At 44.4% G+C, this 123,876-nt stretch overlaps 1 protein-coding gene and 1 pseudogene across 6 annotated transcripts; both read right to left on the bottom strand.

The window, feature by feature from the left end:
- Window positions 1-8,784: 8,784 nt before the first annotated feature.
- BCL2L13 (BCL2 like 13) lies at window positions 8,785-113,159 on the bottom strand. Of its 6 annotated transcripts, none has more exons than XM_030215110.1 (7): window positions 113,009-113,159; window positions 91,611-91,780; window positions 65,051-65,161; window positions 63,772-63,928; window positions 55,519-55,588; window positions 42,886-43,029; window positions 8,785-10,497 (listed from the first exon to the last, which is right to left on the bottom strand). In XM_030215110.1, exons 2-7 carry the CDS (start codon window positions 91,729-91,731, stop codon window positions 9,604-9,606), a joined length of 1,497 nt encoding a protein of 498 aa, XP_030070970.1. In that variant the 5' UTR covers window positions 91,732-91,780; window positions 113,009-113,159; the 3' UTR covers window positions 8,785-9,603. The 6 variants fall into 6 exon arrangements, with proteins under 6 accessions (XP_030070970.1, XP_030070974.1, XP_030070972.1 ...); XM_030215114.1 differs by lacking the exon at window positions 113,009-113,159 and adding an exon at window positions 112,707-112,993; XM_030215112.1 differs by lacking the exon at window positions 113,009-113,159 and adding an exon at window positions 112,566-112,697.
- On the bottom strand, window positions 90,507-90,582 carry LOC115478261 (annotated as a pseudogene).
- Window positions 113,160-123,876: the final 10,717 nt, after the last annotated feature.

Here is a 123,876-nt window from a genome sequence, read left to right on the forward strand (position 1 = left end):
CCAAGGTTTCCATTCCTGCCACTGCAGTACAGAAGGATGGGGGGGGAGGGGGAGATCTCCAGGGGCGAGGCAGGATTAATCCTTTGGTGCAATCAAGTACAATAGGGAAGGTCCACGAAAACAGCAAGGCAAATGATCCGCAAACTCCAAGATGAAAACCACCAAAGCAGATCAGTAGTAAATGTAAACAAATTTTATTAATAAAATAACATCTAGAATGTACTGCCCGACACAGGCTGTGTTTCACCCAGCACAGCTGCATCAGCGGCTATAAAAAAAAAAATGAATAGCCTGGTAAAAATAGGTAACTATATATTATTCACTAACAAAAAAAAGACTAAAATAGGATGATGGAAAACATGTAGCATCATCTAAATGTTTGCTATTCTATGATATACCTACATAACAGTAGACTGGTTTAAATACAAAATAATAAAAATTAAAAATAAAAACCAAATCTATGCAAAATAGCTGGAAAATATACAACTAAAAAAAGCCATAAAAATCATTAATAAATAAAATGTCAATTGAAGAAAAACTGAATGATCTGTCTCCATATTCAAACTTTTAGGATGAACTGTCTCCCGATCAAAAATGAATTGCTGTTCTTTACGCAGTATTTGAATGTCTATAGGTCCACCACTCCATGTTTATCTATGAACAAATAGTACACAGAAACAGTAATCTTCAAACTTATGTCCCAAAGAAGATAGATAAATCATTGGTGGAGCACTCAAACAGATTACGTTTCAATGCACTCTTATGCTCAATCACCCAGACATTGAACTTTCTACTTTCTTTTGCCTATATACACCAGACCACACGGGCATACAGCAGCATAGATAACAGTAGTTTTATAGTTAGAAAAATGTTTTAAATATATTTTTTATCAGAAGATGGAATACAAAAAAAAACCTGTCTGCATATTACCTAAACATACTGAACATGATCCACATGGGTAATGCCCTACGGGTAGATTCTTTAGTGAAGTCGCATAATTGGGTAATGCTGATGGAACAAGCATAGCTTTAAGGGTTTTGTTTCACGTTTATATGCAACAATTAAAAGGGGCTAAACCTTGTACCAATGTTTCCTAAGAACATTTACAATTGATCTTGACAGGGGGTGAAAGGTAAAGTGCTCTTAACTGGTTGTAACAATGTCTCTCTTGTAAAACCAGATGCTTTCCAAAATCCCTTCTCTCTACATTTCACCAGATAACCCTTTTCTTGAAAGCATTTCACCATATCCATCGCTCTGATTTCATAAGTGCAAGAATTAGAACATTTGTGTATTTATTATTAATTGGTTTGTATATTTTATTTGATTTTTATAGCCCAACACAGCCCTGCTGGGTGAAACACAGCCTGTGTCAGGCAGTACACTCTAGATGTTATTTTATTAATAACATTTGTTTACATTTACTACTGATATGCTTCATCAGCTTCCAATCAAGTGCAATAAGTCATGTCAGCAATTTCCCTGAATAATTCTCCCATTGTCCTGTACTTTCATTTAACCCTCATCTACTGCTGCTGCTATTACTAAAACTCAACTGGTTTCTGCCTCCATCTGCCCACATGTGTCTGAACTGGTCCAGTAGGAATCAAGGAAGGTAAAGGGAATTGGCAGCTAAGACCCGAGTTCACTTTCAAAGGGGGGGGGGGGGGGGGGAAGAGAACATGAAAATAAGTAACAAACTTCCTATCCAAGTTCACACTTAATCTTAATGCAAATTCTAACAAAACTATTTTTTTTCTTTAGTGACATAGCAAATAATTTGTCCCACACAAGTCAGTGTTTTAAAGAAATTGGTTGACAGATCAGGGCATTCTCAAAATTTCAATAGTTTCTGTCTGCAGCAAGCTGCATTGAGTTTTTGTCCCCTTCCTCACCCCCTGCACATATCTAGCACACACTAATATGAACACCAAAAAGAAAAGGCACAGATGGATCAGCAGCTCCACAGAGACATCAAAGGAGTTAAGTTCCTAAAAGTCCGTTTCTGAACAGAAACCTTGCGCTTTGTAATAGTAGCAGTTCAGGTGGGTTTCTCATCTCCTTGAACCTCAAGGAAGTCTATGTGCATATTTCCATTTGGCTGTTTATCCATGTTTACAGCATTGCCCTTCAGCTTGTCAATGACACCCAGATCCTTCTCCAAGGTCATGGTGGTAGTGGTGGTGTTTCTGTGGAAGGAGGGGATGAGTAAATCCTTATCTGAATGACTGGTATCATAGCCTCCACTGCTCAGGAAAGCCATCAGATCACCTCCAAGGTGATTGATGCAGTCCCTGGGATGGGTTTTCAACCTTTCCAAGAGTCACTTAGTTCTCACGCAGGGTCTGGACTATTTGGGGGGTCTGTTTCAATAAGGCCCAGGGGAAGGTTTTCCTCCCAGAGCTGAGAAGGGACAAAATCCAATCTCAGATTCACCTCTTGCTGTTGGATCCAAAGCCTCGAATATGGGGATTATGTACAGGTTCTGGGGTCTATGGTGGTGACTCTAGAAGTGGTGCTGTGGGGGCCAGGGTGCACATGAGTCCCCTGCAGCAGTCTTTTGTCCCACTGACTGCTATTGTCCCAGGATTACGATCTTCATCTCAACTGGACTCTGGCCAGGAACAGCATGTCTGAGTGGATCTAGTCAACCAATCTACTTGGGATGCCACATGGGTGGTGGTGGTCACAGAAGCAAGTCTTAAAGCACGCCAAGCTGTTTGAAAGGCTCTGATTGCTTTTTGGGCCCACCTGGAGGGCAAGCTGGTTTAAGCATTATCTGACAACAGGCAGGGTGGCACTCAGTGCTCAGTTGGAGGAGGAATCTCATCTGTTTCATTAGGTGGAGCGGCATCTTATCTCTGCGGCCCACATTGCGGGGACGCTGAATGTTTGGACAGATTTTCTCAGCCAGAATGTGTTGAACCTGGCAGCAAGGGAGCTGTCTCAGCTGGCCTTTCAGCTAATCACACAGAAATGGGGCCCACCTATCCTCAATCTCATGGTGTCGCATCGCAACGCCAAGGTTCTACAGCCTTGTCTGCACACAGGTCTTCTTTTCGTCTTTCCCCCATGGTCCCTAAATAGGGAGGGTGCTGCACAGGGTCATGCATCACATATATTTAGTAGTCCTGATCGGGCTGGACTGGACCTCCTTCATCGCTTGTGGACAAGCCACTACGCTTTCCTCCCGCTCTGGCCCTCCTCCTTCAGGGTCTGATCCAGATGGAGGATCCGTCCCACTTTGGGTCTTACAGCCTGGCTCTTGAGAGACTGAAGTTAAGAAAAGAAAGGGCTAGTCAGAGATGGTCATCACTAACTTGCTGCAAGCCTGGAAGCATTCTACTGCATCCATTTACACTAGGGTTTGGAGACTAATCAACACTTTGTTATCTCAGATTGTGATATTGCCTCTTCACCCTTCCTTGCCTCACCTTTTGGCTTTCTTGGAGGAAGGACTGGTGAAGGGTTTGGCTTACAACTTCCTTTGAGTACAAGTTGCTGCCTTTGGCATGTTTTCGAGAGTGGCTCCAACACTCTTCATTTGGCTGTTCATACAGATGTGGTTCATGGGGAATCTATTGCTTGGCACTGTCCCTTCGCCATCCCTGTCCTGGAGTCTCAATCGAGTTCTCCAGGCCATGCAAAAGGCTCCCTTTGAGCCTCTGCAGAGAGCTACTTTGAAAGACCTCATGCTGAAGTCTGTATTTTTGACTGCAATTTCTGCTGCGGGTTCCATGTCTAAACTTCAGACCTTGTCCTGTCAGGATCCCTTTCTTCGTTTTTCAAAGGTGAGGGTGACTCGCCATGTGGTTTCATCATTCCATCCCAAGGTGGTGTCTTCCTACCACATGAATCAGCTGTAGTTTCTTCCTTCTTTTCGAGAGGATGATTATTCCAAGGAGTGCTATTTGCTGCGTTATTTGGACATTCACTGAGTGACATTCTCCAGTGTCTTCAGGCCACAAATGACTTTCGTTGCTCTGATCACTGGTTCATACTCTAAGGGGGATGGGGCTTCCTAATCACAGCGATGCAGCTTCTAAGGCCTCTACAGCTGGCCAGATTCAGGAGGCTGTCGCTTCCACATACGTCCTTGCAGGTAACTCTCCTACTTCTCTCAGGGCTCACTCTACTCAAGCCCAATCCACTTCTTGGGCGGAGTCCCAGGCTTTATTCCCTAGAAGGAGGAGTGGCCTAGTGGTTAGGGTGGTGGACTTTGTTCCTGGGGAACTGAGTTCGATTCCCACTTCAGGCACAAGCAGCTCCTTGTGACTCTGGGCAAGTCACTTAACCCTCCATTGCCCCATGTAAGCCGCATTGAGCCTGCCATGAATCGAGCATAGACAAATCTATTTCTCTTGATTCACTATTCTCAACCCTTGACAAGTGCAGGTAGTGCATGCATATTTATTGTGGATATCCTGATGACCTGACTGGTGAAGTGTACTGTGAACATGGTACAGAACCCCACTCTTGAGAAGCTACTTCATTTTTCTCTGATGTGCAGATTTTTTAGTGCTAGTATAACTGTGTTCCTGGCTTATTCAAGAATTTTTAAAGTGTGAAAAAGTAAGATAGCCTCTACTACAAATAGGCATTGTGAAAGAGTGGTTAACTGAATTTGATTCTGGCCCAAACTGAAGCCTCAGCTAAAATCTGCAACTGTTTCAGCCAGAACTGAAACCAAAACCCTAGCCCTGGAGTACCCACCAACTTCACTCCCTCCCCAGGCTTATCTTTTAAACCCCCTGGTGGTCCAGTGGGCCCCGTTCAGGGTAAGAGCATCCTGAGTTGCTCCTGCCCTTGCTGGCTGTGTTGTGAAAATGGTGAGACTGCTGGGAGGGGGGGGGGGGGGGGGGGGGGAATGCTGTGGCTGCCATTTTGGAACTGGGAATGGTATAAGCAGGAGCAACTTCCTGCTCACATCATTCCAGATACCAAAATGGTGGCCGCAACCTCCGGTGGCAGTCTCAGGAGGCTACCATGGGAAGTTGTGGCTGTCATTTTTGCAACACGGGCAGGAGGAATGCAGGATGCTCTTGCCCCGCAGAGGCCACTAGACCACCAGTGCTTTTAAAGGGTAGACCTCAGGAAGGCATTGTTTTTGTTTGGGGGGGGGGGGGGGGGGGCTAGGCTATGGTTTCAGTTTCTGCTGAAAATACACACGTATTTCTGGTCAGTTTCAATGCCAAATCGAAATTCGGTTGGCCTCTAATTTGTACCCCATTTTATGACACATGGGTGCTTATATATTTTTATCAAGTGCTGCTCAAATGAAACCATGGACCTTGACACCTGCTCTAAATATCTGTAGGTAATTTGTGATACTCCCCAAACCCTACTATGGTGTCATAAACAAGTTGTGTAGAATAATGTTATAAGCTGCATTTTAAATGAATAGTCAAATTTTCACATATAATGTCTGCATAAAATCGATTACCCTGCTGTTTTCTTGCATAAAATTAGCTGCAGAATGTGTTGATTACAAAAAAGGAGAATGTCAACTTTGAAATCATAGTTTGGAACACTGCATGTTGCTCATATCCAGTTTAATAAATTAACAAATTAATATGTAATTTTGTTATTTTTTTCACCTATAAATAGTAATCTATTATCTTGATTATTTATATCTACTAGATGCAACAGCAGCTTTAAACATCTGAAATATAGAAGAAAAAGCTATAGCTTTGTAATAAAATATAGTACAAAAATTAAGGATGCAGGTTCAAGGAGTATAGTGTAATGGATAGGCAGCAGGGCTACTTTAGCCAAAGAAAAATACTTCCAGTATACAGTATGTATTTAAGTGCAGAGAATACAGTGCATCATTGCGACCACAGAAGTCTACTAAGAATACCTATTGAGTTACCCAAAATATTTTCCAGCACTGTCTATAGTAAAACACCTATGAAAATTGTGATAAAAATTCTCTTTTCATAAGGAACACTATGACCTAAAGAGGCTGAATATCACATAACTTTAATCAGATCAGAAACACAATTAAAGTTATGCAGATTTTCAACAGTGATAAATGTACAATTGGCATTGCTAAAAATCCATGTATAACTTTACCAAGAAATCTATTTAAATTTAAACTTGGCATTCAGATAATGAAAGTATAATATATCTGTTCTAAACTGAATATTGTTACTGAACAGAACTTTCAATGCTGCCCTTGGCCCACCCCAAGCGACACTCCCCCTTTAAAACATAAACCTGTGGCCATTTAACAATTCAAGGGTCCTTTTACTAAGATGCGGCAAAAAAGTGGCCTGCAGTAGTGTGTATGTTTGGGGGGGGGGGGGGGAGGGGGTTGGCGCATGCCAGGCCAGTTTTTACCGCTCCTGGGAAAAGAGCTTTTTTTCAATGGGCCGGGTAAAGGGCCTGTGGTAAAACAAACCAGCGTGCACCTATTTACGGCCTGCCCTTAATGCCACCCATTGATCTAGTTGTAAGGGTCACCTGCTACACATGCGGTGACTAGTCAGTGTGCACCAACTGCCTATTAACACTGGAAATGCCGCAAGAGGTAGGAAATAAAAAAATAATTTGTCCCGGCATTATGCATGCGCACCAAATCTGAAATTACCACCTGGGGTGCACGCTAGCTTGGCAGTAGTCTCATTTTGGCACACGCTACACGTACATAGAGCCTACCACATCTTTGTAAAAGGTCCCCCAAATCAGCAAAGTTGTGTGTTGAGCTGGTACTGATTTTTAAAAAGGCCATTATACAGTCAGCCCTGCCACCAACCACATAACTATTTTTAATTACTGACCCCCAAAGATTTGCATTGGCCGAAGATGGTCATCAGTTTTGCTGTGCATAAGTATGTCTAATTTTTCCCAAACTCCAATTAACTCATTTAACATCTAATTCAAAAACATCAGTTTGTTTAATTCTTCAACACTGAACAGCAGGATAAGCACTTGTAATTCAGAAAACCATCATCCCTGGTCTTCAAACCAGGTATATATAAATCTGTCATCTCAATACATGAGGAATCCAGTAGCAGTATTAAGATATAATAGACTATTATCAAAAGTGAATCAGTAATAGATGCTTCATAGTGGGGATGATTTTCCATGGCTAAACTGTTTATCAATTGAAAAGGACCTTCTGAAAACTGCCCATCTCACACAAGTGAAAGTTCCCATACCTTCAATATCTAGAAAGGGGCAAAGCTGGCTCAGGTTGATTTTGAAAATCCCCATCTTTATCTGCAAACTTTGTGAGGGTAACACCCCCCCCCCCCTCCTTGCAATGTGTGCCATATATTTTAAGAGAAACTACACAGGTTTATAAGCTACACTGTGGAGGATGAGAGAGGGTCTGAAAATAGCTCTGAATTTCTAGAAAGCAGTAGTTATCTGTCCACATTGCAACAGTTCTACTGGAAAGGACTTTGGTGAGGTAGTCATAGCTGCACTCAAAATTACCTTGGGTGAATGCATAAGGCCAATAGAATGAGCTATCAGTTCAATTTTCTGGTAGCTCTCAGAGAAATGTTAACTTTTACATTATGCAAGCCTTCAGAACTTTCTTCTACATCTGAACTAAGTTACCTTATGTAATAAATTAAATAGCACTTTTGCAGTGTACAGCTCCACCAGATTCCCCATAACCAAACTTAAGTTTATATGGCATCCATTATGGTGAATTCCACAAGGTTTTAAAAAACTGGGGAACTTATGCCAATTTGCTTATATTCAATTTTTAAATGAGGTGCACCAGTGGACTTGTTTATAAAAAATACAACAGGTACTCCAGTGTTCCATTTAAGGCCAACCCAATGCTTATTCTATACATATATCTAGAGAACAAACTTTTTTTTTGCTTTTTATGGATGGTGCAGAAATATAACTTACATTTTGGATTTGCAGTAGAGTACAGTGCTTGTGCATATTGTTTGCCCTGTGTACTTGAGGCATATCATTACCTGCATCCACTGCAGATGGCATGCTCACCTACTCACAAGTGTTTCTCCTAGTAACTAGAAAGAGATGCAACAGTTGCAAAGTATACAGTATTTATGAGTTTTCTTATAAAATCCTCTAAACATTTTTGCAACAAGAACTTTCAGAAAAAGCATCTGGGTTGGGACACAAAAAAAGAAAGGCACATGAGCTGCACAGGTGAAGCATTATGAATTTTTTTTGGTTAAGGAGTCTCTTATCTTAAGTGAAGCCATTGATGTACTGACTAGACTTCTGCCCCAGCAACTATGTTTGTAGCTATACAAATTATTATTCACATCTCTAGAACTGGCAATGGAAAATCGTCTTTCAGTCTTTCTGTGTTGTGACAAAAAAAAAAAAAAATATATATATATATATATATATATATATATATATATATATATATATATATATAAAAGGCACCTCCAACGTTCCAACGAAGCCTCAAGCCAGAAACTTGAGGCGCCAGAGATATCCGATTTGGCCTGCAGTCAGTGTAGCTCCGCCCTCGCATGAAAACGCGATGATGTAGAGGGCGGGGCGGGGCGGGCCTGCAGTCACTGTACCTCTGCCCTCGCGTCAAAATGCGATGACGTAGAGGGCAAGGCGGGGAAGACACAACGCACGAGTTCCACAGATTCTGTGACAGCAGCGGGGAGTCCCACACATTCACTGACAGCAGCGGGGAGAGCGCTGCGAACTTTAATCATAAACTCGCAACCAAGGGACTGAGGGAGGGAGAGAGGGTGTGGAAATCGGAAGGGAGGGACAGAGGGGGAGGTCGATTACCTTGCTAGCGCCCGTTTCATTTTTATCCGAAACGGGCATTTCTAACTAGTATATATATATATTTATTTATTTATTTATTTTGTCACAAGACAGAAAGAGTCTATTTTCCATTGCTAGCAACAAAAAGGGAGTGTACAGGCATGAGCATGTGTGTGCTAAAGGAAGAAAGGGGCAGAGCTTCTAAGAAATTTGCAGTCTATCAAGAATGTTCTACATAGAAAATGTATATTCTCACCTGAAAAACATCCACATACCTACTAACATGATGTGAGAACACAAAATTTGAAAAGATATCAAGGGCCAAATCTTAGTACTGTAAAAAGAGATTTAGTCATATATTGGTGCTAAGGAACCCGCATCCTCCTAGCATGAGAACGAGAGTGAGGGCAGCAGTGTTTCAAGAGGAGCAAAGGGATGGTTAGCCTTGTAATAAGACAGTTGAAACCGAAGCATTCCACTGTGGATCTTTACAAGGGAAAGAACAAAATAAAAGAGCCAAGCAGCTTTTTGAACTACTAACCTACCACCCACACTCCCCTTCTCACTTACTAATTTCTTGTATAGGTTAATATACAAATCTCCCATCCCCAAAATCAATGTGTATGGGTTTTTTTTTTTTTTTTTTAGCAATTACCAACCAGTTATATTTCAAAATAACACTGTATTCTAAGCAAAATGTTTCTCCCCCTCCTCCCAGAATTCCCCTGAAGTTGTGATTGTCCAAGGAATTAAGCTAATGTAATAGCCCAACCCCTTGTCACCCTTAAAGCTATGCAAAAGTCTAGGCAGCAGCTCAACCTCATTAACACAATCAGATGTGGATTTTTCAATCTTCTCTTTGCAAGAGATTCATTACTTCCTCCTCAATGCCAACAGTGCTGCTATAGCCAGTATGGCAAAGGCAGCTGCTCCACCAAACAGCAGCACAGATTTTCCTTCTGGCATTAAGATTGGTTTCTCATCGTCTGAGGGGTCCACTACTTTACAGTCTTTTGATGGGCTTGGTGAAGCCTTGGTGCTTCTTGCCATCCCCACATCTGTTTTCTCTTCCATAGCAGATAAGATTGGCTGTGACTCCAGTGCTCCCTTTTCCTCATCCCTGGCAGCTTTTTGCAAGAGTTCACCCACTACAGGGAACTCAGCTTCAACTGGCTTATCTCCTTTCCCCTTCTCTCTTTCATGTTCTACAAATGAGGGTACAAAAGGTATTTCTTTTTCTTCTGCCTGAGCAATAACAACTGCAGACTGCAGCTGTGGAAGTGGGGCAGATACTGCAGGCTCAGTGGCCCTTGGAACATCCTCTATGATGAAAGCCTCAGTTGGTACTCTCTCAAGAGCAGCTCCTGTTTCTTCAACCACATCTGCTATCTCTTCTTTCTCCACATGCACAATATCAGAATTAGAAGAGTTGTTCTCACTTCTTTCCTCCCCACCTCCATTGCTGTCCAAGCTCTTGAGCTCTTCTGGATCCACTGCTATTTGCTGCCAAGATTCTGGTCCAATGGATACTGGCAAGCTCTCTGTATGCCAGCTCTGGCTTGTTGACAAAGAGGCTGGCATACTTTCTGATTGCCAAGAGGAGGTTACCGTCAAACTTTCTGACTGCCAAGAGGTGGTTACCGTCAAAGAATCTTGGGGGCTCACTGGTCCGGAGTTGTCACTGGTTAAAATGTAGATATCATTGCTGTCTTCAGCAAGGAGCCCCTGGTCATCCTCCTCTTCTAAATCCAGACTAAAGACTGTACCCTAGAGAAGACCGAAAGAAAAAACGATGGTCAGCAGCAATATAATACTCAAAACCACCAACAGATTCAAACACCAAAAGTTATTTCTCAATACTGTAACAAAGCAACAAAATGTACCTACCAACATGTACAAATGGAAATTTGCATTCATTTTTACAAGGAGAATTTCAGTTTAGCTTGCTCAAAATGCTGGCTGAGTTGAATCTTTTCCCTTGGGGTATACCTCAAAGAAGGAAAAACATGCTACTTACCTATAAAAAGCGTTCTACAGATAAGCAAAATGCAAGTCCTCACTGATGGGTGACCACACTGAGGAAGCCCGGCACAAGACAGCTTCTCTAGCTTAGTTGAATTCAGAAGCTTTTGAGAAGCCAATCAGCATGCACATTACGTCCCATCTATTTGTGTAGCTAAGGGTGGGCAGAGACTGACCCTGTCTGGTGGCTAATGAGACCCTCCCCCTCCTCTGCCCCTGGTCTCACAAATTCTCCCACCCCCCAAACTCCACCTTCTCTGCTCTACCTGTGAACCTTCATTGGCAGTAGCAGCAGCAATACATCGGGCCCACAGGCTTCCCTGCTATGCCCAACCCTCGCTGACATGACTTCCTGTTTCCTATTTGGTAGAATAGGGAGCCAAAGAGGAGTGAGACAGATGTAGGACAAGGGTGGTGGTGGTAGGGGGGGGTGTTTGGAAGGCCCACTCACCAACTGCTGTCAAGCAGGAACTACATTAATCTTTACTAAAGCTTATTGTAGAATAAAACAGGGTGGGTACACAAGAACTTCTATTCTGCTGTCCATAGAAACTATTTGCTACAGGTAACTAATCTCTGAACACAAGTAAGATAGCAAGTCCTTGCTGACAGCACACCTTAGCTACAGGCTGCATTCAACAGAAAAAGGAGAAATAACAAAACTTAAGAGTACTACATCAGGCACATAACAACATATTTTGGTGTCAACCAGTTTTTTCCATCTTTTTTTTTTTGGAAGATAGCCAGGACGTGACTGAAATGCAGACTAGCCAAACCTACTGTCAGGCTGGAAGTCTCTTTTTAAAGGGTAGAGAGATGTAAATGTATGGACACAGAAGTCCTTTTTGCAGCTTTGCAAATTTCCTCCATGGAGGCTAACACCTCAAATGGGTTAGGAATAGTCATAGCTCTGACATTATGAACCTTGACATAACCCTCATGAGTCAAACCTACCTGGGTACCCACAAGGAAATGCTACCCAATTGGATATAGTGTGTTTGGTAATGGTATGTTGGGGTGGTGTGTTTGTTTTAACTTTTAACCCCCCCCCCCCGGTTTATTAGGGTGAAAAGAAATAAAAGGTTGGATGGACTGTCTAAAGGCTTTAGTCCACTCAAAGTTGAAAGCTAAGGCTCATTTGCAATCTAGTGTGTGCAAGATGCTTTCACTGACAGTGGTGAGGTAGACTTTGTACCCAAGATCCTTCAGTGTTGGTGTCTCTCCTTCAGGCAGTGTATGGATTCTGAGAACCTGCTAGAGTTCCTGCTGTACTAACAGTAACTATGTTAAAGCCACAGCAAAGCATTCAGCAGAGAGTTGCTTTTCAAAAGGCTGCCAATGTAAAAGGTGCAAGAAATACAGTAGGAGTGGCCACATCCTCTTCAATCAATTGGGGTACATAAAAGGCCTTGTCTTGGGTTCCTGGAACCTGTCATATCCTCTCTGGCAATGTGAAGAAAGGATAAGCAGTCCTCACGCTCACATCACATTCTAATGAGGTACTGTGTCAGTACACCTTGGCCTCCACCCCATGTTTGACATGAAAAGTTCTCCAAATATGAAGATGAAGACAAATCCTCTCTCTTATTTGGGTAGGGAGTCAGGTAATATATGCTCCCAATGGCCTCTATCAATGCTCGGCATCAAGGGTAATCAATAAGGACACATTCCTAGCTTCCAATGCAGTTGCTGGAAGACCATGTCAGTAGACCATGGAGACCAGCTCCGCTGACATGGATGTTTACAGGCAAGACTCAGAACCACCAAAAGTCCATTCATTCTCAATGAAGACTTTCTTTGACAGCTGTGAACAAAAATTACCAGAAGCACTGTGAGGAGTTTTCTACAGATCAGTGTGAATAATAAGAACAGATCATGTCTAGAGTGGACACACCAAAGTGGGTCCCTGAGTTCACCAAACCCTTGTTTGCTGATAATGAAACTTGACTTCAAAGAGGGAAGGTGGACTTGGAAGTGAGTGTCTTTCAAAGATTCTAGCCAATTTAAGGTGATTATTAATTTTTAATGATCTGACACCCATAGGGCTGGTTCCTATGAAATATCGGATATGAATAAGGCTAATGAGTTGATAAATCTATAAACAAAAAGATCAAGAAGGTGAACTTGAGACAGGGGTGTGTGGGCTTAAGAAATTCCAGGAGGTTAAGAAATTTTGTATTGGGGTTTGCTAGGTTATCTAAGTGCAGGTTAATATCTCCTAATAGAAGGCTATTAGAGTGGCTGACAAATATTTAAAATAAAATCAAAGAGGCCATCCTCTGCCAGATGCCAATTTCCAGGTGGACAATAAAAGAGGCAAATACAGGGGGAGTGGCTAAGATGACGCCGACACACTGAGAGGAGTGAAGCTGCTCGGAATAGTTTGCTGAGGTTTCCTAAAAACTTTGATTCCTGTTTGCCATTATGCCAAATACCAAAAGAAAGGGGATAGTAAGGACTTTACCGTTACCTGCCCTTGCCTCTTCCCCGAAACAGCAAACCCTTGACAGCTTCACTCTCCAGTGCCCACAGAACAAAACCAGAGAAAGTTCTGCTTTGTGTACCGAGGGAGGAACCTCAACGCCTTTGGAACATGAAACAACGCTATCTCCTCCGGAAACCGAGATACCACCATGCCCCGCCATGTCGTGGGAAGAGAAGGCGGGCCCCAAGAACGCGGAAGGCACTTGTATTGGGGCCTGTGGTAATGGCTTTTCATTGGAGCGATTAACGGCAGTATCTGAGATCTTGGACAAGAAGAGATTATTGAACCCTCCCGTGGTGGTTATGCTAGATATCCTCTGGCAGGCAATTGAGAGACTGAATTCCTCGATTACAAAGTCAACTCAGGAAACAACGAATCTGGTTTCAACGGTGGAACAGCTCTCCAAGTCGATGGACACATTAAAGCAGGACTTTAATGATCAGGTACAAAAATATCAAACTGATGTTTCCAATATTAAGGACGATATATCAGCAGTTATGAAAGGCAATTTGGTTATACGTCAGAAAACAGAACAAATTGAAAATTATAATAGACATCTGAATATGAGGATACTAAATTTCCCAAGGCCTGTTGGAGTCCTTCCCTTACAATTATTCAAAAAATACCTAATTGAAAATTTAAAGATTTCCGCTCAAAATATTCCTCCTATAAATAAGATATATTTCCTTCCTGTAAAGAAGAAGCAAGGGCAGTACCATGAAGATATGGAACAGACCCAGGAAGAGGAGAAATTTGATGGCTTAAGAGACATTTCTTTGATTTGGGAGGACTCATTATCAGAAGTAACAAAAAGGAATACATTATTGGTCTCATTTGTATTTGAGCAGGATTTCAATGCCGTTCTGAAGTTGTATTTTAAGAATGCTCATCAAAGGTTCTGTGGCTAAAAATTAAGGATATTTCTAGACGTTACTAGATCTACTCAAGATAAACAGAAGAGTTTTCTGGATATGAGAAAAAAATATAAAAATATGTGTGTGAAGTTTTTTGGCCAATGATGATGTACTGGCCCAGTGAGTGCTGTGAAGACAGAAGTGACAATGTTTGCTTGAGCACCCGGGGTGCTTTGAGGTTTTTTCCTCCTCGTTTGCATTTTTACATTGTAAGTGGACCCAGTAGCATTATAATCTACAGTTTTTGTTTAAAGAGGTTTGAGATTCTGTAGAAGAATTTTTTGAGTGCATACGAGCTGAGTCACTGCACATTCTGTTCCAGGATCAGGGTCACAGTCTTTATTCTTGGCTGATGAAATGCACTAAACGACTTCAACAGAGAACCATGTTGATAGCTTCATGCTTTTGATTCAAATTTGGTTAGTTTAAGGTCTGTGATACACATATTAAATTGTGGCAGGGCTATACTCCTTACAGCACTGCAAGCAACAATTACGTGTACCCATTATGAATAAGGTCTTGTTGCACAGAGTGCACTTTTAAGCTACTGGGGGCTTTTTTCTGGAATGTGTCACAAAAAAAAAAAAAAAGAAAAAGACAGCTCCAGTGAAATCAAATTACTTGATTCTGAAACATTCACTTGACTGGGGTGCCCCAGGCCCTTAAAGGAGGCCTGACTGGACAGTCAGAAAACGAAGGAAAACTTAAAACCAGCTGATAGCCTAACTAAGGCACTACTATGGTGCCGGGAACATGCACAACATCAACAGGACTCAAGGAAAAGTTTAAATTGGAAAAAAATCTGAAAAATCACATCTTGAAGAGGAACAAAAAAGTGGCTTGTCTGACCAGCTGCGCAGAAAGATGAAGACTGATGTGGTGCCTGTGGGCACAGACATACATCTGTGGTAGCCTTCTCAAAAATTCTGGATGCATTTAAGCTGAAGAAGCTTCCCTATGCCAAGCTCCGTTGGTGATATCACCCATTGGTGAAGACTTGCTATCCTGCTTGTCCTCTGAGAAATAAATCTTCACTCAAGAACACACATTTTGACTGATTTTCATAACTGTCCAAACCTCTACCAAATCTATTCATGAACACCAGGCCACACAGTACTGTAGCTTTATGACCGATTCAACAGAGAATTTGAAGGCAGCTGGGTGCAACAAATTGAAGAAGAGATCCCAACATTACATCTCTCTATATAAAAAGCAACACCAACGTTCTATGAAGCCTCCAGCTGGAAGTGTGAAGGGGGCGAGATATCCGGTTTCCCTATGAGTGTCTGCCCCGCCCTCTCTGTAACACAGTCAGTGAAGGAAAACAGCAGAGCACGAAATGAAATCGCTGGCTCTGTAATAGTGAAGGACTCAGAGGGGGGAGGGGAGAGAGGCCAGAGGGCAGGGACACACACACTCCCACATGCACACAGAAGAAAACATTGCTAGCCCCCGTTTCATTTGCATCAGAAACGGGGCTTTTTTACTAGTAGAAAATATTTTACTTTTTATTTAAATGACATTCTGATAAATTGAGACATCAAAATCAAGTTCTATTTATCTTTAAAGACAATTGGATTTCTCCATGTCATACTGCACATGCTACATAAATGTGGTAGTCGCAGAAGTAGAGGTTTCATAAGTTGTTACGTACATGGAACGTTTTCATTAAATAATCTCCACATAGAGAATATATAAAACTACAGCCTTAGAAAAGTGCTAAATGAAAATGAAATGCCAAGATATTTTTATGTTTAGGCACAGAATGAGAAAAAAGCCCTACCACAAGATTTCTGATTGCTAAAAGAAACATTTAGATAATATTCGTGTGTCCTTCATAGTGGGAAAGAAGAGATGTTCTTGGCAGTAACCTTTGCAAAAAGTCACTAGCCCCTCTTTTCTAAGCTCATAACTTGGGTTTTCATGAAAAAGACACAACTTGATTGTGATTCTGTTATTCCTTTTTTTTTTAAGTTTTACTCACAGGTTGGCTTTCTTCTATCTCCAAAAATAAATTGTTATATATATTTTCATTGTGACTATACCCTTGGCCACAGCCCATTTCTGCAGCAAAAGTGTGAAAATTGAGGTAATTATCTAGCACATTTGCATAGCTTTAAATAGATCTGCATATTAAATAAGTTGTATTTTACTTTACAAAAAGAAAAAGGTTTTAACATTTCTTGTGTGTCTGGTTAATTTGATTCTTTTGAGAGGGAAGGGATCTTAGTGATCAGTGCTGGGAAGACAGAAAGGGTGATACATGAAGGGTAAGGGAGGAGACTGGGGATGGAGAGGATAAGTGAATCTCAGAGACAAGGAAAGGGGGACTGAGGAATGGACAAGGAGGAGAAGTAAAGAAAATAAGAAAGCAGGAAGAAGGATCATGAAAAGAGGGAAGGATAATGATGGTAGAATCAAAGGGAAGGATCCAAGTTCAGGAGAGAGAACCCATTTACACATTTCCTCCTGATGCTGATTCCTTCTCTCATCAACTTGTATCCTGCATTCATCCCAATAGTTTCTTCACTCATATACCCTCCAATTTTCTGACTTTCTTTGCACCCCTCAATTACTTCCTTCTCCCTTCAGTCATTTTTTCCCTCACATCCCATAATCCTCTCACTTACTCTATGCTGGCTTGGAGCTAGGAGCATGGCAACAATACAGCATCTCAGGCCAAATCTGTATCCTCTACAACTGAGGGCCTGTGTGACATTTGACCCAAGCAGTATGGAGTGCAACACAACAGAGAGCAGCAAAGGAGGAGGAGGATGTGGCCTGAGGTGCTATGCCAACTCACATGCACTAGGTGTGACACACATGTATGGAGCACAAGAGGAGTAGAGGCTGACCACAGACTGAACCAACTCGGGAGATAATGCTGGGAAAAATGCTTTATTGATTATTCAAGGGACTCGACACAGTCCGTGTTTCAATGCACCAAGGTGTCTGCCTCAGGGGTCACAAAGAAAATTCAGAGGAGAAAAAAAACCAACAGCATGGGGGCAATTAGGAATATAGCAAATTTCCCTCTCCTCCCCCCCCCCCCCCCCCCCCGGTATCCAGTGTCTCTCCTGCTTCCTCATTTCCCTTACGGTCTCTGCATCATTTCCTCTCCCCCCACCCCGTCCCTTCACTTCCTCCCTTCCCCAGGTGGTCCTTTTAAACTAAACACTTTTGATTAATAACAAATCTCTACTAAATAACAAATATGACAGCTTGATTCTGAGTCTATATCCCTGGTACCTTAATTTAAGGAACTTCAAAAGACTATCTTTTCCAAACCATGACACAAATAAAATTTGCCTTTTCTGCTCTACCTCCTAAAAAAGCATGCACTATCCCCCTCATTTCATAACTGGTTGCTTAATTATGCTTCAATTATGTGGGTAAATTTACAGCATACTGTCAGCCATGCAGGCAAATGCGTACTTACATGCACAGATGGCAGCATTACACCTAATAGTTATTCTGTTAATTATGCACTCAAATAGCATAGTGCACAACTATTAGAGGAGCACAAACAGGGCATAGGCAGTGCCAACATTTAGGCAAGCAACTTATAGAACACTGCAAGTTGCAAATATTTATGCGAGCCATAAACCTGTCATAAATGTTTGTGCCAACATGTAAAGTATGCTGAGACCAGGTTTACACTAATATTCTATAAGGGCACGTGAATGCCCAATAGTCCTCATAGCAATGGCTCCGAAAGTTGTCCTGGGATTGGAACCCCCAAGGTCAGGTTTTCAGGATATCCACAATGTGTATTCATGAGAGATTTGTATGCAGTGGAGGAGATGCATGCATATCTCTCATGAATATTCATTGTGGATATCCTGAAAACCTGACTGGCTGGAATTCCCCCAGGATAGCTTTGAGAACCACTACTTATAGAACAGGCTCATTACCCATGTTAACAGGCTACAGAAATGGAGGCACCCAGTTACAGACTTGCCTCCTATATGCCTGATTATAACTTGTTTACAATGCTTGCTCCTCTAAAAACAAGAGCATATTTGGTAAAGCGAAGTTACTTACCTGTGGCAGGTGTTGTCCAAGGACAACAAAACAGATATCCTTAAATTTACACTTGGGGCAATGTCATCCCAATGGAGCCCAGTGCAGATGCTGTCCAGCGCACTATACCTTTAAGAGGCTTTTGATAGTGCTCTCACCACGCACACATAAGTGTCTTCCCATAGCTAAAAAATAATTCAGCTCCAAGGGGAGGTGGGAGAGGTGTAAGGATACCTGTCCTGCTGTCCATGGAGAACACCTACCACAGGTAAGTAACTTTGCTTTCTCCGAGGACAAGCAGGACAGACGTATCCTTACATTTGGGAATCCCTAGCTACCAGGCTCACTGAAAAACAAAAATACCAGAGCAAGGGAGTCTTCCAACAGCAAGATTAACTTGAATATACAAACTGGTGTAGCCTGGAACAGAATAAAATGGGGCCTATGAGCGTGGAGTTGGATTCTAGACACTGAACAAGTTCTGTAGGACTGTCTGGCCAAACCAACTGTCATGTTGGGTACTTTGCTCAAGGCAGTAATGAGATGTGAATGTGCGGATGGAAGACCACATTGCAGCTTTGCAGATCTCCTTGGAGGATAACCTCAAGTGGGCTACCAACATAGCCATGGCTCTGACATTGTGAGCCGTGACATGGTCCTCAAGGGTAAGCCCAGCCTGGGCATGAGAAGGAGATGCAATCTGTTAGCCAGTTGGACAAAGTGTGCTTATCGATAGAAGTTCCCATCCTGGGATCAAAAGAAACAAAAAGCTGGGTGGACTGTCTATGGGCTTTAGTCTACTCCAGATAGGCTAAGGCTTGCTTGCAGTCCAAGGTGTGCAGCGCACTTTCACCAGGATGGGCTTGCGGTTTGGGGAAGAACATCAGCAGAACAACTTACTAGTTAAGATGGAACTGACACCACCTTAGGAAGGAACTTTGGATGAGTGTGGAGAACTAGCTTGTTATGATAGAATCGTATATAAGGTGAACAGGCTACCAAGGCGAGTTCACTGATTCTGGGAGCTGAAGTGACAGCCACCAAAAACCACCTTCCAGATCAAGGTACTTCAGGAATCAAGAGGTTTAAGAGGAGCTCTCATCAGTTGGGTAAGGACAATGATGGGATCCCATGACACAGTGGGAAGTTCGAGAGTGGGCTTTGTCTACTTCAAACCTCTCATGAACCGAAAAACTAGAGGTTGTACAGAGATGGGTTGCCCCCTACAAGGTGGTGATAAGTACAGATTGCAGAAAAATGAACCCTTACAGAGTTGGTCTTTAAACCAGCCTCCGAGAGGTACAGGAGGTATTCAAGCAGTTTTTGTGTAGGACAAGTAAGTGGATCTATGGCCTTACCCTCACACCAGACAGCAAAAAGTGTAACACAGTGGAATATTTCCTGGAAGCCAGCAAGATTCTGGAGACACCCTAAAGAAGATCCAAGGACAAATTCTACACTCTCAGGGCTAGGGTCTAGAGGTTGGGATGCAGTGATGAGGGTAAGAAAACAGTCCAACCTTCACGGTTCCTCGGAGGACAATTCCAGAGAAAAAGATCTGCCTTGGCCAGTAAGGGGCGATTGGGATCATGGTTCCTTGATATTGCTTGAATTTCAACAAAGTCTTCCCTAGTAGAGGAATGGGAGGATATACATACAGACGACCTTTCCTTCAGTGCAGGAGGAAAATGACTTTTCCCCCAGTGCAGGAGGAAAGCATCTAATGCTAGCTTGTTGTGTGATCTCATTCTGGAGCAGTACTGAAGGACATTGTTGTTGAGGTCAGTGGCAAAGAGGTCCACCAAGAGAGTATCCCACACTTCAAAGATTTTGCACGCTATGCCCATGTTGAGAGACCACTCATATGGCTGCTTGATTCTGCTCAGCCTGACAGACAATTGTCTTTTCCCACCAGGTATGTGGCTATGAGTACTGTGTCGTATTTGAGGGCCCACTGCCACATCCCAACCGCTTCCTGACACAAAGGGTAGGGTCCCATACCCCCCTGCTTGTTGACATAGTACATTGAAACCTTACTGTCCATTTGAATTAGGATAATTTAGTTTGTCAGCTGATCTCCAAAAGCCTTTAGAGCATTCTATATTGTTCACAATTCCAGGAGATTGATATGGAAAGTCACTTCCTGGGAGGACCAGGCCCCTGAATATGAAGCCCATCTACATGAGCTCCCCAACCCAGGCTGGATACATCTTTGGTAAGTATTTCTTCAGGAGGCGGAATTTGGAATGGAAATCCCAAGGTCAAATTGGATCAAATTATCCAGAGTGCTTGACCTGTGGCATGACCTCAATGACATCCATAGATTCCCCGTGGGCTGATGCCACTGAGAAGCTAGGGTCCATTGGGTGCGCCAAGGGTGTAACATGTACTGTGGGGCCATGTGGTCTAATAATCTCAACACCTGCTGAGCTGTTACCTGCTTGGAGCTGCAAACCTGGTGGTGACTGCCATGAAAGCAGTCGCACAATCTTGAGGGAAAAAGGCTCATAAACAGCCATAATGGGTAAGACCAATGGTCCATCTAGCCCACTATCCTGTTTCCAACAGTGGCCAATCCAGGTCACAAGTACCTGGCAGAAACCCAAATAGCAGCAACATTCCATGCTACCAATCCCAGAGGTAAGCAGTGCCTTCCTCATGTCTATCTCAATAGCAGACTATGAACTTTTCGTCCAGGAACTTGTCCAAACCTTTTTTTTAACCCAGATGTTACCACATCCTACGGCAACGAGTTCCAGAGCTTAACTATTCGTTGAGTGAAAAAAATGTTTCCTCCTATTTGTTTTAAAAGTATTTCCCTGTAACTTCATTGAGTGTCCCCTACTCTTTGTACTTTTTGAAAGAGTAAAAAATTGGCTTGAGCATGCACCGTGTCTAGCAGGGATCCTATATACTTAATTACTGAACGGATCGAAGATGGGACTTTGGGTAGTTGATTACAAACCCTAGCAGTTCCAAAGCCCGGATAGTTCTCTGCTTTGGAGCTTGGGCACCCTCCTGCAATGTGATCTTGACCAGCCCATCGTCCATGTAGGGAAACACATGCACTCCCAGCCTGCACAGCAACACTGTGACTGCTGAAAGACATTTTGTAAATAAATACTCTGGGTGAGGAAGAAAGGTTAAATGGAAGAATGCAGTACTGGTAATGGTGTTTCCCTACTAGGCATCTGAGGTATTTCCGGTGACCGGGGAAGTATATGGTTGTGGGTATATACATCCTTCAAGCCCAGAGAGCATTGCCAATCGTTTTCCTGAATCATGAGGAAAAGGATGCCCAGGGAAACCATCCTGAATTTTTCTTTGACCAGGGCCCTTAGGCCTAGGATGGGACAAAACCCCCCACATCTTCTTGATTAGGAGAAAATACCTGGAATAGAATTCCTGCCCTTCCTGCCTTGGTGGGATGGGCTCGACTGCATGGGCCTGGAAAAGGGCAGAGTTCCTCTTCAAGTACCTGCTTGTATTGGTGAGACATAACACCTTTAGAGGACAATTTTGAGGTTTTAATTGCTAATTGAGAGCATATATTGCACAAACTATTTGGAGAATCCATCAGAGGTTACAAGGGGCCACCTTTCTTGTAAGAAATTCAGCCTCCTGCCTACTGGTACGAATACTTTGATGGTGGTTATCCTCTCCTGGAGTCAGTCAAAAACTTGCTGGTTCCAGGAGGGGATAACCACTTTTGACTGGGTGCAGGCTGTGACTTTTGTAGACGCTGCTGGCAGGCCCAAGGGCATTGGATACACAGCTTTTCACAGCGCTCAGCAAAATTGCTGCTGTATTACACAGAATGCTAAAGTCAGGGCTTTCAGAAAGATTCAGCCCTTAGCAAAAGTATAGAAAATGTTGAGCCTTATAGCTATGCAGTTCATAGGTCATAAATGACCTGTCAGTAGTCAGAAAAGAGCAAATCAATTCAAGATCGCTGTTGGATCAACTTTATGCCCTTGTCTTCAGAGAATGTGGCGCAAGCACTTAACAGGTTTTCCAAAACGTTTTGTAAACTAGATATTTGCCCTACCTATTGTCTTCTCCACCATCCTGTTTTCTTACTGACCTCGCATCTCACCTAAATTTTATGCTTCAGGAAGGATTTTTCCCAAAGGACCATGGTAGTATACTTCTTACCCAATACCTAAGGACCCGAAGAAAAAAGCAAATATCATTGATAACTATCGTCCAGTTGCTTCTATCCCACTACTAATCAAACTAATGGAAAATTTGGTCACCAATCAGCTGACTTGTTACTTGGACAAATTCAATATTCTTCATGAGTCACAATCAGGTTTCCGCACCTAACATAGAACTGAAACAGTTTTGATTACTATGTTGTCCAATTTTAAAAAAACAATCTCTGTTGGCAAACATATCCTTCTGCTGCAATTTGATCTGTCCAGTGCGTTCGACACGGTAGACCATAACATCCTAATCCGTATTTTAGATAAATTCGGTATCGGTGGCAATGTGCTAAATTGGTTCAAGGGATTCCTATCTTCCAGGTCTTATCAAGTCAAAGTGAACTCCACTCTTTCACCACCTTGGAAACCCCTCTGTGGAGTGCTGCAAGGATCCCCTTTAAGTCCGACGCTCTTCAACATTATGATGATTCCTCTCGCTAATGCATTATCTAAACATGGCCTCAATCCTTTTATTTATGCTGATGATATAACCATATCCATCCCTTTTAAGACCTCATTGTCTGAAATTTCTGGCATAATCCAAGACAGTTTTTCCATTATAGAATCCTGGGCTAATGCATTTCAATTTAAACTCAACAAGGATAAAACACAATGTATTGTTTTTTTCTTCACCACATAACAAGACTATTCCAAAAGCTTTGATTACTCCTGATTCTACCCTCCCAATCTCGAGCAGTTTGAAAATTCTGGGGGTGACGTTGGACAGCTATCTATCGCTTGATAGTCATGTCAAGCAGATTACAAAAAAAATGTTCTTATCTTTGTGGAAGCTTAAACGCATTAAACAACTCCTGCCAAGAGATATTTTCTGATCCGTGATACATTCATGGTCCTAAGCCACAACGACTACTGCAGTGGTTTATTCGCTGGCTGTACACACTATATTCTGAAGAAGCTCCAGACGATTCAAAACACCGCGGCCAGACTAATCTTTGGAAAAACTCGCTTCGACAGTGCGCAACCTCTCAATGAGAGTCTTTACTGGCTGCCCATTCGAGCCCATATTGTATTCAAAATCTGCGCATTAACACATAAAATCATCTACAAGAAGCACCAGTTTACATGTGTGATTTGATTGATTTACCACCCAGAAATTCATCAGTGTCATCTCATACTTTTCTTCTTCTGCACTATCCTGCCTGCAGGAATCTAAAGTACAAGTCAATCTATGCTTCATCCTTTTCGTACACCAGCCCGCAATCCTGGAATGCCTTGCCGAGACAATTGAAAGAGACAACGGGTCACCCAACTTTCAAAAAATTACTAAAAACTTATTTGTTTAGTAGAGCCTATCCCACTGTCCCCAATACTCTTTAATCCCCTAATTCCGTTTTGTCAGTTTTCCCCACTTTTTGCCTTATGTCTGCTTCCTCTTGTTTCTCCCGATTTCCCATCCGTATTCACTTATTTGGCTGCTTAAGTTACTGTATTTGTTACTTTTTATTTAACTAGTATATCCTGCTGTATTATGTAATTTTCTTGTAACTTTGTTAGCCACATTGAGCCCGCACATGCTGGGAAAATGTGGGATACAAGTGAACCAAATAAATAAATAAATAAATAAATAAATAAATATGACCAAATCGGAAGCTATGTCAACAGATAAATCCTTATTGTAATGCTGGGGTGGAGACTTCCCTTTGATATGGGTGCATTAGACATCTGGATATCCAGATACTTAGGTAAGGCACACAAGGCAACTGGACTGTGTTAATATCACTCACCTGCTTTACTTTACTAAATTACAACTGACAGCTTTACCATTTTCCCTGAGCAGCAAAATAAGCCTATATTGAATGATGCTCTTCCCCAAATGGCCATATGTTCTCCAATATGCCCCAATCAAGTTATTACATAAGGATTTACATATTCTAAACAGAGTGGTCACCAGCTATATTAGGGGAGACAAAAAGCCCAAGTTGAAGATAGGATTATTTAAGAATTGGTCTCAGGCAGGTTTGGGATCACCTAATATATATAAATTATATAACTGGGAATGTCTACTACAACATCTAAGGGATTGGGCTCTGCTCTTGGAGGACCACACCCCTTGGTTATGGAGATAGACCTTTTCTCTCCTTTACATCTTAATTATATCCTACAGATTCCTGCAGATAAACAACCCTCCAGCTTAAAGACTAGTGTCTTAAGACCTTGAAGGAGGCCTGGCTTATGTTATTGACTACCTGGCATCTTAATTTTCATCCTTCCAATTTGTTACCCATTACTGGCAACCTGGATTTTTCCCCCCAGGTATGATGCGCGAGACCTTTCGTAGATGGGCAGAAACCAGGCTTTAGCACACTAGCACAGGTTCTGAAGGATGATGGACCATGGTATAATTTCCTCATTTATTACAGCATGCTTTTGTACATGAACGACCAGTTTGCATATCTACAAACTTCACATTATGTACACTCACTGAATCAGAGCACCCTCTCTACAGAAGATACATTTTTTGTGGAAGATGTACCCAAACAACCTTCTGTGTCTCTGCTACATAAGGCTCTACATCACATTTCCCCTTAAAATCACATGCTGTGTTTGTATGTAAATGGAACACCAAACTAGATTTGGGATTGGGAGTTGCAGATATTAGCAGGGCCTTGTATTTTATTCCTAAAGTCCTGCAAGAGTTATTTTCATACTCTTACTAGAGCTTAATTTTCTCAGATACAACTACATCATGCAGGGTGTGTAGTGACCACTTCTTGTCTCAAATGTGGCATTCTAGAATGCACGTTCTCTCATGCATTGTGGTCTTGCTCTCACACACAAACAAACTCCATCCCCACCCTGTCCCCACAAATTCAGTTAATTACTGTTACTGCAAATTTACTGCATGTCACCGTCCCCATGGCATTCTCTACTGCAGATTACAAGCCTCCAAAGCTACCCTCTGTAACATGCTATTAAGACGGATTGTCCCAAGAAGATAACTGATAATCTGAGAGAGGCTGAATCCCAGCAACTATCAGAAGATAAGACTATTGTTCTCTAGAAAGAGAGAGTCTGATATGTACAAACTGGGAGAGGAACCTTGGGATTATAGAATCTGAGGATCTCAAGGCTGCAAAACAATGTGAAAAGGTGGTAGCCATAGACAATGTTGCAGGGCTTCGTTGAAAGAGGAATCACCAGTAGAAAAAAGGAGGTGTTGGTGCCATTGTACAAGTAGTTGATGAGGCCCCACTTGGAATATTGTGTTCAGTTCTGGAGACCATATCTTGCTAAAGACATAAAAAGGCTTGAAGTGGTCCAGAGGAAGGCTAAAAAACAGGTATCAGGATTGTGCCAAGCAGCGGCGTAGCAAGGGCGGGGTGGTGGGGGCGGTCCTCCCCGGGTGCATGCTGCTGGAGGGTGCAGAGAGCAGCCGTGCGCCTGTCGGCTCCGCTGGTTTCCTGCTCCCTCAGCCCCAGAGCAGGTTACTTCTCCTCTTGTCGGCTCCTGTACCAGCTGCTCCATAGAGCAGTCCTTGATTTCATCAAGGAATATTACCTCCCTAGAATGCCCTGATGTTACATTTACCCAGTCAATATTGGAGTAATTGAAATCATCCATTATTATTGTGTTGCCCAATTTGTTAGCCTCCCTAATTTCTGTTAACATTTCTACATCTGTCCATTCATCTTAGCCAGCTGGACAGTAGTACACTCCTTATCACTATCCTTTTCCCCTTTAAACGTGGCATTTCAATCCATAGGAATTCCAAGATGTGCTTTGTTTCCTGCAGAACTTTCAATCTATCTGATTCAAGGCCCTCCTTAACACACAATGCTACCCCCTCCACCAATTCAATCCATCCTATCACTATGGTATAATTTGTACCCTGGTATGACAGTGTCCCACTGGTTATCCTCCTTCCGCCAAGACTCAGAGATGCCTGCTATATCCAATTTTTCATTTAGTGCAATATATTCTGTCTCTCCCAACTTATTTCTTAGGCTTCTGGAATTCACATATAGACATTTCAAATTGTTTGCTGTTCCTATTTACATCTTGCTCAGCTGTTGACAGTGTTAATTTGCAATCTTTTGTTTGCTTTTTATTTAAAGACACTTGGTCTACTATGGTCTCTATTGCAACCTTAATATCTTCCCTGTTTTGGTAATATCTTTGAAAGATACCTTGTCCGGAAAAATGCATTTCTGAATGACTGTTGGCCTTCCCCTAGGTTCTAGTTTAAAAGCTGCTCTATCTCCTTTATAAATGCTAATGCCAGCAGCCTGGTCCCACCCTTGTTAAGACGAAGCCCATCATTCTGGAATGATGAATAGGCTCCCCCTTCCCAAGAATGTTGCCCAGTTCTTTACAAATCTAAAACCCTCCTCCCTGCACTATCGCCTCATCCACGCATTGAGACTCCGGCGCTCTGCCCGTCTCTTAGGCCCTACATGTGGAACGAGGAGCACTTTGGAAAATGCTACTCTAGAGGTTCTGGATTTGAGCTTTCTACCTAAGAGCCTAAATTTAGCTTCCAGAACCTCTCTCCCACATTTTCCTGTCATTGGTACCCACATGTACCAAAACAGCCGGCTACTCCCCAGCACCATCTAAAATCCTAGGTGACGTGTGAGTTCCACAACCTTCGCACCATGCAGGCAAGTGACCAGGCAATCCTCACGTACACAAACCACCCAGCTATCTACATACCTAATAATCGAATCACCAAATAGAACAGCCATCCTAACCCTTCCCTCCTGGGCAGAAGATCCTCAGTGCAAGAGGATATTGCATCCCCTGGTGGGCTGGTCCCAACTACAGAATTATTTCCAGCAGCACCAGGTTGATGCTCTCCTTTTAGAAGACCTCCCTCCTCCAAGGCAGCACAGGGGCTGTCAGACTAAATTCTCTAGAAAATCCCTCTAGGCCTCCTCTATGTATCTCTCTGTCACCCTCAGCTCCTATAAGTCTGCTACTCTAGCCTGAAGAGAACAGACCTGCTCCTGTCCACCCTGCTCCTGAATGGCGAGTCCTAACAACTCAGAATTCTGTACATACCTGGTAACACTCGGTAACATTCCCCTAGAGGTTTGCTTTTATTTCTCTTGCGTACAGTTCCGTAGCCTCAGAGATCTTTCCTTTTTACCTTGCTCTGTACCTCTCCTTAGCTTCCTATAGTCTTGTCTCTTTCTTTCTTATATTTTTATAGATCCACTGGATAAAATGCAGGATAATACGATGATGGCAAGTATTCAGATACAATATGTCCCTGTCCCAGGAGGCTTATAGTCTGTCTTGGTGCCACTGGAAACAAAAAAATAATGATTTCCCAAGGTCACAAAGTGTAAGTTTAAGTGGGAACTGAATTCTGGTTTCCCCGAGTCTCACCTCACTGCTCTAACCACTAGGCTACTTCTTCTCAAGACACAGGTATCACACTGGTTCCTGTGTCTCTCCAGCAGCCACCCCTTTTTGGCCTCCTACTCTGTCCTCCCTGGGTTCCCACTCACTCTCTAGACCCTCAGCTTCTTAATTTCATGCACCCAACTGACAGCTGAAGGACTCTTGGGGTAGCTGGGTGTGCACATAGGCTGTGATGCACACTCTACTATATCTGAATTGGAAACCAAGGAAAGTCCCTGCATTTTGCTTCCAAAACACACATGGATTGCCACCCGAATGCCAAGTGAATTAAGGGACAAACCCTTTTCCAGCCCTTTCTATGGGGATCCAAGACTCACACCAGCATTCAATCAACCTCCAGATGCGCACATAATCCAAGGAAAGTGAAGGCCTATGCACCTTAAGCAGAGTAGCTACTACAGCAGGAACATAATTTCTGAGAGTTAAACTGTGCCTCTCAAGGTCCAAAGCCAGAAGGGATCTGGATCTTCCAGAAGTACCAGCCCCTGGGAAGAAGGAAGGTCAGCTGCAACAAAAAGCTTGACTAAATCCATGTACCAGGGATGGTATGGCCAATCTAGAGCTTCCAAGATCACCAGAAAGGGATGCTCTATCATCCTGCAGATTACCCAACTGTGACAGAACAGTGTATTTTAAGCCTGTAAAACGGCCTTAATTAATTCTTGGTATGTATTTTTCTAGTTTGGCCAGAACATGGTGCATGTTATGTTTCAAGCTGTTACAAAGAACTAACCTTTCTTTCTTTAGTCAACACAGATAAAGGAAATGCCTGCAGTGATGTAACCAGCTATTTTTTAAAACGTTGTTCTGGGCTCTGATTGGACCAGGAGCTCATTTTCATTTGGATTTTACTGGCTTTCCCCCCAGTCTTAGCCAGGAAGAAAAGAGAGGGATCTCTCTGCTAAGGCCTTGTAAACAGTTATTTATTTATTTGGATTTTTGCTCACACCTTTTTCAGTAGTAGCTCAAGGTGAGTTACACTCAAGCGCACTGGTATTTTTCTGTACCTGAGGCAATGGAGGGTTAAATGACTTGCCCAAGATCACAAGGAGCAGCAGTGGGATTTGAACTGACCACCTCTGGATGTCAAGATCGGTGCTCTAACCACTAGGCCACTCCTCCACTCCACATTTGATAACATGTGAGCAGCTATATGTCCTGATCTTCCTAGGTACTTTTCAGAACATAAACAAATATATAGATAATTGATCCATATTTCAGTTATATGTTATTTTTTGCACCTTTTTTTGTTCATTGTTCAATACTTTTAAGACAATAAACACTATTCAGTTTATTACCTCTGGACTGATAAAGAATCCTGGTGGTTTGCGTGTTGGGTCTGTGAGTGCTTTCTAGAAACTGTGGGACCACTAGGAGTGTGGCCCAGTAACCTAAACATCACTGGGTATAATTTGAGAGCAGGAGACTCACCCAGAGGTGGTTGGGACCAAGGCGGTTGGAGGAGGGTGCTAGTGTAGAGCACAAGCGGCAGCTGCAGGCAGACATGAGCTGTGCTGGGGACAGATCCTCTAAGTGGCCGCAGGGTAACCCCAGGCGGGTGGCTAGGCATTTCATGGTAGACCCTCTGTGATCCTGCAGATTACCCAACCAATCAGCGGCCCAAGGCTTTTTTATGCATTGATCCATACTGTCCCTTGTCCTTTTCTGTAGCTGAAGGTGGTGGGGCACCAAGCATTCCACCTCACTGCCATGAGATCAAACACAGGCTTCAGTCAGAGATCCCCCAGAAGCTGGAACTTTGCAGAATCCAACTACCACTCTCCTGGATTTAGAATTTTTCTATTGAGAAAGTTCACGCATATTCTCCACCTCTGCAAAGCATGCCTCAAAAAGAGCCAGACAATGGGATTCTGCCCAGATGTGCAACCTTGCAAGCTATTGCCGCACTTCTGGAGCCACCCAAGTTTCTGGCATATGTTACCACCGTGGCATTTTCCATCATTCGACACGCCTTCCCCTCCCAGCTGGGAAGAAAATGAAGGTGCACCAAACAAATGGCTCTCGCCTTCAACTGATGCTTCTAGAGGCAATCAGTACCCCTGGAACACCTGATTCAAACAGACAGTGAGGTCTTCAGTCCAACAGACTGGCATCCATCATCACCACCAACACTATCTATTCTGGGGGATCCAGAAGGACTCTTCTTAGGAGACCTGGATGGAACCACCAGAACAACTGGTCCTTGAGATGGCTCAGAAGATGAAACCTCAAATTAAACTTCTGCGACTTGGGAAATCAACAAAACAAAACAGCCTGTTGAGTTAAAGGGCACTGCTTCCAAGATTGCAGGCGTGGATTCAATAGCTGCAGATAATACCAGGTTCTTGGAGTCCGAAGGGAGAAGAACAGACCACTGGGACAGAAGTCTGCTCATCTTCCCACTTGCAGTGTCAAGAGACCCCCAGGTACTCCAAGACCTGAGATGGAACTAACTGATTCTTGACATAGTTCACTACCCAGCCAAGGCTCAACTTGCTGAAATCACTCTTGCTGTTGCCTAATAAGCGTGTGCTTCTGAGTCCACTCGTTAGTCAATTGTCCAGGTAAGGATGCTCTCAGATAACCTCCTTGCGGAGATAGGCCACCATGAGGCATATTTTCAAAGCACTTAGCCTTCCAAAGTTCCATAGGTTTCTATGGAACTTGGAAGGCTAAGTGCTTTGAAAATATGCCTCCATGACAACTATGACATTGGAGAAGGTCTGCAACACCGTAAACAGGCTGAAGGAACGAGCCCTGAACTGAAAATGTTGGACCAGTACACAGAACCACAGGAACCTTTTGTGCTGTTCCTTGAACACCATTTTTTTTATTTACTAAAATCTTATAGTCCGCACTATCTAGAAGTCATAATAAATAAAACATAATACAATAAAATGAACACAAAAGCAACAACAGTACAATTAAAATCTTTAAAAAAAAATAGACACCTGTAAATCATTTGCTTACCACCTACAAAGACACATCTGTAGCTCAACTGCTAACCACAGTAACACACCAAAACACTGCCTAAAAGATTGCAACAGTACCAAACAGCAAAGCAAATTTCTTCATGACCAGTTACAACTAGAAAACCACCTCCACATCAACAACAGTTGGATTTTAATCAAATAATGCCTGTTTAAAAAGATAGGCTTTTAACTGCTTTCTGAATGTAAGTAAAGACAGTATGGAATGCAGATCAAAAGGCAAGGCATTCCGTAAAACTGGACCCCCCCACCATCCATAGCACCTTAACAGGAAATAAAGAAGAAATGGAGGAAGAGGAGAAAAAAAATGTACTGTTTATAACCAACAAACTTTTTAACACAGTAGCAAGACAGAGGGGATTCATTGGTAAGAGCTTTGTGAATCAATGTCAAGATCTTAAACTGAATTCTCAAAACTATGTAAATACATAACAGGAGAAATATGCTCAAACCGGAGATCCTACAAAAACGAGCAGTCACGCTTTGAGCAACCTGCAAAGCCCACAGAGAATACTGCGAGAGACCCAAAAGTCGCAAGTTCAAATAATCAAAAAGGGGAACATAAAACTGAAAAACTGCATGAAAGTTAGGAGGGCTTTTAAAAAATCCCATAAGCAACAAAGCACTAAGTTTGAAAAGAACTCTGTATTATAACCTTAAAATGCATCCATAATGAGATACAGAAATGCAAATCAATCCTTAAATACGGCATTTCTTTAACAATTGGAATCTGAGTGCCATCAAATTTAAAAGGAGAGGAACAAGAAAAAATTCTGAACCAGACCAAAAAGCAAAAAAAAGGACTTGTTTTGGCAAAATTCAAACTTTAATTGATCTTTAAGCCCAAGGCAAAAAGGGGCAATGGATTTAATTAATGATTACCAACTGATGAGAAAATTGAGATGGATCCATAAAGATTTTCAGTTATTGGTGCCGTCATTGCTGTTGACACAAATTGATTACTTTAACACTATTTACTTGGACTGCAGAAAAGCTGTGTTAAAAATAAACTGCAAACTATTCAGAATACAGCTATATGTTTGATTTTTTTCTCTTATCTAAAACACAGTCACTCCATATTTGATCTGTCTTCATTGGCTACCGTTTGAAGCTAGAGTATTGTTTAAATGCTACTGTATTTTATTTAAGATCTTACAAGATAATGCCTCATTATCTACACTCTCTAGTTCAACTTTCAATATCTAAATCCCACAGGCTGCGTGCATCGATTACATTCGATTTTCCAAGTTTTAAAGGAATGAGATCAAAGAGTATTTAATTCCATATGGGCACTTCAGCCTGCTAAACAATGGAAAAAAAAAACTTGCCTAACAAAATTCGCTTAACTCATGATTTGTGTCTCTTTAGGAAGAATTTAAACACTTTTCTTTATCAGATATAGGTTCAGGATATATGACTTTTCTCTGTTTTTTTGTCATCATTTTGGTAGATTTTTTTTTTAATTCAAGGTAAGGATACTCCACCTCTTAAATTATGTAAACCTCAGTGAAACACTTTTTGAGGTATTTTGCAGTATATAAGCACTGGATTATGTTATGTAAGAGAAAATAAAAATTGCAGGTCATTGGTATATAATCTATATCTCTCTCAAGCATTCCAACAGCTTTGCGAGTATTCCTCTGAAAGATCTAGATACTAAGAAACTTTCCTGGGCTTAGCATGGCAATAACCGACAGAAGGGTCTCCATGTGAAAGCGGGGAACCTACAGGAAGTTATTTACTCCCTTGAGATCTAAAATGGTCTGAAAGGACCCTCTCTTTTTGGGTACCGCAAAGTAGATGTAAGAGTGGCATGGGCTCAACTGCTCCCAAGGGGAGCCATATTGCAGTGAGCCTGAGAGCATGGCTTCTGAAACAGATTCTGCAAACTCCAGGGCACAGATGCTGCAGAAGACCTCCAAAACCCATTAGTCTGAGGTCACCCAGGCAAACATCCAGTTGAAGAGGCAGAGTCAACTGCCTACCTGCACCTCCAGACAGCAGGACCGCATCCCCTCATTGGGTATTTTTGGCAGAGGAAGGTCAACTATCCCTGCTCCTTCTCATCCCTAGAAAGGGGCCAACTCGTCTGAAATTTTGCTCCAGTCATTGAAGAGGAACCTTTCTGGCTTGAATGCAAGTGACCGTAGTCTCTAGAACGTGGTCTACACCAAAATGATTTAGATGGCCAAGTTTTATCCGATTCTCCCAGGTCACTGATTAGCCTCTCCATATCCTCTTAGAATAAAAGTTGCCCTTTGAAGAGGCGCATGCAGAGCGAGACAGACTCCACATCTATAAACTAACTGTACAGCTACAACCAGCACCGGGCATCTACTAACGCAGCCATTAAGCAGGCCAAAATCCTGATAAAGTCATTGAAGACATTAGCTACAAGGCCATGCCAGACTAGAGGAGAAGCTAGGAGCTGCTGAATCCAACACAGAAAGGCTCTTACCATATAACCTCCACAAATTGCCACCTGGACTCCTAATGAAAGGAACAAAAGGTCTGCTTAAGAAGCTGTACCACCTTCCTGTCAGGGACCTCCTTCAATGTTACCCTTCCTTGCATGGCTATGGTGTTAGTGGGGTTCCTCAGGGGTCTGTGCTAGGACCGCTGCTTTTTAAGATATTTATAAATGATTTAGAGATGGGAGTAACTAGCGAGGTAATTAAATTTGCTGATGACACAAAGTTATTCAAAGTCGTTAACTCGCGAGAGGATTGTGAAAAATTACAGAAGGACCTTACGAGACTGGGAGACTGGGCGGCTAGATGGCAGATGACGTTTAATGTGAGCAAGTGCAAGGTGATGCATGTGGGAAAAAAGAACCCGAATTATAGCTACGTCATGCAAGGTTCCACATTAGGAGTTATGCACCAAAAAAGGATCTGGGTGTCGTCGTCGATAATACACTGAAACCTTCTGCTAAGTGTGCTGCTGCGGCTCGGAAAGCAAATAGAATGTTGGGTATTATTAGGAAAGGTATGGAAAACAGGTGTGAGGATGTTATAATGCCGTTACATCGCTCCATGGTGCGTCCGCACCTTGAGTATTGTGTTCTATTCTGGTCGCCGCATCTCAAGAAAGATATAGTGGAACTGGAAAAGGTGTAGCGAAGGGCGACTAAAATGGTAGCGGGGATGGGACGACTTCCTTATGAAGAAAGACTAAGGAGGCTAGGGCTTTTCAGCTTGGAGAAGAGACGGCTGAGGGGAGACATGATAGAGGTATATAAAATAATGAGTAGAGTGGAACAGGTGGATGTAAAGTGTCTGTTCACGCTTTCCAAAAATACTAGGACTAGGGGGCATGCGATGAAATTACACTGTAGTAAATTTAAAACAAATCGGAGAAAATGTTTCTTCACCCAACGCGTAATTAAACTCTGGAATACGTTGCCGGAGAACGTGGTGAAGGAGGTTAGCTTGGCAGAGTTTAAAAAGGGGTTAGATGGTTTCCTAAAGGACAAGTCATTAAACCGCTACTAAATGGACTTGGGAAAAATCCACAATTCCAGGAATAACATGTATAGAATGTCTGTATGTTTGGGAAGTTTGCCAGGTGCCCTTGGCCTGGATTGGCCGCTGTCGCAGACAGGATGCTGGGCTCGATGGACCCTTGGTCTTTTCCCAGTGTTTGTTTGTTTTTACTGCAAATATCAAGGCGTCTACCTTAGGAAACACCAAGAGCTAATCGCAAATCTTTCTGAGGGAGGGGATTTAGCTTGTTCATAAAATTCTAGTACCCTTGACCACTAAAACAGGGGCCTCCTGAGAGCACCCTATGGAGAGGAAAGGCCTTGGTAAACATCCGAAGACACTCCAAGATTAGGCCTGCATCAAACTTCCCCTCTCAAGCCAAAGGCAACAAATTCTCTGACCCCTGGAAGAGAGGTAGTGTTCTCTGGAGAAAGAGTTTGGCACAGTTGGAGGTGAAGAGTGTATGGGTCTGTGTCAGCCGAGAACTCCGTGAAATACAGCCACTGAAGTGGTGAAGAAATAGCCCAGGCAAGAGAGCTGCTGCACCTTGGTTCACCCACTGCCATAGGGGCAGTCAGTGGTGACGACATCAGGGAGATGTTGCTATGCCGGCATCAATTATAGAAAAGCTTTCAGTAATGTCTCTTGATACAATCTGGCTGGTGATTTCAGACCTAGGTAAAACCTTAATTCCTGCTTTTAATGCTCTAACTTTGCAAGTTAAAGCCATGGAGGTTCAAGTAAGGTTACATGAGACTGAATCTGCTGAAATAAAATCTGATAAAATTGAATTGGTTGCAAGAACTGTTCAAAACCAAAACGTATACAGTCTACTTTGGTTGCTGATATATCTGCAATTCATCTTAAAATTGAAAATTTGGACAATACTCTCAGACGTCCTAATTTGAGAATTTTGAATTTTGCAAAAATATCTAGGCCTCTCAGTTAAAAAAAAAAAAAAAAGCTTTACTAACTACCGTATTTTTCGGACTATAGAGGAGGGAAATAGGAAAAAAAATTTGCTTTTTCCCTCCTCTAAAACCTAGGTGCTCCGGTGCGTCTTGTCCGAATCCCTCCCTCCAAGTTCGGGATCGCCCTCCCGGCCCTGTCACCACCTCTCCCCTTACTCACGCGATCTTCCCTGGTGGTCTAGTGACGTCAGGGCAGGAAAGAGCCCCCTCTTTCCTGCCCAGCGCGCTGCTCTCCATCCTCCTGTATGCATTGCTGCCTGACGGTCTCGGCGAGATTCAAAATGGCCGCCGAGAATTGAAGTCTTGGCGGCCATTTTGAATCTCGCCGAGACCGTCAGGCTGCATACAGGAAGATGGAGAGCAGCACGCTGGGCAGGAAAGAGGGGGCTCTTTCCTGCTCCGACGTCACTAGACCACCAGGGAAGATCACGTAAGGGGAGAAGTGGTGACAGGGCCGGGGGGAGGGCGATCCCGAACTCGGAGGGAGGGAGGGAGGGCGGTCGGCCTGCCAGCCAGCCAGCCAAATCTCTAGCTTCGGACTATAAGACGCACCCCCCATTTTCTTCCCAAATTTTGGGGGAAAAAAGTGCGTCTTATAGTCCGAAAAATACGGTATATATTGACGATATTACAAATTTATTTGAATGATTTGCCAATTATTGTAAGGTCTTAACTGGGGTTAAGTATGAAATAAGCCTCTGTATAGTATGCAGCGGTGTTAATTATAATAATTATTACACATTATCAGATTTTTCTCCTTTTCATTAAAACTCCTTTTTCTATTTTTGGATCCCTCTTTATCGTGCTTATGCTATGTAATGGTTTAGTATTAAATTATTCTTTTCTTTTTTTCTATTTGATGTAATTTATTTATTTATTTATTTATTTATTTATTTATTTAATTGCATTTGTATCCCACATTTTCCCACCTATTTGCGGGCTCAGTGTGGCTTACAATACATTGTAAATAATGGAAATACAGTTTGTTACATTACGATTATGGGTTACATTGTGAAAAGTTAAGAAGAGAAAATGTTAAATTCATAAATATATATATATTTTAAAGGAGTAATGAAACCTAGACTAATGTAGTCATTTGAGATCTTAGAAGAGCTTATGTTGGTCTTTTGTTCTGATGGATTCATGAAAGTAATAGACTGTTGGTGACAGACAAGTGATGCCAGCTTGTAAACAAATAAGCTTTCCATAATGCAAATGGGGGGGGGGGGGTGTCTTTTACTAAAGATTAGTTCACTTTATCTGCCACAGATGCCATTTTATTCCTATGGGCCTTGACACAGATGACATGTGCTAATCTTTAGTTAAAAAAAAAAAAACACCTTAATAGTTACTATCGAAGGTTAATATAAAATACAACACTTGAAAATATTGCATCTCTCATGAATCTAATTTTCAAATATTTTTGTTATGATATATTATCTGAAAACTGTTCGGCACTGGATAAAGTGACTTACTCTGGTCACACAGTCTGTGACAGAGCAAGAATTTATAACTTATGCCTCATACTTCTGTATTCCAACCACTAGACCACACCTCTTCCCAGAATGGATCATAAATTCACAAGCATACAGATTCAATAGCAATCTCAATAGCTGAGACCTACATAAAACCCATCAAGGACCAGAAAAGTTACTAATTAAGCCAACTGCCTTGGAAACCTGTCATGCCATTCTTTCACATACCTTGTCCAAGTCCAAGGTCACAAGAAACAAATCGTTCCTTGAGGTTTGGTGCAAACTCAGCAAAGGCAAAACCAAAACAAATACTACCAACAATAACACATACAAGTGTCAAAGTCAGAATGATTTTCTTCCAGTGATTCACTAATTACTAGACTTGATGACTAGTTCTGTAGATCAATTTGCTGGAAATCACTTTGCTAACCCCAGTTTCTCCAGGAGAAGCTGCTTCTTACATAATTTGGATTCCCAATATCAGGCAGGAAAGCTCCTCAGTCTTGTGACTGTACACTTTATTGGCATAATACACAAATACGGATTACCCTGGAAGCATATAAGAATGTTTATTGCATAGCAATGCTACAGAAGTGTTACACTTGTGGATATGATCTCTCCTCCTTTTGTATAGGAAACAGTGATGTGGAGCTCCCACCCCACATTGCACATTACAATATCACTCAGAAAGACATGAGTGCTAAGTCAATATAAAAAGTTATCAACAACTATCTGAAACGATGCAACATAGTGATCCTGACCTACCTACAGCCTTGAATAAACTGATTACCTAACATCAATTCAAGAATGGGCTAAACACAACAAACTTTGCCTGAACCTAAGTAAAACTGAGCTTCTCTGGGTCCCTAACAAAAGTGGATACATACCAGACATCAAAATCAGTTTTGGGAAGTACGAACTCCCCTTCAAATCACAAGTCAGGAAACTTGGAATACAGTTAGAGTCAACACTTACTCTGATTCCCCAAATCCAAGCAGCCTTCAAGAGCTGCTTCTACTATTTGGGACAGCTACGCTGCCTTACATCGAGAAGGTAAATCTTATCCCAGCTGTACATGCCATCATAACATCAAGACTGGATTACTGCAATGCACTATACAATGGTCTGACTACAAAGGGCCTGCACCAGCTCCAGTTGATTCAGAATGCAAGTGGCCTCATTGGCCACCTTTATCCAGCACACAATGGAGGCCACTAATGCCGCTTGGCCCTTCTGTGGACCATGGAAAAGGACGAACATGATCAGAGAGATAAGAGAAGTTTGTCTCTTGCAAATACTGAAGCAGCAGCAGCAGACATCTAGCTTATGGAATCTGAGTCTGCGCCCGGATCCAAAAAGGAGGGAAGACAAACCTCTCAATTCACATGGAAAGAAAGAAAGGGACTAAACAAATAGACACTGAGTCTTCCAAAAAGGATGCAGGTCCCAGCAAGACAGAACCTGAAGCTCCAATAATCTCCTGGCGAAAGCAACTGTCACCAAGATGACCATCTAAAATGTGAGATCCTTGAGCAAGGTCGCCCTCAGTGACTCAAAGGTCCCCGTCCCCGCCCCCCCCAAAGCACATTGAGCACCAGGTTCAAGTTCCAAGCAGAAAGGAATGGCCAAAAGTGGGGATGCAGAAGGGCAACCCCCTTGAGAAACTTACAGTGTCCTCTCTTGAGATGTCAAACATACATCTAGAACCTTGCCCCTGTAGCAAGAGACAGCCAGCTGCATCTTCAGGGAGTTAAGCACCAAGACCTAGTCAAACCCCTGCTACAAAAACATAATAGCCGCCATACTAGGTCAGACCAATGGTCCATCTAGCCCACTATCCTGTTTCCAACAGTGGCCAAAGCAGGTCACAATACCTGGCAGAAACCCAAATAGTTTCAACATTCAATGCTAAAAATCGCAGGGCAAGCAGTGGCTTCTCCATGTCTGTCTCAATAGCTGACAATGGACTTTTCCTCCAGGAGCAAGTCCAAACCTTTTTTAAACCCAGATACACTTACTGTATCCTTCAAAGAGTTCCAAAGCTTCACTAATTGTTTAGTGAAAAAATATTTCCTCCTATTTGTTTTAAAAGTATTTCCATGTAACTTCCTTGAGTGTACCCTAGTCTTTGTACTTTTTGAAAGAGTAAAAAAAAAAAACCCTGATTCACTTCTCATTCTACGTCACTCAGTATTTTGTAGACCTCAGTCATAACTCCCCTCAGCAGTCTTTTCCAAGCTGAAGAGCCCTAACCTGTTTAGCTTTTCCTTATATGAGAGGAGATTCATACCCTTTATCATTTTGGTTGCTCAACTTTGAATCTTTTCTAATTCTGCTATATCTTTTTTGAGATACAGCGACCAGAAGCTAAGCACCTCTGGGAGCTAGGCTTTCCAAAGGGAAAGGGAGCACTGTTGGCACCAATTCTCAAAAATCCTGCAGATCCATATAAGCAAAGACTTGTGGGGCTTGAGGAGAGTGACTATCACAAAGAACCCCAATCTCACCAAGTAACTCCTCTCAAGGGCCAGACCATAAGCCAGAAGGTATCTGGATCCTCCATCTACACCAGTCCTTGTCTGAGAAGCCCGCAGCCTCTGGGAAGAGGAAGAGGTGGCCCCTTGAGGTCTGTGAACCATGGCCCTCAAGGCTAATCTGGAACCACCAGGAGGACCAGGAATGGATGATGCACTATCCTCCAAAGGACCCTGCTAATCAAGAACTACAGGGACAAGATATAAAGGGACTACTCCCTGGGCCACTACTGTACTAAAGCATCAAACCCCACAAAATCTGCCTCCTTCCTGTGACTGAAGTGCTCTGTTGTAGCATTCCTCCTTAAGGCCAAAAGGTCACAAAATATAAAAGGGACTCCTCGCTGGGCCACTACTTTACTAAAGCATCAAACCCCACCAAACCTGCCTCCCTCCTGTGATTGAAGTGCTCTGCTTTAGCATTCCTCCTTAAGGCCAAAAGGTCGAATACTGGTAGACCCCTCCTGTTTAGGAAGAGCTGAAAGGCCACCTATCCCAGCTTCCATTCCCTTGGGTCCAACATCAAGCAGTTCAAAAAGGTTCGCTGGACATTTTCCTTTTTAGCTATGTGAATGGCCGAGAGCACTGAAAGGTTGGCCGGTGGGAAGCCGACAGAGGCCAGCTGCTGCTGCTGCCAGGACTACTGCTTGGCTCTTGGTACCCCTGTTGTTTATGTAAGCCTCTACCATGGCATTGTCCACCATCAGCCAGACCACTCTCCCCAGGGCAAGGGCACTTACCTTTCTGGTGTCCTGATCAGACCCAAGAGGCTTCTAGAAGGGACCAACACCCCTATATCACTCTGCCCAAGCAAATGAGCTCCCCAACCTAAGAGGCTTGTATTAGTAGCCATTACCACCCAGTCAGCTGGATCCAGCAGGATACCCCACAGGACGTGCCTGGGGCTGTTCTACCAGGCCGAGCTGAACCTCCCCCTGGTTAAAGGAGTGACTGCAGCTCAAAATCCTGAGAGGGGGCACTCAATGTAATAACATATCCAAATGAAGGGGGTTGATGTGGGCCTGAGCCCAGGGTACCACTTCCAGAGTCGCCACCGCCATGGACCCCAGAAGCTGATTTCAGGCTCGGGAAGCCTCCATGGAGGCACAGTTGTTTTTGTTCCTGTAACTTGTACATGTGTTCCTCCATGAGGAATACCTCCCCCCATGTTGTTTCGAACTGGACCCCAGGTACTCCAGGTTTTGATTTGGGGAAAGGTGGTTCTTGGCCCGACTGACAATCCATCCCAGACACTCAAACAGCTCGATCACCTGAGCCATGACCCTCTGGAATCCAACTCTGATTTGGTCCTTATGAGCCAGTCATCCAGATAAGAGTGGTCCCAAATGCTCTTGAAAATGCAACTGGGCTGCTACCATCACCTTGGAGAAGGTTTGAGGAGCTGTTGCCAGGCCAAAGAGAAGAGCCTGCCCAAAATACAGTTGTGTAGGAATCGCTTCTGGTCCACCCTGATGAGGATGTGAAGGCAAGCCTCTACAACAGGCCAAGGGAGGTCAGGAACTCACCCATGCAGACTGAGTGATAACTAAGTACAGTGTCAACTTTGAGGAGGGGCCAAAAGATGCCTCTCTTCCTTTGCATCATGAAATAGATGGAGAAGCAGCTCTGACCTTGCTCCAGTGGTAGCACCAGCACCACTGAGTCAAGGGTGAGTAAGTGCTGAATCATAATGGAGATGGCCTACAGCTTTACCACTGAACCACGGGGCGACACCATGAAGGTGCTGGGAATTGGCTGGGCAAAATCTAGGGCATAACCCCACCTCACCACCTCGAGAACTCACTAGTCTGAAGTGATAAGGGCCCGCTTGTGGCTGACGAGGGACAGTCTGAGCCAGCAAGGAGCCCAGTGTACCTTCATTGGGGACTTCTGGGACCCCTAACGGAACCAGGTACCCCTGTCTTTCTGGCCCTTTTGGATCCATGAAATGTGCCTGCAGACGGCCGACCGCTGGAGCCTGTCCAACTGAACCTGGCATCCCCTCCCGCAGCAAGGCTTTCTCACTGAGAACTGCTGAACCCACTTCTGGAATAACACTGGGAGCCTCCATGTTCTTGACTAGCCTCTCTAGATCCTCCCCAAAGAGCTAATGGCCTTTGAAGGGAAGCTGGCCCAGCTACCTCTTGGAAGCAGCATCAGCTGTTCAGTGGCAGAGACGGGGCCATTTCCTGGCCACCACCAGCATAAGGCCACTGATCAAGTCATACAGAACATCTGCCAAGAAGGCTGCTCCCAACTCCAAATGGGCCACCTCCAGGGCTCCAGGAACTGTTGCAGCCAGCACAACAAAGCTCTCTTCACGTACCCCATAGATGGTGGCCTGAAACCCTGCTATGGTGGAAAGTCATGCTTCATCTGCTGCTCCTCTTCCTTCTAGTGCCATCTCCCACTCTGTAGGATCTGGGGAGGATGAGGAGGAGAGACTCAGGACCTCAGTGATTTGAGTCAATAAGGCAGGAATGCTCCTCCTGCTGAAAGGGGTGGATCACCAAGGAATGCTCCTCGGAGAGGGCTTCGTCTGAAACAATGTCCTGCAAAGACTGGGAATCCGAGAGGTTTCCCCCACCCTCCAGACTGGCCCTCAGAGGTTGAAGCACCTCCTGCTGGAACCAGGTCATTCCTGTGCCTCTTAGCATCAGGGGAGGGGCCCCCTTGCAGGTCTCAGGAGGTGGTGCCCGAGTAGAATTAGCTGTCATGACCTGCGTAAAAAACAGGACCACAGTGCCAATCCAAGATAAAGGCCCAGAGCACGTAGAAAGAGCGTTTCCTGCAAAAGTCATGGGGATTCTTGGGTTCCAATGCTGAGACAGAAGCAGCCTCTGACGCCTCATAGGCAAGGTCCCCCAAACCTCCTAGGGCTGTTCCTTATGTCAGCGATGGCCCATCATACTGGGACAAAGGGTACCATAGCCACCGACTTCTACAAGCAATGCAGTACCAGTTTGCTGGCATGCCCGGCCATGTGGCTCCTGCAGTCCTCCTCTGGCTCTCTGTGTGGATTTCGGAACCTTTTTTATTTATTTTAAACTTGCTTTATTCCCCTGACAACAGGCAGCCCAGCCAACTTTTTTTTTTCTATCAGCTGTCTGATGCTGCCAGATGCACAGGGAGTGACCCATAACCACCACCCCCTTCCCTACCCCCCCCCCCCCCCAAAAAAAAAAAAAGGCAAGGGCTCCATAGGGACCATGCCTAATGCCACACCAAGTGATTACCCATGGGAAATGACTTGGAGTTATGCAGCCAAGCTCCACACTCTACCAGAGCTGGTCCATGGAGCAGACTTATGGTTTTTGTGCCATACTCATTTCTAACTTGCAAAATTGTAACATGTGGGATAACCTATGTGAAATCACACAGTTATGATCAAATAGTTGGGAAGCAAAAATTTAAAACAACCGCTTCAGATAAAGATGACATCAATCATACACAATGAAAATAAATTTAATGCCCCTCACTTCATTGCAGTGCATTACCATTATTGCAGGCATAACCTCTTCCCCTTACGCACGCACCATACACAAGACAAGACACTTATTAACAATTCTACACCTGTAGCTGTTCTTGGTCTTCCATGGTACTTCAAGCCTGAACTTTTCTCTTTTTAACTTGGTACTGTTAATCCAAAGCTTTTCTTCTTACCCATCCGCCTTGTTCAATAATGTAGTCCGCTGCTGCATCCTCCAGGTACGCGACTCCGAACTGCAACAGCATACTTAGTGGCTGCTGGCCACGCATCGTCAACTCCATCAGTAACAACTGAAGCAAAACCAGAGGCACCAAAACCTTTGACAGAATACAAGAGGCTCAGATTGAAATACACAAACAGCACATCACTCTGGTATACAGGATAAGGCACTTCTGTATTGTGCAGTTCATCACTATTTAGCATTCCTCAGTCAAATGGCAATCATTTCTGGATCAGAACAAGGCAATTTGAGGCTTCCAACTGAACAGAGAAAATCTCAATTATGCATTAGAGATTTGCTAACCAGCTGATTGCTACGCTGATCTATTTTAACGATGAAAAAAGATTTATAAAATTATGACATTGATATTCAATGGAATGTATCTGGGTAGGAGAGGCTCCTACCCAAATAAATCCAACTGACTGGGCTATACCTGAATTGGTAGTGGTACTTACTCAGACAGTGCCACTGAGGGGAGAAGTTATTAATGTGGGCTACCGTTAAGACATATTTTAAAGTTAACCCCAGCTATTAATAACTAGGTCTCAATGCATAAAATGCAATCTATGCTAAAACAGCATGAGTTAGTAGTAAAATAACACCCCCCCCCCTAAATATTCAGATAGGTTAACAGGCTGAATATCACTGGTACTTGGCTAAATCTTGGCAGCCACCCAAGGGTAGATATTCGGTACCTGGCTCCTAGATTGGTGCCAGTACCGAATACTCAGATTTAATTCAACTAACAGCAGCCAACATTTAAAGGGGGGGGAAAAAACACCACTTACCACTGCCAGCTGAATACAGACCACATATTTTTTATGTTTTGTGCTTTCAGAAACAAATTTGGTATATATGGAAAAATTATGTTCTTACCTGATAATTTTCTTTCCTTTAATTATACCAGACCAGTCCAGACTAATGGGTTATTTCCATCTACCAGCAGAAGGAAACAGAGAAAATAGCTCCAAGTAAACCGCCCCTTAAGGGTATCGTGCAGCCTGGAATGTTCAGTATTTCGAATAGCCAAGCAATAGTGCTCTGAAGTCTAGAAGAAAACACAGTTAATACCAAACTCTAGGAGCCAATATGCAGAACCTCACTGTTCCTGCTTGGCCAAAGGCAACTGCAACCTCCTCTCACAGTAAAGTAAGCAGGAGGGAATGGTCCATACTGAGCTTGCTCAAACACAGAGATCTACCCCTAAATCCATGGAAAGAACTCTGTGATGCCGAGTAACAGGAGTCATATAGAGCTGGCACAACAACAAGTGGCAGGAGACTGAATAGAGAAGATGAAGTAGGCAGTGCTGTAGGACATCCCACTGTATTGAAGCGTCGTGGAACAGCCAGGGATACCTAAAGGAAACAACACTCTGACAGACTTTAGCCTGGGAGGGCATCTGGACTGGTCTGGTATGATTAAAAGAAAGAAAATTATCAGGTAAGAACATAATTTTTCCTTCCTTGTCATCTATACCAGACCAGTCCAGACTAATGGGATGTAGCAAAGCAGTTTCCCAAAGAGGGGGGGAGAAAAGAAGAATGCAGAAGGTTGAAAAATCAACAAAGCTATACACAGCAAAAAACGATTCGAATATCCGAACCACCAGGCTACCAAAGCCGTAGGACGTAAAACAAACGTCCTAAGCAAAAGAAAAATTACGTACCCCTGTCGAGTCCACTATGGTCGGATGAAGCGACCCTAACAAGTACTAGGAGTACACAACCCTAACAGTGCGCCACACTTCATAGAAGAAAGGAAGCAAGGCCCAGGAACCACCCAGACCCGCGCCTAGTGAGAGAATCAAACTCCACAAAACAAGAAGAAACTCCAGAGTCAAGAGAACCAACTAACTGGAGCACTAGTCTCTCCAGGAGAACCATGAAGAAAAGGGCAGCAGCATACCAGGGTACAACCGTAGAAAGAGTACTTCTCAACCAGCTCGCTCTGGACTTAGGGATGAAAGAACAGAGCCAAGAGAACAAAAGGAGACAAAATTAGAGTCAAGAGCCATATTGTGGAGAAAAGACCCCCAAGGTGCCAAGCAGCCACAAAAGGAGCAAAGACTAATTCAAACTCCAGCAATGGAGAAGCTTCTCGCCAGCCACCAAGAGGCTACGGCAAGAAAAGGTGAAACAGGAATGGTGGCTAACAGGAGACAAGACAGCCTTGTCTACTACTACTACTACTTAGCATGCCACAACTGCTGAAAAGTTACTGTATCCAACCCGCAGAAAAAAGCTGGGGTTGACCAACAAGGTGAAACAGTGCCCAACAGGCAAAGGTGAAAATATGCTTCACAGTCAGAGACTGAACTGTGCTCAAGGGACAGAAAAGAAGCTGCACTCATCAGGCAGGCAGAGAAGGATCTGTGCTCAATGAGAACAAACGGAGTTGCACTCAAAGCACACAAACTGAGCCACGCACCACGGGCAGAGAAAGAGTTGCACACCTCTGGCAAAGATAGAAATGCCATGAACAAGCAGAGACGAAGTTGAGAACAACAGAGGATGAGAGGTGCCCCACTGAAAGAGCTGGATGTTAGCGGTAACTGCAGAACTGAAGCTGCAGTAGAAATAGCAATGGAACTGTGTATAAAACGCAGACAAGGAGCTGCTTTCCACACGCAAACAAGGAGCTGCGCTCCACACGCCAGCAAGGAGCTATGCTTCCTAGGCAGACATGAAGCTGTATAGCACCTGCAGTCACAGAGCTGTGCTCCACTTCACCCAATTTGCAGAGAAGAGTTGTGCTAAACATACAGAGATGGAGCTACACTCAACAGGCAGTGGAGCTGCACTCTGCATGCAGACAGGGAGCTATGTTCCATACGGAAAGAGAGAGAGCTGCATGCCACACTCTGCATGCAGACAAGGAGCTGCATTCCACAGGCAGAGAAGAAAGGTTGCAGAATAAGCAGCGAAGGAACTTCACTCAACATGCCATGATAGAGCTGTCCTCAACATACAGCAATGGAACTAAAGCCAACCTGGAACTGTGGAACTGTGCCTAACATGGAACGGTGGAACTGCATGGAATAATGAAGCCACGCTCAACATACAGCGATGGAGCCGTGCTTAAATGTAGCGATGGAGCCGTGCTCATCAAGCAGCGATGGAGCCGTGCTTAAATGTAGCGATGGAGCCGTGCTCATCAAGCAGCGATGGAGCCATGCTCATCAAGCAGCGATGGAGCCGTGCTCAACATGCAGCGATGGAGCCGTGCTCAACATGCAGCGATGGAGCTGTGCTCAACAAGCAAAATGCATAGATGGAGTCCCGGGAAACAGCCAGAGAAGAAGGTGCTGGCAGGAGGTCAACAGGAAAGGAGCACAACTTGTGTAAATGCAGACCTGGCGCTGCACTCCCCTGGCCCAGAGGGACTAAAACTGCAAGAAGAGAAAGCCCCGTGCCCCAAGAGACACTCTCGGCCCTCAAGTGGTCTCTGAGCCACAATGACCGCCCTCCTAGGCAACCGATACAGAGCAGCACGGAGCTGGAATCCTCAGACCATAGGGAGCAAAATGCAGCCGCAAGGCAGTGAGGAAGAAACAACTCTCGCCAGGCCAGGAACAAAGAGGAAGCTGGCCACTAACACCAAAATGAGGAAAAAACAGCTAAGGGAGAGTCAAACTACACACCTAGAACAGAGCCACTTCGCTGCAGAAAAGTAGAGAAAAGCACTGAGCTAAGAGGCGATAATCCAGATGCACAGCAATAGATCTGCTCAGTAGGAAAGAACTACGCCCCTTACAGAAAAAGGAAGGAGTGCCAAATGTGCCAGGAGAGAGGCGCCTGAAACTAGAAAATGCAAAATCCGCCTGTGTCAGGCTAAACCTCCTGCCGGAAAGCAAGGGAAGCAAGGAAGAGCTGTGGCAAACTAGTCCTAAAAAGGCACATTGCCGTAAAGAGACAATGAACTGAGTCCAAGCAAAAGACTGGCAAGAATGGCGTTCCCTAGGGTACTCAGAAGAGGGATCTGAGCTAGCAGTTGCACACCAAGAGCGACTCAGACCCCCGCCAGAAGGAAAGTACCCTGAAGACAAAGCAGAGCAGACAGGAGGGATCCATGGGGACAAGAGAACCAGAACCTCCCTAAGGAAGGGAGGAAAAGCTGCTGCCAAAACAAGAATCAAATAGCAGGGGTGTCTCAAGCAAGATGCCAGAAGCAGCAGAGACCGGACGGTCTGAAAAAGAACTGACCAACAGCCGTGTAAGGCTTACAGGAATGAAAAAATAGCCCTGCACTAAAAAGACCGAGCCTGCAGCCAAACAGAGCCAGCGAGAGACTTCCCCCACTTTGGAAATGGCAGATTAAGACCTCCGAACCGCAAAGGTACAAGTTCCAGCAACGGGGCCGCCCTCTAGGACCATGAAGAGGAGAAAAACAACTGAGTTTTGTGCCGTGCCCCACAAAAAATATCAAAGGAACTGGTACCAGCTCAGAAGGGTCCAAGATCAGAATCAGATGCCGGACAGCAAAATTCAAAGAAACTTCGCAAGCGGCCCCCTAGAATACATTGCCAAAGGTGGGAAAATAATCCGCCCTGACCCAACTATTTGTTTATAAAAGAAAAAAAGGAAACTGTTTTTTTTCCCTCCTTTTCTGCCTCTGAGGTAAACCTTTATTAATTTCTGTCACTAGTGAAGAAGGTTGTTTAAAGAAACAAAAAAAAGAAGAAACAACTTTGTTTTTCCTTCTTTCTCTTGCCTGTTATTCTTTTTTTTTGTTTGTTTGTTTCTTTTTCCCTCCTTTTCTGCCTCTGAGGTAAACCTTTTTTAATTCCTGTCTCTAGTGAAGAAGGTTGTTTAAAGAAACAAAAAAAAAAGAAAAAGAAGAACAGGCAAGAGAAAGAAGGAAAAACAAAGTTGTTTCTTTTTTTTTGTTTGTTTCTTTAAACAACCTTCTTCACTAGAGACAGGAATTAAAAAAGGTTTACCTCAGAGGCAGAAAAGGAGGGAAAAAGTTTCCTTTTTCATAAACAACCTTCTTCACTAGTGACAGAAATTAATAAAGGTTTACCTCAGAGGCAGAAAAGGAGGGAAAAAAACAAAGTTTCCTTTTTTTCTTTTATAAACAACCTTCTTCACTAGTGACAGGAATAAATAAAGGCTTACCTCAGAAGCAGAAATTCAGATATACTTATCACCACAGAAGAGAAGAACCCCCCCCCCCCCCAAAAGGAGAGACAAGTTACTCCATGCCACAATCAATCAACCACCACCCTGCTATAAAGGCAGCCAGGGGAGGACGGGGAGGGGAGGGAACCAGGTTCACTGGATATCACCCTAGCTGGCAGATGAGGAGCTCAGGACCACTGAGTATCATCTAAAACTAGCCCCAACACGGCTACCAGCACACCCCTGGCTCCACTGTCACAAGAAGAATCTGGGACAGGAGCTACCAGCCAGCAACCCAGAGCAGCTGCACGATCTGTCCATCATCTGCTAGGAGACATAGAAAAAAAAACAACTGAACATTCCAGGCTGCATGATACCCTTAAGGGGCAGTTTACTTAGAATTATTTTCTCTGTCTCCTTCCACTGGTAGATGGATATAACCCATTAGTGTGGCGTGGTCTGGCACTTTGATAGACTCCATGTTGCCTATTATAAAGATATATGTGGTTTTAACATAATCCGCCCTGACCCAACTATTTAAACAAGGAATAGGCAACACCGCTTTGCCAAGTCATCAGTAACTCTAACCAGATATTTCACAAACAGATATTCATAACAAACCACTTCCCTTAAATTACTCCTCGGAAAATTCTGCGCACACACACAAAAAAGAAATTCTGGTGAGAATATTTTAAAATTCTACAGACTATTTGTTCATTTAACACAATATCATCACTGTCTTCCTCTCCCTCCCTTCTCTCTTCCCCCACCCCAGGTGCAACCCCCAAGTGTTCTGCTTACCCTGAACCTTGCTCTCTACCTTCCAGACTGACCCCATTCATTCCAGTTCTCATTCCCCACCCTACCCTACCCCTAGTAAGACTACAAGCTTTTTCTCCTCCAGCCCCTCAGGAAGATTCCCAGATTTCTCTAAACAACCTCCAATGATTCGCCCCTCTTCAGCTATTTCATCTCTCCTACACCTCCAGTAACACACCTAGCTTTCTCCCTCCCTTCCCTCAGCAAGTCCACCACTTCTGTCCCCATCTTCTCTCGCTACAAGACCCCTCAACCCCTATCATGGTCTCCCCCTGCCAAACAGGTTCCAGCAGACCTCCCTTATTCTTTTCGGTCCAGCGAAATCCATCCACTGAAGTCTCTTATCTTCCCAGCAACCATGCTCTTTCACCTCCCTTCAGCCCACGTGACCCATAGCTGTTCCTGATTCCTGTGCCAAATTCTGCAGAGCAAATGAAAAATTATGTCATGGGGGGGGGGGGGGGGGGGGTACATTGGGTGTAAGGGTAAGGAGAGAAAGCGAAAGCTACATACCTGTAGAAGGTATTCTCCGAGGACAGCAGGCTGATTGTTCTCACTGATGTAGTCACTGATGGGTGACGTCCAACGGCAGTCCAGGACCGGAAAATCTTCCCTAGCAACAAAAGTTTGCTAGCCTCGCGCTTCCGTGCACACCGCGCATGCGCGGCCGTCTTCCCGCCCGAACACGAGCGTGCTTGTCAGTCCAGTACATAGCTACGGTAAGGGAAGACACAACTCTGAAGGGGAGGTGGGCGGGATTGTGAGAACAATCAGCCTGCTGTCCTCGGAGAATACCTTCTACAGGTATGTAGCTTTCGCTTTCTCCGAGGACAAGCAGGCTGCTTGTTCTCACTGATGGGGTATCCCTAGCCCCCAGGCTCACTCAAAACAATAAACATGGTCAATTGGGCTTCGCAACGGCAAGAACATAACTGAGATTGACCTAACATATTAACAACTAACAGAGAGTGCAACCTGGAACAGAATAAAAATGGGCCTAGGGGGGAGGAGTTGGATTCTAAACTCCAAACAGGTTCTGTAAAACCGACTGCCCAAACCGACTGTCGCGTTGGGTATCCTGCTGAAGGCAGTAATGAGATGTGAATGTGTGGACAGACGACCACGTCGCAGCCTTGCAAATCTCTTCAATAGAGGCTGACTTCAAGTGAGCCACTGACGCAGCCATGGCTCTAACATTATGAGCCGTGACATGACCCTCAAGAGTCAGCCCAGCCTGGGCGTAAGTGAAGGAAATGCAATCTGCTAGCCAATTAAATATGGTGCGTTTCCCTACAGCCACACCCCTCTTGTTGGGATCAAAAGAAACAAACAATTGGGCGGACTGTCTGTGGGGGCTTGTCCGCTCCAGATAGAAGGCCAATGCTCTTTTGCAGTCCAATGTGTGCAGTTTATGCTCAGCAGGGCGGGTATGAGGACGGGGAAAGAATGTTGGCAAGACAATTGACTGGTTCAGATGGAACTCCGACACCACCTTTGGCAAGAACTTAGGGTGAGTGCGAAGGACTACTCTGTTATGATGAAATTTGGTATAAGGAGCATGAGCTACTAAGGCTTGAAGCTCACTGACTCTGCATGCTGAAGTAACTGCCACCAAGAAAACGACCTTCCAGGTCAAGTACTTCAGATGGCAGGAATTCAGTGGCTCAAAAGGAGGTTTCATCAGCTGGGTGAGAACGATGTTGAGATCCCATGACACAGTAGGAGGTTTGATAGGGGGCTTTGACAAAAGCAAACCTCTCATAAAGCGAACTAAAGGCTGTCCAGAAATCGGCTTACCCTCTAAACGGTAATGATAAGCACTGATAGTACTAAGATGAACCCTTACAGAGTTGGTCTTAAGACCAGACTCAGATAAGTGTAGAAGGTATTCAAGCAGGGTCTGTGTAGGACAAGAGCGAGGATCTAGGGCCTTGCTGTCACACCAGACGGTAAACCTCCTCCATAGAAAGAAGTAACTCTTTTTAGTGGAATCTTTCCTGAAAGCAAGCAAGACTCGGGAGACACCCTCCGAGAGACCCAAGGAGGAAAAGTCTACGCTCTCAACATCCAAGCCGTGAGGGCCAGGGACTGGAGGTTGGGATGCAGAAGCGCCCCCTCGTTCTGAGTGATGAGGGTTGGAAAACAGTCCAATCTCCACGGTTCTTCAGAGGACAACTCCAGAAGAAGAGGGAAACAAATCTGACGGGGCCAGAAAGGAGCAATCATGGTTCCGCGGTCTTGCTTGAGTTTCAGCAAAGTCTTCCCCACCAAAGGTATGGGAGGATATGCGTACAGGAGGCCCATTCCCCAATGAAGGAGAAAGGCATCCGACGCTAGTCTGCCGTGGGCCTGAAGTCTGGAACAGAACTGAGGGACCTTGTGATTGATCTGAGTGGCAAAAAGATCTATCAAGGGGGTGCCCCACGCTTGAAAGATCTTGCGTACTACTCTCGAGTTGAGAGACCACTCGTGAGGTTGCATGATCCTGCTCAACCTGTCGGCCAGACTGTTGTTTACGCCTGCCAGATACGTGGCTTGAAGAAACATGCCGTTCCGGCGAGCCCAAAGCCACATTCTGACAGCCTCCTGACACAGGGGGCGAGAACCGGTGCCCCCTGCTTGTTGATATAATACATGGCAACCTGATTGTCTGTCTGAATTTGAATAATTTGATTGCACAACCGATTCTTGAAAGCCTTTAGAGAGTTCCAGACCACTCGTAGCTCCAGGAGATTGATCTGAAAACCGGTTTCCTGGAGGGACCAATTCCCTTGGGTGTGAAGCCCATCGACATGAGCTCCCCAACCCAGGAGAGATGCATCTGTCGTCAGCACTTTTTGTGGCTGAGAAATTTGGAAGGGACATCCCAGGGTCAAATTGGATCGAATTGTCCACCAATGCAGGGATTTGAGAAATTCTGTGGACAGTAGGATGACATCCTCTAGATCCCCTGTGGCCTGAAACCACTGGGAAGCTAGGGTCCATTGAGCTGATCTCATGTGAAGACGGGCCATGGAAGTCACATGAACTGTGGAGGCCATGTGGCCGAGCAATCTCAACATCTGCCGAGCTGTGATCTGCTGAGATGCCCGTACCCAAGAGACGAGAGCTAAAAGATTGTTGGCTCTCGGCTCGGGAAGGTAGGCCCGAGCCATCTGGGAGTCCAGCAGAGCTCCTATGAATTCTAGTCTTTGAACTGGAAGAAGGTGGGACTTTGGTTAATTTATCACAAGCCCTAGCAGCTCCAGGAGTTGAATAGTCATCTGCATTGACTGTAGAGCTCCTGCCTCTGAGGTGTTCTTCACCAACCAATCGTTGAGATAAGGGAACACATGCACTCCCAGTCTGCGAAGAGACGCCGCTACTACAGCCAGGCATTTCGTGAACACTCTGGGCGCAGAGGCGAGACCAAAGGGTAGCACACAATACTGAAAGTGCCGTGTTCCCAGACGGAATCGCAGATACTGCCTGTGAGCTGGCAATATCGGGATGTGAGTGTAGGCGTCCTTTAAGTCCAGAGAGCATAGCCAATCGTTTTCCTGAGTCATGGGAAGAAGGGTGCCCAGGGAAAGCATCCTGAACTTTTCTCGGACCAGATATTTGTTCAGGCCCCTTAGGTCTAGGATGGGACGCATCCCCCCTGTTTTCTTTTCCACAAGGAAGTACCTGGAATAGAATCTCAGCCCTTCTTGCCCCGGTGGCACGGGCTCAACCGCATTGGCGCTGAGAAGGGCAGAGAGTTCCTCTGCAAAACCTGCTTGTGCTGGAAGCTGAAAGATTGAGCTCCCGGTGGGCAATTTGGAGGTTTTGATATCAAATTGAGGGAGTATCCCAGCCGGACTATTTGAAGAACCCACCGATCGGAGGTTACAAGAGGCCACCTTCAGTGAAAAAAACTTTAACCCCCCTCCGACCGGCAGATCGTCTGGCACAGATACTTTTATCTCGGCTATGCTCTGCTGGAGCCAGTCAACAGCCTGTCCCTTGCTTTTGCTGGGGAGCCGCAGGGGCCTGAGGAGGCGCACGCTGTTGACGTGAACGAGCGCGCTGGGGCTTAGCCTGAGCAGGCTGTCTGGAAGGTGGATTGTAACTGCACTTATTATAAGCGTAGGGAGCAGTCCTCCTACCCCCCAAAAAACGTCTACCAGTTGAGGTAGATGCTGAAGACGCCCGGGTGGGAGAGCTTGTCGTAAGCGGTATCCCGCTGGTGGAGCTGATCTACCACCCGTTTGACTTTCTCACCAAAAATATTATCCCCCCGGCAAGGAGCATCCATAACACGCTTTTGGACTCTACTGTCTAGGTCAGTGGCACGCAGCCATGAGAGTCTGCACATCACTATACCTTGAGCGGCAGCCCTGGATGCAACATCAAAAGTATCGTGAGCACCCCTGGACAGTAATTTACGACACGCCTTCAGCTGCCTGACCACCTCCTGAAATGGCTTGGCCTGCTCCTGCGGGAGCTGATCAACCAAACCCGCCAACTGCCTCACATTATTCCGCAAGTGGATGCTCGTGTAGAGCTGGTAAGACTGAATCTTAGACACGAGCATAGCAGAATGATAGGCCTTCCTCCCAAAAGAATCCATAGTTCTAGATTCACGCCCCGGGGGCGCCGAAGCGTAATCCCTAGAACTCTTGGTCTTCTTAAGGGCCAAATCCACAACTCCAGAGTCATGAGGCAACTGAGTCTTCATCAACTCTGGATCCCCGTGGATTCGGTACTGGGACTCAATCTTCTTGGGAATGTGGGGATTAGTTAATGGATGCGTCCAGTTCATCAACAATGTATGCTACAGGACATTATGCAGAGGAACAGTGGCCGATTCTTTAGGAGGGGATGGATAGTCCAGGATCTCGAACATCTCAGCCCTGGGCTCATCCACAGTCTCCACCGGGAAGGGAATGGCCGTAGACATTTCCCGGACAAAAGATGAAAAGGAAAGGCTCTCCGGGGGAGAAAGCTTCCTCTGGGGCGAGGGAGTAGGGTCAGAGAGCAGACCACAAGACTCCTCGACCGAGAAGTACCTGGTATCCGCCTCTGCTTCCCATGAGCCCTCCTCTGCGGAGTCAGACATGAGTTCATGAACTTCAGTCCGAAGCCTAGCCCGTCTCGCCTCCAAGGACCGATGTCCATCGTGGTGTCGTCAAGAGGAAGACTCCCGCGCCAGAGGCAATGAAGCTCCCTCCATCGATGATGGCGGGGAATCAGCCTGGGTGGCACTCGTCCCCGGCACCGCAAGCGGTACTGGAGTTGGAGACCGCACCACGGGTGATGAGCCAGCCGCCGCCTCCCTCGACAGCACCGGCGGCGCATGCACCGACGGTGTCGAAAAAGACAGTACCGGCGGTGCAAGCACCGAAGGTACCGGAGATGGGCGCAACAGCTCCCCCAGAATCTCTGGGAGAACGGCTCGGAGGCTCTCGTTGAGAATGGCTGTAGAAAAAGGCAAAGGCGCCGGGTACATCTCCTGAATAGAGAGCAAGCGGTCCCTCCGGCATCGGTGCTTCTCGGGTGCCGATTCTTTTGGCACCCCGGAGCTCTCGGCACCGTGTCGGGATGGTGACCGATGCTGATGCTTCTTGGCCTTAGCTCGGTACCGGTACCTCCCGGTGCCGAAGAGGAGGACATCGAATCCAAACGACTCCTCGGGGCCAGATCCGAAGAAGGTCAGTCCCGGTGGGCCTGCACAGCAGGAGTCCTCGAGGCAGGTGGAGACCCACTCGATGGCTCACTGCTACCAGCATGGGGTCTCTGGACAGCCATTACCTGTGCTCCGGAGAACAATGCACCCTCCGATGCCCTCGGTACCGCTGGCTCCGTCGACGTCGAAGGACCGGACCAGGCTCCGAACAAGACGTTCCACTGAGCCAAACGCACCGCCTGAGTCCGCTTCTTCAACTGGAGACACTGAAGACAGGCGTCAGGTCGATGACTCTCACCTAGGCACCGAAGACACGAAGCGTGTCTGTCAGTAAGGGAGATGGTCAGGCTGCACCGCATGCACCTTTTGAAGCTGCTGGTAGGCTTCGAGGACATGGGCAGAAAAATCGCGCCGGTGAGGTCAAACGCAATGGTGCCTAAAAAAAAGGCACCTAAAAAGAAAAAGACCCGAACGGGCAGCCCAAAATGGCTGCGAGCAAAAAAAGAAAGGACACTTAAGGGGAAAAACTAAGAAAACTAAGGGTTTTTCTTTTGTTTTGTTTTTCTTTTTTTTAAACAGAGAAAAAACAAAAGAAGAGTCAAAGACTCAACAAGGAAAAATCGCCGAAAACGGGCGAAGAAACAAATAAAAAGCGCAAGAGGGATCCTGGGCAGAGAAGCAGCAAAGCAGCGTTCCCGAACCACGGAAAAAAGAAGACTGACGAGCACGCTCGCGTTTGGGCAGGAAGACGGCCGTGCATGCGCGGTGCTCACGGAAGCGCAAGGCTAGCAAACTTTTGTTGCTAGGGAAGATTTTCCAGTCCTAGGCTGCTGTTGGACGTCACCTATCAGTGAGAACAAGCAGCCTGCTTGTCCTCGGAGAAACCACCCTTTGTACCTAAACTAATAAAATACACTCAGACTGGTTCCGTGTGCCACCAGGACAATGTTGGAAACACGGCTCTACAATACAGCACTTGATATTATTTAGTTGGTACCTTGTTCCATCCTCTGGTATAACTAGCGATTTTCAGTGTTTGTTCTCTGAACTCCTCATATGTAAGATCTCTGTAAAGTTAAGCACACAAAACAAATGATACTATAAAAAAAAAAATCTGGGTTCACATGCCACCAGCAGCTAGAGTTACTAAGATGCACTATCATTACAGTTGTATATATGCTAACATTGTTAATGGGCATTATTTTACCGTATGTAGGATCTAGACACTATAAAGTGCATTAACAGTATTAAAGTGCTTTAATGTAGTAGCACACTTTAGTAACTCTAACTTTATAGCTAATTGAACGAATGCAAGCATGGAGGTTGGGGAACAGGGAATGATTTGAACAAATTTGGGAGCCAATATAGAAAACTACATCATGTCAAGAAAAAGGAAGAGGTCACTGCTGTTTTAGGCATGCCATGTTTTGTTTTATCTTATGGTTGTAAACTCAACAAAACAACGGATGAAATTACTACTACTACTATTTAACATTTCTAAAGCGCTACCAGGGTTGCACAGCGCTGTACAATTAACAAAGGAGGACAGTCCCTGCTCAAAGGAGCTTACAATCTAAAGGACAAAAAGTGCAGTCAATCAAGATTGAGGCAGTCTAGATTTCCTGGATAGAGGTACAATGGTTAGGTACCGAAAGCGACATTGAAGAGGTGGGCTTTGAGCAAGGATTTGAAGATGGGTAGGGAGGGGGCTTGGTGTATGGGCTCAGGGAGTTTATTCCATGCATAGGGTGAGGTGAGGCAGAAAGGGCGGAGTCTGGAGTTGGCAGTGGTGGAGAAGGGTACTGAGAGGAGGGATTTTTCCTGTGAGCAGAGGTTACGGGTAGGAGTGTAAGGGGAGATGATGGTAGAGAGGTAGTGAGGGGCTGCAGATTGAGTGCATTTGTAGGTTAGTAGGAGAAGCTTGAACTGTATGCAGTACCTGATCAGAAGCCAGTGAAATGACTTGAGGAGAGGGGTGATATGAGCATATCGGTCTAGGCGGAAGATAAGACGCGCAGCAGAGTTCTGAACGGACTGAAGGGGGGATAGATGGTTAAGTGGGAAGCCAGTGAGGAGTAGGTTGCAGTAGTCAAGGCGAGGGGTAATGAGAGAGTGGATGAGAGTTTGGGTGTGTGCTCAGACAGGAAAGGGCAAATTTTGCTGATGTTATAGAGAAAGAAGCGACAGGTCTTGGCTGTCTGCTGGATATGGGCAGAGAAGGAGAGGGAGGAGTTGAAGATGACTAATAGAGGAAAAAGACCTCAGAATTGTCTGCAGTCAGGGATAAATTCCCCAATAATTTTTGTCTGACTAGACAGTCTGCAGACCAAAGGAGCTTCTATGCTCTGTCTCACCATACTTTTCATAATCATAGGTCAAAAAACTTGCAAAAAAGTGCAAAAGTATAAACAACAATTTCAGTATTCAATGTCCACTCATGTTCAGATTCAATATTCATTTATATTCAAATTTTTGTTCAAACCAAGCACACTTAGTTTTGTAGTCATAATCTGCTCCCAAACAACTGGAAAAAGATCACAGCTTTAAACATTGTTTGGGAGAAGATTATGTCTACAAAGCCAAGTGTGCTTGGTTTGAATATAAATTTGAATATGCTATCTGAATGAGTGAACACTGAATACTGAAATTGTTGTTTACACTTTCTGGAGGTTTTTTGTGATTATGAGAAGTCTGGTGAGACAATGCATAGAAGCTCCTTTGGTCCGCAGACTGACTGTTCAGACAAAAAGTATTAGGGAATTTTTCCCCATCTGCAGACAATTCTGAGGTCTTTTTCCTCCATTAGCACTTAAGTTTCATCCATTGTTTTGTTGAGTTTACACTATATTTGGTGGATATATCCTTTTTTTTTTATGTGTAGCCTTATGTTATGGTTGACCTAAATATAAAAAAAAAAAAGTTAAAAAAAATTCACTTCCCACAAAGCTTGTTTATAACGAGTATTTGCATCTGCTGTGTTTCTCAGTGTTAACAGTGTAACATTGAGAATGGTTACTTGGCAGATCCCTCAAATTCAGCCATGCGAGTCATATGACACCAAAATGAAACTAACTTTCAAGAACAATCTGCTGCCACTCAGTTCCTATCAAGCCAAGTTTATAGAAAGGAAAGAACTCTTCCCAAAGGGAGGAGGAAGGGTTTTTCTGTGATTGATGACCTCTTTGCAGCAACCATTACAGGTAAATTTTCACTTTATCTGAAAAGCGAAGATACTTACCTGTAGCAGGTATTCTCCAAGACAGAAGGCCTTATATTCTAACATGTGGGTAATAAGGGTCCCCGTTGCCGGATCGGAGCTCGTAACAAGTTTTAAATAGGTCTTTGAGCACGAGACGTGCTCCACTGTGCATGCGTGAGTGCTCTCTTGCACACAGCGAGAGCGCGGAACCAGCAGTATAATATAAAGCATAAGAAAGGAGACAACTCCAAGGGGAGGTGGGAGGGTATGTGAGAATATAAGGCCTGCTGTCCTCGGAGAATACTGCTACAAGTATCTTCACCTCTCTGAGGACAAGCAGGCCTATAATTCTCACATGAAAGAATCCCAAGCTACCAGGCTCACCGAAAACAACAACCAGTGGTCAATTAGACCTCGCAACAGCAAGGGCAAAAAAGTAGTTAACCTGAAACTATGTACAATCTGAGTTGAGTGAAGCCTAGAACAGAACAAAATGGGCCTAGGAGGATAGAGTTGGACTCTAGACCCCAAACAAACTCTGCAGAACTATTGGTCTGAACAGACTGGCTCATCAGGTATCCTGCTCAAGACAGTAATTAGATATGAATGTGTGGACTGAAGACCATGTCGCAGCCTTACAAATTTTTCAACGGAGGCTGACCTCAAGTAGGCTACTGACGCAGCCATGGGAACTGAACTTGGTTCCCCAAGTTCTTAGGCTGGTGCACTAACCATTAGGCTACTCCTCCACCTCAAATCTAAAACTTTAATGAAGAGCCAAAAAGTCTGAGAATTAAAAAATTAAGTTTTGAGCCTAGGCCAAGAGTAAAAAATTGTATAATCACAAAAGAAAACAGTGGGATTTGGTGAAATATGTCTGGATTGAGGCAGTAAAAAAAAAAGAAAAGAAACAAAGAGCCTGAGATCCCATACAATAGCTGTGAAGACTGTCTTTATCAAAAATTGCTGGAATGTATGTTACACTCAGCTCCATGTATGTCCAGGTGACCCACTCATATGACTGGTGAACCTACTTCATAGAAATTCTCTGGGTAAGAGCTGATTTCTCATTAACCTGCATGGGACAGCAGTTCCAACCCTGACCACCTTACTGGGTAGACAGAGTAAATGAGCTACCTTGATCTTTATCTGCCGTCATATGCAATTTTACTATTGTTGACCTTTTCCATGAAAAGCCAGAGATATTCAGTATCAGAAGATCCCACTGTACACAGTCCAATATTATATCATCAGTCTCCTGTCAGCATTTATAGATATATATAACTCCCTAAGATAGGCACAATTTCATTCTAAAACATTCCTGTCCTAATGTCAATAATTTCAAATTATCATTTGGAAAAGGCATAGAGGAAATTACAATATTCACATTTCCACTGGTAAGCTGCTTCAAATTATACACAACTACTCAATACATGAAGATGATAGTGAAGTTGAGGCCTTGTTAACGAGCACTAGTGATCACAAAATTTCACATTTGTGCCAATTCACATTTTTCTGCATCAAATAATCTGAACACAAGTCTCTGGCACAACAACTGGGGGCCAAAATAGAAAATCTAAATGATTAACAAATTTAAAGGATGTACTTCACTGGAGCTACTTATGTCAATCTGGTGTTTATTTCTCAAAGTCACTACATATATGTCATCTTGTAAAAACAAGACTTGTGCTTTCCATACAAAGATTAGATTCTTTTCAACTTTCAAGCTACATGTTCAGAAGGAATGGATCCTAAGGAGCTTAGCCGAGATTGGGTGGCAGAGCTGGTGGCGGGAGGTGGGGATAGTGCTGGGCAGACTTATACAGTCTGTGCCAGAGCCGGTGGTGGGAGGCGGGGCTGGTGGTTGGGAGGCGGGGATAGTGCTGGGCAGACTTACACGGTCTGTGCCCTGAAAAGGACAGGTACAAATCAAGGTAAGGTATACACAAAAAGTAGCACATATGAGTTTATCTTGTTGGGCAGACTGGATGGACCATGCAGGTCTTTTTCTGCCATCTGTTACTATGTTACTATGTTTAGTCTCCAGAGCCTGATCTTGAGGTATTGAAGTGTACAGAGATGTTATATCCTAAGGAGCTTAGCTGAGATTGGGTGGCAGAGCCGGTGGCGGGAGGCGGGGATGGTGCTGGGCAGACTTATACGGTCTGTGCCAGAACCGGTGGTGGGAGGCGGGGCTGGTGGTTGGGAGGCGGGGATAGTGCTGGGCAGACTTAGACGGTCTGTGCCCTGAAGAGGACAAGTACAAATCAAAGTAGGGTATACACAAAAAGTAGCACATATGAGTTTATCTTGTTGGGCAGACTGGATGGGCCATGCAGGTCTTTTTCTGCCGTCATCTACTATGTTACTATTAGCTCATCAAATATGTTAGTACTTACAAATTTCTTCTTGCAAACCACATTATTAACCATCTTACTGGCTGACATCAGCTGCTGAGAGAATAAGCTTGAGCCAGTATTTTTTTCTCTAATTTGAAGCATAAGGCAGTGTTTTTCAAGCTGGTGCTAGAGTATCCCCCTGGCCAATCTAGTTTATGGAATATTCATAATGAGTATACATGAGATAGATTTACAAGCACTGCTTGCTTAAGTCTGTATATAACACAAACGCTGCCCTACTGGGTCAGACCAAGGGTCCATTTAGCCAAGTATCCTGTTTTGTTTTGGGTTTGTTTGTTTTCGCCATTTAAATTTTTTTAGATGTATACAGCTAATTGAAATATTAAAGAAATAATATTTCCATCATAACCATCTAGCCCACATCAAGGAAAGAGGGAATTATGATAGCAAAAAAAAAATTAAACAAAGAATAATTAGGTCCTAAACCTATATTACATCACGGCGTTGCTATAAAGCATTTACTCCACTAATCTAAGACATTTTTTCTCATGACCTTTAAGAAATTGCACCAATTGTAACGAATACAAAAAAGTATCATCTTTACCTTAAAAACTAAGCAGACACTTACGAGGGTATTTCAGGAAAAATGAAGTCCCTAGGCAACTACTCTAGATTTAAAAGCTAAAAAAGCTTTACATCTATTACTTATTTATTATATTTGTATCCCGCACTTTCCCACTAAAAGCAGGCTCAATGCGGCTTACATAGTAATAGGTAACACAGAATTTTGTTATGTAAAATAGGAAATTAAGTATAACATAATAGAAGGATGGATGGGTAGGTAGGTAGAGACAGGTGATAGAGAGAGGAGGGTAAGGTGGGAGATAGATTCTGGGTCAATGTCGTTTTCTCTTCAGTATATGTAAGGTAGATGGGGTTCATGAGATTAATCTGGGTCTTTTGGGTAGGCTTGTTTGAATAGAAGGGGTTTTTAGTCCTTTTCTGAATGGTAGGTGGTCATGGATTGCTCGGATAGGTCTAGGGAGAGCGTTCCATAGACGGCTGCCCAGGAAGGAGACATTGGATCCATAATAAGTTTTGTACTTGAGACCTTTACAGCTGGGGTAGTGCAGGTTGAGGTACTTTCGTGAGGATACAGACATGTTTCTTGCTGGAAGGTCGACCAGATTCATCATAAAATTCGGAGATTCTCCGTGTATTATCTTGTGGATTAAAGTCTAGGTTTTGAAATTGATACGTTCTTTGATTGGGAGCCAGTGCAGTTTTGCACGGAGAGGAGTTGCACTCTCAAATCGTGATCTGCCAAAGATGAGTCTTGCTGCTGTATTTTGGGCGGTCTGAAGTTTTTTTTAGGATATAGGCTTTGCAGCCTAATTAAATACTGTTGCAGTAATCAGCATGGGTAAGTACCGTGGATTGCACTAAATTCTGGAATGTTTTCTGGGGTAGATATGGTTTTACGCGTTTCAATATCCACATCATTGTGAACATTTTCTTTGTGGTGGATGTGGCGTGATTGTTGAGGGAGAGGTGGCTGTCTAGTGTCACTCCAAGGATTTTCAGGTTTTCAAAAATGGGGATTGTAGTGCCAGAGATGGTGAGATTAGATGGGGGAATTGTGGAGTGCTGAGATGAAAGGATTGGGCACTGTGTTTTTCCTTTGTTCAATTTCATCCTAAAGGCGTTGGCCCAGGAGGTTAAGATGTTCATGCCCATGGATATTCTATCAGAGATTTCTGTTAGGTTTGATTTAAAGGGAATGAATATAGTAACATCATTAGCATAAATGAAAGGGTTTAGACCATGTCTGAATAGGGCTTTGGCTAGTGGGATCATCATTAGATTGAAGAGTATCGGTGATAAAGAGGATTCTTGAGGTACTCCGCAGATAGATGACCAGGGGGATGAGGTATCAGTGGGTGATTTAATTTGATAGGATCTTGAGGTGATGAATCCTTTTATCCAGTTAATAATGTTACCGCCGATTCCAAGTTTGTCCAATAGTTTGGTTAGTATGTTGTGATCTACCATGTCAAATGCACTGGATAAGTCGAATTGTAGAAGGAGGATACTGTTTCCAAATGCAATTTCTTGTCTGAATTTGGATATTAGGGTGAGTAGGACAGTTTCTGTGCTGTGGGCTGGATGGAAGCCCGATTGTGACTCATGTAGAATGGAGAATTTTTGTATGTAGTCGTTGATTTGAGAGGTCACCCTGTTTTCCATCAATTTAATTAGTAGAGGAATGGAGGCAATGGGGCGGTAGTTGGTGACATCGCTCGCTGGTTTCTTAGGATTTTTTCGTATTGGTGTAAGCAGTATCTTGCCATGTTCAGTGGGCAATGAACCTTGCTGTAGCAGAAGGTTTAGGTGGGAGGTGAGATCTATGATAAAGCGTTCTGGGGCATTTTTCATTAAGTAGTTGGGGCATGGGTCGAGATGGCAGTGAGATTTGGAAAGTTTGGTAAGTGCCACAGAGACTTCTTTTGTGGTAAGGAGGGTGAAGTTTGTCCATGAACGGTTGGCTGGAATTTCATCTAATGTTCATCTAAGTTGAGTTGCCCTAGAAACATTAGGAAAAACACATCTTTGCACCACAAAAAAAACATCTTTTTTTTCAGAAAATAATGTTTCAAAATCAGGGACTTATCCTTTTCACTGCTAAAAGTTACCAAAAGAGTAGATCTAGTAGTAATAACATCCAGAGTATCCTCAAGAAAGGCAGTTAAATCTATTTCTGGGGAAACTAATTGATCAACACACTGATGATCCAACTTAGTCTTACTTTTATCCGGTAAATAATAACAATTAGAAACTGGTATAGTATCAGCTGTAGCTGAACCTAAAATCTTCTTTAAATACTTCCTAAGCAAAATCTCAGAAGATAAATATATACAAATATGTATAAGTAACTGTATATACCATGTAAACCGCTTTGAATGTAGTTGCAAAAACCACAGAAAGGCGATATATCGTCCCATTCCCATGTACAAGGAAAATTCAGGAAAAAAAAAAAAAAAAGATTCCTCACTCTTAGAATTTTCCATCATTTCTAACTTGAAACAAATATTATGAGTCCTTAATTGCTGAGACAAAAATAGCTTGCAGATAGACAGACTGTTTCTACAACTGATAAATCTAATATATCAATATTAGAATCCCCATTAGTTAATTTCTCCACTACTTCCTTATAAAAGGTCACATTTTGAGAGATAAAGTTTGAAGCATCCCTTTCACTTGCTGGTTTGAGTCCCATATATCTTTCAAGGTAATTTCCTGATGGATCTCTGTTAGATTGAGGCAGCTGATAGGGATAAGTAGCTTGTAAAATTGAAGAAAATTTGACAAAGGAAATCGTTTGAGAAGGTACCATCACTTGAGTTACCCCAATAGGAGATGGAATATCTCTAAAGGAGGTAACCACATAGGTAGAAAAGGGAGCGGGTGGGGAAAGTAAAATTAAGTGGCCAGTCTATTGCATGTTGATCTCTTATACATTTTTATTATGGAAATCTGAAAACCAGACTGGATAAAGTGTACTCCAGGATCACCCAGAGAAAATGGCACAGAGCATTTCCACATATCAATAAACACATTAAGTACAGTAGTCTATTAGGTGCTATGAGTTTTGGACAACACGAGTAGCTGCTTTAAATGCACATTGACTCACTTGGTGAGCAAGTTCTGTAGTGCTTTGTCCAGCTGTTCCTTGAGCTCCACAGACACCTTCTCTCCCAAATGAGCCAGGCAGTCTTCTATTGAGCTCTCTGGACTGGCAGGACTGAAGACAGGGGAAGTTTGACAATCAAAGCCTGTGCTGGAGAAGGCTGAGGACAAAGACCAAAATAAATTTAGAAGCACAAAGCATTGCACACACCCCTTCTCTGCAATCAAAGCAGCTGCTTTCTTCCAGGGATGTGAAGTCAACTTCCACTCCAGCTCCTACTAATATTAAGCTTTAACTGGATCTAAATTACTGTTAAATATGGCTTTAAATCCAGGACAATGATGTAGAAATATATCCATCTACATACATACAGAGAGAGAGCGAGCAAATGATAAATTTACCATGTATCATGTTTTTTTTTAATTATTTTGAAGCTGGATTAGAAGTCAGTACTTTTTTTTACTGATTCCAACTCCACCCAAATTTGCTTCTGATTATGACGGACTCCACAGCCCTGCTTTCTGCACCAGAACGTCTTGTGAGAGAAATGAACACTTAATTGGGTTATATATAGACGAACAGAGAGGCCATCCTTAAACACCACATCTTAATTTAACAATCTGAAATAAATCCAACTGAATAGCTTTGAGAACCAAACTCCTCCTTGCTCTCATTCTATAAATATCTGCCCATAGGCATAAGGATCAGCATTTCCTATAAATTATTGAAATGCAGCTCTTTTGTAAGACAGTTGGCTTTCACTGGGCTAGTTAGTATGCAATTAAGTATGAGATTGTAAAGGTAGTTTCCATCTGTCACTTGTCCTGCACCTGAAACCAGAGTCTACCTGGTACTTTGTTTTCCTGCGGATTCCTGTAATGCTGAACAACAGCTGGATGGTCTTATCATACAATACTAAAGCTATTACATATGGCTGTTTGAGAATCTCTTATCAATGGTTAAAGAAAACACATTAAGAAACTATGAAACTACTCATATGAACCCTAAGTTCTCTCAATATTATTTGTATCTGCCACTTTGTAATTAGTACTCAATGTATGGATGATGCTGAAATGGCACCGTAAACTTGTTTTCACTGTAAGTATACAGTCACTACTCTTACTGTGCATCCACGCATCATGCGGGTAAGTTCTGTATGCTTTTTAAACTTTACAGCAATGTGCTTCATACACAGAACTATCGTCAGAGTATACACATTAAATTAATTAGAGCTGCTTCTAAATGATTATTCACTTCACAGGTGCCAAATGAATAAACCAACCTTCTGAAATCTCCTCTTCAAGTTGTTTTAACTCCTCCTCAATCTCTGCCTTAACTTTCTCTAGAACCTCCTTTTCCAGAGGGGAAGGGGTTGGAATAAGCTGCTCAGCTCCTGAAACACAAAAGCATAAAATAAGCAATATTAAACAGAAAACTTTTCTTAGAGATCGCAGGTCTCCTACCATTCTTGTGAGTCTCCCACCCCCAACATCTACATGTATCTCATTCCCTCTGCTTTTCAGTTCTATTAAAAGCTCTCTGTGCAAACATTACCACAGCCTCATGTTCCTCTTCGCCATTCTCTGGTCCTTTCACTTCTATATCTGGTGCACTACAAATGCTGGCTCTTCCCACGACCAAATGCCTTGGATTTTGCCGGGTTTGAGATCGCCGGCATTGTTTTCCATTATCGCTGAAAAACAAAACCGGCGATCTCAAACTCGGCGAACTCTGGCATTTGGCCGGGCTAAACCATATTATTGAAAAAAAGATGGCCGGCCATTTATTTTCGATAATACAGTTCCGGCCAGCTGTTGCGCTGCCGCCGCCAAAATAGATCACTGGCGATCTATTTTGCCGGTGATGTTTGATAAATTCTTTTTTTTTTGCTACATTTGTACCCCGTGCTTTCCCACTCATGGCAGGCTCAATGCAGCAGGCAATGGAGGGTTAAGTGACTTGCCCAGAGTCACAAGGAGCTGCCTGTGCTGGGAATTGAACTCAGTTCCTCAGTTCCCTAGGACCAAAGTCCACCACCCTAACCACTAGGCCACTCCTCCCTCTTAGTCTCTCCAAGCCTCTTATAAGAGGCACCTATGAGTTAGAGAACAAGGCCAGTGCCGGGCAGACTTCTATGGTCTGTGCCCTAATCGTGGATGGATAGATTTGGATGGGCTGGAGTGCAGCTTCGAAGACACCTTCAAAAGTTGGAGAACAAGGCCAGTTCTGGGCAGATATCTACAGTCTGTGCCCTAATCGTGGATGGACAGATTTGCATGGGCTGGAGTGGAACTTCGAAGACAACTTCAGAAGTTGGAACAAGGCCAGTGCTGGGCAGACTTCTGTGGTCTGTGCCCTGAAAATGGCAAGGACAAATCAAGATCAAGTATACAAATGTAGTATCACATCATATCTTATGCTATGAGTTTATCTTGTTGGGCAGACTGGATGGATCATACAGGTCTTTTTCTGCTATCATCTACTGTGTTACTATGTTAAAGGAAAGTAGATACATCAGTATGTGCTTATAATTTAGGTACAACCACTTACACCAAGGTGATGCATGTGGGAAAAAAGAACCCGAATTATAGCTACGTCATGCAAGGTTCCACGTTAGGAGTTACGGACCAAGAAAGGGATCTGGGTGTCGTCGTCGATAATACACTGAAACCTTCTGCTCAGTGTGCTGCTGCGGCTAAGAAAGCGAATAGAATGTTGGGTATTATCAGGAAAGGTATGGAAAACAGGTGTGAGGATGTTATAATGCCGTTGTATCGCTCCATGGTGCGACCGCACCTTGAGTATTGTGTTCAATTCTGGTCGCCGCATCTCAAGAAAGATATAGTAGAATTGGAAAAGGTGCAGCGAAGGGCGACTAAAATGATAGCGGGGATGGGACGACTTCCCTATGAAGAAAGACTAAGGAGGCTAGGGCTATACAGCTTGGAGAAGAGACGGCTGAGGGGAGACATGATAGAGGTATATAAAATATTGAGTGGAGTGGAACAGGTGGATGTGAAGCGTCTGTTCACGCTTTCAAAAAATACTAGGACTAGGGGGCATGCGATGAAACTACAGTGTAGTAAATTTAAAACAAATCGGAGAAAAGTTTTCTTCACCCAACGTGTAATTAAACTCTGGAATTCGTTGCCGGAGAAAGTGGTGAAGGCGGTTAGCTTAGCAGAGTTTAAAAAGTGGTTGGACGGTTTCCTAAAGGACAAGTCCATAAACCGTTACTAAACGGACTTGGAAAACTCCAAAATTCCAGGAATAACATGTATAGAATGTTTGTACGTTTGGGAAGCTTGCCAGGTGCCCTTGGCCTGGATTGGCCGCTGTCGTGGACAGGATGCTGGGCTCGATGGACCCTTGGTCTTTTCCCAGTATGGCATTACTTATGTACTTATGTACCAGCTACAGAGCTGGTGAACAAGTTCACACCTACGGTAGATTGCTTAAAAAGTGCACATAAATCATAGTATTCTATAATATACATGTGTAACTGTGCACCCCACCCATGCTCCATCCATGTGTTTGCCTACCTTCAAACTATGCACTGTCCCATTTAGGCACCATCCTATATAATAAAACGCACCTCCAACATTCTGAAGCTGACTGCATGGCTGAGGCATTCCCACTCTCTGTATCCATCTCCTGAATTGACATCACGTACTTCCGGGTTCGTCACAAGCAGAAGTGACCAATCACACGAGGTTTCTCGGCATTCTTGATACCTAGCAGCTATAACATATGCTTACAGCTATTAACACAACAGTCCCTTCACTCAGCTCTCTTTCTGTAGGCTGACACTGTTCCATTGACTGGAAGTCTGATGCATAGTAACATAGCAAGTGACGGCAGATAAAGACCTGTACAGGCCATCCAGTCTGCCCAACTTATAGAATAGTTAATTATCAGAATACTGGCATTTATGCGAGTATATGCCCCCACACTCATGTACAAGCTGGTATTCTGCTTATTTACATGAATTATTGGCACCTAAATGTTGGAGTCCTCTTTATAGAAGTATCCCCGTGCCAAGGTGAAAATACATCTAATTGCCATGGCACTATCCATATAGTGGAGGGATGAAGCAAGGGCACAACCAAAAAGTTTCTGTATAAGGTGATATTCAGTTGTTAAATGCCGTGGCATTCCTAGCCTGTTCGCCATCCAGTACAGGTCCCCAATGCATCCACCAAAGCTCATCAAACAACCTCCTGGCATGCCACCCTCCCCCCCCTCCCAAAGTGTAACACTCCCCCCCCCCCCCCCCCCCCCAAAAACACATCACCACAACTTTCCTTCCAGCAAGGGGCTGCGTGTGATCAAGATGAGGTATTCTGATATTCTTCTGATATTCTGTGTATATGTGATCAAGATGAGATATTCTGCTGCATGCCATTACTTTATGAATTGGGAACGAGAAAAGTAGAAGGGGAACGGTTATTCATTTTTGAAGTTACTGTATTGGTTGAGATTTTAAATTCAGACACAGGTTTATCAGACTCATCTCCAAACAAACTGAAGGATGAAGAACTGTACTGAGGCATACTACATTTGAATGGAAATACCTCAGACATGGAATAACAAAACCATTTCACAAACTGAGAAATACACTTGAAGCCAGTCCCGCCTTCACCACGCCTCCGACACGCCCCTGTCAACTTTGCTCGTTCCCGTGACAAAGTGCAGTTGCAGGCGCCTAAAATTGGCTTTCGATTATACCGATTTGGGTGCCTTTGCGAGATGGGCGCCCATCTCCCGATTTGGGTTGAAATCTGGGCACCCATCACTTTCAAAAATAAGGCTGATAGTATACTACTAATTTTGATTATGGGGACCACTGGTTCCAAATCAATTTCTTTAAACTCTTACTAGGTGGTGCTAGGGTATTGTTCTCCCAGCTTGTATCTGCATTAACTACTTTATTTAAGTGGACCTCAATGCATCCACGCTTGGCAATTCACCCAAAGAGTGAAAAAGGCTCTTTACTTGCAAAAGAGCGCCAATGCTATTATTGGAGCTAATCTTATCACTGGTCCTTTTTCTTTTATTGCCAGGACGGATAGTTAAAAAACCAATGTAAAAAAACTCATACTACGAGAAAACCATTGGTTTATCCAACCATCGGTCTTTATGCAAATAACCCCCCGCTGTGAGAACAAAACTCCCGTGTTCATGAGTGTGAAATCTGACTTTTAGAATCCTTAACTATTTTAGCAGTTTTTCCCTACCTGAAGGTCCAAGCACGCCAACTGCCCACCGTCGGCCCCGTACTTATCTCATTTGCTTTTCTGTTCCACTGCACTGTGCTATCAATGGTGCTGTCCCACTGCAGTCTCTCTAACGTCCGGCTGGTGCGTTCCCAGTACAATCCTGGTGCTGACTTGTCCTTCAGTGGGTATGCATACTGCTTTTATTCCTTCATCATAACTTCTTTCTGTTCCTTCCTTATTCCTTCATCATAACTTCTTTCTGTTCCTTCAACAAGAACTTCTCGTTTCGCAAACTGCTTTGCTGCTTCAGGAAGGAAATATTCAACCAATATTGTGCCAAGTACGGTTTCCTGCTTCAAGATGGCTGTGGAATTTAAATAAACGCCATCCAGGCTTATCAGCCAATCGCCTACTACCGTGTTTCCCCAAAAATAAGACACTTGTCTTATATTAATTTTTGCCCCCCAAAATGCGCTAGGTCTTATTTTCAGGGGCTGTCTTATTTTTCGGGGAAACATCAGGGTTGGATTGGGGTTGGCCCACCCGCCCTCTGTCGCTCCAGGAACTAACCTTAAACGCCTCCTTTCACCTTCACAGCAAGCAGCAGCAAGGCAGGCCACTCCTTCCTTCCGTGTCCCGCCCTCGCCTGACGTAACGTCCGCGAGGGCAGGGCACGGAAGGAAGGAGAGGTCTGCCCTGCTGCTGCTTGCTGCGAAGGTGAAAGGAGGCGTTTAAGGTTAGTTCCGGGAGCGACGGAGGGTGGGTGGGGGGGCCCAGCGACCTTGGGTGGGGGGGGGGGGGCAGCCCGGGGGCGGCCTTGTCCGGTTCTCGGCGGCCCTGCTTTCAAACAAAAATTTGCTAGGTCTTACTTTCGGGGGAGGCCTTATATCTACCAATTCAGGAAAACCTCTACTAGGTCTTATTTTCGGGGGATGTCTTACTTTCGGGGAAACAGGGTAGTATTTTCTTAAAGGGCACACAGTCTTAATAAAACACCTTCCATTCAATATTCTTATTCATGCCATATGGTATTACTGTGTTGCACTGAAATATAAATCTCTGCTTCTTTTGCCATAACTGTTTTTTAATATCCCGCCCCCCCCCCCCCTTTCCCTTTTGTATCTTACTATGACTATAAATCTCATTTGGTCAAACGTGTGTCCTTCATTCATGCAGTGTTGTGCCATTGGTGCTTCCGGGTTTCTATGCGTTATACCATGTTTGTGTTCAATTATTCTCATTTTAAACTTGCGGGATGTATGACCAATGTAAATTTTACTGCAGGGACATCTGCATGCATAGATCACATTTACCGAATCGCAGTCTGAATTCCCCTTGACTTCTGTTCTTTGTGGACCATGTTGCCAAATTAATAAAGTACCTTCCATAATGTTTGAGCACATACAACATCTGCCACATTTGCTATGATACCCTCTACCATTCTCCCATTTTGTCCACACATCCGATCTACATAGTGTGTCTTGTAAATTGGTGTCCCTGTTGTAGGATACCATCAGTCTCTGTTCTTTAAACCCTTCGTGCGTCTGCAATACCAATGCTTTTTGATGATCGACACTACCCTCTCTGATTGTCTGCTATACTTTAAAATACAATTAATTCTCGATTCCTGATGTTTATTCCTTGGATTCAAAAGCCAATCTCGATCATTAAATCTTGCTCTTTTTTGAGCCTGCTTGATCAGTTTCCTGGGGTATCCTCTTTCCAAAAATTTCTCCCTCAGATCTCCAGATTTTTCACCATACCGCTGGGTGGAATCGCAAATTCTTCTAGATCTTACGAATTGTGAAAATGTCAGACTATTGATCAAATATTTCAGGTGCATGCTGTCAAATGCAAGTAACAAATTACAATGTCAGCACAATACATAATAAAACATTTTAATAGACAACGTAGAGTAAAAGCAAAGATGGAACATATAGGGGCCCTTTTAATAAGGCGCACCAAAAAATGGCCTGCGCTGGTGTAGGTGCATGTATTGGATGAAGGCCATTTTTCAGTGTGCCTGCAAAAAGGCCTTTTTTGTGGCCAAAAATGGACATGCAGCAAAATTAAAATGAGCGCACATTCATTTTGGGCCTAAGACCTTACTGCCACCCATTGATTTAGCAGAAAGGTCTCACACGTTAACTGGGCTATGTATTTATTTGCCATCCAGCAAATAAATACATGCAATAATGGCAACTGATTGTCCTGTTGCTTTTCACACATTTACGCTCTTCCCTACTTGTGACAAGTATGAAGCGAAAGCGGTGTCTCTGTTATTAAACATCGAGACACTTGCAGTGTGGGGCTGTATAACTCTCTTCCTTCCTGGAATGCTCCTAATGACTAATGATGCACCTTTAAGTATTGCATCTTCATTGTGTATTCAGACCACCTCGTCAGTTCCCCTCTATGAATAAGGGTGTCTTTGTTATTCCATATTCCAACAGGTTCCCTATGCAGATCTATGTGCTAGGATCCTTTCTGTAGCTGGACCAGAACACCATAGAATTCACTTCCTCATGATTTGAGAGAAATTACATCACAGTTAGATTTTTTGAAAGAGGTTGAAGACTTATTTAGCCAGGCTTTGTGCTAATCATTTCCATTCATAATGTATCATCTTATTTAACAGGAATTTCAGTGGCATTGAGAATTTAGCAGTGATCAGATTTTCATGTTTTATTTGTGTTTATTATTGTGTGTGTAATTTGTAAACCGCTTAGAATGTTGATATAATGTGGGTTATCAATCTTGTAAATAAATAAACAAACAAAAAAACAATTTTGCCTTGACTACTTTTGGCTCCTACCCACTAGTCTATCCAAAGTTGTGCTGTGTCCTATCAATCTGTGTCATTTACACGGCTCACAGTAGCCATGGCAACCAGTCTCATCTCTGCACCTTCTGCAGCGCTGTGTTCACCTAGGAAGTACTAAAACACTGCCTCAGGAAATCTGTCACTGGGGGCCTCCATGGAGATGCAGCCTCCTCTATTACAAGCTTTGTTCTCTGATTTTCTTTCTCTCTGCCTGTCTACCTTTTTTTTCTCCTCCTATTCCATCACCCAGAGCCTGGATGCATAGTAAACAAATTAGACTCTCATTCCACTGGCCTTGTAGAACAGGGCTATAAAATAGAGCAATCAAACTGGTTTCTTTAATTTTAATTAGTTTTTCTTCTCCAATCATTCCTTTAATGAAAAGTTCAATTACATGTAATAGTTGCTATTAGGCTTTTTTTTACTGGAAGCTGTGTTGTGCTGTGCTATTATATTCCAGAGATAACAACAGTACCTCATAAGCATTCCACACCATTGGCCATGAATAAATCAATTAGGTTTCTTTATTATTTTGACAATTACTATGATCCTGGATATTTGTCTACCACGCTGCCTGTGTTTTTGTCTACATGGCCATGTCCTGTACTGTGCCTGAGAACAGGCTGTCTACACACCAGCTTTTACTTAACACACAGAAAACTGTTGCATGTTGGTTCACGGGGGAGGGGGGTATCTATTCCCTCCAATCCTCTAACTCTGTGGCACAATATACAGCCAGTTAATTCTTTTCTTTATTTGGGAGTCATACTTGACTCATCTCACTTTCACTCAGCAAATTTCCCACTTAGCCAAAACCAGTTTTCTGGTTCTCCGACAATTAAGGTCAGTCCAGCAGTATTTTGATCAAGAGACTTTTCACTCCCTAGTCCTTTCACCGTTGATAACTAGACTTAACTAATGCATCATAATCTATCTCAGCTGCTCACATACCCATGTAAATATGTCCATAACTTACTCAGTGTGTATTTTACAGGTGGGCATACACATGGGCGGAGCCTGGGCAGGACTCTCATGTGCATAACTTATAGAATATTGCCAGTTGCACGTATATATCTGACCTTGTTCTGCCCCCATGTTCATGGAGGCAGGGTGCATTGTCATGTATATATTTAGTATGAGTATTATTTGTGTTCAATTGCACTGTCTGTGTATTAGGGCTGCTATCCCTATGTGATTGACTCTTTGTGAGCTTTCGCTATTGGCTCTCGGTTCTGAGCAGGGGCAAGCCCTCCCTTTCTGCCCCTGGGGGCTATGTGAGAGAGTCCTTGTCTTCCTAGCATACCTTTGTGATCAGTAGCTGTTCTAGGGGCTGATCCCTCCTTAATCTACTGTGATTCCATCAAACTTCTTCACCATTTTTCCTAAGATATTTATTCCCAATTGATTCCCACACTTTCCCCTTAGAGTATTACAGCTTTTCCTCTCAGCTGGGCTGAGGTTCTGGCCATCTCCTTGCTTCTGGCGAGATATGGACTCTATTTGGAGAAGGCAACAATTCTTTCCAAGCAACTGAACGATAAGTTGATTTTCTTGGTTTGCTATGATTGCTACATTAAAGAAGAGTTGGATTAAGAATTGAGAGTCTGCTGGTAAAGTGCTTGCTTGGGAATGGTTTAGCTGGCTGTTGAAGTTTTGTGACCTCACCTAGCCTACAGCAGCACAGAAATGGCTGGCATAAGTGCTCCACCTAAGTGTTACACGCCTATTTACGCAGTTATGTTGATATTCTATAAGGAAAAATAGGCACCTATGTTCCATTCATTTCAAAGCAAGTCTATAACTGGGTGCTCACAATTGCGCACCACATATGTGCATCCATATACAGAATAACAGCAATTTCACAGGTACATGTACAGTGAGGGTCAGATTCAGTAAATGGCACTGAAAAATAGGCTCCAGGAAAAGTGCCTATTATAGAATAATCATAGAGCGGATTCCTGCACCCAACTTTGGGCATGAGGACTTACGTCTGCTGAAACCTGCTGTAAATCCTGGCATGCAATCTCTGAATTCTATAACACTGTGCCTAAATTTTTAGAATGCCCCTGACCCACTCATGCCCCACCCATGGTCACACCTCTTTTGGGTTGCACTCAAGATACTGTGGGCATGCAGCATTACAGAATATGGTATGGGGTAGATACATGCATAAATCCAAATTACTGCCAATGAACTCTAATTGATGCCAATAATTGGTTGTTAGCACCCAATTGACTAATTCGTTTACACACGTCTGGGCTCTGGGCTTAACTTTGGGTCACCTATATAGAATTCAGGGGTTAATGTGCATAGGTGACAGCAAAGTGACTAAGTGCTATTCTGGAAGGGTGTGCATAAGGGGCATGGCATGTAAACACAAGGAGGGGAGTTCACATAGATGGAACATGACATAGTATAAGTTATGAGTGCCTTTGCTGCATTCACATGAGCACAGTTATGCCAGGTCTATGGCTGATGTAACTGGGAGTGTACAAATGTTAGGTACACCAATTCTAGGCTACACTAGTATTCTATAACATAGCCTGGGCCCCCATGTACTGTTATAAAATAGGATCTCAGTTGTGGCATTGGAGCGTTTGAAAGGGGACATCCACTTATAGAACTGCCCCTTTGCAAAGGCCACCCAAGGTAATCTGCTGCCTGAGGCAGAGATGAGATGCCGCCCCTGCCCATGCCCAGTCTAGCATCTCCCCCTTTCCTCCTTGACCCTCTTCCCTGCATTTACCTTATTTTTCTAGTGGCAGCAATTCCCATAGGCTGCCCTGGGCACCTCTTCACTCCCTCTGCCGTGTCCCACTTCTGAGGAAACTGGAAGTTACATCAAGAGGCAGGCTGCAGTAGGGAGAAGATGCCACTGCCAGTGGCAGGGCAGCCTATGGGAATTGCCGCTGCTGCCACTGCCACCTTTTAGAAATGAAAAAAATAAGGTAAGCATGGGGGAGAGGGTTGAGAGGAGGGGAGAGTGCCATCTGAGGCCCCTGCCTCAGTTGGCCTAATGGTAGGGCCGTCACTGCCCCTTTGTGTCCAGTGCTGGATCTAACTCTCTGGCTGTCCTAAGCATTTGGACAGTTAGCTGAGACTTTCTCCCATTTGTTTCTATCACACACACATACCTGAATTATGTCATGAGATTGGCCTCTACTGCCTCTTTTATTCTAAGTGGACCATCAACTTCAATGAAAACATATTTTCTCCCCCTCTGAACGGACACCACCTTGTTGTGGTGGAGAGACTTGTGTGTTTTGATGACTCAAATGGCTATGCTGTAGGGAGACCCATATTAGATAGGCCTCTGAGGAGAAAACAGATGAAGAGTGTCCCACCAGGGCAAGATGGCTGAGCATGCAGTGTGGCAGGAAGCTTCTGGGTGATCTGCTTGGTTAAAGTCTGTGGGAATAAAATGGTGAAATGCAAAGGGAAAATATGCTCCTGTCCACCTGCAGAAGGATTATCTTCAAACTTAGTCCAGTAGATCCTGGAATAACTTTGTCACACTGGTAAGAAGGGAAGGAGGCAGAGGTCTGGAGCTGGCTGAGGAAGGATACTTTCTGGTAGGATTGAAATTATATTTAGTATATACTTAATGTTCCCCCCCATTATTCTCAGCAATGTACAACACTGAGGAAGCCATCTTTCTTTCAGTTCCTGACCATATAACCCAGGTTCTCTTTCACAGCTATGATTTATTCCACAACACAGAGAAAAGCCCCTACCAGCTACAGCTTTAAATATTTTAGATGTTTATGTATGTGCAAACTCTAAATAACACTTTCTTATGCCTATTAAATTACTAATGAAGATGTAATGGCATTTCTTGACATTGACATGAAAAGTTAACCTGCTGTGTCCAAATGTGCCATCAGGTACCGAATTGCTCAGAACCACATCTCCAAATTGTTTTTTGGCGTCCAAAATACTTTTGATGCCAATTTCACATCAACAACTGATACTCCAGTCTACCATGACTACTGAAGACCATAAGAAAAACTATACTGGCAACACCAGGCCAAAAGGCAAGACAGTACTGTTGGCAGTATTTCCCTACTACAAATCTAAGTTACAGCCTAAGCATAGGAAGTATGTATGTGGGTACATGCTTAATTGAGATTCAGAGAACACAGCCAGTCCCCTTCGTTTATGAGGGAAATGATAGTGCCTAGGGAAATCTGTTGTGCATGTTGATTGTAATCTGCCTAGGCTTTAGGCAGACTAGAAATTTTTTAAATAAAGACTCTTAGGTCTGTCAAAATAGCACATGGAAATCTTGTCCATCTTTCCTATGGTGGGACACATTTGACTGCTCTGTAAAGGGGAAGGGAACTCCAGTTCTTGGTGAGAAAAGTAGAGGAGTGTGGTAGCCGTGTTAGTCCACTCTTAAGGTTATCAATAGAAATCAAACAAAATAAAACATGGAAAAGAAAATAAGATGATACCTTTTTTATTGGACATAACTTAATACATTTCTTGATTAGCTTTCGAAGGTTGCCCTTCTTCGTCAGATCGGAAATAAGCAAATGTGCTAGCTGACAGTGTATATAAGTGAAAACATTCAAGCATTACTATGACAGTCTGACGGGGTGGGAGGATGGGGGTGGGTCGGAGGTATGCATGGGGACATCAAAGCATATCATTGATATTCTAACAAGATGGGTGTGGATAGGTGAGGGGTGGGGTGATCAACAGAGACATACAGCTTTATGGTTTATAATGGGCTAGGAACCCCAGATCCTTGTTAAGTCCTTTCTGTTGGGTGTTAAAATATTCAATCATTCTGACTTCAAAGGTCTTACGTTCTTGTATGGTTTTAAAGTTACCTTTCAGTATTCTCACTGTGAAATCACTGGTACAGTGTCCTGGTTCTGTGAAGTGCTGTCCCACCGGGGTGGGGGCCCTACTGGCTGTATTGTTCATGTGATGTCTATGTAAATTGAATCTTGTCTTAAGCATCTGGCCTGTTTCTCCAATATAGCATCCTTCGTTACATTTTTTACACTGAATGATATATACCACATTGGAAGATGAGCAAGTGAAAGATCCCTTTATGTTGAATATCTTTCCTTTGTGGATAACTGTGGGGTCCTGTGAAATATTTTGGCATAGTTTGCAACTGGATAAATTACAGGGACGTGTGCCCTTCTGTTCCTTTTCAGTCTGTGATGGAAGTTTACTTCTGATTAGCTTGTGTTTTAAGTTGGGTGGCTGTCTGAAGGCCAGTACTGGTGGGGATGGGAATATCTCTTTCAGTAATTCATCCTCCTGGAGTATAGGTTGTAGATCTCTTATGATTTTCCTCAGTTTTTCCAGCTCTGGATTGTATGTCACTACAAGGGGGATTCTCTGTGGATTTTTTCTCCTTGTACTGTAGCAGATTCTCCCTGGGTGTTTTGAGGGAGGAGGCAATATTCTTGGAGATTATTTTGGGGTTGTAGCCTTTCTGTTTGAAGGATGCAGTCAGGCTTTTAAGGTGTTTGTCTCTGTCCCTGGGTCAGAGCAGATACGGTGGTATCTTGTGGCTTGGCTGTTAATGATGGATCTTTTTGTATGTGAAGGATGGAAGCTGGAGTTGTGGAGGTAGCTGCATCTGTCTGTGGGTTTCTTGTATATAGATGTTTGTATACAGCCATCACTGATTGAGACCGTGGTGTCCAAAAAATTGACTTTTTCTGGGGAGTAGTCAATTTTGAATCTGATTGTAGGATGGTATGTATTGAAGGCAGAATAAAATTGTTTCAGAGTTTCTTCACCCTCCGTCCAAATCATAAAAATGTCATCGATGTACCGGTAGTATTTTAGAGGTTTGGTCTGGTGTGTATTCAGAAATGTCTCTTCCAGCTCAGCCATAAAAAGGTTGGCATATTGGGGTGCTGTCCTGGTGCCCATCGCAGTGCCCATTATTTGCAGATAGATATCATTGTTAAAGCGGAGTTAAAATGAGTTAAAATGAATTTGATTAATTTTGTAATAGTTTCTGGTGAGTATTGATGGTCCAGTGTGGATTTTTTTAGGAGTCTTCCACATGCAGCTATGCTATCCGCATGTGGAATGTTGCTGTATAGTGATTCTACATCCATCGTGACCAGAAGGGTGTTAGGTGGTAGTTGCTTGATATGTTTCAATTTATTCAGAAAGTCTGTGGTGTCTTGTATGAAGCTGTTAGTTTTGTGTATGAGAGGTTTCAGAATTCCCTCTATGAATCCAGATATTTCTTCCGTGAGTGTGCCAATACCTGATATGATTGGTCTGCCAGGGTTTCCCGGTTTGTGGATCTTGGGTAGCATGTAGAATGTGCCCACAGCAGGCTGGTTTGGTATGAGTTTCTTCAGGTGAGGTTGCGCTTGTGTAGGAAATGTTTTGATAAGGTCTTTCAGCTGTTTTGTGTAATCCTGTGTGGGGTCCTCAGTTAGTTTCCTGTAGTATTTATTGTCTGAGAGCTGTTTGTGCCCTTCTTCAATGCTATATTGGAGAAACAGGCCAGATGCTTAAGACAAGATTCAATTTACATAGACATCACATGAACAATGATTGAATATTTTAACACCCAACAGAAAGGACTTAACAAGGATCTGGGGTTCCTAGCCCATTATAAACAATAAAGCTGTATGTCTCTGTTGATCACCCCACCCCTCACTTATCCACACCAATCCTGTTAGAATATCAATGATATGCTTTGATGTCCCCATGCATACCTCCGACCCACCCCCATCCTCCCACCCTGTCAGACTGTCATAGTGAGAAAAGGAATGAGATATCCTTTTTAGCAAGAAATTTAGCAGTACATAAGTAATGCCACACTGGGAAAAGACCAAGGGTCCATCAAGCCCAGCATCCTGTCCACGACAGCAGCCAATCCAGGCCAAGAGCACCTGGCGAGCTTCCCAAACGTACAAACATTCTATACATGTTATTCCTGGAATTGTGGATTTTTCCCAAGTCCATTCAGTAGTGGTTTACGGACTTGTTCTTCAGGAAACTGTCTAACCCCTTTTTAAACTCTGCTAAGCTAACCGCCTTCACCACGTTCTCCAGCAACGAATTCCAGAGTTTAATTATGCGTTGGGTGAAGAAACATTTTCTCCAATTTGTTTTAAATTTACTACATTGTAGTTTCATCGTGTGCCCCCTAGTCCTAGTATTTTTGGAAAGCGTGAACAGATGCTTTACATCCACCTGTTCCACTCCACTCATTATTTTATATACCTCTATCATGTCTCCCCTCAGCCGTCTCTTCTCCAAGCTGAAAAGCCCTAGCCTCCTTAGTCTTTCTTCATAGGGAAGTCGTCCCATCCCTGCTATCATTTTAGTCGCCCTTCACTGCACCTTTTCCAATTCTACTATATCTTTCTTGAGATGCGGCAACCAGAATTGAACACAGTACTCAAGGTGCGGTCGCACCATGGAGTGATACAACGGCATTATAACATCCTCACATCTGTTTTCCATACCTTTCCTAATAATACCCAACATTCTATTCGCTTTCCTAGCCAAAGCAGCACACTGAGCAGAAGGTTTCAGTGTATTATCGACGACGACACCCAGATCCCTTTCTTGGTCTGTAACTCCTAACGTGGAACCTTGCATGACATAGCTATAATTCGGGTTCTTTTTTCCCCACATGCATCACCTTGCACTTGCTCACATTAAACGTCATCTGCCATTTAGCCGCCCAGTCTCGTAAGGTCCTTCTATAATTTTTCACAATCCTCTCGCGAGTTAACGACTTTGAATAACTTTGTGTCATCAGCAAATTTAATTACCTCGCTAGTTACTCCCATCTCTAAATCATTTATAAATATATTAAAAAGCAGCGGTCCTAGCACAGACCCCTGAGGAACCCCACTAACTACCCTTCTCCATTGTGAATACTGCCCATTTAACCCCACTCTCTGTTTCCTATCCTTCAACCAGTTTTTAATCCACAATAGGACATTTCCTCCTATCCAGTAATCTTCAGAAACAATCTGTAGCCCTTTACTATAATCTGGAGAACCCAACTATCCAGGGTTATAAGAGATAAAGGGTCAAGTAAAACATTAGTAAGCTCCCAAAATGCAGACTGGCTGTGGAAGGTCCTGGAAGGGCGCTTGGTTCCCAACATAATAGCGGAACCAGCCGAGGCTGAAGGAGGGCCTTCCTCCGGAGAGGAAATACTCAAAATGCTCATAGCCTGAACTAACAGGTTAGGCAATTCCTCTGAATGAAAAAGCCGCGCTGCAGAGGGGTCATCTCCCCCATCAGGGCGAGGATCAGCCTCCTCCAAAGAATCCCCAAGGGACCATTGGGAGAACTCAGAAACGCTGCCCTCATCTACAGAGGAGACAGAGTCCCCCAAGACCTGAAGATCCACCCGAGGGCGCTTGATCAGGGAAGCCTCTTCCCCCATATCTGACAGGGGAGCAGGAGCAGCGTTTTGCAGTGAAAGGCCTGATGCAGCAACAAAATAAACTTGGGAGAGAAACCCCCATTTGTGCACCTCTGCAACCTGGGCCACAGCCCTAGAGGAACTCTCAACCTCCACTCCATAGAGCGGGGGAGAGGCGCGCTGCACATCCAAAATGGTGTCCGACGCGTCACTCCGCGAAGGAACCGCGCGGGAAGCATGGCACTTAAACTTCGCCATCTTCTTACCGCCACCCAACTCAAAGGCGGCCATACCAGAGGCCGTCCGAGCTGCATGGGTGGCCAATGTCGGAAGGGCGAACATCGGGGGATGGGCGCCTAAGGCAGGAAAGTCCGCCGACGCCCCAGCGGAGGAAAAACCAGCTAAATCAGCAAAGTCCTGAAAGGGCGCCCAAAAAGGGCTTCTCTGCCTCCGATCTCTGCACCTCCCCGCTAGCCGCGCAATCGCGGTCTGGGGAGCGCTTTTTCGCACCCTTACCATCCGACACCATGATCCACGAGGGGAACGTTCGCGGAACCCCCTGCCCACTAGAAAAGGTAAAATTACCTGCTTCTTGCTCCGAGCTGCAACGAATTGTGTCCCAGTGAGCAGCTGCAAGTAAAATCTTTTCTGCTTCAAGATTGTTATGTATTTTGTTGTTTTTTTTTTTTTTTTAACGGAGCCAGTAGGAGGGGGGAGAAAAGGAGGGACCTGGCACCACCAGGTTTGCACTTGCTCATGAAGAGCCCTCAACCCCAGGTACTCAACAAAGCCTAAGTAAATAGGCGTGGAGACCAAGCCAGAGCTGCTGCGTGTGACCACACACCTGCTAGATAGAGAGAATACTGAGGATTTCCTGGTAGCACATGACCACATATAGAGAGGCAAAAGATTGCTCTCTATCTCCACCTGCTGGTAGATGGACACAACCCACCAGTCTATGGATTGATCTGCTTGATGATATGGAATATGTAATTGTGTGTCTATGTGCTAGTAGTCCTAAACCTATCTACTCCCCTACTTCCTCCCAACCTGACCTGCTCTGCTCCCTTCCTTCCCTCTCCCTGCAGGCTAGACTCATCTCTCCTCAGCAAGTTTAACTCACCTCCATTTGTGATTCTCCTTTCAGCATAGGCATACATCTCCCTCCCTACTCTACCTTCCCATCTCTGTTCCCTAGGACCATTTACGCTTTCTCATTTCTCCCAGAGTGGCAGCAACATCATGGCCACAGAATCCATGACAGCCACTTCAGTGAATATAAGCCCACATCTTCATTCTGCATCTTCACAGCTCCACAGCCACAACTGCACACTGTACTTCCTGCTCTCAGCCAGGAAACCCCAGAAATCATAAGCCAAGTGGGAGATCTGGTCATGATCAACAACCCTGGACAAGAATAGTATATATTCCTGTTGAGCCACTAGGTGTCAACCCACCTAATATAGTGCTAATTATTACATAACTAGTAAAACATGCCTGTTTCTCACACAAATGAATCGGGCGCTAGCAAGGTTATCTTCCGAGTTCCAGCTTGGCCCCCTCCCTTCCCCCCTCTCATTCGAGTTCCAGGCCTCCTCTCCCTCTCCTCTGTTCCAGGCCCCCCTCTGTCTCCTCCGAGTTCCAAGCCTCCCTCCCTCTCTCTCGTCCGTGTTCCAGGCCCCCCTCTGTCTCCTCCGAGTTCCAGGCCCAGCCCTCCCTCCTTCCCTGTCCTCCAAGTTCCAGGCCTCCTCTCCTCCTCCGAGTTCCATGCCCCCCTTTCATCCGAGTTCCAGGCCCCCCTCCCCCTCCCTCCTAGTTCCTGGCCCCCCTCTTCTCCCTCTCATCAGAGTTCCATGCCCCCTCCCTCTCCTCCGAGTTCCAGGCCCCCTCCCTCCTAGTTCCTGGCCCCCCTCTTCTCCCTTTCATCCGAGTTCCATGCCCCCCTCCCTCTCCTCCACGTTCCAGGTCCCCCTCTCTCTCTTCTCCACGTTCCAGGCCCCCCTCTCCTCCAAGTTCGATGCCCCCACCCTCCCTCCCTCTCCTCCGAGTTCCATGCCCCCTCCCTCCAAGTTCCAGGCCCCCCTCCGTCCCTCTCCTCCCCTCAGAGTTCCAGACCCCTGCGCCTCCCTCCCTCCCTCTCTCTCCCCTCTGAGTGGCAGCCCGACCTGCATTGCCCGCCCTCTTCTCCCAGTCCTCTGCCTGCCCCTCGCCTTCCTGCGTGCCAGCCTGAATTTAAAAGTTCTTACCTCGGGGTCCGACAGCAGCAGTGAAAGTTGAGCAGGCACGGCGCTTCAGCCTGCCTTCCCTTCTCTCTCAGCTCTGCCTCTGGTCCCGCCCTTCTGGAAACAGGAAACGAGGGCGGGACCAGAGGCAGAGCTGAGAGAGAAGGGAAGGCAGGCTGACGCACCGTGCCTGCTCAACTTTCACTGCTGCTGCCGGACCCCGAGGTAAGAACTTTTAAATTCAGGCTGGCACGCAGGAAGGCGAGGGGCAGGTGGAGGACTGAGAGAAGAGGGCGGGCAACGCAGGATGGGCTGCCACTCAGAGGGGAGAGAGAGAGCAAGAGGGGGAGGGAGGCATGGAACTCGGAGGGGAGGGGGAGGCAGGGAGGGAGGGGGCGGGCCTGGAACTCGGAGAGGGGGGTCGATTCTCCCACAATTGTATCCTCACCTCCAACGTTCTGTGGCTGGCTGGCTGGTACTGGTTTCCCTTCCCTCTCATTGATCCACCCTCTGACGTCATCACGTTCAGACGTGAGGGTAAACCAATGGGAATTGTGTTACGAACCCAGGCATCCAGACATAGAATGTTGGAGGTGGAAATTATTAAATAGGATAGGGTGAGGTGCCATTTCCATTCTGGACTGCTGAGCATGGGGACAGTTTTGTCCTTTCCTAAGGCAGAGAACGGCGATTGATGTGATAGCCCACTTAGCTATAAGGAAATCTCTCTGTTCCTCTGCTCCCTTTCATTCAGCTGTCCTCACACATCCAAACAGCCTAAAACCTAGATTAAATACTACTGTATTTAAACCCAGTGTAATTGCTTGCTTCTCCACTGACCTGATGGAGAGGATAACTCTGGAAAATTTGTGAAAGATACATTAAGTTAGTTCAATAAAAAAAGAGTTATCACCTACAACTTGGTTGTTAACCTTTGTTTCCACATGTCCTTTGCTAAGGAAAATCAATGAATTTCAAAAGCCAATCATAAAAACCATTTTAAAACTGCCCCTACTCGGCCACTGAACTAGTCTGTGATCGAGACCTCTCGATACAGTTTACATAGGATACAATCACTTCACAGAAGAATCCTACTGCACTACTTTGCAGCATAATTCTTGCTGATAAATTATGTAGTGGATTTGTACTGGTCATGCAAGTCCATATACATCCATTTCCTTAACTGGATGTCCAATAAGTCCTTTCCTTTTACCCACATAAGCTCAGAGCATCACAAGTTGTCACACTTAACTCTGCACAGTCTAATTTCAACAGATTGTTTCACAAAGTTGCATAAAAATAGCTTTGCCTGTTGTCATGCCCTTGATACTTTGAAGATCCACAAGACTGAAATTTGAGTCAAACTCCACAAATAAAAATTAGAAGCTGTGTTGCATCATCTACGTCATGGGTAAGCAAATAGAAAATTTTTTACCCAATTGCTAAATATCAAGTTACTCCTCATTTCTTCAAATTCTTCATGTAATTGTTTTTGCAGAACAAAGGATATTTTACTTCTTTAGGTACATTTTTTCAGAAATTGCAGCCATGCATTGTTAAAGCGAATGCTACATACCTGTAGAAGGTATTCTCCGAGGACAGCAGGCTGATTGTTCTCACTGATGGGTGACGTCCTCGGCAGCCCCTCCAATCGGAATCTTCCTAGCAAAGTCCTTTGCTAGCTCTCGCGTGCCCGCGCGCACCGCGCATGCGCGGCCGTCTTCCCGCCCGAAACCGGCTCGAGCCGGCCAGTCCAGTATGTGGCAAGACAATATACTTCAAGGGAAGACACAACTCCAAAGGGGAGGCGGGCGGGTTTGTGAGAACAATCAGCCTGCTGTCCTTGGAGAATACCTTCTACAGGTATGTAGCATTCGCTTTCTCCGAGGACAAGCAGGCTGCTTGTTCTCACTGATGGGGTATCCCTAGCCCCCAGGCTCACTCAAAACAACAACCATGGTCAATTGGACCTCGCAACGGCGAGGATATAACTGAGATTGACCTAAAAAATTTACCAACTAACTGAGAGTGCAGCCTGGAACAGAACAAACAGGGCCCTCGAGGGGTGGAGTTGGATCCTAAAGCCCAAACAGGTTCTGAAGAACTGACTGCCCGAACCGACTGTCGCGTCGGGTATCCTGCTGCAGGCAGTAATGAGATGTGAATGTGTGGACAGATGACCACGTCGCAGCTTTGCAAATTTCTTCAATGGAGGCTGACTTCAAGTGGGCTACCGACGCAGCCATGGCTCTAACATTATGAGCCGTGACATGACCATCAAGAGCCAGCCCCGCCTGGGCGTAAGTGAAGGAAATGCAATCTGCTAGCCAGTTGGATATGGTGCGTTTCCCTACAGCCACTCCCCTCCTATTGGGATCAAAAGAAACAAACAATTGGGCGGACTGTCTGTGGGGCTGTGTCCGCTCCAGGTAGAAGGCCAATGCTCTCTTGCAGTCCAATGTGTGCAGCTGACGTTCAGCAGGGCAGGAATGAGGACAGGGAAAGAATGTTGGCAAGACAATTGACTGGTTCAGATGGAACTCCGACACGACCTTTGGCAAGAACTTAGGGTGAGTGCGGAGGACTACTCTGTTATGATGAAATTTGGTGTAAGGAGCCTTGGCTACCAGGGCCTGAAGCTCACTGACTCTACGAGCTGAAGTAACTGCCACCAAGAAAATGACCTTCCAGGTCAAGTACTTCAGATGGCAGGAGTTCAGTGGCTCAAAAGGAGGTTTCATCAGCTGGGTGAGAACGACATTGAGATCCCATGACACTGTAGGAGGCTTGACAGGGGGCTTTGACAAAAGCAAACCTCTCATGAAGCGAACAACTAAAGGCTGTCCTGAGATCGGCTTACCTTCCACACGGTAATGGTATGCACTGATTGCACTAAGGTGAACTCTTACAGAGTTGGTCTTGAGACCAGACTCAGACAAGTGCAGAAGGTATTCAAGCAGGGTCTGTGTAGGACAAGAGCGAGGATCTAGGGCCTTGCTGTCACACCAGACGGCAAACCTCCTCCAATGGAAGAAGTAACTTCTCTTAGTGGAGTCTTTCCTGGAAGCAAGCAAGATGCGGGAGACACCCTCTGACAGACCCAAAGAGGCAAAGTCTACGCTCTCAACATCCAGGCCGTGAGAGCCAGGGACCGGAGGCTGGGATGCAGAAGAGCCCCTTCGTTCTGCGTGATGAGGGTCGGAAAACACTCCAATCTCCACGGTTCTTCGGAGGATAACTCCAGAAGAAGAGGGAACCAGATCTGACGCGGCCAAAAAGGAGCAATCAGAATCATGGTGCCTCGGTCTTGTTTGAGTTTCAACAAAGTCTTCCCCACCAGAGGAATGGGAGGATAAGCATACAGCAGGCCTTCCCCCCAGTCCAGGAGGAAGGCATCCGATGCCAGTCTGCCGTTGGCCTGAAGCCTGGAACAGAACTGAGGGACTTTGTGGTTCACTCGAGATGCGAAGAGATCCACCAAGGGGGTGCCCCACGCTTGGAAGATCTGGCGCACCACTCGGGAGTTGAGCGACCACTCGTGAGGTTGCATAATCCTGCTCAACCTGTCGGCCAGACTGTTGTTTACGCCTGCCAGATATGTGGCTTGGAGCACCATGCCTCGACGGCGAGCCCAGAGCCACATGCTGACGGCTTCCTGACACAGGGGGCGAGATCCAGTGCCCCCCTGCTTGTTGACATAGTACATGGCAACCTGGTTGTCTGTCTGAATTTGGATAATTTGGTGGGACAGCCGATCTCTGAAAGCCTTCAGAGCGTTCCAGATCGCTCGCAACTCCAGGAGATTGATCTGTAGACCGCGTTCCTGGAGGGACCAGCTTCCTTGGGTGTGAAGCCCATCGACATGAGCTCCCCACCCCAGGAGAGACGCATCCGTTGTCAGCACTTTTTGTGGCTGAGGAATTTGGAAAGGACGTCCCTGAGTCAAATTGGACCAGATTGTCCACCAATACAGGGATTCGAGAAAACTCGTGGACAGGTGGATCACGTCTTCTAGACCCCCAGCAGCCTGAAACCACTGGGAGGCTAGGGTCCATTGAGCAGATCTCATGTGAAGACGGGCCATGGGAGTCACATGGACTGTGGAGGCCATGTGGCCCAGCAATCTCAACATCTGCCGAGCTGTGATCTGCTGGGACGTTCGCACCCGCGAGACGAGGGACAACAAGTTGTTGGCCCTCGCCTCTGGGAGATAGGCGCGAGCCGTCCGAGAATCCAGCAGAGCTCCTATGAATTCGAGCTTCTGCACTGGGAGAAGATGGGACTGGATAATTTAACACAAACCCCAGTAGCTCCAGGAGGCGAATAGTCATCTGCATGGACTGCAGGGCTCCTGCCTCGGATGTGTTCTTCACCAGCCAATCGTTGAGATATGGGAACACATGCACCCCAGCCTGCGAAGTGCCGCTGCTACCACAGCTAGGCACTTTGTGAACACCCTGGGCGCAGAGGCGAGCCCAAAGGGTAGCACACAGTACTGGAAGTGGCGTGTGCCCAACTGAAATCGCAGATACTGCCTGTGAGCTGGCAGTATCGGGATGTGAGTGTAGGCATCCTTCAAGTCCAGAGAGCATAGCCAATCGTTTTGCTGAATCATGGGGAGAAGGGTGCCCAGGGAAAGCATCCTGAACTTTTCTTTTACGAGATATTTGTTCAGGGCCCTTAGGTCTAGGATGGGACGCATCCCCCGTTTTCTTTTCCACAAGGAAGTACCTGGAATAGAATCCCAGCCCTTCTTGCCCGGATGGCACGGGCTCGACCGCATTGGCGCTGAGAAGGGCGGAGAGTTCCTCTGCAAGTACCTGCTTGTGCTGGAAGCTGTAAGACTGAGCTCCCGGTGGACAATTTGGAGGTTTGGAAGCCAAATTGAGGGTGTATCCTTGCCGGACTATTTGCAGAACCCACTGATCGGAGGTTATGAGAGGCCACCTTTGGTGAAAAGCTTTCAACCTCCCTCCGACTGGCAGGTCGCCCGACACTGACACTTGGATGTCGGCTATGCTCTGCTGGAGCCAGTCAAAAGCTCGCCCCTTGCTTTTGCTGGGGAGCCGCAGGGCCTTGCTGAGGCGCACGCTGCTGACGAGAGCGAGCGCGCTGGGGCTTAGCCTGGGCCGCAGGCTGTCGGGAAGGAGGATTGTACCTACGCTTACCAGAAGTATAGGGAACAGTCTTCCTTCCCCCGAAAAATCGTCTACCTGTAGAGGTAGAAGCTGAAGGCTGCCGGCGGGAGAACTTGTCGAATGCGGTGTCCCGCTGGTGGAGAGACTCTACCACCTGCTCGACTTTTTCTCCAAAAATGTTGTCCGCACGGCAAGGCGAGTCCGCAATCCGCTGCTGGATTCTATTCTCCAGGTCGGCGGCACGCAGCCATGAGAGCCTGCGCATCACCACACCTTGAGCAGCGGCCCTGGACGCAACATCAAAAGTGTCATAAACTCCTCTGGCCAGGAATTTTCTGCACGCCTTCAGCTGCCTGACCACCTCCTGAAAAGGCTTGGCTTGCTCAGGGGGAAGAGCATCAACCAAGCCCGCCAACTGTCGCACATTATTCCGCATGTGTATGCTCGTGTAGAGCTGGTAAGACTGAATTTTGGCCACGAGCATAGAGGAATGGTAGGCCTTCCTCCCAAAGGAGTCTAAGGTTCTAGAGTCTTTGCCCGGGGGCGCCGAAGCATGCTCCCTAGAACTCTTAGCCTTCTTTAGGGCCAGATCCACAACTCCAGAGTCGTGAGGCAACTGAGTGCGCATCAGCTCTGGGTCCCCATGGATCCGGTACTGGGACTCGATCTTCTTGGGGATGTGGGGATTAGTTAAAGGCTTGGTCCAGTTCGCCAGCAATGTCTTTTTGAGGACATGGTGCAGGGGAACAGTGGACGCTTCCTTAGGTGGAGAAGGATAGTCCAGGAGCTCAAACATTTCAGCCCTGGGCTCGTCCTCCACAACCACCGGGAAGGGGATGGCCGTAGACATCTCCCGGACAAAGGAAGCAAAAGACAGACTCTCGGGAGGAGAAAGCTGTCTTTCAGGAGAGGGAGTGGGATCAGAAGGTAGACCCTCAGACTCCTCGTCAGAGAAATATCTGGGGTCTTCTTCTTCCTCCCACGAGGCCTCACCCTCGGTGTCAGACACAAGTTCACGGACCTGCGTCTGCAACCGTGCCCGGCTCGACTCCGTGGAGCCACGTCCACGATGGGGGCGTCGAGAGGTAGACTCCCTCGCCTGCATCGGCGAAGCTCCCTCCGCCGACGTAGTCGGGGAGCCCTCCTGGGAGGTGGCCGCAGTCGGCACCGCACGCGGTACCGACGTCGGGTACCTCACCCCGGGCGATGGGCCAGCCAGCGCCACGCTCGACGGTACCGGGGGCGCAAGCACCGCCGGTACCGGAGGGGTAGGGCGCAACAGCTCTCCCAGAATCTCTGGGAGAACGGCCCGGAGGCTCTCGTTCAGAGCGGCTGCAGAGAAAGGCATGGAGGTCGATGCAGGCGTCGACGTCAGAACCTGTTCCGGGCGTGGAGGCTGTTCCGGGCTGTCCAGAGTGGAGCGCATCGACACCTCCTGAACAGAGGGTGAGCGGTCCTCTCGGTGCCGATGCCTGCTGGGTGCCGACTCCCTCGGCGACCCAGAGCTCTCGGTGCCGACGCGGGGAGGGGACCGGTGTCGATGCTTCTTCGACTTCTTCCGAAGCATGTCACCGGAGCTCCCCGGCACCGACGAGGAGGACGTAGAATCCAGCCGTCGCTTCCTCGGGGCCGAGGCCGAAGGAGGTCGGTCTCGAGGGGGCTGTACCGCAGGAGCCCTCAGGGTAGGAGGAGACCCACCCGAGGGCTCACCGCCACCAGCAGGGGAATGGACAGCCCTCACCTGCACTCCACACGATGCACCACCGTCCGACGACATCAGGAGACGAGGTCCCGGTACCACCGACGTCGATGCAGCTATCCGATGTCTCGGCGCCGATGCCTCAATGCACTCGATGCACTGGCAGCCAAGGAAGAAGGTCTGGACGCTGATGACGTCGATGCACACGATGACCCCAGTGCCGATGCCGACGAAGAGCCCGAGAACAAAACGTTCCACTGGGCCAATCTCGCTACTTGAGTCCGCCTTTGTAAGAGGGAACACAGACTACAGTTCTGGGGACGGTGCTCGGCCCCCAGACACTGAAGACACGAAGAGTGCCTATCAGTGAGCGAGATTACCCGGGCGCACTGGGTGCACTTCTTGAAACCGCTGGAAGGCTTCGATGTCATGGGCGGAAAAATCACGCCGGCGAAGTCAAAATCCGAAATGACGAATTTGGAGCACCAAAACTTTAAGGGAGAAAAATCTCGACCGAGGCCGAAAAGAGGCCTACCCCGACAACGAAAGAAAACTTACCGGGGCAAAAACTGGAAATACGGGAAGGGGCAAACGAAACCCAAGAGGGTTTCCGGAGCACTTTCTGAACGAAAAGAAACTTTTCCGAAGAAAAAACACGTCGATTAAATAACGGACGCGCGAGGTCGACTCTCCGGGGCTCACCACGGCAAAAAACACAGCCGTACCGAGTGCGGACGAAAGAAGACTGGCCGGCTCGAGCCGGTTTCGGGCGGGAAGACGGCCGCGTATGCGCGGTGCGCGCGGGCGCGCGAGAGCTAGCAAAGGACTTTGCTAGGAAGATTCCGATTGGAGGGGCTGCCGAGGACGTCACCCATCAGTGAGAACAAGCAGCCTGCTTGTCCTCGGAGAAAGTCTTAATCTGTAAAGGGTCACACTGTCTAGGATCAATTTAGCAACATAAAAATAGGCACAAAAGAAATGACACATACTCCTCGAATTTCCATTTAAAGCGTCCGTAGTGTTGCTGTACTGATAGTCCATTTTTAAGTCTTACGGTTTTCACTTTCCTTGTTCTAGTTCAATTCTAGTGATCATAACACAGTGAACATGAGAACCACACATTATACACAGGGCTCATATTTTGTTTTCTTATAAATTGTACAGTTAAGTGTTTTGCCACTAATTTAAGGTTATTTGTGGGTGATGTTTACTGGTATTTTTGTAGCATATGTACTATTGCCCAGCACCTATTCCAGTTGCATTTCTTTATAAACAAATTTTTTTTTTAAACAGATACTACACTTGATCTTAGCCAAAAGACCGAGAAGCAATCCTATTCTGGTTGAATTAAATATGTACATTTGCATGGCTGAGGAATCATAGTGTCAACACGGAAAAACAGAGTGAAGGATCCAAAGCAGAAAAGGAGAACAGTGACAGTATGAGGGACAGTAGCATTTTCCAGTGTAAATCCAATTAAAGCTTTTTTAAAGGTTTTTTTTTTCTTTTTACATTGGGTGTGTTTTATTGGCGTTTATAAGTTAAACCCTAAAACTGATGCCATAATTATTGCACGATAGCTAGTCTGAATAAAACATGTGCCCACTGTGTTCCACCCTCTTCAGACTGCTTTATGCAGTGAATCTAAATTTACCAGTAAACACTTGGTAAAAAAAAAAAAAAACAGAAAGCGATCATATTTTATGCTCTGTATCACCACTATTTGTCCTCCACAAAGCTTAGCTATTTGTTCAATGCTATACTTTTATGTTTCAACGTTTTTATTGATGATTCCACATAAGAAACAATCAAGATTCCATTTACATGAAATTGAGAACAAAACCAAAACATCTGAATCTGAACAAAATAATACTCTCATCATCAAAGTTTGAACCTTTTCTCTCTCCCCAACCCCATCCCATACCTCCTCCTCCCCCTCCTGCTCAAGGTTACAGACACTCCTAAGGGCTAATTCTCCAGTAGATTCCCCTATTCACAAAACATTGAGAACAAGACTTCTACTCCTTTGAGTCAAGATATCCAGAAAACAACCCCAAGTTTTAAGAAAATTTGCTTTACGACGACCTGAATCTCTTTCAATGCTATACTTTTAATCTTTGCAAGTGTTTTTTGCATTGGGGGGTTATTTGTTTCTGATATTGTTTGAAGGCCATTTTTTATTTTATGGTTTCACATTTGTAATTAAAAGTATTTTACAGTATATAGTTAACTACCCAATGTTTTGTGAGGGGAGGTATATCAAATCAATAAACCACATCTGAAGCAATTTACTTAACCAAGAAAGATAAATCCTGCTCTCTTTTTTCTGTTAATCCCTAAATAGTGCAGTCTAGACTTACCCTGAGCTGCTGGAGGATGCACTTCTTCAGCCTTCTTCTCCGAAATGAGTGCCAGATAACTGAGAATAACATATTTTGTTTCGTAGTGAAATCCTTCCGGCACTGCAGCAGAGGTTGCCATTGTTAATTTGAAGTGCTCCACGGGAATATGGTGCAGCCAAAATCAAAGACTGAAAAATAAGAAACTTATTTTACTGACCAACAATGTCAAGATCTTTCATAATGAAATGCAACACACACAGATGAATTGATCCAAGTACTCGACGACAAAGCTGAGTACTTTTCTATACAGCACCTTAATTTTGTGCTAGCCAACTGTACATAAAAACAACACTATACATATTGAGAAAAGGAAAGAAAATGAACCGTTGACCATAATCCTGCAGTAGTCCAAAGAGTGGCTTCTTCTCCTTTAGCTGCATCATCCATGCTCTCACAGAAAACTACAGCATATCTAAAAATACCGGGAGAGCTAAAAACTGTGACCTTCCTGGAACTACAGCAGCGTTCTTTATTATAATGCCTAGGAGTCAGTAGCAGCTACCATCAACCCCAAATACTCCTTAACTCTCTTCCACAAATACACAAGCTCCCTCCACATTCTCTGGACACTTGCTGCCGACACTGCCTCCAGAACTGTTATTTTTCTTGCAGCACCTCGTGGCTATCAGTTAGCATGATTTGCAAAGTCCCTAACACCAGTGTAGAAGTTCAGGCACTATGCAGCTCAAACTAAGGGCCGTGTGATACTGCTAGAAAACATCAGAGTAGTTAAGTGGAAGGGAAAAGGAAGAAGAGAGCTAGCAACCAGAGGATCAGGGTGGAGATAAGCTGACAGCTAGGCCAGAAGGTTAAGGCTAGCTAAGATGGGCAGGGGGAGATAAACTAGCGAGAGTGTTGGGGATGGGATGGATAAAGAGGAGCTGGGGGTGCAATCCATTTTATTTAAAGTTGCTCCAAATGTACCTGAACAGCTAAAACATGGATGCATCGTTAGAGAATACCCTCATCCCAGGGTTGACCACATCACTGGACTAGGATTCCCTCTTGCCCAGGGAATCAGACACTCTCTAGTGATGGTCCCAACTCTCATGCTGAAACTCTTTTGACAAAGTGGTCCTCACTGACAAAATAATGAAAATCAGTGGGCAAGAGTAAAGTTGTTGAAGTATGCCACTTTAATTTTTTACATTTTCTGGCATCAATGTTAATTCATCAGCTTACTGTACCTCAAAAAAAAGTGGCTAACACACACAAGGAAGGAGACAAAGAGGAATTGATTTTGTCCATGTCAAATTCATTTCTGTGCATTTCTACCCTGGGGGGGAGGGAATAGAAAAAAATGGACTCCTGACACTAAATCAAAAGAACAAGCAAACAATTTAAACCTCTCACCACTGAGCTTTTGTTAAAGCAGCAATGCGAATTAACTGTTCAAAATAATGCATGTTTCCTAGCACTAATGCTTCCTCTTTAGGTTTGATTACTAGGTCTCAATTCTTCTTTTGTCCTAATTTTATTTCATATTATATTACCACATCCCCTGATCACTAGAGCAGGTTCCTGGTTTATTTAGATTCACAATGGGAAGGGAGGGGGAGCACGTGGATCAAAGGCACTAACAGAATCTTTAGCCACAATAGTGCCTCAATATTTACATAAAAATAAGAAAGAAAAAGGCTGATTGTACCAATTTTCCTTGTTGTAATATCTAGTCAGCCAGAGAAATCACCGATTTCAACTGCTTTAATGCCATGCACCACTAACTCCTCACACACTACAATCAATTACCCCTCTCATCATCTTTACCCCTCCATTTCCTGCCTCTCAAAATATACTTATCTATGTATCCAAAACTACATTCTGAATCATTCTGCAGCTCCAAACACAAACATATTTTAGATATTAAAGAACCCTACACAATACATATATACATACATTCCTGACAAAAAAAATCACTGCAGCTGTCTGGGCTGTGCCACATCCAAGTAAGTGAAACAGACGATGGTTGAAATGTTGGTTTCATTTACCTGGACACAGCACAACCTAGACAGCTGCAGAAGCCTACGAGAATATTTCTGAAAATACTAGAAAGACACACAAGCTACCATTCAAACAAAAAGATACTCAACCTGTAGTCTAGAGGCCACAGTCTTTATAGCCCTTTATATGGGAAATATGTACAATTATTCCTGAACTTTCATAATACATAACCTTCAAATAACTCCATTTGGTTAACAAAAAAAAAAAAAAAACCACACCAAATATTGATCCTTGAGTCTGGTTTGGTTGCTTCTACTGACTTACTGAATGGTATTTGGGTTGCACCTGGGCATCAAGATGTGTACTTTCTCATGACTTGTGTGTTGAAGTGTTATGGGTGGGGCAGAGGCAGAGTTGTGATTTATATACAGGAGTTTATAGAATACTAGTAAAACAGGCCCATTTCTGACACAAATGAAACGGGCGCTAGCAAGGTTTTCCTCAGAGTGTGTATGTTTGAGAGAGTGTGTGTGTGTGTGTGAGAGAGAAAGTGTGTGTGAGAGACGGAGTGTGTGTGTGTTTGTGTCAGAGAGAGAGAGAGTGTGTGAGAGACAGAGTGTATGTGTGTGTGAGTGTGTGACAGAGAGATAGAGTGTGTGTGAGTGTGCGTGAGTGTATGTGAGAGACAGTGAGTGTGAGTGTGGGGGGGGGGCTCCGAGTTCCATGACCCCCTCCTTCCTTCCCTCCCTCTCCTCCGAGTTCCAGGCCCCCCTTCCGTCCGAGGTGCAGGCCCCCCTTCTGTCCGAGGTGCAGGCCCCTCCCTCTCTCTCCTCCCCTCCGAGTTCTTGGCCCCCCTTCCTCTCCTCCCCAGCGTGTTCCATGCCCCCCTTTCCTCGGAGTGTGTATGTTTGAGAGAGAGTGTGTGGGTGAGAGATGGAGTGTGTATGTGACAGAGAATGAGTGAGAGAGAGACAGAGAGTGTGTGTGTGACAGAGAATGAGTGAGAGAGAGACAGAGAGTGTGTGTGTTTGTGTCAGAGAGAAAGAGAGAGAGTGTGTGAGAGACAGTGTGTGTGTGTGTGTGTGTGTGTGTGTGAGTCCATGTGTGAGAGAGAGTGTGAGAGTGTATGTGAGAGACAGAGAGTGAGTATGTGTGTGAGAAAAGTGAAGCCTTCAAGCCTTGAAGCATTCGTGCACTCTGTAAGGCTCCATCTCCTCAACTGACGACACGTAGTTCCGGAACGTTGCAGGAATGCTTTAAGGCTTCACTTTCTTGGCTTCAGAGCTTTGGAGGTGCGTTTTATTATATAGGATGTGCATACTTTTATGCCCTAATGCAGTGGTTCCCAAACCTGGTCCTGAAGGAACCCCAGCCTGTCAGGTTTTCAGGATATCCACAATGAATAATCATCAGAGAAATTTGCATGCACTGCCTCAACTGCACGCAAACCTCTCATGAATATTTGTTACATTTGTACCCCACATTTCCCCACCTATTTGCAGGCTCAATGTGGCTTACATAGTACCGTAGAGGCGTTTGCCAATTCGGTTGATAACAAATACAAGGTTATATTGTGGTCAAATGAGGTAGGTGTGAATTAGCGTTGAAGGGAATGAAGATGGTAAATGGTCCAGTACGATCATTGGTTGCGCTGTGCTGCTGGGTGTGGGGATTTACATTGGATCGGTGGGATAGGACTTTTTGAAGATTCACTGTGGATATCCTGAAAACTTGACTGGCTAGGGGGCCTACTGGACCAGGTTTGGGAACCATTGCCCTAATGTTTACGGCTGTTTCTGAGGCGTACACGTCTGACATCTAGCCACAAATTCTGGTTTGCCCTAAGGTACCTACCTACCTTTATAAAATAAGCAACTAAGCGGACCCTGCAAATAGATGAAGGAATATATGATCGCAGCAGTAAAGACACCAAGAGATCTACAAGTCATGGAAGCATTACGGACAGCAGTTAAGAGGTGCACTGAAATGGCAACATATTGTGTTAGGAACAATGGCAGCAGAAAGAAAGGAGAACGATGAGTATGGTTCACCAAAGAACAGTATTCTGCAAATACATGGGCAAAGAGAGAACATGCAAGTTTTAGCCTGTGTCTTAGCTAATTAGACACTATTCAGAGTTTGAGAGTCTGCCCCATAACTGCCCTCCCTACCTTCCTTAGTTAATCTAGTAATTTTGCTTTACATTAAAATAAAAAGGTAAGAAAAACATTGTCTTAGGCACAAACTTTCAACATATAAGGGGTGATGAACCAACAGCAAACAAGAAGGACCTAAGTGACTGTGGAATGAACTTGTTACGATTTATTTAGGACATAATATTCAAGATATTGGCACAATTAAAATTGAACAGGGTTATGGGAGCTGATGGACTACACCACAAATATCCCAGGATCTCACAGATGTCCAACTGTACCCACCCCAGGATTGTCTGTCTTACCACTTGGGACCAGGAGATTCCAAAAGAGCAGATGCTGCATCATTCCACAAGAGTACAAACAAGGAGGAAGTGGAAAACTACAGACCTATGAGTTATGCAATAGCAGCACTACTGAAGGACATAATAGTTTAATCCTTTGCCGTGGGTAGGTCATAAAAGGCAATATGGCTTCACAATAGGAAAATCTTGCCAAGAAAACTTGATTTTCTCTGATAACTTGGCCATAGTATATGACGGACAATGCAGGTCATACATCTTTTACATAAATAAAAATCTCCTTCTTTCTCCATCTCTCTCTCGCCTTCTGCCTCTCCTGCCAACATAACAGCAAAAATAAGTAGGGTAGACAAAAAGACCTTCACAACAAAATCAGAATCTTGTACCAATTAATCGGGATTCCAAGGAATGGTCAAATCCAAGGAGATGTTTATTGCAAAAGCACCAAATACACTTGACACAGAAACATTTTATTCGCTTCCCATGATTTACCACTTGAATCTCAGCTTTAGTATACAAGTGTTGGATTACTAGCTTAAATTTTAACATCACTACTTCAGTGTAATATTGCTTCAGTCGATTTTTTACCAACACATTGGACAGATGTCTCAACTCAAGGCAGGTGGCTATTCCGCTGAAAGACGGCTCTGTGTCGGATCTGCTGAAGCATGTATTTGGTGGCAAAAAAATCATTGCCAAACAAAAGAAAGATGGAATGCCAAATTTTTCCTTCCTGTTGCAAGCAAGTGGGATGAATCAACTCAGCTGAACAAGAATGCCAGCCCATATGATGCTGGATGCTAGAAAAAGTGCCTTGTGTTGATGTGCATCAAGCAAGCTGTTTGATAATGCTGGTTACAGAAGGGTCTCACTCTTAAAACAAAAGACATCTTATGCGACATACTCTAAATGACACCTAAATTGTCTTACCTGCTTCTTGATATCAGAATAAATGTTCAACAATGCTATTCAGTGTATGCCACAGTGCTAATCAGTATTGGTCCATTGCTTTGTTGTCACAGCTTTTTCCCCAATTACAAGGTACATTTGTTACTTTAGAGATGCACAGAACAAGAACTTTAAAAACTCATAAACCTGTGCCACCATAAAAAAAAAAAAAAAAAAAGAGTTTGATCTCACCACAGAATGAAATTTCTTTGGGACCAGCCATGGAAAATCACCATGTGATGGGACAGGTGGCACTATAAAATGGTTGGCTACACATGCTTGTCTTCAAAGGCCTACAGAAAACCAACCCACCTGTTCAAATTTTGTGATCAGAATGTAGAAGAAATCAAATATTTCTTTGTCTCACAAGAGGAAATTTAAAAAGCAAGACCAGCTCAGAAGAAAGATTCAAAACTGTAACTAGTACCAGAGAATATCAGTTCATGCCACTTCATGAAAGCAAAGTTTGTGCTAGAAGGATTTTAAAATGATACCACATCATTTGTGGCCAATGTTTCCCACCAAACAGCTTAGGCATCTATTCCAAATATGTAGTTAACCAATCTTCAACCGGGCACGTAGGTTAGCATATAATCACTGGTGGGGGTTTTTTTTTTTTTTTACAAATTTATGGGCCAATTGCATAGTACAGCAACCCTGCCAGTTAGATTTGGTATGATTTCGTCTGAACAGCCCCCTCCCTACTCTTCTTACCACTGATCTTCCTGACCTATTGATGAATGTAGTTCCTTCCCTATGTTTCTATTTAGTTTTTTTACATTGTAAACCGCTATGATGGTATGTGCTGTTAGTGGTATATCAAACAGAAGCAACCTGAAACCTGAGAAGAACAAGATCAGTTTCATGCACCAACAGTGTTGTTTGTATCTTTTCAACTTAGCCAAGCAAGAATGTGTATGTTGGATTCCTGAATAGCATGTTATTAGAATCCTTCCTGCCCCCACAGCAACTATACTTGGAAGATAATATAATTACGTAGAGACTATTCAAGTCAATGTATCTATAAAAAGACTATTATTGTTTGAGAAAAGGAAAGCCCAGGTTCAAAACCCAAGAAGGCTCCTTGTGTCCTTGGGCAAGTCACTTAACACTCCATGCCTCGTGAGAAAGCCCACTCCTGTATCTTGCCAAGAAATCCACAAAGGGGCAGGGGTCTCTTATTGTGTAGCTGCCGGGAGTCAATTCTAACTCAAGGACACATCTGGATTGTTCCATTGTTTTTACCAAAATGTGCCGATATATTGTGCCATGAATAAATTTTGCGTTGCCTGTGCAGTTCATTTAACATTGCTGGATTTACCTCAAAATTCTAAGCTAAAACAGAAGATCTTTAAGCAGTGTTAAGCAATATACTTGGCCTAATATTAGAACTTACTACGTGAAAAGAATAATTGAGCTACAGATCTTTCTGGTACCGAAACAAACAAACAAACAACAAAAAAGTGATTACCTGACAATTTTCTTTCATTTAGTCTCAGCAGATGAATCCAGAAACCTGTGGGTTGTGCCTGTCTACCAGCAAGTGGAAATAGCACCAATTTGCACTGTGCATACAGAACATGATGCTGCCTGGCCAGTCAGTATATCTCATAACAAAGCAAAGGACAAAATCCAACGCACCCCTTTCCTCACAGACATGACTCTCACGCATCGGTGTCAAACTGAACATCTAAAGAAAGAAGAAAAGACACAAAACACGCAAACCCCCCTCCCCCAAAACCTTGTAGCAAAACTTTATGCAGGAAAGAAACCTACCATGTGAAAGTGGAAGCAGCAAGAATAGGGCAGGACTCTGGATTCATCTGCTGCATCTAAAGTAAAGAAAATTATCAGGTAAGGCATAACTTTTTGTTCCTTAGAATCAGCAGCAGATGAATCCAGAGATCTGTGAGATGTAGCAAAGCAGTATGTAAACGGGGAGTGGGGGCAGAAGCAAGCCCAGCAGTAAGGACTGGGGACCCAAAAGCAGAGTCCACCTGGGCTGAAATGTCTATACGATAATGCCTGACAAAAGTATTCACGAACGACTAGGTTGCCACCCTACAAATCTCCTCCGGATTCCCCACATGAGTCTCTGCCCAGGAAGACACCAAAGCACGAGTAGAATGTAGCTTCAGCTGTCCAGAAGGGGAACGACCAGCGAAAACATAAGCTGCTGAAATGGCCTCCCATAACCAACGGGCAATAGTAGGTTTGGAAGCAGCTTCTCCCTTCTGAGGACTCGCAAAGAGCACAGATGATTCAACCAGTGAAAGTCATTAGTAACGTCCAGGTACTGGAGCAGAGTATGACGTACATCAAGGAAGTGCAAACGATTAAAAACCTTCGGCTACTGATCCACCCAAAAAGAAAGAACAAAAGCTCAGTAAGATGGAAGGAGGAAACAAAGGCACATTACAAACAGTCAACCCTGCCTCTGAAAAACGGAGGAAGGGGTCTCTACAAGCAGTGGCGTAGCCAGAGGGCTGATTTGAGGTGGGCCTGAGCCCAAAGAGGGTGGGCCTGAAGATTCATCTCTTCTTCACCCCCCCTCACCCCTTCTCCCTCTCACCGCAGCAGCAGCCGCAAAAAAAATGCACATCTTCCTACCTGCCACTGCTGTACGGAACCAGACGATCTTCATCTGCAGGGTAGTGAAGACGTACTCTCCCATTTTTCAGCTTGTGGCTCTTGTTGTGTTGTGGGCTCCCACTTCAGTTTTTTTTCCTCCCTGCTTCTGCCGCGGTGCTTCTAACTTAGTACTGGCGTGCTGCGCTACCAGCGATTCACAGACAAGGGCTTCCCTCTGCCGCGTGCTTCTTGCCCTAACAGGAAGTTGCATCGGAGAGGGCGGGATGCAGAAGAGCGAACGCTGAAGCCGGCCTGTATGTGTGAATCGCTGACAGGTAGCGCAACTGCACACTAATAATCTTAAGTTGGAACTTGGAAGCACCGCGGCAGGAGGACAAAAAAAAACAGAATTGAAGGACTCGCCGGACGGGAGTGGGAGCGGAGGGAAGGGAGCGAGCCAGCTAGGGATGCGGTATTGGTTGGGGACATCAAATGCACCATTCCTGGGTGGGCCTTGGGCAAAAGTGAGTGGGCCTGGGCCCACCCAGGCCCACCCGTGGCTACGTCCCTGTCTACAAGAGAGTAACATAGTAAATGACGGCAGATAAAGACCTGTACGGTCCATCCAGTCTGCCCAACAAGATAAACTCATTTTACATGGTAAGTGATACTTTACATGTATACCCGAGTTTGATTTGTCCTTGCCATTCTCAGGGCACCATAGACTATAGAAGTTTGCCCAGCACTCTTCTTGTACTAAAAGTTCTGAAGTTAACGTCAAAGCCCCTTAAAATTTACACTGTAGCCCATCCGCATAGACCGTAGAAGTCTGCCCAGTCTGCCCAGCACTGGTTTTGCTTCCCAATTACCGGTGTTGCCACCCAATCTCTGCTAAAATTCCATGGATTCGTTCCTTCTAAACAGGATTCATTTGTGTGTTTATCGAACGCATGTTTGAATTCCATTACCATTTTCATCTCCACCACCTCCCGTGAGAGGGCATTCCATGTATCCACCACCCTTTCCGTTAAAAAAATACTTCCCGACATTACTCCTGAGTTTGCCCCCCTTCAACTTCAATTCACGTCCTCTAGTTCTACCACCTTCCCGTCTCCAGAAAAGGTTTGTTTGTGGATTAATACCTTTCAAATATTTGAACGTCTGTATCATGTCACCCCTGTTTCTCCTTTCTTCCAAAGTATACATGTTCAGGTCGGCAAGTCTCTCCTCGTACGGTTTGCAATGCAAATCCCATGTCATTTTTGTAGCTTTTCTTTGCACCGCTTCCAGTCTTTTTACATCTTTAGCAAGATATGGTCTCCAAAACTGAACATAATACTCCAAGTGAGAGCTTGAAGCTCAGAAACTCTGCGGGCTTAAGAAAGAAAAATTGCCTCGAGGGTGAGGTCCTTCACCGTGGCCAAGTATAGCGGTTCAAAAGGAGGTGCCTGGAGCGCCTGCAAAACAAGATTAAGACTCCAATTTGGACAAGGCCAGAAAACCGGGGGCCTAAGATGCATAACACTTTTAAAGAAACATACCACATCAGGATAAGAGGCAAAAGGAACTCGAGCAATGCGACCACTCCAAGGCTAGAGCAGCGACCTGCACCCGTAGCGAGCTGGCAGCTAAATCTTTCTGCAATTCAGACTGAAGAAAAGCTAAGATATGCAGTAATGAAGCCTGAAAGAGCAAAATGGCATACTCAGAGAACCAGGCTTCAAAGACATGCTAAACCCACATGTAAGCCACAGAGGTGGAACGCTTCTTGGCTTGACGCAAAGTAGTAATAACTGAGTCTGAATAATCTCTCTTCCTCAACTTTGCCCACTCAAGAGCCAGACCAGGCCATAAGACCAAAGTGGGAGGGATTCTCCATTAGGACAGGACCCTGACGCATAAGATCGGGCATCAGGGGAAGGCAGAACGGCTTGTCCACCAATAGACCAATCAGGACCGCAAACCATGGCCGTCTGGGCCAATCGGGAGCCATAAGAACAACTCAGCCAAGGTGAGCCTGAACCCAACTTAGGACCCTGCCAATCAGCAGCCAAGGGGAAAAGACCAAGAAGAACCTCTTCTGGCCAAGGCTGAATCAGAGCATCCAGCACTTCTGCACCACGCTCCCTTCTTCTGCTGAAGAACCACGGAGCTTTGGCATCGGCACTCATTGCCATCAAGTCCAGAGCGGAGGTCCCCTAGCGTTGAACGATAAAGTGAAAGGCAACCAGAGAAAGCTCCCATTCGCCCGGATCCAGAAGCAAGTCTGCTTCCTCTGTCAACAGAGGGCTGCGAGCGTCCCCCTTTCGGTTGGTATAAGCAACCACCGTCATGTTGTCCAAGAGAACCCACACCAGTTTCTCCAGACACAGGCCATGAAAAGCCAGAAGCACCTTGCGAATCGCTCGAAGTTCCAACTGAATGATGGACCACCACGCTTCCGTCAGGGACCAGAGACCTTGTCTGTAATGGGAGAGACAATGTGCCCCCCACTCTGAGAGACTGGCATCGGTTATCACCGCTGTCCATTTGGGAGCCAACAGAGGAATGCCTCGCGTGAAATTGTAGCCACCATATTAGACTGCGGTGATCTAACAGATGCCAAACCAAATGCCTCTCGTAGTTCTCTGAGACTGGGGACCAACAGCTCAACAAAGACTGTTGTGAACTCAAGTGCACATGAGACCCCCCTAAAAGGCAACCTCCAGGGTCGCTGCCATCAAAACCAAGACCTGGATCTAGTCCCACATACGGGAGGGGCAGGATGCCACAACAGGAGACACATTTGTCCCTGAAGGTTGAGCCGTCTCTGCTGGGGCAGGAACACCCGGCCCTGCGCCATGTCAAAGGGCACTGCTAAGTATTCCAGAGTCTGAGAAGGAATGCAGTGACTCTTGGGCACATTGATCACCCAGCCCAAGAACTGCAGAAGGGTTACAACTCAAGACATGGCTCGCAAACTGTCCTGGAATGAGGCCATCCAAATAAGTCAATCATCCAGATAGGGATGAACCCGTATGCCCTCCCACTGCAACTTGGCCGCCATCACTACCACCACCTTCGAAAAGGTGCACAAAGTCGTGGCAAAGCCAAAGGGGAGAGCCTGAAACTGGAAGTGTCGACCTAAAACAGCAAAGCGTAGAATCCTCTGATGAGGGAGCCAGATGGGAAAGTGCAAGTAGGCCTCCTTGAGATCCAGAGCCATCAGAAAATACTCCTTGCTGAACCTCTGCAATGATCAAGCACACAGTCTCCATGCGAAAGTGATGCACCCAGAGAGACTGCTTCACGCAGAGGTCCAGGATCAAATGAAAAGATCCACCTTTACTGGGAACTACAAAATAGAAGGGAGTTAACACAGATGCAGAAGTTGCAAAAGCGTTGAACAGACTGCCTGCTTCTTTTAAAGAGCAGCGCACGGGGATGCCAAGAAAAAACAATCTCCGATGGGAGAAGAAAACTCTGGTTTGTAACCACTGCAAATAAGGCCTAAGACCCACTGGTCTGTAGTAAGCTTGGCCCATTCCTTTTAATAGTAACATAGTAGATGACGGCAGAAAAAGACCTGCACGGTCCATCCAGTCTGCCCAACAAGATATACTCATGTGCTACTTTTTGGGTATATCCTACTTTGATTTGTACCTGTCCTCTTCAGGGCACAGACCGTATAAGTCTGCCCAGCACTATCCCCGCCTCCCAACCACCAGTCCCGCCTCCCACCACCGGCTCTGGCACAGACCGTATAAGTCTGCCCAGCACTATCCCCGCCTCCCAACTACCAGTCCCGCCTCCCACCACCAGCTCTGGCACCCAATCTCGGCTAAGCTTCTGAGGATCCATTCCTTCTGAACAGGATTCCTTTATGTTTATTCCACGCATGTTCGAATTCCATTACTGTTTTCATTTCCACCACCTCCCGCGGGAGGGCATTCCAAGCATCCACCACTCTGTCCGTGAAAAAATACTTCCTGACATTTTTCTTGAGTCTGCCCCCCTTCAATCTCATTTCATGTCCTCTCATTCTACCGCCTTCCCATCTCCGGAAAAGGTTCGTTTGCGGATTTACACCTTTCAAATATTTGAATGTCTGTATCATATCACCCCTGTTTCTCCTTTCCTCCAGAATATACATGTTTAGGTCAGCAAGTCTCTCCTCATACGTCTTGTAACGCAAATCCCATAATAGCAGGACAACTGCCTCCTCTCATGGAAACCAAGGAGTGGGCCAGCACCCCATCACTGGGAAGGGCAGGGTGCAGAAGTGGGCCTGCCAGATCTCCTGGAATAGCACTTATCCTGTCAAAAGGACTGTCACTGTTGGTACCAAGACTTGGCCGGAACGGAAGGATGGTTCAGGCGAAACCACTATCATGAAAGCAAGACTGCTACTGACTCGGTCTAGAGGAAGAATTAGGCCTGTCCTCCTGCAGACACTGAGTCTTATCACCTAGATCTTTAACAAACTTCTCCAAATCCTCTCCAAAGAGAGTATATCCACTTATTATCATCTCTAGGTTTATTTCACATTCGACATGTCTGATTTTTAGGGGGGGGGGGGGTCAGTTTTTATTTTATTTCATTATTCTATTATATGAAGTATGTACTTTTATAAACCTGTGCTGATGTAAAGTACAAACATATGTGTTTTTTAGAACCATTGTGACCCCTGAGGCAGGCGTTTTCAGTACACCAAAACACAGAACGTGTCGGGTCCCCAAGCAGCAAATAAAGCGTCTTTCAAGCAGTATCTCCTGTGTTGGATCGTCCTTTGGCCAGCCTCTACTTTTTTGTGGTTGTAAAATCTATGTAGAGGTTTTTCCCATTTGCTGTGCCTGGTAACACAACAACCAACAGCCCGACACAGCCAAGGTCATCTGCTTTGCCAAAGCACTGACCAGATCATACAAGGTGTCTGCCAAATATGCCAATCCAGTGTCCAAATCAGGAAACTCCGAAGATGGCTGAGCTCCCGAGTCCAACAAGGCATTAGCCGCCTGTTGCACCCACGAAAGAGAAGCGCAGGCAGAACAGGAACCGCAGATGACCACTTGTAAAGACAAAGCAGATACGTCAAAGGACATCTTCAGTGCGGATTCCAGTTTACAGTCCTGCATGTCCTCAAAGGCAATGCCTCCCTGAACCAGAGGAGTAGTCTTTTTCGTCACTGCTGCCACTTTAGGTAAGCGCAAGTGGTCCAACTCATCTTGAGTAACCGGATAAGGCGAGCCATCATTTTCACCACACGTAGGTTCGCATCAGGCGTTGACCACTGGCTCCATGAACAGGAAAGGCTTTAGGGGGTTTCTTAGTGCTAGCCATCTTAGGGTTCGCCAAAGCCACCGTCTGCACCTCAGGAGAAGAAATACTCAAAGCCTGTAAGGCTTTGGAAATAAAGGAGGACAATTCCTCCCTATGAAAGACCTGCACAGCCGCGGGGTCATCCGTCTCAATGCTTGATGGTCAGAATCCTCCAGACCCTCTAAGCCACCTGCTGCAAGTGACGCAGAACCCCCCAACCACCCTGTCAGAAGGGACATGAGAAACAGGGGTGTCCAACTCCCCCATCCAAATCTGATCTCCAACGCTCCCGCTTCGACGCAGGAGCCACCAAATCTGTAAAAACGAGATCCACAGGGTCCGTGACAGGAGCATGGCTGTCAGCCCAGCAGCCTGCTTAAGCAAGAGCGCGATGCAGGAGAACAACAAATTCCTGTGAGAAAGGCAGCTCCATTCCCCCAGCAAAGGAACTCCCAGGAGCATCCACTCCACTACCTGAGCTAACCACGTTAACAGGAACTGCAGAAGACCTGGGGAACTGGAATAATCGCTCCACATGCTGACAAAATGGTTGCTGCTGCATTCTCACAGAGAGGGGAAGAACATGCACCCCACGCGCAGAAAGCCCCAGCCCCAACCTCGTTACCAGAGCAATCCAGAGCTTCAGGGCCCGAACATCCCGCAGGGCAAAGACCCGACATTGCTCGCTGCTTCCCACAGCAGGAGCAGCGTTTCACCAATTAAGTCGCCATAAGCAGACAGCCTTTTAAAATGTCTTTTTAATTTTATTTCTTTAAAGACGCAGTACAGCAAAACAAGGAGAAACTCACTCCATCTGAAGAGAGGTAGAAGGAATCTCTCACCGAGACAGGAATGAAGGCTGCAGCAAATTTACTCTCCCAAAATCAGCCACAAGCACTAAAATAAGTGCAATCCCACCAAGCAGGAGCCCCGTCTGATTTTTTTTTTTTTTTTCAGAGGCAGAACTGTGAGGAAAGAAGGGCTGGCAGAAAAACTCAGGGAAAGGAGAGCAGGGTGAGGGAGGGACCTGGTGTGACCAGGTGTACACTTCTAGCTGCTGTGATTTGGTTGAGGTAAGCCAATCTTTTATTTTAAGAATTGTGAGCCTTGTTCTGAGGTCTGGCTGGAGCCAGACCTGGAAATACAAAGAGAGAAAGAGAGAAACTACAAGTTATGTTTGGGGCATGCCCCCTCTGAACATAAGAGACTGTGTTATGGGCCTGTGAAGGAACAGGCCTAAGATTTAAGTTAATAAAGCACTTATTTCATGTTTTCAATCTTGTCCGGCTATGCTACTGACAGGGCTACCCTGTAACCCTAACCCGGAGTCTCACAGCCAGTTACATTATCACATGGGTAACATAGTAGATGACAGCAGATAAAGGCCTGAATGGGCCATCTAGTCTTCCCAACAGTCATACTCATTATCAAAAAATGATTAAACCAACACTGAATGTGGTATAACATACCTAATCCTGGTCTCTCTTTGCCATTTCTGGGACAGACTACAGAAGTCTGAATACTGACCTCTATGGTATTAAGGGTTAGGTTTACCTAAACGGTTCTATGGGCGCGTTAGCGTTTTTAACACACGTAAATGGTGTACATGCGTTAAACGCCAATACACCCACAGAAATGTATAGGCGTGTTAGTGTTTAACGCGCCTTAAATTTAGAGGTGAAACACACCTTAGTAAACATACCCCTAAGTTTCTTATTGAACAGTGAAAATTTGGTTCCTGTTTCTAGAGAATTATCCATTAAGGAAGTGGCCATTGACAAATTAGCTATGCAAGTTACTTGAAGAGCAGCTTGCACACCAAGAATTGTTATGTTTTTACTCCAGTCCCCTCTGTCTAATATTACATTTTGTTTAAAGATCAGAAACCATTCAGTGTGACATATATGCAATAATAGAAGCAATCAGGTGCGGGATGGGACTATTTCATATCACTGTAAATTAGTTGTACCACAGAAAGGTGGTGTATCAAATTCCGGACCCTTTACTGTAATGTCACTCATCCAATTAATCTTCAGCAAAGCATTAAAATGTCCAAGTATGATTTGTCTGGGAAATTTTCTACTGTTTACAATTTTAGTACAATTGTTCAATGTTAGATTTTAGAAAAATGTTTTGACTGCTTCCCTGTGGATAGGTAATTTTATAACAGGTCACTTAAGTGGAATGCTTTACCACTCTAGCTTCATGCTGAGAATTTGTATCCATGATTTCAGGCATGGCTGAAAACATGTTACTTCTCTCAGGCATTTCTTCCTGACTCACCCTGGAGTGATCCTTTATCACACCATCTATCTTGTCTATAGCACTACCAAACCCTCTTACGAGCATAAGAATAGCCATACTGGGTCAGATCAATGGTCCATCTAGCCCAGTATCCTGCTTCCAACACTGGCCAACTCAGGTCACAAGCACCTGACAGAAACCCAAACAGCAGCAAGATTCCATACTACCAATTACTACTACTACTACTACTACTACTACTATTTAGCATTTCTATAGCGCTACAAGGTGTATGCAGCGCTGCAAGCTGCAAGCAGTGTCTTCTCCATGTCTATCTCGATAGCAGACTATAGACTTTTCCCCCAGGAACTTGTCCAAACCTTTTTTAAACCCAGATGTGGTAACCACTTACCACATTCTCTGGCAACAAGTTCCCGAGCTTACTTATTCGTTGAGTGAAAAAATGTTTCCTATTCGTTTCAACAGTATTTCCATATAACTTCATTTGAGTGTCCCCTAGTCTTTGGGGTTTTTTGGGTTTTTTTTTAAAGAGTAAAAAAAAAACCAGCAGCAACAACAACATAGTAACATAGTAAATGAAGGCAGATAAAAAAGACCTCTACAGTCCATCCAGTCTACTCAACAAGATAAACTCATTTTACATAGTATGTGATACTTTATATGTATACCCGAGTTTGATTTGTCTTTGCCATTCTCAGGGCATAGACCATAAAAGTGTGCCCAGCACTGTTCTTGAACTAAACGTTCTGAAGCTAACGTCGAAGCCCCTTAAATTTACACTCCAGCCCATCCATATCTATTCATTTACGATTAGGGCGTAGACTGCAGAAGTCTGCCTAGCACTGGTTTTGCTTCCCAATTACTGGATTCCTTTGTGTTTATCCCACACATTTGAATTCCATTACCGTTTTCATCTCCACCACCTCCCGCGGGAGGGCATTCCACGTATCTACCACTCTTTCAATGAAAACATACTTCCTGACATTACACCTGAGTCTACCCCCCTTCAACCTTGATTCATGTCATCTAGTTCTACCACCTTCCTGTCTCCAGAAAAGGTTTGTTTGCAGATTAATACCTTTCAAATATTTGAACTTCTGTATCATGTCACCCCTGTTTCTCCTTTCCTCCAAGGTATACATGTTCAGGTCGGCAAGTCTCTCCTCATACGGTTTGCAACGCAAATCCCATACCATTTTTGTAGATTTTCTTTGCACCGTTTCTAGTCTTTTCACATCTTTAGCAAGATTTAAAAAAAAAAAAAAAAAGATTCATTTCTACTCATTCTACACCACCCAAGATTTTGCAGACCTCAATCATATCCCCCCCTCAGACATCTCTTTTCCAAGCTGAAGAGCCCTAACATCCTTAGCCTTCCTCATATGAGAGGAGTTCCATTCCCTTTATAATTTTGGCTGTTCTTCTCTGAACTTTTTCTAATTCCACTATATCTTTTTTAAGATATGGCAACCAGAACTGAACGCAATACTCATGGTGAGGTAACACCATAGAGCAATACAGAGGCATTATAGTATTCTTTACCATCTCTTTCCTAATAATTCCTAGCATCCTGTTTGCTTTTTTGGCTGCTGACGCACACTGGACAAAAGATTTCAGTGCTGACCCCCAAGGTGGAGCCTAGCATCAGGTAACTATGATTTGGGTTATTCTTCGCAATGTCTATCACTTTGCATTTGTCCACATTAAATCTCATCTGCCCTTTGGATGCCTAGTCTTCCAATTTCCTAAGATCTTCCTGCAATTTTTCAGTCCACATGTGTTTAAGAACCTTTAATAGTTTTGTGTCATCTGCAAATTTAATCACCTCACTTGTCGTTCCAATTTCCAGATCATTTATAAATATGCTAAAGAGTACCACTCCAAATAGAGACTTTGGCACTCCACTATTCATCCTCCTCCATTGAGAGAAATGGCCATTTAACCCTACCCTCTGTTTTCTGTCTTACCCTCTGTATGGTCGCTAACTAATAAAAATTGTTAGGCAATAGGATTAATATGATGATTGTAACCTGACTTTTATGTCTTATCCCTATCCTGTTACTATTTACCCTTACATTTATAACTGTAAACACCTTAGATCAACTGTATTTGATATTACACTCACTAAAAACCTATTTCCGGAATATTTTATAAAAACACATAGGTGCCTAGGTTTCTTTATAAACTATTAGCAATACGCCAGATTCTATATATTGCACCTAGCGTTCTGCGCCAAAATCCAAGCATATTCTATAACATGTGTAACTTAATTGGCTTAACAAGCCAATGTTTAACAGCACTTAGCAAGCAATAATCAGCACTAATTGGCAATTAGAATTTACACGCATTACTCGCTAAGCAAATTCTGTAATGCACAGCGAAAAAGGGGTATGGTTATAGGTAGGGAAATGGGCATTTCGTCAGCACTGCACAATTTACACACACTGTTATATAATATGCCCCTCTGTGCCTAAATCTATGCACCGGTATTTACGCATTTCCCTTGGTGTAAATGGATGCGCATAGTTCTAGGCGGGATATCCATTAAGCGTACACTGTATACCATGCTTAAATCTAGACTCCACTTATAGAATACACTTAGGCAGAAATGTATCCCGTGTGGATTTTTCAAGTGCCTTATATAGAATCTAGCCCAAAGAGGCAGAAATTGTGGCTAGACTGAAGCCAAAATATAGAACAGGAAAAGTTCTCTACGATGACGAATCACAGAAGGCAAATAGACTAATAGACGATTCACCACTGGAGACGTGAGTCCAACAGTCTTTATTATATCAGAGATAACGACCCGACACAGGCCGTGTTTCGACGCTAAAAAGCGTCTGCATCAGGGGTCAATAAATACACCAAGTAATGAATGCAAAACGAACAGTCCTACATGTATATGTGTTGTCAACTCACTGATCACGTAGCACCAAACAGAATATGCTGGATACAAACTATCAGAGCAAAAAAAAAAAAAATCGTCTACTTTTGCCTTCTGGCTAGACTGAAGCCACAGATATTTACTAAAATGTTTGCATGTATAAAATTGTGCATAAATTATGATTCCACCCAAACTCCATCCCTAACATACTACACCTTCTTGTTACTGTGTGTACTTTTACACCCTTTTGACAATTGGAGGTCTACTGAATTTCAGTTTATATGCATAACCCCTGTGACAACTTTAGGGGTCTTTTTACTAAGATGCGCCAAAAAATGGGCTGCGCTAGTATAGGCGTGTGTTTTGGCCACGCGCAGATCCATTTTTCAGCACACCTGTAAAATAGGCCTTTTTATTATTTTTGCCAAAAATGGACGTGCAGCAAAATAAAAATTGGCGCGCGTCCATTTTGAGTCAGAGACCTTACTTCCAGCCATTGACTTAGCGGTAAGGTCTCATGTGGTAACAATGCGGTAATTGTCTACGCACGTAGAATGACGATTACTGTGTGCAGGAAAATGACAATTATTTTCCGGCGCACATAGTGGACACTCGTAAAATCAAAATTACCACCAGGGCCTCACGGTAGCCAGGTGGTAAGTCCAAATTGACGCGCGCTGGGTGCGCATAGGCGCGTACACGGCTTAGTAAAACGGCCCCTTAAAGCCTTTACATGTGAAAATGTCTTTATTACCCCAGGATATTAACCACAAACAATTAAAAAAAAACACACACACACACAGAAGAAGTGTCATACTGAAGCAAATGGTTCATTGATCCCAGCACCCTGTAACCAGCAGTGGCCCATTAAATTCAGCGATATAAAATAGGGGTACAGGAATAGCCGTTAATGAATGTTCATGTTACCAGATCCCAACTTCAATTCTGACTCAGTAGAAAGTAGAAAACTATGGCATCTATGCCCTTCCCAATGCCATTAAAAAAACAAGGAAACTCTTCAGATTTGAGGAAAGCTGTTTCTATAGAATTTCAACATTTTTCCTACATTCCTTCAAAAAATCATGACTAAATATTTGAGAAAGCATCGTCATAGATGCACAAGATGTTGAACTTCCTCCTGAGATCTACTAGACATCAATATAATTACACACACTTTTGTAAGATGTTAAAAACTTTTTTTCACAGCTAATCAACGGTTTATGAATTCCAGGATTCATTTGCATGTTATCTTGCATATCACTTACGAACTATGTCCTTGCATATCCAAATAGCGCACGCTGTATCTTCTCTTATTTGTCTATACTCAAAATATTGACTGTACTATAATGATTGTTATACACTTATTGCCTACTTAGGCGCCTGTTTACTAAGGTGCATTAGTGCTTTTAGCGCGCGCACTAACCATGTAGGCACCTATAGGGATATTGTAGGTGTTAACGCATGTTAAAAACGTAAACTAACGCTGCTTAGTAAACAGGGCCCTTAATCTTAATTGTTAGCCACACTGAATTTTAGTATAACTTGGGATAATGTGGGGTATAAATGACTTCAATAAATAAGACATACTAAAGAAATAAACTATTCATGTTGAAGCTTGACACATAACTACTCATACTTTTAAAACTACTTCACTTATCTGAACTTGTGTGTCTCTAAATGGAGAAATTACCAGCACCAACAATGCATGTTTAGTGAGCTTAGAACATTTGCTCCTGTTTCTATGTGTTCATTATATGAATACAGTACCTTAAACCATTTTACAAGAAATTACATAGGGTACCTGACAACAGCAAAACAAAAAGGCACACCCAAGGTCATACCATGTGCTGTGGAAAAGCAGAGTCTGAGTATTCCCAGTCCAGTAGCCCACTGCTTAACATTAGAAGCTCAGCTTTAGACCTGTATGCATATATTTGCATACCCTGGAACACTGACTCTAAATGTCAAGATTTGGGGGGAGGGGGGAAACAGGACAGGACCCTAGCCTGTAAGGTTAGGTCACACAAAATATCCAAAAGAAAACTTTGTCTCTTTGAAAATTACATTTAATTACAATGTTCAAAACATGTTTTCATACACCATATATATAGTCAATATTTTGGTCTAGAGTTGGTCCATTATTCTGTAGACATTACACCATTTTTGCATGATCATAAGGACTAAAACTGTCATCTTACATTATAGGTTTTTATATCTAGTGTTTTCCGTTGATAAGAGGTGATAATACAACTCTTGCAACGAACTGTAATTTGTCTTGAAACATGGAAGTTTAGTTCTCTGAATAAAAAAAACAAATTAATAGCACTTGACCCCTGCCAAAATATTTCAACTCTACCGACAGCTGCAAAACCACGCTGCATTTTCTTACATCTTGGGCAATGTTGCAGGGTCTCCATTATAAGAATATTAAATAACTACAGAACAACTTCGTCAACGCACACAATCATTTTTCAATCTCATTTGCTATTTTCGTTTCCGTCCTTCGTTTGAATGCAATCAATTTACTAAAAGCACCAACAATGAGCACACATACTTCAGTACAGAGATTTTCTGTAGAGTAAGAGAATCCGTACAAGCGTTCTCGACGTCCTTAACATAACGGATCTCTGCACTGTTTTGCCCTCCCCCGTCCCCAAAGGCTCTGTTACAAAGCAGAATCTGCTGAGATTCTTACAGAAGGGCAGAGTCCGCAGGCGGGGACAAAAACTTTGCGGCCCGGGTATGATTTCGTCTCTCTGCAGCCACAGGCCCCAGCACTGGCTAGATAAGAGGGAGGTCACACTCTGGCGCGGGCACCTGTCCCAGGCCTGGCTGATCAGCGCCGGCCGGAGACGGGGTTCAGACCCCTTTCCCCCCCAAGCGCTGCACACAGGGCTCTGGCCCCTGTCTGAGGAACTGCCCTAATCTAAAGTCTATCCTAAAGCAATTTCCACAAAGTGACCCTCACCAACCAGGTCTGCATTACCCGACCTTTACCTGGGTACAGGAGGTCAGGGTCAACGCACAACTACGCTCGAAGTGCCTTCGCCCCGTTGCCCAAGGACTGAGCTGCGGCCATGATGGGGCTGGCTGAGTGCGCAGGGGGCGTCACCAGCTGCGTCATATAGCGCAACAGTCAAGATCAGGATTAACAGGAGACGGAACGAGCAAGGAGGTTAGATTGAGAACTGTAGACGTCAGTACTCAGTCGGTGATAGGCTATCTAGTCCATTATTGCGTTGAAGCCAGTAGGCGGAGATTGCTACCACACTGGTTCACCCAAAACAATAGCAAACGTTGTTGAAAACAATAGCACGAGATTGTTAGAAATAATGGACTGCCTATGGGGGTCCATCTGTAAAAAGTCAAAAGCTGTTCCAGTTGGATAGGCAGTGCCTTAAAAGGTGGAGGGTAAAACATTTTTTTTTTATTTTACTTATTTGACAGCTTTTTTTTCATGTCCAAGAATTTTATTGGTTTTAGAAAAAGACAATTTATCAAGCAATAACATCAAGTAATAACATCAACTGTAACACAGAATTACAAAACAACAAAAAAATGCAAATAAAAAAAAAAATAAATCTTAAATTAGTTACCTAAGATTATAAGATTTCAGATAATTATCCACATGAGACCAAATTTTTCCAGTAGAACAGCTCACCCATTTTGTCTGCAACAGAGGTTTCAAATTTATTAATCTGTAAAATTTAATGCCACCAAAAAGTGTAATTAAGATCAGAATTATCTTTCCAATGCATAAGAACCAGTTTCAGCGCAGCAACAACAATGTTCAGTAATTTTTGTTGGGAAATGTCCAATTGATCTTGGAATAGCATAGAACCTAACATAATAATTGAAGGAGTAATTGGACCCTGTACAGGAAGAATATTTGAAATAAAACACCACACCTGACACCAAAAGTCATGTTATTCTACAATCAAAAATCATATGAAGCAAAGTACCAGCATGCGAGCCACAGGACCAACATTTATTGTTATTCGAAAGACCAGCTACCGCCAATTTATGAGGAGTTCAAATCACCCTATGACGGTCTTCTCTAGTAGAAAACCTCTGTAACCAGCTTAGGGAATCTTCATTTGGTACAGTCTCTCCAGGATGAAAATTGTTACTTGGAACATAGGGGGTATATATGCCCCAATTATACACTCAAAGGTTTTGCAATCCCTGTAAAAACAGAGAGCAGCTATTGCATTTTTTTGCGGGAGAGCTATTGAACATTGCAATTTAAGACGTTGGTGGGTGGGGGAATGTGTGGCACGTTCAGTTTATAATAATAAGGGAAAGGGAAATGGCACTTGATATACCGCCTTTCTGATTTTGTTACAACTACATTCAAAGTGGTTTACATATATTCAGGTACTTATTTTGTACCAGGGGCAATGGAGGGTTAACTGACTTGCCCAGAGTCACAAGGAGCTACAGTGGGAGCTGAACTCAGTTCTCCAAGATCAAAGTCCACTGCACGTTACCACTAGGCTACTCTCCACGAGATAGTCATTTTGATATGCAAGGGGATACTAGATCAACTCAAGATACTTGTAACTGAACCAGAAGGCAGATATATTTGGTGTCAGGCATCAATACGCAATTGAGAAGTGTTGTTGTGCAGTGTTTATGCCCCAAATCATATGGACAATACTTTTTATAAAACACTGACTTCCCTATGTTGTCATAAGAATGAGGTACCCATTGTGGTTGGAGAGGATCTTAGCATGGCTTGGGACCCTGAGATGGATAAATCATATAATCCAAAACAAAGGTAGCATTCAGCATTCTAGAGCATTGCCCAATTGTTGTCAGTTACTGAATTTAATCAACTTCTGGAGGGTTTTACGTCCCATCTTTCAAGGGCCCATTCCACCCAATCCCGCATTGATTATTTATTTGTGTCTTCTGAGCTGTTGACTTTTATTCCTTCAACTGAAATTGGGCTGTATGCTGTCTCGGAGCATGCAATGGTCTGATGGAATGGTTCTTGTGAAGAAAAACAGAGTGAGGTTTGGTGGACTTTTCCACTGGCTGTTGATAGGGTTCCTAAATGTAGGGATTGAGTGTTGGAATGTTGGAGGAACTATAAACAAAATAATTCAGAACATGAATCTGATCCCCTCCTTTACTGGGAAGCTGCAAAAGTGTTCCTATAGGAGGAGATTATTAGTTATTCTGGCCATGATAAAAACATGAGTCATTTAGAGAAACAATTGAAAATGGTGTGAAAGTATTATGGGATGACTAATGATGTTGTACACAATTTGCAGCTACTGGACATTCAACACACTTTGAATGCATTCATTCATCAAAGGACTATGACATCTTTGGTCTTCTAGAAGTTTAAATTGTATAAACATGGTAATAAAGGCGGGAAACCTTTGGCTCAAGTAGTGTCCAATAGAACAGGTTCCAAAAGGGAGGCATGTGGCCCAGAAAGGTAGCATATTCATATTGATGTTGAAATTAGTAATATATTTAGGACATATGCAACACCAGTTGATGAGGGATAGCAGAGTGACACATATTGAAGCCGTTTAGATATTCCCTGTATTATAGAGACAGATAAGGACCTGCTAGATGTCTCCTTTTACCGTGAACAAAGTGGAATGGGCGATCAAACGAAGTCCATTGGCAAAGGTGCCTGGCCCAGATGGCTTCTGAGCCAAATTCTATAAATTGACGATCGAGGAAGTGATAGGCCCAATCCTGTCCCCTGTCCCTGGGGAGGGGAAAACACTTCAGCCCTAGAGGCTGAAATAAGAGAGACAATCAGACTTAGATATAAGCGCAACCAGTAAAAATCTTTATTGGTATCTCACTAAGCCAATACAAAATAATTGTTCTCTCTGGAGTAAGTTGTCACCCAGTAGCCAGACGCACAGACTGAATAACAGAACTGCTCAGCAAAAACTTTCTTAGCCATAACATATATATAGTTGTAACTTTAGTTTCTCCCAAATCATGTGATTTCTCCTAAACTAACTTATGATCATATATGGATTTTCCTGTAATATTCTGTTATTTTTTTATATGTATACATATATGGCAATGTCCTACATTGTATCATCCTCTCCTCTTGTGTACACATGTACACTTTGTGGCAATTGGCTAATTCCTTATCAGTACAGCGTGCTCATAGCGTGCAAATAACCACGTAGCAAGCAAATAATAAATATTATAAGACACCTGGTGTCCTTCTATCTGACAGGAACAACTCCTTCTTTTGAGGGTCCTCAGTCTCTCATCACCACCAAGGTTATATCCAATTATATCTGCCATATATGGACTGCATAGCCTCAGTTCCTCCTGTCACCTTGACATGTAACATGTACTCTCCATTTCCTGAGAAAGCACTGTAACTTACATGCAGCTGCAGGAATAAACTCAAAATATGCTGAAGACAGCAAAGTAGGAAATCTGAGGGCTAGCTGGGCCATATTACAGGCCTAGTATAGGAAGGACTATACATTTCCTTCTTGAAAGGCCAAAAGGGCTTAGAGCCTGTGGCCTTTCACACATAAGATGGTGAGGGACTGGGTTCTTCAGGGAGTGTCAAACCAAGTGGTCAGAGACAAAGGACACAAGGGTTAAACAAATATATATATAGCTAAAATTAATAATAAAAATATAAGTAATGGGACAAAAATGAGGTGTAGGAGAGGTTGACATTGCAAAGGAGTAGCATTAATTAAAGGAAGCATTTCATGAGGAATGGATGGACCATTAACAATTGGAACCTTAGTATCATGTCTTTAGCAACATGAAACACATATTCAACTTCTACTTCAACCCTGCTTGTTCCAGCCCTGCAAGCCTTCAGCTTCAGTTCTAATCCTGCTTGTGTTTGCCCTGTTTGTCTTCAGCTTCAGTTCCTCCACTATTTGTTCCAGCCCTGTCTGCTTTCAGCTTCCATTCCAGCTCTGCCTGAATCCTGTTCCAGCCAAGCCTGTTTCAGAATCCTGAATCCTGTTTCAGCCAAGCCTGTTTGAGAATCCTATCTACAGCTTCAGCTCCAGTCCGATAGTTCCAGTCCTGCTTATTCCAGCCCTGCTCATCTACAGCTTCAGTTTCCATCCTGCTAGTTCCGGTCCTGCTTGTACTAGCCTGTCTGTGTTCAGCCTCGCTTCCTGTTTGGGTGGTTCACCTGCTGCTGCAGGTCACTGGCAGTGGCCCAAGGGCTCACTACTCCAGACTCTGTGACAGTCCCTGACATGATCTTTTAGAAACAGGTTTTGATGACAAAGGCAGCTGCCATACTCTCTCATGTAAATGAAGGAGCACTTAATGAACAGGAAGCAAGATCTCCTCCTTGAGGGGTGTCCAAATATCTTGGCGCTCCAAGAAATTTGAAATGAGGATCAGTGCACTTGCAGACCAAGAAGATTCACAACTTTTTGCAAAAATTTCCAGTATGTCACATTCTCCAGTGGGGAACTATGAGATGACAACAGTGATGAAGATTCAGAAGGAATATTTGGAGAATCACAAGTGAACCGGACAGCTAGTGGTAAACTTAGAGCCTCCGAGAGTACATCAGAATCAGTCCAGAAGAAATATGCTTACTCAGCATTGGTGGTGAAATCGGCGACGCAGATGCAGAAAATATCAACTGGGGAGCATGTAACTTCTCTCTTTTATATGAGCTTGATTTAGCCAAGTTATCTTCCAAAACCTCTCTCCACATCTCTTTAAATATATGCAAAGGTTTAGATGAAGAAGCTACTGTCCTCTCATTCATCTCCTTGCTCCCGCCAGCATTCAAATCTCCATGCCCCATAACTCTGTCTGCATTCTTGTGCACAGAGACTGCTGACAGCACAGAGGAAACAAATATACTTTGGCGCTGATGAGAGGGAGATCCCAATGATGTCATAGCGTGGCGTGACCTGTGTCCAATGATAGCACCCTATGAGACCTTGCTTGGTCAAGGGCGGAGTCAATGACATCAGCAGCCCTTTGCCTGCATTTAGGTTTGCCTCAGAAAGATGTTTTGTTTTCAGTTTAGATTTTCCATGCTTACTCTGAATAGATGCAGTATGTTTAAGACCACTTGCTGACTCTGAATATTTTGAAGAATCTGAATTAGACTTCTCAGTGGCCTTTTTCAGCATTTTAAGCTTCCCAGGGGTATATGTGTCCTCTTTTAAAACACTTTCAATGTATATTAGTGGATTTGTTTTGTTCTCCAGGACATACAACAGAGACAACGCTCATAGTAATCCATAAGTGCCATCTTCCGATCACAGGTAAGATATCTGTAAAAAAAACAGTTTCATACTGAACTGTTGAAAAATGAAAGAAGATGCAATAATGGTAGTGAAACCCGACCACAAGCAACGGTGGATAGACTAAGAATGAGCAATAACAAGGATGCATGGGGGTTCCAAGTTGTATTTTGTAATCTTTATATTCTTGTAGTGGTCCACAATTTTGCCGTCAGTGGTGATGCCATCGTGTGACTGTTCATGGAGAAATTACATACCCCACTTTTTTAGACTGTAGAACAAGAAAAATGTAAAAGCTGTGAAAAAATTGCAGATTCCCATTCTAGTGACCCTATAATACACAAAACTTAAAAAAATGGAAGTTGCTCAAATTTACCTCTCCAAACTTTTATAACCTTTATCTCTGATATTTGTTATCATTTATTTATTGATTGATTTTAAATTACAAGTACATTAACTTGCACAGGAAAAACAGAAAGCAACAAACTCATGTAACATTATATTGCACATATCTACCTAAAATGATAGAAATACATTCTTCCTTAGACCTCTATTGGTGAGAGACGTTAAGAAAGATGAGGAGACTTTTAAATCAAAAAGAAAATTTTTTGTATAATTCGGCTTGCCTTTAAACCCACATATACTATTGGTTGATAAATGATGTTATTGCAAAACAGATGCCTGGATTTTTTTCATTTCTAGGAAAGATCGTAGCTGTAAAGGATCGGAGAAAACATATTTATTCCCCTGAAAGTTAATCCTACACTTACAGGGGTAAGCTAGCAAAAATGATGCACCCAAAGCTCTAATATCATTCCTTAAGTCCAAAAATTGTTTCCTTCTATCCTGAGTTGCCTTCGCAACATCTGGGTAGATCCATATTTTCTGTCCATAAAACATTTTAGTGGAATTTTTGAAGTATAATTTAAAGACATGGTTTAAGTCTTGCTCAAACACAAATTGAACCAACAATGTTCCTCTATCAGTTATATCCATATTAGAATCTTCCAGAAATGCAGTCAGATCATGGGGTTCCTGGGGTTCTCCTTGTAAGTTTCCTGCAGGACCTTTATTCAAACCTTTTTTCAGAGGTAAATAATAAATCTTATTATATGGGGGTAAATTTGAAGCTGGTATCTGCAGAATTTCCTTCAAATACATTTTAAATAACTCATCTGCTTTTATCAATGAAGAAATAGGAAAATTCAAAAGTCTCAAGTTCAAACGTCTATTATTATTCTCCATTAATTCAATTTTCCGGTGAATTATTTGTTTATCCTTAATTAGAGCTTCTACTGAAGATTTTAAACCATTAATTTCAATTTGTGTCTGTTGAGTTTGGGTGTTAGTATCGTTTTTTATTTTTTCCAATGAGGCATCAAATTTTTCTAGTTTACTCACGATTGTAGCAAATTCATTAGTGGATTTAGTCACTGCTACCGTCAAAGCTTGAACCGCTTTCCAGACTTCCGTTAATGTAACCTCTCCTGGATTTTCCTGGGACTTAGAGTCCTCCCCGTCAGAGCTCCGAGGTAGTTTGCCGAATGAAATCCCCCTAGCAGCGCCTTCCGCATCCAGCGGGGTTTCCCCATCTCGGGTCCAAGCAGGGCAGGGAGGCGGGATCAACTCCGGCAGCGTGAGAGAAACCTCATAGCCCAGAAGCGCCGACGCTCCTCCGTCGGGGCTTAGCATCGGGCTCGCCAAACCGGTCTCTGGTGGGATATACTGCAAGAAGTGATCGAGAGTTTGCTGAGTTGGGGTCGAAGATATTGCCTTCAGCAATAGGCTTTTCGTCGCACCCTTCCTTTTAGTATGTGGCATATTTCAAAGAGGAAAAGTTTTCAGCGTTCTCAGTCAACCTCGCGCAGCATTCAGGCGGCCATCTTGTAACGCCATCTCTGTTAATTGTAACATCACTTTTGGTACTTTTTTGCTCAGCAGGTCATATTTTGTTTCCTTATCTAGGTCCCCTTGAGGGCAGCCTACAGATCAAGTTTTCAGGATATCCCAAATGAATATGTGTGAAAGAGATTTGCATGTTTCCTTGCTCCACTGTATACAAATTTCTCTCAAGCAAATTACATCCTGAAAACCTGATCCGTTGGCTATCTTCGAGGACATTGAGTGAAGACAAAGGAAAGTCAACTTTAAAAATCAGTCTGCGATTTGCAGTCACATATTTCTAATTTAGGAGTACTTTTACTAAAAGTTAGCATATGCTAAGGGGTCCTTTTACAAAGCGGCAGTAACGCGGGCATACCACTCACTAAAACAGAAGTATCATAGGACTACCACAGAAGCCCAGCGATAGTTCCCACTCCCAGCGCACACCATTTCCGGCATTACAAAAATATTTATATATTTGTAGTGCCAGTGTGTACCCGGCAGTAATCGGGTTAGCGCTGGGTTACAATGGGAGTTCTTATCGCCACCTCAACGGGTAGTGGTAAGTGCTCTTCCTGAAATGTCCGTGTGGCAAAAGGGGGCCTCGGCGCACGCCAAAAACACACGCCAACATCAGCACAGGCACCCTTTTGCCATAGCTTAAAAACAGTACTGCTAAATGCTGTATGTCCTGACCTATTTTATACCCATAGGCCACGTGGCAGCACGCCCTAAGCTTTAGTAAAAGGGCCCTTTAGCAAGGAAATAACTACTCATACAGGAGGAGTCCTTTTACAAAGGCCTGCTAGTGTTTTTAGTGCATGCTAAAAATAAGCATGTACTAAACCCTAGAGACGCCTACAGGCATCTCTAGCGTTTAGTGCGCTAATCAGTACCGCATGTGCAAAAAATGCTAGCATGCCTGTGTAAAAGACCCCTCCAACTACCGCCCCATCTTCCTCCTACCCTTCCTCTCCAAAATACTTGAGGTGCCGTTCACAGCCGCTGCCTTGATTTTCTCTCCTCTCAGGCCATCCTCGATCCACTTCAATCCGGTTTTCGCCCTCTACACTCGACAGAAACAGCACTCTCTAAAGTCTGTAATGACCTGTTCCTTGCCAAATCCAGAGGCCACTACTCCATCCTCATCCTCCTCGATCTATCCGCTGCTTTTGACACTGTCAATCATGATTTACTTCTTGCCACACTGTCCTCATTTGGGTTCCAGGGCTCTGTCCTCTCCTGATTCTTCTCCTATCTCTCCCACCGCACCTTCAGAGTACACTCCCATGGATCTTCCTCCACCCCCATCCCGCTCTCTGTTGGAGTTCCCCAGGGATCTGTCCTTGGACCCCTTCTTTTTTTCAATCTACACCTTTTCCCTGGGCTCACTGATCTCATCTCATGGTTTCCAGTATCATCTTTATGCTGATGACACCCAGCTGTACCTCTCCACACCAGACATAACCGTGGAGACCCAGGCCAAGATATCGGCCTGCTTATCCGACATTGCTGCATGGATGTCCAACCACCACCTGAAACTGAACATGGCCAAGACCGAGCTTATCGTCTTTCCACCAAAACCCACTTCCCCTCTTCCTCCGCTCTCGATCTCAGTTGATAACACCCTCATCCTCCCCATCTCATCTGCCTGCAACCTCGGAGTCATCTTCGACTCCTCCCTCTCCTCTGCGCATATCCAGCAGACAGCCAAGACCTGTCGCTTCTTTCTCTATAACATCAGCAAAATTCGCCCTTTCCTCTCTGAGCACACCACCCAAACTCTCATCCACGCTCTCATTACCTCTCGCCTTGACTACTGCAACCTACTCCTCACTGGCCTCCCACTTAACCACCTATCCCCCCTTCAATCCGTTCAGAACTCTGCACCACGTCTTATATTCCGCCTGAACCGATATACTCATATCACCCCTCTCCTCAGGTCACTTCACTGGCTTCCAATCAGATACCGCATACCAGTGGCGTAGCCAGACATGACATTTTGGGTGGGCCCAGAGCTAATATGGGTGGGCACCATGGGGTTGACATCCATGGGGTTGATATTCAACTGCTGGCAGGCTGTGCAGTTAAACCCTGCTGCCAGTGCTGAACCAAGAAATTCAATGTTGCACCCCATCCGGCAATCGGCATTGAATTTCTGGTTTTATTTTTGACCGCTGGAACTTAAAACGGTTAACAGATATTCAGCGCTAAATGGTTAAGGTCCTATCTTTAGATAGGACTGCTATTTATGCAGTACTATATAACTGCTTAACTCAGCACTGACCATCGGCACTAACTGGCTATAACGGGCGACATAGCTGGTTAGCTGCTATGTGCTAGCCGCAAATATTTAGCGGAGATTACTGGCTATCTTCCGCTGAATATTTGCGGTTAGCCAGTTAAATGATATTTAAGTGGTCAGTGGATGTTGCTGACTGGTTAAATAGCACTGAATATTGGGGGGTATGTATAAATAAATTGGGGGGGGGGGTGTATGTATATATAAATAATGCCTTAGAATGCTTTTGATGATGGATATCTAAGTAAATAGTCTGCCCAACAGCTGTCCTGCATCAACATAAATAAATAAGAAAAACAACCAAGAAAGCGCCAACCAAGGGATATTTATGAAAAATATTAAAAACAAAAGAAATTGACCTGTAGCCTGGCATAAACAGTAGCCTTCCCTACTCCCCCATCCCTCCCTATAACCCAACATCAACACTGCCATTCCCTACTCCCCCATCCCTCCCTGTAGTCCAGCATCAGCCCTGCCCTTTCCAATCTCCCACCCCCAACCAGAAACACATCAGCATGAAATATAAAACTTTTTTTTTTTAACCTGGGGATTGCAGAGCCCAAGCCCACCAAAATGAAATTATAAAACTTTTTTTTAAATCACCATTATACATACAACTGTTTTGTTTAACCTGACCAGTGCAAAGCCCTCCCCAACCAACCCCCCCCCCCCCAGGGCCGGTCTTAACAAGTGCGGGGCCCTATGCAGACCAATTTGGTGGGGCCCCATCCTAGCCCCGCCCCCACCCTAGCTCCACCCCATTGATAAGATTATTCCATTTTTAGAACATTTTTTTATTTACGAAATTTCAAATAAAGACAAATGAAGCTAAACTTGTATAAAAAAAACCTGATTGTAATAATAAGCACAATGCTATCATGAAACCTCCCCTCCCCAGAAATTATTCAGTTCAAGTCCACTACAATTAGTAGCGGGCCCAAGCCGGGGGTGGATGCCGTGCCGGTGGTGGCGGGAATGGAGTGGCCGAGCCGCGGGAATGGGGATCATCTCAGGCGACTAAGGCGAGCAGTGGCGCAGGTCGGAGCGGAGGCATGAGCGAGGCAGAGTTGAGGCGCTGCGCGGGGCCCTATGCAGTCGCCTTGGTCGCCTCTGCCTAAGACCGGCCCTGCCCCCCCCCCCCAGCAATCCAACTTTACACAGAAACTTGGTTTGTTTGTTTTTGGTTTTTTTTTACCTGGGTAGCACTTAGCTGCAGAGTCTACTGCAGTACCCCCTGATGAGGCCCTGAAGCAGTGTGCTGAAGAGGAGGCCACGGGGAGAGTAGGCTTGACTGGGGGGGGGGGGGATGTCGCACTTCTAGCTTCTGCTCCTGCCCCCACACACCAGGTACGGCACTGCTGCTTCCACTGTGCAGCAAAATCGGCCCAGGAAGTTGTTTATTTGGAGCTCTGGCACTGCTTGTTTTTAACTTAGCTTCTGCC

Source organism: Microcaecilia unicolor, chromosome 9 (genome assembly GCF_901765095.1).
Source record: "Microcaecilia unicolor chromosome 9, aMicUni1.1, whole genome shotgun sequence".
NCBI classification, from domain to species: domain Eukaryota; kingdom Metazoa; phylum Chordata; class Amphibia; order Gymnophiona; family Siphonopidae; genus Microcaecilia; species Microcaecilia unicolor.

What these genes read in the sequence shown, in the direction of transcription:
- BCL2L13 (XM_030215110.1), bottom strand. Translation starts at nt 91,731, where the DNA reads ATGGCAACCTCTGCTGCAGTGCCGGAAGGATTTCACTACGAAACAAAA. An exon ending in TGAAGAGGAGATTTCAGAAG is followed by an intron (nt 63,929 to 65,050) that starts GTTGGTTTATTC and finishes CTTTGTCCTCAG; the next exon opens with CCTTCTCCAGCACAGGCTTT. An exon ending in TTATTGAACAAGGCGGATGG is followed by an intron (nt 10,498 to 42,885) that starts GTAAGAAGAAAA and finishes GGTCTTCTCTAG; the next exon opens with GGTACAGTCTTTAGTCTGGA.